This window comes from Staurois parvus, unplaced genomic scaffold (assembly GCF_062004578.1).
Source record: "Staurois parvus isolate SC_StPar_1 unplaced genomic scaffold, SC_StPar_1.0 ptg000234l, whole genome shotgun sequence".
Taxonomy (NCBI): domain Eukaryota; kingdom Metazoa; phylum Chordata; class Amphibia; order Anura; family Ranidae; genus Staurois; species Staurois parvus.
The window spans coordinates 5,259,295-5,401,231 of NW_028318030.1; the positions used below are offsets into that span (position 1 = coordinate 5,259,295).

The following is a 141,937-nucleotide window of genomic DNA, read 5'->3' on the forward strand; positions in this document are numbered from 1 at the left end:
ATATAAACTAGACATATTTATACAAAAATAGGGAAAGTTGAGTTCTCCATAACAGATGGGAACCTTCTTGTCCACAATTCCTTTTTCTATATTTTACCAGAGAATAAAAGATGAAACCGGATTGCTCATCACCGATGAGGTTCCTACTTTTTAGAAATACGTTTTCACAATCTATACCAGTCTCCTAAGATCTGTTTTGTTGCCACTGTTATTATTGAATGCCGATCATTTGCAGAGAGGCCGTGGGCCCGTCTGTCCACATGTGCACTCAGAAAGATTGAGAGCAATTTAACATAAACCGGCATTTGTTGTCAGATTTCAGCACAAGTCCTGCAGAGCTTGAATACGAGCCAGACCTGATCTTTGAATGATCGTAAGTCAGGATGGAAACACAGAAGCCGATGCTGGCCCTTGCCAAGACATCTTTGTGACAGCAGTATTCAGCTGCTATGAAGCACATACCCCAATTAGCTAAAACCCTCTGTTAGCTCCCTGCCCATGATGACTGAGTCACATTGTATCGCTCCTGTTATTGAATGTCTGTTTTCACTCTTGTGCTTTTCCACTTTTCATCGGTATTAATTACTGGGCTCTGGTTACTCTGTCTGAAAGTATTTAACATGAAGACACATTGTAACTGGTGAATGCCTCTCATATTCTACATTCCCCCTCTGGCTTGGTGCTCATATCAAATTGGTGCTTAATTTGAATGCTGTAATTGGTCAGAGGTGTTCATTTCTCACAAAAGAGTATATTTCCTTTCGGTGCATGTGGTTAGATGATAGGAGATCCATTGTATGGTGATGGGGATTGGAGTCAATGGCATAATGTGCCTGTGGCGCCAGGACAGGGTTATCCCCGTTTGCTCTGAATATTAGACCCCACCCCATATTAATTACATCTTAATTGTAGTTGTGAGTTATTCTATATTCTGATGCCTGAATTTATTTATTCAATTTTTAAAGTGTACCTCATACATCTTATGGACCATATTTTTTTTATCTCAGCTATGGCCTTTTGATTCTTTAATTATTTTGTCATCCCTTAAAGTGTTACTAAACCCACAACTCTAAAATCAGTCTGTATATGCAGTAAAGCATGCTTGTTATACTCATTGTGGAACCTAAGGGGTTAATCCTCTGCATTGTGTAAAAAAACTCTGTTTTGATCCTGACTTCTCTGATCCTCCCCTTCTTCCAGTGCTCCCCTCTTTTCTCCGGATAAGACCTCGTGTGGAGACACTCTGCACATGCTTAGTTTAGTGTGTATTGCTAGAGAGGTTTGCAAAACAAAGTTTACATTCTAACTCAAAAAGAAATTCTTAAAGTGTTACTAAACCCACAACAGTAAAATCGGTCTGTATATGCAGTAAAGCATGCTTGCTATACTTGCTGTGGAACCTAAGGGGTTAATCCTCTACATTGTGTAAAAATAATATTTGATCCTTTCTTCCCCGATCCTCCCCTTCTACTGTCACCAATATATCTCTTGCTAGAACAGAGGCTTAGAGTCACTCTGCACATGCTCAGTTTGGTATGTATTGCTAGAGATTTTTTTTTTCCTTGGGAGAGTGCATGTGATCAGCACAGGACCAATCGGCACTGTCCAGAAAGAGGGTCAGGGGCCTCATAGGGGAGAATGAAAACTCCTACCAGATTAACCAGTGCTCAGCCAGACACTGATAGAAGTCACAAGACTGCTATATATTGCTGATGAGAAAAGGTATATATTTACTAAAATAATTGCATTTTCATGTTCTGTGTACTGTGAGGGACCGGATATAGTGAATGCAGGATCCTGGGTTTAGTAAAAGATAAGAGAAAAAATGTTTTTATTTTGTAAAACAAGGCTTTCTTTCGGTAATGTCTTGCAGACAAATTTTATTTTTATGCACTATAGTTAGAATACTTTTTCTTTCTAGTTTGATGAGTATAAAAACTAGTGTTTAATTTAGATAAAAATTATACATGTAATTATGCAGAATGACACTAACACCCCGGTCACATCGGGTGTGACTTGGCATGCGATTTGCATGCTGTGCAACTTGCAAATCGCATGCCAAGTCTCACCCAACTGTCCGTAATTACAGCTGTCATATCGGTGTGGTTCCGACTTGGTCGGAATCACACCGATTTCTAAAGTAATACATGCACTACTTTTGTTTCCATTTGCATAGACATCTGTGTCTGATGTCTTGCCAATCGCAACTGAAATCAGCATGTCTCCCCACTTTGAAATTGTGCGATGTCACTGTAAATTGCACAATTTAAAGTCGGGCTTGATGTGACCGCGGTTTAAAGTTTCTGGTACAACGCATTGTGGTTTACAGATTACATAAATGCTCTTTCTTATCAATATTGTGCTGATACTAAAAAAACGAATGAAAAAAATTGCTAAAACTAAAAGGTAAAGCTCCATTTCAAAGTGAATGGACTGCCAACGAACCCCAACCTACTTCAAATTGCACATCACTTTTCTTTTATAATGCAGTGCGTGGCAACACACTACAACGCAGTGCATTGGTGTGCCATTAAAAATGAATGACATCACAATGCATGTTGTGTGCTAATGTGCTGTGGAAGGGTTGAAGGTTAAAAAAAAAAAAACATTCAAAAATCATTAACATAATAGCTAAGGGAAAAAAAAGAGTTATCTACCACGGAATAAGTTTAATGGTTAATGAGGCGCTAAATGTGAAAAAATTTTATCTAAAAAAAAAAAAAAAAATTATAATTTCATATAAATATTTAATTTTCTTCAACATGTATAGTTGGTTTAACTGACTTTGTATGCAGATCAGAGTTTTGTTTTTTTTTTGTTTAATTGATAAATTCTGGTTCATCGTTACATAGCACAATTATCAGTGTCACCTAAAAGAGAATATACAGACATGTGTAAGACGTGTAACAGCAACATATAAAGACCAGGTTCACTTATTTTAAATGAGAAGAAAAGCTTTTCCAATCGAAAACCAAGAACAGTACGCTGTTTACAGAAATCATTTGCTGACAGATCAGGGGTTTAAAGCGAAACTAGAAGACTGTTTTAGAAAGCACTGGAATATGTCTGTAGGGTTCGTTCACACTGGAAATTTGCATTCCACGTGCGTTTCCTGCATCAAGTCCAAAATTCCGCTGAGTGAGCGATCTGTTGCGGGAGTCAATATATATGGACACCCCAAATGCAGATCACAAATGCAGTACCATGCAATCCAGTGCAGTGCTTTTTTGAAAAGCAGTGCATTCACTACTTTTGGTGTGATCCAGTGCGATTTCAGCCCATTCAACTGAATTGGCATCACACGGAGCGGCATAGGTGTACTTGCAATTCTCTTCAAGAATTTTTATTACTGTGTAAGATTTGAGTATTATATGAAACTTCTCTGTAACCTTGTTCAAGTCCATAAATAAGATTTGAAGAAAAAAAAAAAGTGATCTGTGAGTAAATCTTTGCATTTTGTCAGTAAAAGAAGTTGTGGAAGGTTGGTAGCCCTGACCGTAAAATAAATATTTGAATGAGAGGTCTTCAAACTATTTTTGATCCTTGGCTATTTTACAGAAAACGGAACACTTTGAAAAGACGTATACTTCAATGGATTTATCCTCTTCTGTTCATGTTAACAATGTTGTATGGTAGTAACCCCCATAACATAGCAATCCAGGGGTCTCCAAACTACGGCCCTCCAGGTGTTGAGGAACTGCAAGTCCCATGAGGTCTTGCAAGACTGACAGCCACAGGCAAGACTCCCAGAGGCATGATAAAACTTGTAGTATTTAAACAGCTGGAGGGCCATAGTTTGGAGACCCCGATCTAGGGCATTTAACCACTTCAATATCAGGCACTTCCACCCTCTTCCTGTTCAGGCCAATTTTCAGCTCTCAGCGCTGTTACACTTTGAATGACAATTGCACGGTCATGCAACACTACCCATATGAAGTTTTTTTTATAATTTTCTTTTAGACAGATAGAGCTTTTTGGTGATATTTAATCACCACTGGGGTTTTTTATTTTTTTTTAAACAAATGAAAAAAATACTAAAAATTTAAAATATATATTTTTTTAGTTTCTGTTATAAAATTTAGCAAATAAGTGATTTAACTTCTTCACTGATGTGCACTGATGAGGCTGCACTGATAATCACGGCATTGATGATCAGTGTAAAACATGTACTGACATGATTGGCTTTCCTTTCCTCGCACAGCAGAAAAGCGGCATCACTGTGAAAGCTTTCCAGAGGACTCACGCAACTTCAAGACTTCACTTTATATATATATATATATATATATATATATATATATATATATATATATATACACACACATCTCACAGCCTAGTTAACCGATTTTAACCCCTTGCCCCCCTGAGGATTTACCCCCCCTTCCTGTCAAGGCCATTTTTTGCGATACGGCGCTGCGTTACTTTAATTTACAAATTTACGGTCATGCAACGCTGCACTCAAATTCAATTTACGTCCTTTTTTCCCACAAATAGAGCTTTCTTTCAGTGGTATTTGATCGCCTGTACATTTTTTATTTTTTGCGCTATGAAAAAAAAGACCGACAATTTGGAGAGAAAAAACAATATTTTTGATTTTTTACTATTAAACATGTCCAGTAAAAAAATGTAATCAAATTTCATCATAAATTTAAGCCAAAATGTATTCTGCTACATGTCTTTGCTAAAAAAAAAAAAAAAAAATCCTAATACGTGTATATTAATATGTTTACATTCTGACACTGGGGGGAACTGACTTGGTGTCACTGACATTGCCAGTGACACCAGTACAGTGATCAGTTCTAATAAAAAGCACTGACACTGTACTAATGGCACTGGGCAGGAAGGGGTTAGCATCTGTGGCGATCAAAGGGTTAATTTTGTGCTGTGTGTGTTTTACTAGGTGTGTATGTGCTTCACTGTGAGCACACTACTCTGAATGGCTGGGCTACATGTACAGCCATGCAAAGCAGTGTGCACGAGCTGACAGGGAGGAGAACTGTTTTGTTTACTAACAGTTCTCAGCCCCGTCGGAGATGCTCGGCAATCACTGGGCGCCGGCGAGTAATCACCGGCTGGGACCCAGTGAGTGAAAGCTGTGGCCGCGAATGGCCAAAAAAATGCCAGAAAATGCTAAAACCCAAAAAATGCTAAATCACATAAATATACGTGATTTTGTGCACCCATGCTGCCCTGTAGCAGTATATCTGTTATAGGGCAGATGGTAAGTGGCTAATAAACATGGGAGGTACCTAAGAGGGTTCTCTTCAAACCATTGTAAAGAAAATCAGATAACTTCATTGCTAGGGTCATATTTGACAGATGTGTTGACGAAGAAAAGGCCATGGGACATGCACAATATATTTTGCCAAAAATGATTGGCATATGCCCCTATAGCAACTGCTTAACATACTAACTGGTATATGCAAACAGTCTAAAATATGAGCTGGAACATTTACACTCGCTGGCCACTTTATTAAGTACACCTGTTCAATTGCGTGGTAACACAAATTGCTAATCAGCCTATCACATAGCAGCAACTCAATGCATTTAAGCATCTAGATGTAGTGAAGATGACTTGCTGAAGTTCAAACTGAGCATCAGAATGGAGAAGAAAGGGGATTCAAGTGACTTTGAACATGGCATGGTTGTAGGTGCCAGACAGGCTGGTCTGAGTATTTCACAAACTGCTGATCTACTGGGATTTCCACACAACCATCTCTAGGGTTTACAGAGAATGGTCCGAAAAAGAGAAAATATCCAGTGAGCGGTAGCTGTGTGGACCAAAATGCCTTGTTGATGTCAGAGGAGAATGGTCAGACTGGTTGGAGATGATAGAAAGGCAGCAGTAACTCATGTCAATATGGACCAAAATCTGAGGAATGTTTCCAACACCTTGTTGAATCTATGCCATGAAGAATGAAGGCAGTTCTGAAGGCAAAAGAGGGTCCAACCCGGTACTAGCAAGGTGTACCTAATAAAGTATCCGGTGAGTGTAGTATTAAATTAGAACAATAAAGAAATTAAGAAGTTTGACTTACCTCCTGATGTATGAATGACCATGGATAATGTATACCAAACCATAGGGCGATGATGTATGAATGACCATGGATAATGTATACCAAACCATAGGGCGATGATGTATGAATGACCGTGGATTATGTATACCAAACCATAGGGCGATGATGTATGAATGACCGTGGATAATGTATACCAAACCATAGGGCGATGATGTATGAATGACCGTGGATAATGTATACCAAACCATAGGGCGATGATGTATGAATGACCATGGATTATGTATACCAAACCATAGGGCGATGATGTATGAATGACCATGGATTATGTATACCAAACCATAGGGCGATGATGTCTGAATGACCGTGGATTATGTATACCAAACCATAGGGCGATGATGTATGAATGACCATGGATTATGTATACCAAACCATAGGGCGATGATGTCTGAATGACCGTGGATTATGTATACCAAACCATAGGGCGATGATGTATGAATGACCATGGATTATGTATACCAAACCATAGGGCGATGATGTCTGAATGACCATGGATTATGTATACCAAACCATAGGGCGATGATGTATGAATGACCATGGATTATGTATACCAAGCCATAGGGCGATGATGTATGAATGACCATGGATTATGTATACCAAACCACAGGACAATAATGTATAAATGACCATGGATTATGTATACCAAACCACAGGGCAATGATGTAGACAATACAGAAACATATTTCTAGTTATACTCTAGTTGTATTATAGAGACCATTATCTCAGTTTCCTCTAAATTTTGACTCACTGGTCCTGCCATGGCCAGGGAGTGGTGGTTTTGATATACCTCTAGGGGAAACAGCAGACCCTCAAAAACAATTTATTTTGCAGAAAAAAAAGGGGACCAAAATGACAATTTCACTTTAATTTTTTTCTGGGTTAAAAATGTAAAATGAGGATTTCTCTTTCATTTTATTTCTGGGTTAAAAAGGACAAATTTATTTTGCATCCTTTTTAGTTTAGGTTGGACAGTTTGACTTTCCTCTAACTGCAGCCTATAGAAATTAATTCCTAGGAGAACTTTTCTTTACAGTCCACAAACTCAGAGAAAAAATACCAGCTTAACCTGAAGTGAATATTCCCTTGAAAGATCTGCCACAGATGACAACTACTGCATTGGAGAAACCCTACCAAGTTAAAGCAATGCCTTCGTGTGTATGGTACCTCTCCATTAACCCCTTTGAACCAACTCCTATTTAAAGTGGTTGTAAACCTCAGACATGAAATATGAACATAGCATATCCCTCTATAGTGTGTACTTGTCTTAATTAAGAGTAGTAAGTGTCATTTCTCTCTGTTGCTTCATTCCTCTGCTATCAGCATGGATAATTTTTGACAAGTTTTCCTGACACAAAGAGAAAAATGGTGACGGGAGGGACCTGCAGTCTCAGCTCTGAAGATGTGTCTCTTCCCTCCAATCAGCTCTCAGAGCTCTTCACACTGGTGTAGCTTCATCTCTCCACCCCCTGCTTTTCAGAGACCCTGTGTAAATTCTGCACAATGAATGAATGTAAAGCTGATATTGAGCCAGGTTTTTCCGACGTGTACAGTCATGACCTGTATCTGCCTCATTTTTCGATACCATGCTAATAATCAAACATGGGCCTGTTCGGTTGCAAATAGAAATTCCAATTTTGTTTGGAATTATGCTCAATTATGTTTCCCGTTTCCCAGTTGGATGGTCCCACACCTTATTCATTATCACTGTCTTGTTTTATAATCTGCAATTTATTGTCTAACTGTATTCATTTTCATATCGTTCTTTGTCATTTGCTTTATGTTACTTTTGAGGATTAGCGGAATCTGTTGTTCAAAATATTATTTGACACAGAGTCCATATCGCACCATGATGTCGTCACATTGTACTAACTCTAAAGATATAGGGGTATATTTATGAAGCAGTGACTGTGACATTCACCAAATATTGACTGCAGGTGAATGCATTTTAAATTACAGGGAACCAGTTACCCCCTGTGAATGTATGGTGCATGTCATGTTTGATGCTTCATAAAGTATATACCAAACAAATCCCCAAAAATTCGGGAGATATTATGAAATTTGGTTTGGACAATATATGCACATTTTTATTTTTACAGGTATTTTTATGGTACCACGTTGCATCACAGTAATTAGATGTTTGATTTCAAATGTTTTGATTTCTTGACAGAAGTAACGCTCAGATTTTTAACAATTCTTTTCTAAAAGGCCCCAGCAGAGGGAGGTATTGCCTAGAAAGTGACTTGTTTCAAAGGAGCACCAAAAAAAAGTTATTTTATTGTCAATCTAATAAAAAGTACCTTTGGAATACATTAGGAAATATACCGCTACAGTGTAGCTCTGGATTTATTTATTTCAGGTACTTATATCGTGCCATCAATTTACGCAGCGCTTTACATATATATTGTACATTCACATCAGTCCCTAACCCTCAAGGGGTGTACAGTCTAAGGTCCCTAACTCACATTCATACATACACATACTAGGGCCAATTTAGACAGGATCCAATTCACCTACCAGCATGTCATTGGAGTGTGGGAGGAAACCGGAGTACCCGGAGGAAACCCACGCAGGCACAGGGAGAACATGCAAACTCCAGGCAGGAGGTGCCATGGTTGGGATTTGAACCAACAACCCTAGTACTGCCAGGTGGAAGTGCTAACCATTTAGCCACTGTGCTGCCCACATTTTGGATTTTAGTTATTTCAATAATTACCAAGTAATATGTTTTTTGCTAAAAGAAAAAACAAACTAAAAAAGAAACCTTGAAACAAGTATATTATTTGCAATTTGAATCTTAGTTAAGGTTTGTAATGGTATTCCTCCTATGCATGCTAATTAACAAGTCTTGGGATTAAAACAATCTAATTTAAAAAAAAGCCTAGTCTTTGCGTAGTTTATAATTTTTTCTGATAATGAATACAACTCCAAAGAGCAGTATATTAACCAGGTACTCCAGCAAGATTTCAGAATGCAGTACAGCAAACAGACAGCAGGTGGCATTCTTTTGGGCATGCAAAGCAAATGACTTCTATTATGCGGGTATGGCAGTATGTTAGATTTTGTATCTCTTGCTTCACATTAGTCTATATATCTGTCAGTGTCTGTGATCATAAAGTAAGCATGTCACAGATCTGCGCAATTCAAACTCACCATATGTCAAAAATTAATCATTTTCAATTAAATTTATGTCAAAAAAATAAGTAGATTCAGAAATATAGGAAGCTGAATGAGTAACTTAACTTTTATAAATTGAGCTTAACCCAGCTGAACCCCTTGCTTTGTTAGTTCCTGCTACTCCACCCTGTTTACACCAGGATAGTTCTTTAATGATAAGGGGCAAAAAGAATTGTGCCCTTTTCTCCTAATGAAATCAGCGGGGTGGTGCACCCGGCATGTGTTTTCCTCCAGAATCAAGATGGAAGAGCGAATTTCAGGAGCACAGGCGTTTATCTGCAAAATAGAAATCAGTGAACACTAATAAGATGTACGCTCTTTTATACCGTCACAAATGGGTCCAAAGCTTCTGTTCTCAATGAATATGAAAATGGTGTCAAAAAGTAACAAATACTTAAACTAAAATAAGATAAAATAAATAATTAAGCTACTACAACAAAGTGTGGCAAAATAAAAGACAACTTCATCTTACTGAAAAAAAAATATAAAAAAGAAATGTAAAAAAGTAACAATAAAAAATGTAATAGAGCATGGTTCCCCCATACACACATACACCTTTACATAGATGCACACTCTCCCCATTGTTAAAGTGTTACTAAACCCACAACAGTAAAATAAGTCTGTTTATGCAGTGAAGCATGCATGGTCTACTCACTGTGGAACTTTAGGCGTTAATCATCTGCGTTGTGTAAAAAGAATGTTTGATCCTGACTTATCTGATCCTCCCCTTCTTCCACAGTCCCCAATCCATGTGCTGATAAAACAGTCTTGGGGGCAAGCTGCACATGCTCAGTTTGGTGTGTATTGCTAGAGGTTTTTTTTTTCTTGGGAGAGTGCATGTGATCAGCACAGGGCCAATCAGCACTGTCCAGGCAGAGGGTCAAGGGTCCTTCAGCCTCATAGGACAGTCAGAGCAGAATGAAATGACTGGTATGGTTCCGATAGATTGACTTGAAACTAAAAGAGCCTTCAAAGTCCTCATTACTATATATCTAAACATTTCAAAGGTTTAGTTGGTTATAAAGGGACCAAATCCGAGAATATATGATAGAAAATAACATCGTAACTGATAACATGCTTACATTTAGGAAAGCCGTCCATTAAACATACACCATAGAAATGTGGATTTGGGATACTTGGACTCTGTAAAATAATATGAGCTGGATCTTCACAAATGTGTAAATGAAGGTCTTCTTGTGCACAAACGCGCAACCCTTTCCATCCAGCATTACTGTCTTTATTGTGTTACATACATCTGCAAACAACGTGAAGATGCATTTGTGGTCAAGTCACGTCTGGGTTACCTGACCCTTCTCTAATCTGTGGGACTATTACCACAGAAACATATGTTGCAGTCAATACATTGACAGCAGGTTTATCTGGGTCCCTTACCTATTCATACTGCTTTACAATAACTGCCGGTAGTATTGGAGAACCTGGGATCACCAGCCAGCCATGCTAGTAAAAGCAAAGCAGGCTTTTATTTAAAAAATGAAAACAAAACAGCTTGCTTGCAGCATAAAATAAACAAAATGGTCTGCGCTCCATGTACAAATCAAACTTTTGTCCCACCACCCCAAAAATGTGTCCTTTACCAGGGTTACATCCCCACCTGCCTCATTGGTCTCAAAGACAAGGTCACCAAGCTCCTTCCAGAGTGTTCGTTCCAAGCAGTCCACCATTCTTTCTCCTAAGTGTGTGTCTTTCCTCATACTCCAACTCACAGACACTTGCTGGCTGCTTCCTGGTCCCTTTTCAGGCCTCTCCTGCAGGTGGGTTAACCTTTTCAGAACAAACGTCCCTGTATTGATGTTTGGAGGCTGTTTGCCACTCAAAGTCTCTGAGCCTCCGGATTCCAAATCCCATAAAGGGACATAACAGTTTTGGAAAACTAAGTCATTCTTTCTGGAACCCCTCACCCTGCATGACTGAAAACCCCTGAGTACTCCAAAAATAGCCCCCTTTAAAGGGACTACAACACAAATGATAGGGAAACATACCTGCCTTCCAGGACCCATCCCTGACAATACTGGACACTGCCTTACAACACATGAAGCTCTCAGATATTGTTTTCTACCCATAAGAAGGAATTCTGATTAGTTTGAAGCTTTCACATATGCAAACAGGGCTGCTGTTAGAAACCACGGGGCCCCATACAGCCCACTTGACAGAGGCCCCCTCCAAAAAAAAAGCCAGTTTATGATGCTTCCGTTATGAATGAACACAGTGGGTGATCAGTACTGATCACTCATTGTGTTCGTTCAGGAAATAAAGGGGTTGGTAAATGTAACATATTTACCAGACCCTTCCCCCACTCTCCATCCTGAAGGATCCTATTGTGTGCTTGTAGCTGCCAGTGGAAAGCAGAGGAGGGAATCCGGCAGCACTGTGGGGGTGCAGGCACGCGGGGGGGCCTGGGCAGCAGAGGGAAATGTATGGTGCACAGGGAGGGTGATAGGTGCAGTGGAGGGGGGGGGTATTATTACCGATTCCCTGTATTGCTATCTTTGCAGCAGCTGGGGGGGAGGGGGGTGGAGAGGAGAAGAATCTAGCTTTCAGCTGCTGCAGGAAGAGCCATACAGGGGATCATTTCCTCCCCCACATTCCATACTGATCACCCTCCCTGCCCACATTCAATTCACCCAGCTGCCTGGTTCCCCTACAGGAGGACTGCTGGTACCCCTTATCCACAGCCCTGTTTGCAAATGTAAGAAAATAAAAGCTTTGTTACAAGTAAAAAATAAAACTGAGATTAAAAAATCCAAAAATCCAATAGGGTTGATTTATTAAAATTAAAGAGTGCAAAATCTGGTGCAGCTCTGCATAGAAACCAATCAGCTTCCACGTTTTTTTTTAGTGCTAACTGAAGTTAGAAACTGATTGGCTACTATACAGAGCTGCACCAGATTTTGCACTCTCCAGTTTTAGTAAATCAACCCTAATGGGTCCCTTTTGTGAGCTAGCAGAGCAGAGTCCTATGGAAATGTGTATTTACTAAATTAACTAGCCCATTGTGTAATTCCCTAGCGAGATCTAAATTGACCCATTCTTCTTTCAAGAAAGACGTGCATAGAACATCTTTGGTTCCACTCTTGTCAAAATACTTAGAAATAAATTGGTTAATGTGCAAATATACAGTATCTAGTAATGAACCAACTCATTGATATAAAGTATGCTTAGGATAAGCTACTTTCTTTCAGTGTAGTAGATTTTTATTTATTTATTTATTGAGATTCTGTGGATCAAATGAGTACTGGCTTTCATTCACCCTCACAGCGTACCTCCTATCCTTCACAAACAGCCTTGAAAAGTTCTTATTCTCTTCTCTGGGTGTTCAGGCCTGGTCTTTTAACAGCTCTTTTAAAAGCTTCAAGAGACAAATGGGTCCATGCGGTGCCCATTATAACCACTTATAAGGCTGTTTTATTTGCATTTGTCACCTCTTTCTGTGAAGACTAATAAGCGATTAGTGTGAGGAAAACAGAAAACTCTTGATTGCTGTGAAAGTTGGAACAAGAGCTGAGAACCGCTAAAGCTGCCAATCAACCCATTTCCATCCTGAAGGCTTAGCTCCCCACTAACAGTTTAATTGCATAGAATATTTACTCCGATAATTCGATACTTAACCAAGGAAAACTATTTTGCTTATTGAAACAAACAAGATTATTATGCGTATAATGGGTGACTTCATTGTATAACTATTCATACTATACACAAAACAAGCATTCAAATTCAGGTCACTGAATGTGACCTTACACTGGAATAACAAGAAGATATTCTACACTATATTGCCAAAAGTATTTGGACCCTCCTCCAAATCATTGGATTCAAGTGTTGCAATCACCTGCATGGCCACAGGTGTAAAAAACCAAACACCTAGGCATGCAGACTGCTTCTACAAACATTTGTGAAAGAATGGAGCTCAGTGAATTCAAGCGTGGTACCCTGATAGGTTGGCACCTGTGCAATAAGTCCATCCGTGAAATTTCCTTGCTACTAAATATTCAATTGTTAGTGGTATTATAATAAAGTGGAAGAAACTTGGAACAACAGCAACTCAGCCATGAAGTGGTAGGCCACGTAAAATGACAGAGTACGGTCAGCACATGCTAAAGTGCACAGTGCGCAGAAGTCGCCAACTGTAGAGTCAATAGCTAAAGAACTCCAAACTTCGTGTGGTCTTCAGTTTAACACAACAAAAGTGCGTAGAGAGCTTCATGGAATGGGTTTCCATGGCCGAGCAGCTGCATCCAAGCCTTACATCACCAAGTGCAATGCAAAGCGTCGGATGCAGTGGTGTAAAGCATGCCGCCACTGGCTGTCAGTCTGGCAATCAGATGGACATGTCTGGGTTTGGCAGTTGCCAGTAGAACGGTACTTGCCTAACTGCATTGTGGGTTGTTTTGCAGGGGTTGGGCTTGGCCCCTTAGTTCCAGTGAAGGGAACTCTTAAGGCATCAGCATACCAAGGCATTTTGGGCAATTTCATGCTCTCAACTTTGTGGGAATAGTTTGGGGATGGCCCCTTCCTGTTCCAACATGACTGCGCACCAGTGCACAAAGCAAAATGACAGAGTAGGGTCAGCACATGCTGAAGCGCACAGTGCACAGAAGTCGCCAGAGTCAATAGCTAAAGACCTCCAAACTTTGTGTGGCCTTCAGATTAGCCCAACAACAGTGCATAGAGAGCTTCATGGAATGGGTGTCCATGGCCGAGCAGCTGCATCCAAGCCTTATATCACCAAGTGCAATGCAAAGTGTTGGATGCAGTAGTGTAAAGCATGCCGCTACTGGACTCTAGAGCAGCGGTCCCAACATTTGACTGACAGCACTATGCAGACTGGCTCCCACTGCTTCCCCACCATCTTTACTAGCAGTTTATATGAAGACACTATTAGCTAGAAGTTTAGTTTTTCTAAGAGATCTTGCCCCTTACCCACAACAAAAAAGTATGGATGTCAAAGCAAAGTAAAAAAAAAAAGGAAATAAAAGTTAAAAAAAACAAAACATTGCAGTGAATATAGAAGCACACATTATAGGCTCAAGCCTGTGCTTTTCAACTTAAATTGTAACATTGTACCAATAGACAGGGGAGTTTCAATACATCTCAGCAGTGGAGTTTTAGAAGAACAGCTTAGAACAGGGGTGTCCAACATTTTGACTTTCCTGATCCTCATTGGAAGAAGAGGATTTGACTTGTGCCACACATAAAATACACTAACAATAAGGATAGCTGAATACTACAACTTCATTTTTTAAAAAATTTTTTATTGTAAAAGAGGGCAACATAAATCTAGTGTGATATTTGACACTGTATTTGATAAAATTATACATCAAGATCTGGTTTGATGTATGTAGTAGCAATTCTCAATAAATTCTCAAGGTGCTCATCAGATATTTTGGTTCTAATTTTGCCCGTCGCGTGTTTCATCCTTTCATCAAAATAGGTGCTGCCAAAAACTGATGCCATGAATAAGGTATGATGATGTGAGGAGTTGGATATTTTTCTTTGGAAGATAAACCTTATACAAGTCCAGTAAAGAGACGCTGTTAAATTTTTCTTCAGCTGCATGTGTTTGCTAAGTGTAAACGCATACCTACAAAAAAATTCCCCAAAAAATCTTTTTCAAATAATCATCAACAATTTTAAGTAAGTTTACAATTTTGTGTTGAGCCGCATTCATAGCCATCTTGGGCCACAGGTTGGACATCCCTGCTTTAGAATGTTTTGTTGGGTTTTTTTAAAGAGGAAAAAGGCCATTTCTCTTAAACTCATAAAGACAAGGAACTCACCAAAGGACTTTTTGGCAAACAGGTCTGTCTTTTGGACTGTGAAAACACATAACTTAGATCCTCTTGAGCTATAGGAAACCAAGATCCTTTTATTTTAAAACATCATTTGGTTTATGGAATAAATGTAACTACCCAAGGCCTGGTTCACACTGTCATGCAACTGCAACCACCCGCACCTGTTCCTGCACCTGCAACCACCCGCAGCTGCATTGCGTTTCTCTTGCGAAAATGAATAGCACCTCCATGCATGTCATCCCACAGTGTGATCGCGGGTGCAGGAACTGCACGGAAACTGCATGGGTCAAAATGTTTTGGAAAAGGTGCATGCATGTGAAACACGAGCACAGCAAGAAATGAATGGGCTGGTGTGCCCGTGCAAATGCGGGTTGAATGGCCCGCACTAGTGTGGACCGAGCCTGAACCATGGTCAAATTAAAAAAGGCACACAATCTGCATAGTTATACTTTTGAATGAATATCAGTTTCCATATGTTATGAGTACTAACTGAGCTGTGCTATTTCTTGTAAAAAGAGCTGGAACTCAAAATGTAAAGATAAAACGGTTAAAGCTGGTTACATGTAAGGGGGATGGGAAGACTACATTAATTACCTTACCACTACTCATGTTGTCTCCAGCGCTGACCTTTTCTTCCTCCAGTGCTTGGGGCTGTAGGCAATCTTTCAGGGCTATTAATTGTACATGGAGGAGACATGAGTGCAACAGTGGCTGGGAGGGCCTTAGGGGGGAAGATTCGCAGGACCGGTTACACGGCTAAAGGGACTCTTCTACAGTAGAGTGAGACATAAGGGAAGTATGACACCTTCTTCTTGTACTCCCAGGCAAAAATGAGCAATTAACCCTTGTAGTGTAGGGGACCCAATGCAACGCTACTTTGTGTGTTCGATTTTCACATTATTTGATGTGCCACGCATAGGACAGCCCATCTACTTTACCCAAAAGAAGCTCATGCACCTTTCTGGGGCATAAGCCTTGCACAGTTAAATGACCGTTTTGCTGGCACGCAAATGCGCAACACCACAGTAGACCCAAAAAAGTGTGAATACAGCCTAAGGCTTGTCATACGTGTCTAGATTCCTCACTTGTGGCTGGCTGAATACCGGAAGTGGATGCAATTTTTCAATCAAAGTTTGCTTTGCTGGTGGTGCTGACAGGGCCTCCCACAGCTTGAACTTTGGCTGATTCAGTAGGAATTGGCCAAAATTTGAGCCGTATATGGCCAGCTTAAGCCACTGCTTCTATGAGGCTGACAACGCTGCTGCTAATTGAGTGGCCCAGTGTTGTCAGCCTGCAGCAAAAAGTGGCAGATCTCAAATAAAGTGCAATAGATTGACAGAAAACTGTATACAGTGAGGCATGAAGCCAAATATATTGGAAAGTGGGTGTAGGATTTACATACACGTTGAGCTTACAGTATAAATGACTTTGCTAAACAGAATTTCTATAAAACCTTTAAACTTTTCATGAGCAGGTTTATTTAAAGTGTTTGTAAAGGCTGAAAGCTTTTTACCTTCATGTATTGTATGCACGAAGGTAAAAAACATTCAGTGTGCAGCGGCCCCCCACCTGAGTCCGATCTCTGTTCAGCGATGTGCACAGGAATTCCTGCTCTCCCAAGTCTCTCCCTCCTCATTGGCTGAGACACAGCATCAGGAGCCATTGGCTTAATCACAACCTGTGAAGAGGGAATCGGGGAGGAACCAGAAGTGCCCGCGAGGGACCCGAGAAGAGGATCGGAGCTGCTTTGTGCAAAACTACTACACAGAACAGGTAAGTGTAGACATGTTTGTTTTTTTAAAAAAAAAAATAAAAACCCCTGTATTATCACTTTAATGTAGTATTTATCAGATACATCTTTTATTATGTGATTTAGCAGTAGGAGGTGATCAGTCCGAATAAATATTTAAAGTTCTTTAGATAGTTTTTTGACTCCAATCTAGGCTCTTCTTTCACTCTTTGCTTGGCATGTACAAAATGAGCAGCCTGTAGATGCCACAATACCTGCACTGGCTGCACAAAGACGTGGCCTTTTTCAGAAGTGTACCATGCACGATTTGATTACAGAGAAACTTTTCTCTATTTTCTAAAGACCATTTCTGCATAATCCCGGCCCTTCCTTCACGCTGCTCCTCATACCCAGAGACTAATTGATTTTTATTTTCATTGAATATAGATCTGGAGGTGTTTCCCCCCTCAACTTCTGAGACTAAACGTTTTTCTTTTATTTAACCAAGTATAGAAAAACCCCTCATTGAAATGTCTGCACAAAGCTTCTCTCTTGCAGGGAAAGGAACTGTTCTTTGAAGTCTGTCCCCCTGCCAGCCAAAGGTCAAAATAATAAATGTATACCCAAATTGAAGCCTTCATGGGGGACAATGGTTGCAAAACGTTACATTCTGGCAAACGGTGATTAACTCATTTGAAAAAGCTGAAGCAAAGACAGATCAGCATGGGTCCTGCTGGGAGAAAAGCGTATTCAGAAGAGCAGACATAGCTGGCTTCTCTTAACCATTTCACCCCTTACCCACCCCCTCTTCCTTTCTTTTCTCCACTTCATATCTGCCCTCCCACCCCACCCCACCCCAAGTTTTACAGCTGCACTGACTCTACACTTACATTTGCAGAATAAGAGAAGATTCCATCAAATTACATCCTTATCAATATGATGGGTTGGTAGTGAAGGAAGGGGATGGTGAGGAAGAAAAGGGGGACTCAGAGGTACTCTTTGGATTTGCAGCTGCTGCACGTCCTGGTTTTTTCCACTCTAACGTTGGTGTCATTAGTTATATGCTGTCCTCTAAGGTTTTGTTATTTCCCAGTCTCAGACCAGAGCTGCATTTAAATGCTTCTACATGAAGATTTTTTGTTCCCCGAAGGCTTGCGTATGGTTGGATGCACTAAGAACAACCATGTGCAAGCAGATGTAGCAATTCTGCTGCAACAACCTGGATCTTGGATGATGCAAAGAAATGTTTTTCATAGATATATAGTAAATGCAAATGTGTGTGTGTGTGTATATACTGTAGATACACTCACTGGCTACTTTATGATGTCCACTTTGCTAGTGCCAAGAAAATATCCCCCACACCATTACACCACCACCAGCCTGAACCATTGAAACAAGGCAGGATGGATCCATGCTTTCATGTTGTTTATGCCAAGTTCTGACACTACCATCTGAATGTCGCAGCAACCAGTCTGCCAATTCTCCTCTGACATCAGCACGGCATTTTTGTACATACAACTGCTGCTCACTGGATTTTTCTCTTTTTTGGACCATTCTCTGTAAACCATAGAGATGGTTGTGAGTGAAAATCTCAGCAGATCAGCAGTTTTTGAAATACTCAGACCATCCCGTCTGGCATCAACAACCATGCCACGTTCAAAGCCACTTAAATCCCCTTTCTTCCCCATTCTAATGCTTGGTTTGAACATCAGCAAGTCGTCTTCACTACATCTACATTCCTAAATGCATTGAGTTGCTGCCTTGTTTTGCTAATTAGCAATTTGTGTTACCAAATAATTGAACGGGTGTACCTAATAAAGTGGCCGATGTGAAAGGGTCTGGAGAAGCCATGGAGAATGTTATGCTGCCTATAACATTGTTCAGCATGACCTTTTTGGTAGTGGGTCAGTGATGGTCTGGGGACGTATATCCATGGAGGGATGTAAAGACTTCTACAGGCTAGACAATAGCACCCTGACTGCCATTAGGTATGAAATCCTTGGACCCTTTATCAGATTCTACACTGGTGCAGTGGGTCCTGGGTTCCTCCTGGTGCACGACAATGCCTGGCCTTATGTGGCAAGAGTATGCAGGCAGTTCCTGGAGGATGAAGGAACTGATACCATTGAATGGCCCACATGCTCGTCTGACCAAAATCCAATAGAACACCTCTGGGATATCATGTTTCGGTCCATCCAATGCCACCAGGTTGCACCTCAGACCAGGGGCGGACTGACCATTTGGAAACTCGGGTACTGCCCGAGGGACCGTGGTCAGTAGGGGGCCCCATGAGATGCCCCTGGTACCTTTTTCATAGGCTTGTTTGATTTTGGGCAAGGACACAGGGGCCCCATGATTCCCTATTGCCCGGGGGCCCCATGTGTTGTCAGTCCGCCCCTGCCTCAGACTGTCCAGGAGCAAGTGTTCCTTTCATTTTTTTGAGCAGTGTATATGCACTATATTGCCAAACGTATTGGGCCAGCCCTCCAAATTACTGGATTCAGGTGTTCCCATCACCTCCATGGCCACAGGTGTATACAATCTAGCACCTAGGCATGCAGACTGCTTCTACAAACATTTGTGAAAGAATGGGTCGCTCTCAGGAGCTCAGTGAATTCAAGTGTGGTGCTGTGATAGGTTGCAACCTGTGCAATGAAAGTCCATGCGTGAAATTCCCTTGCTGCTAAATATTCCACAGCAGGGGCGGACTGACCATTTGGAAACTCGGGTACTGTCCGAGGGCTCGGGGTCAGTAGGGGGCCCCATGAGATACCCCTGGTACCTTTTTCATAGGCTTTTTTGAGTTTGAGCAAGGACACAGGAGCTCCATGATCCCCTATTGCCCGGGGGTCCCATGAGCTGTCAGTCCGCCCCTGTTCCACAGTCAGCTATTAGTGGTATTATAACAAAGTGGAAGAAACTGGGAACAACAGCAACTCAGCCACAAAGGGTTAGGCCACATAAAATGAAAGAGCAGGGTCACCGCATGCTAAAGTGCGCAGTGCACAGAAGTTGCCAACTATCTGCAGAGTCAATAGCTAGAGACCTCCAAACTTTGTGTGGCCTTCAGATTAGCAAAACGACAGTGTGTAAAGAGCTTCATTGAATGGGTTTCCATGGCCAAGCAGCTGCATCCAAGTCCTACATCACCAAGTGCAATGCAAAGCGTTGGATGCAGTTGTGTAAAGCACGCCGCCACTGGACTCTAGAGCAGTGGAGATGTGTTCTCTGGAGTGACGAATCATGTTTCTCTCTCTGGAAATCCAATGGATGGATGGATCTGGGATTGGTGGTTGCCAGGAGAACGGTACTTGCCTGACTGCATTGTGCCAAGTGTAAAGTTTGGTAGAGGGGGATTATGGTGTGGGGTTGTTTTTCAGGGGTTGGGCTTGGCCCCTTAGTTCCAGTGAAGGGAACTCTTAAGGAGTCAGCATAGCAAGACATTTTGGATAATTTCATGCTCCCAAATTTGTGGGAACAGTTTGGGGATGGTCCCTTCCTGTTCCAACATGACTGCACACCAGTGCACAAAGCAAGGTCCATAAATACATGGATGAGCGAGCCTGGGATGGAGGAACTTGACTGGCCTGCACAGAGTCCAACCCGATAGAACACCTTTGGGATGAATTAGAGTGGAGACTGTGAGCCAGGCCTTCTCGTCCAACATCAGTGCCTGACCTCACAAATGCGCTTCTGGAAGAATGGTCAAACCATAGACACTCCTAAACCTTGTGGACAGCCTTCCCAGAAGAGCTGAAGCTGTTATAGCTGCAAAGGGTGGGCCAACTCAATATTGAACCCTACGGACTAAGACTGAAATGCCTTTAAAGTTCATGTGCGTGTAAAGGCAGGCATCCCAATACTTTTGGCAATATAATATATATATAGTCTTATGCATGATTTTCTATTCCTCTCCCGGGCTTCTGGAGGTCCTTGCTTCAGATTCATCTGGTTCATGGCATAACAAAATAATAAAGACGTTTTAGGTCTAACTCTAGCAAAAACCTTTTTTTGGTTTGTAAAGAGTGAGGAAGGATTAGATTTTTTTTTTACCAGGCTTTCACTAAACAGGAAGTGAAGAAAAACCTGCATATGGGACAGTAATAAAAAAAATGGACTTGGGCTCTATACTTCCCCTACTCTACTAAATCAATTGAGTACTGTCCATGATACTTTTTTATTTGCAATAACATCCACATTTTCAGGACAAGCTTTCAGAGTGTACCCCCCTTCTTCAAGGTCTAAGCAGTACTAAATGCTACTTGGACTTTGAAGAAGGAGGTACACCCCAAAAACTTGTCCTGAAAATGTAGATGTTACTGAAAATTATTTTTGGATGCTAGTCCAACCCACCAAGGGAAATGGCATGAGCTGATTGGACAGTATTGTCTGGTGTCATGTGCATCCAAATTAACAAATGGATTGAAATTCAGATCCATTCATTATACAAATTATCAAACAAATGAAAATTGAATTAATTTCACCATGGGTCTGAAGTACTTTCGCATCATGTGATGTTATCTGAATGAAACAAATGCATTCGTTAGGATTTTTTTTTAGGATTCGTTGACATTCGTTACTATGTCAGATGTATACGAATCTCCAAAAATTAAATTTTTGTTTCAAAAACGAATCGTAGAGAAACTAAATGCACATGTTTTTGTTTGCAAGTGCACTATGACAGTTACAGTCACCTCAAGCCTACTCTACTAAAAAAATTAAACTATGGGCAGAACAGAAAAATGACATACTGCACATGACATAGTCTGAAATTGTATTAACTACTTGTAGATCAATTTTTTTTACTTCTTTTAACAGACCAAGTTGTCAAACAACATTTTCAGTTAAGTATACCAGTGTTGCTGTAACTGCTTAAAAACTGCTTAAAAATTGAAGTCTCCTACTTAAAATACATACGAGGTGTAATCAAAAAGTTTCCAGACTAGTTTTGTAACATGCCAACAGATGGCAGCACAAGGCTGCATGCATAGTCACAGGGAGCACCAACCTTCATAAGTCAGTGTGCCAAAAGACATCATCCTGGGCCCATTGGGAACTGTGACACTGGTGCTATTGTAAATCCAACATAACAAACACTTTACTCCTGCGCTAGGAAAGGACTCAGTAGACCCAATAGGAATGTTCTGGAATTTTCTGGAGTATGCACTGCTTGCTGCCCTCAACAGACTGGGGTGGTCCAAATACACTGGATACAAATGGAGAAACAGAAAAAGGGCGCACCGACCTAGTGCATTATTGTTTAAAATAATTTATTGAAGAAACAAAATAGATATCATACTCACAATGGACATAATAACACAGGCATGTCAAACTGAACAAGATGTATGATCCAAACAACATCTGAGTCCATACAATGGAACCCTGGATGACCAACTGGCTAACACGTTTCTAGGACACAACCTCTTCCTCAGAGCCAACCAAGGTTGTGTCCTTGAAACGTGTTAGCCAGTTGATCATCCAGGGTTCCATCGTATGGACTCAGATGTTGTTTGGATTTCCTGGCCATTGCAGCAGAGAACACAGGCATGAATGGGGTCTGTGGACCAATATGACTGCAATTCAATCTTTTTTGTAAAGCCCATGTTAAGGGTTAGGCCCAAAAAAAGTTTTACATTCAAAAACCATAATAGGTTTTCACTTGAATGGATTGACAAGGTATGAATTTGGGTTGGCGGAAATGTACTGTTGGGCATAAACATTACTTTGGTCCACAATGAAATTATAGAGGTCTCCAGTGAAAAACAGCTAAAATAAGTCAAGGGACATTGTTAAGTTTTACTGCTTCCACCTGAACCCCGGTCTGGGCTGTGAATAGGGGAATAATAGGTGCTGCTGATTCTGGGGGCAGCCATTTAGGGTTTGCAAGCACCTCTGGAAGGCTACTATGGGCTCTACAGGCTTGTGTTCAAATTCTTGGTGGCTGAGGTTGCATTACACTATGAGTGTAGACCCCTATTAAGTGGGTGGGGCGAAACATGTCAGGGGGCATGGCCTGAGAAGTGGCAATGACTGAGGCTTTCATATTTACACATCCATATCAGTATCGACTAAGACAAGCAATGGTTTCAAGCTAAAAAATTCATTGCTCATTGGATGAGTTTTTCTTATGCTGGCATTCCTACTATTCTGAGTACCATTGGGGCTTTATGCCTCAGCCTGAAGTGGCATCACCAAGTACTTATGGCCTCTGTTTCATTCATCTTCAGATCAAGGGGATTAGCTTCTTCAAGCTGCAGGTGATGTCAGTTAAAGCAACCTAACAAGTAAATTTAAAAAACAAAAATACTTTTTTTTATATATAAAATTTGCTTATGCTTACCCCCCTAATTAACTCGTTTCAACTATAATTTTTTGGCACATATTTTTTTGTTGTTCATTGCTATTTTATCAACCTATCAATATATTTAAACATTTTATTATTTGTTTTGCTCATTAATTGTTTTGTGTGTCATATTTTAAAAAATGCAAAAATTGAAAGGAAAACATTTATTTAATTTAGAAGTAACTGTGCAACACTTTGTACCAGAATCATAATTTTAGTGTCTTTTTTTTTTAGTTTTGGTACAATTGACTAGGGATTGCTTACAAAAATTATTATTGCAAGACAATATCACAAAAAAAAAACTTTTGATTGTTCCGCTTTCAAACAGTATGTCCTGTGGATGGGGAGGGGGGGGGGGGCAGGGCTGGTGGATGTTGGGTGGTAGAGGCTGGCAGATTTTGGGTTGCTTCTGATGTGACCGCTGTGATTGGCTGTCACAGTGGTCACATGATTAGAAGCTGATTGCAAGTATGCATTAGGAGCTTGACTATTTAGCGCTGCACTTTATGATATACACTGTACTTTTGGATTTCATTTGGTTACCTTGATGTACCAGCTGCCATATTAGGAAGCGCTCACTTTCTTTTTACTATTTTATATTCATTAGGAGCTGCTTGTGACATCTTATTTACTGATCTGATAGTGCTCAGTGAGCTCGCTCATAGCACAGAAAAGCCATTCTTCATGGATACTTATATGTGGGCTCTCGGTGTTAAAGCATATGGCTGGCAAGAACAAGTTTAGTAATGACAAAGCTATTGCTGAATAAAAATATGCATAACAGAGATGTAAAATAATTGTTCTGGTCCATAGGGGGTGAACAGTTGCGAGAGGGGAAATGGTTAAAAAAAAGCTATGTGTCCAGTTTCTCTTCCAACTACTATGCATTGGCAGCCCATTTTAACCACTTCACCTCTCATGACTATTCACCCCCTGTGGACAAGAGCAATTTTTACATTTCTGCTATGGACCTGTTTATTCAGCAATACCTGTCATTACTAAAGATAACATGGAAACACATATATTGTTTTTCTAAAGAACATTTTCTTTTCATGATATTGTCTTGCAACAATGATTTTTTCTCAATTCTTAGCAAAAAAATTCAACAAAACTAAACAAAACATCCTTTTTTTTTCTTTTTTTTTTTAGTTTAAAAATAAATAGTGTAACTACATATAAGATGTGCACATTGTATTCTGTAATCTGTCCTGGTTAACATGACACTAAAATTATAACTCTAATACAAAGCATTGCAAACATATTTACAAAATAAATAAAGTGGGTTTTTTTCAATTGTGTGCTTTTTTAAAATTGGAAATGTGGATATGTATGTGAATTGTGTAAACATATTAACAAACAAAATAAAAAAAAGTTGAAATATTAATAGAAACAATAAAAAAAAGCAGGACAATAATAGTTGAAGAGAGGATACTAAGGAGTTAATTAGGGCTGTTCAGAGTAAACTAAGGGTTAATAAGGGGTTAAACAGAGGAACATTTAATTAAAAATAGAAAACTTTTTTCTTTTAATTTGTCGTTTGTATTAACTGACATCATCTTCGGATGTAAGTTCATCTCTTCATTCTTCAGATGGATGAACATAAAGATACAAATGTAACAATAGGTTACATTGTATCTCTGCATAACCTCTTTGCAATGTTGTTTATAAACACTGATTCAGACTGCTTTTTTGACAGCTAGAGCCCAACTTCTCTAAGTATACCATAATGCCTGCTTTCATTAATCACAGCTGACAATTACAGTATACTGGAAAAGGGGGGGGGGGGGGATTCCAGAAGCAGGGAAAAGAGACTGGACGTGCTACACATGCCCTGTGTACAAATATGAAGTTTTTTTTGGGTGTAGCATGCCCAAAGTCTGCAACTAGTTAAATGATAGAGCTGCCTTAAAGGACAATTTCACACAAATTGCTCTTCACTGCCGCAGTCTGGCTTTATATTGACCTTGAGCAGCGATTTTATCTCCAACAAGGACCCAGCTCCCCTTTGTTGTGCACGTGTGCACCACTGTCCCATTCATTCCTATTAGTAGCTGTACTCCTGAGAGCCTCCAGAAGTGACTTGTCCCCCCCTCGTGATGTCATCATGCAATGTGATTGGCCAAGGCATTGCACCTGTGGTTAGGTGCATTGCTTTGGCCAATCACAATGCACTGTCAGGGTGTAGTGCATTGTGGGGTGCGGCGGGCAAAAATTCAATGAACATTTTTATTTTTTGCATTGCTTTTTTTTTCTACAAAGGCAGAAATAAGCCCTTATGCGTCAACATATTTAATTTTTAATGTTTTTCAAAAAACAGCATTCATTAACCACTTCAATACCAGGCACTTCCACCCCCTTGCTGCCCAGGCCAATTTCCAGCTTTCACCGCTGTTGCACTTTAAATGACAATTGCGTGGTCATGCAACACTGTACCCATATGAAATGTGTATAATTTTTTTGAGACAGAACTCTCTTTTGGTTGTATTTATTCACTACTGAGGATTTTATTTTTTTGCTAAGCAAACAAAATCAGACAGAAAATGTTGTTCTTACTTTGTTATAAAATTTTGCAAAGTTTTCTTCTTCACTGATGTGTGCTGATGAGGCTGCACTGATGGCCACTGATAGGCTACACTGATGGGCTGCACTGATAAGCTACACTGATGAGCACTGATCGGCTAAACTGATGGGCACTGATAGGTTGTACTGATAGGCTACAGTGATGGGCACTGATAGGTTGTACTGATAGGCTACACCAGCGGTTCTCAACCTGGGGGTCGCGACCCCTTTGGGGGTCGAACGACGCTTCCACAGGGGTCGCCTAAGACCATCGGAAAACACATATTTCCGATGGTCTTAGGAACCGAGACACCGCTCCTCGCCGCCGCCACCGCCGTCTCCAGGTGTGGGCGGGATGACATGCCGCCCCTGTCATCTGGACACACCTCGAGATCAATCCTCGCCTGTGATTGGCCGCCGGCACTGTAGCTCAGGAGAGGCACACAGGCGGCCAATCACCGGCAAAGAGGTGGAGCTTGGAGAGGAGGAGCCGAGCGGCACCGTGAAGATCGAGCGAGTGAAGAGGAGGAGAGCGGCCGGAGAAGGAAGACATCTGACAGGTAAGTGTTGGTACCATGGGAGAGGGAGGGAGCGAGCGAGCCCAGGCTGGAGCAGGGGTCAGCAAGGTAAGTATCATTGGTGTCAGTGGGAATAGTGCCCCATCATTGGTGTCACTAATACCAATGATGGGGCACTATTCCTCCCACTGACACCAATGATGGGGCACTATTCCTCCCACTGACACCAATGATGGGGCACTATTCCTCCCACTGACACCAATGATGGGGCACTATTCCTCCCACTGACACCAACGATGGGGCACTATTCCTCCCACTGACACCAACGATGGGACACTATTCCCCCCACTGACACCAACGATGAGGCACGATTCCTCCCCCCACTGACACCAACGATGGGGCACAATTCCTCCCCCCACTGACACCAAGGATGGGGCACAATTCCTCCCCCCACTGACACCAAGGATGGGGCAGTATTCCTCCCCCCACTGACACCAAGGATGGGGCACTATTCCTCCTCCCACTTATACCAATGATGGGGCACTATTCCTCCCACTGATACCAATGATGGGGCACTATTCCTCCCACTGACACCAATGATGGGGCACTATTCCTCCCACTGATACCAATGATGGGACACTATTCCCCCCCACTGATACCAATGATGGGGCACTATTCCTCCCACTGACACCAATGATGGGGCACTATTCCTCCCACTGACACCAATGATGGGGCACTATTCCTCCCACTGACACCAATGATGGGGCACTATTCCTCCCACTGATACCAATGATGGGACACTATTCCCCCCCCACTGATACCAATGATGGGGCACTATTCCTTTCACTGACACCAATGATGGGGCACTATTCCTCCCACTGACACCAATGATGGGGCACTATTCCTCACACTGATACCAATGATGGGACACTATTCCTCCCACTGATACCAATGATGGGACACTATTCCTCCCACTGACACCAATGATGGGACACTATTCCTCCCACTGATACCAATGATGGGACACTATTCCTCCCACTGACACCAATGATGGGACACTATTCCTCACACTGACACCAATGATGGGGCACTATTCCTCCCACTGATACCAATGATGGGACACTATTCCTCCCACTGATACCAATGATGGGACACTATTCCTCACACTGACACCAATGATGGGGCACTATTCCTCCCACTGATACCAATGATGGGGCACTATTCCTCCCACTGACACCAATGACGAGGCACTATTCCTCCCACTGACACCAATGACGGGGCACTATTCCTCCCACTGACACCAATGACGGGACACTATTCCCCCCCACTGATACCAATGACGGGGCACTATTCCTCCCACTGACACCAATGATGGGGCACTATTCTTCCCACTGACACCAATGATGGGGCACTATTCCTCCCACTGATACCAATGATGGGACACTATTCCTCCCACTGATACCAATGATGGGACACTATTCCTCCCACTGACACCAATGATGGGACACTATTCCTCACACTGACACCAATGATGGGGCACTATTCCTCCCACTGATACCAATGATGGGGCACTATTCCTCCCACTGACACCAATGACGAGGCACTATTCCTCCCACTGACACCAATGACGGGGCACTATTCCTCCCACTGACACCAATGACGGGGCACTATTCCTCCCACTGATACCAATGACGGGGCACTATTCCTCCCACTGACACCAATGACGGGGCACTATTCCTCCCACTGACACCAATGACGGGGCACTATTCCTCCCACTGACACCAATGATGGGACACTATTCCTCCCACTGACACCAATGACGGGGCACTATTCCTCCCACTGACACCAATGACGGGGCACTATTCCTCCCACTGACACCAATGAAGGGGGCACTATTCCTCCCACTGACACCAATGACGGGGCACTATTCCTCCCACTGACACCAATGACGTGGCACTATTCCTCCTACTGCAAAATTACAGTTATGAAGTAGCAACGAAAATAATTTTATGGTTGGGGGTCACCACAACATGAGGAACTGTATTAAGGGGTCGCGGCGTTAGAAAGGTTGAGAACCACTGGGCTACACTGATGGGCACTGATAAGGCTGCACTGATAGGCTACACTGATAATCAGGGCACTGATGATCGCTGTAATCCATGTACTGACAGTCTTGCCAGTAATGGGCTCTCATTTCCTCACACAGACACATCATTGGAGAAAAGGACCGCTGATAACCGGCATGTCTGTTTATGTGTGATCAGCTATGATTGGACACAGCTGATCACATGGTAAAGGCCTGCAGCGATTGGCCTTTTACCCCTATCTGTGATCAGTTGGGTCCACCCTGGGGGCGGGGTTGTGGGAGGAGCTCTATAGACACCCCCCCAGGACTAGCCATCTTTCAGAGGTCACAAAGCCCCTGTTAGCACAGAGGGATGTACATGCGGCTTGGGGTTGCCGCCTTCCCCTCTACACCAGCACACATACTAATTCCACAGGCCCGGAGGCTGAATAATTGCAGATAAGGCACTCAGTGAATTTAATGACCACCTTAATCAGCCACAGAGCCTGTGTCATTAATATGTGTGCGGGTGTAAAGGGGTGAGGTGCTACTCTAATGTGGCTGCATGCTGCAGAGGAAAATACTTGGTGATCCTGCCACCAGGGTACTGGGACATGAACTTCCTGTTATCTCTTTGTCCCCTATGACCCTCCCCATAGAGATGAGACATGGTGGTGTCACAGGCATGCTCCACTGCAAGCATGCGCATTTGTTGCACTGAACATGGGAAGTGGCTGAAAAGAGGCTGCAGAAGATGAGCAGAGCGGAGACCCACATAGCCCAGAAAAGAGGGGGAGGGGTGCTTTATCCACCCACATAATGATACATGTTCAGGAGCCAGGCTACGACGTCATTCAGCCGGGTTTTTCAAACCGATATCCAGCTATCCTGCGGTGTCAGCAGAGCACTGCAAAGCATGCTGGGAGTGGGCCTCGTCTTCCGGGTTCTTGCAGACTGTGGCCGGACAGTGAGCGCTCAGACATGGTGGTTCTGAAGGGTATACCGTCCGTGCTGTCCCCGGAGCTTCTGTACACACTGGCCCGCATGGGGCACGGGGATGAGATCGGTGAGACGTCATTGGCGGAGGGGGGAGGTTCGCGGTGTATGGGCTGAATATGACAACACGAAGCTGCGGAGCCGGCTATGCCCAGCAGGGGGCGCTCTAGGCTCAGAGACTGCATTGAGTCCAGCAGAGTCCAGACAGAGCAGGAGAGATCTCTGAGCTCAGTGTACACCATTGTACGTACACGTCACCTGTACGCCATTGTACATATTTGTCACGTCACCTGTCCGCCATTGCACGTACACTTCACCTGTCCACCATTGCACGTACACGTCACCTGTACGCCATTGTACCTACATGTCACGTCACCTGTACGCCACTGTTCATGTCACGTCACCTGTGCGCCAGTGTACATATTTGTCACGTCACCTGTCCGCCATTGCACATACACTTCACCTGTCCGCCATTGCACGTACACTTCACCTGTCCGCCATTGCCCGTACACTTCACCTGTCCGCCATTGCACGTACACTTCACCTGTCCGCCATTGCACGTACACTTCACCTGTCCGCCATTGCACGTACACTTCACCTGTCCACCATTGCACGTACATGTCACCTGTACACCATTGTACATACATGTCACGTCCCCTGTACACCATTGTACATACATGTCACGTCACCTGTACACCAATGCATGTACATGTCACCTGTACACCATTGTATATACATGTCACGTCACCTGTACACCAATGCACGTACACGTCACCTGTACAGTTGTGTTCAAAATAATGGCAGACATCACTAACCTGATCAATCACTGTTTTTGGTAGAAATTATATTTCTACATGGCAAATTATTTACTAGCAGGTGTAGTAGAGTAATAGAAATCCAACAGTCATGACATGCATGCTGCTGATTCTGTGTAATTGAATCACTAATTGGAAGGGGCATGTTCAAAATAATAGCAGTGTGGAGTTCTATTAGTGAGGTCATTCATTCTTTGAAAAACAGGTGGCAATTATTGCCCTTATTTAAGGAAGGAAGGCAGCAAATGTTGTACATGCTGGTTACAATGCATTTCTCTCTGAAATTCTGAGGAAAATGGGTCGTTCCAGACATTGTTCAGAAGAACAGCGTACCTTGATTAAAAAGTTGATTGGAGAGGGGAAAACATATAAAGAAGTGCAGAAAATGATAGGCTGCTCAGCTAAAATGATCGCAAATGCTTTAAAATGGCAACCAAAACCTGAAAGACGTGGAAGAAAGCAAAAAACTACCATTCGAATGGATAGAAGAATAGCCAAAATGGCAAGGACTCAGCCAACAATCAGCTCCAGGAAGATCAAAGAAGGTCTAAAGTTACCTGTGAGTACTGTTACAATTAGAAGACGCCTATGTGAAGCCAAGCTATCTGCAAGAAGCCCCTGCAAAGTCCCACTGTTGAAAAAAAGACGTGCTGAAGAGGTTACAATTAGCCAAAGAGCACATTGACTGCCCTAAAGAGAAATAGCGCAACATTTTGTGGACTGATGAAAGTAAGATTGTTCTTTTTGGGTCTAGTGGCCGGAGACAGTTTGTCAGACGACCCCCAAACACTGAATTCAAGCCACAGTACACTGTGAAGACAGTGAAGCATGGTTGTGCAAGCATCATGATATGGGGATGTTTCTCATACTACGGTGTTGGGCCTATTTATCGCATACCAGGGATCATGGATCAGTTTGAATACATCAGAATATTTGAAGAGGTCATGCTGCCTTATGCTTAAGAGGAAATGCCCTTGAAATGGGTGTTCCAACAAGACAACGACCCCAAACACACCAGTAAACGTGCAACATCTTGGTTCCAGACCAACAAGATTGACGTTATGGAGTGGCCAGCCCAATCCCTGGATCTTAATCCAATAGAAAACTTGTGGGGTGACATCAAAAATGCAGTTTCTGAGGCAAAACCAAGAAATAGAGAAGAACTGTGGAATGTAGTCCAATCATCCTGGGCTGGAATACCTGTTCACAGGTGCCAGAAGTTGGTTGACTCCATGCAACACAGATGTACAGCAGTTCTCAGGAACAGTGCTTATACAACTAAATATTAAGTGATTCAAAGGAAAGCAAAATCTTCAAACATTTTTCAGTTTATATAGTGAATGTTTGAGTTTGTAAAGAATACAAACACTGCTATTTTTTGAACAGTCTAATATTCAGTTTTCTTCAGCTTTTTTAGAGGAACAACACAAATTTGATATATTTTTCTTCATGTTTTGATTTGGAATAGAATGTGTAGTGTTCCCAATGCATTTGTGTGTATGGAAATAAAAGCTATTAGAAGGATTTTGAGCTTTATTCTCTTTTTTTCAACACACTGCTATTATTTTGAACACAACTGTACGTACACATCACCTGTACACCATTGTATGTACATGTAACCTGTACACCGATGTACACCCACGTCACCTGTACACCGATGTACACACATTTCAAATTTGGCAAATTTAATTTTCACTTTTCAGGACTGACTGCATATAATGCATAAAGGAAATCCTTCCTTCTGTATGGGGAATATAATACACTTCCTGTCCTCGGCTGACAACGCTCACTGTGCTGTGTCTATGGAGGAGCAGCGTTGTCACCCTGGAGGCCATGTCACACTAACAAGTAAGCACCTCTTTCTGTGCATTTGGCTGGATGAGCAGGACACCATGTAGGGGAGTATTCAACCCACTCTGTCTACCCAGCTGTACTAATCCAGAGTCTGGCAAGTTCTTCCTAGCAACAGAATTGATAGGGTAACCTATGTGTAGGGCAAGACTACAGAACACCTCCCACTCTACTCTGCTTCATTGTGTAGAGGGAGCCATTTCAAGGTTTGTTCACACTTGCAGTGCTGTCTGAGGAGCGATCCACGTTCACCTCCGGCTTTAAGGTGAAGCCTGGTTCACACCTATGTGTGTTGTGATTCGTGTTTTTTCTGGAGCATTTTGTGTTTTCAAAAATGCGTTTTTTTTTTTTGTTTTTTTTTATGCATTTTGATTTTTTTTTTCCAATAAAGTATTGAGTGTGACTTTGATGTGACTTTCCACTCTTTGGTACTCAATGTCACATCAAAGTAGTGCGGGAACCTTTTTATAGTCATTGTGACTTTGAAGATGTTCTTGCACTACTTGGCCACATGTATTGCACATGGTTGCAGGACACTTGTAGAACTTCCCCATTCCCTTGAATGGGTCACGATCGCCAGGCACTACCCCTGCTGAAGGCAACAGGGGGTGTAATTCCTGCTGCACCCCTGTAGCACTACATCATATCTGCAGTAAGTGTGCATCCCCAGCTGCTGCCTCTACAGCATAAGGGGTTAGCAGTTGGGGAAGGTAACAGCACTGCTGAACCAGAGTTTTACTTCCCAGCCAACCTCTATTGTGAATGAGCCCTAAAAGCTCACACAGAGAGCGGAGGACAATGATAAGAATGCAGCAGAGGAAAGTTTTCAGGCTGGATCAGCAGCTAGTTTTGCAGTTATTGAATAGATACCAATTGCCCTCCACCCTATAGTAGAAGTACTGCTACAGGGCAGCAGGGCTGTACAAAATCACTTGTATTTCTGGGTAGGGGGCACGCTCGCTTTACCCATGCCATTATTGGCTGCTGGGGATGTCAATCACAGGGTCCTGGCTGGCACTCTGTGATCATTAGCAGAGCTGAGAGGGGAGAGACCTGTGTAAACAACACAGATCTCTCTCCTGTCAGCATGTACATGCTGCTTTGTATCTCTCTGCACAGCATGTCTCCCTAGTAAAGCACACACAGCATACAATGTAAAACCGAACACAGTTAACCTTTTGCTCGCTGCAGATGTTAACCCCTTCCTGCTCAGTGTCAGTACAGTGTCAGTGCTTTTTATTAGCACTGATCCCTGTATTAGTGTCACTGGGGATGTCAGTGGCCATTAGTCAGTTCCCACCCAGTGTCAGAATGCCCGCCGTAGTCCTACTATAAGTCACTGATTGCCACCATTACTAGAAAAAAAAATTCCAGTATATATACCGCCATGTGTAGACGCTAGAACTGTCACATAAACCAATTATATTAATACACGTATTGGGATTTTTTTCTTAGCAAAGACATCTAGCAGAATACATTTTGGCCCAAATGTATGAAGAAATTCAATCTTTTTAATTTTTATATTGGATATGTTTTAAAGTAAAAAAATAATCTCTCTATCTATATAATTTTTTTTTTTTTCAAAATTGTTTGTTTTTTTGTTTTATAGCACAAAAAAAAAAAAATGCAGTGTTCAAATACCACCGAAAGAAATCTCTCTTTGTGGGGAAAAAATGACATGCATTTCATAAGTACAGCATTGCATGACCGCGCAATTGTCAGTTAAAGTAATGCAGCACCATATCACAAAAAATGGCCTGGTCAGAAAGGGGGGTAAATTGTCTGAATGGCAAGTGGCTAAAAGAAATTTCAGTGGTATATTTAAAATGTAATTAACGCTATTTGGCCTCCCAGGAACATGTGTACATATGCACTGCTTATTTGCAGCTTGTGGTGCGTCCAACCTTTTGTCCACCTCCAACACTGCTCACAGTTGGTGGCTAGGCATGAGCTTGGGCATGTTCAGACATGAGTCTGAACCCATATTAGCTATACTGCCAAGATGCTGTCAAAGAGGTCAGCCAATCATAGGTGGCAGAGGCTGTCTCCACCCTCACAGCCACACATATACACACCACTTGTATACTTGTGGCTGCAGGGCATGCTTCCAACATCTGATTGGCTGTTCACTTTGCCAGCATCCTGGCAGGATAGCTTGGGCAGGTTCAGACTCATGTCCAAACATGCCTAAGCTCATCCCTATGCGTCCATCTTCTCCCTGGCTTCTTGCAGGTTAATCCTTCTTGATTAGATGGGCACTGTCTATATACACTATATTAAGAATAAAAGTGAAGAAAAATATGCTGCACTACATCAAACAAAAAACAATGCCTGTGAATCAAAAAATGTGAAAAATAAGAGATTAAATACAAAAAAATTACCCAAAACAAAGAATAACATTGAATCAACCCCAAAAAGTCATTATAAACTCAAGTCCAATCAAAATAGTGGTCTTCTTTAACCTGTTGCCTACCAGCCGCAGTGTATATACTGTGGCAGGGCGGCACCGCTGTGCTAAACCACGTTTTGAAACGTCGTTTAGCAAAACAGGTAGGAGGCACGCACCCGCCCTACCTGCACCGCTGATCGCGGGTGTCAATCACCGGGTTCCGGCCGGTCACTACCCGCCTGCTCCTGGCGATTATCGGCAATCACTGACAGAGAGCACGGCTGCAGTGTTTACACTGCACCTCTGCTCCCTGTCAGCTCCTAACACACTCTCATGGAGAGCAGAGATTAGCTTTCCGGGACAGCTTGTTCTTGTGAAGTACACACCCCGCCCACTAGTAAAACACTCCCCTAAAACAGTTAACCCTTTCATTGAATAAAAAAGTTAACCCCTTCCTCCCCAGTGCCATTAGTACAGTGTCAGTTTTTTTTTTCTTTTTTTCACTGATCACTGTATTGGTGTCAGTGACCCCAAGTCAGTTCCCCCCCCCCCCAGTGTCAAAATGTCCGCTGCAGTCCCGCCATAAGTCGCTAATCACTGTCATAAATTGGTGATCACCGCCATAAGTCGCTGATTGCCGCAATTATTATTATAAAAGAAAAAAATCCCAGTATCTTTCCCACCATTTGTAAACGCTATAACTTTCACGTAAACCAATTAATTTACACGTATTGGGATTTTTTCTAGCAAAGACATGTCGCACAATACATTTTGGCTGAAATTTATGACAAAATTAAATTTTTTAAATTTTTTTACTGGACATGTTTTATAGCAAAAAGTCCAAAATATTGTTTTTTTTCTCAAAATTGTCAGCCTTTTTTATAGCTCAAAAAATAAAAAATGCACATGCGATCAAATACCACCAAAAGAAAGCTCAATTTGTGGGAAAAAAAAGACGTAAATTTAATTTGGGTGCAGTGTTGCATGACCGCGCAAATGTCAGTTAAAGTAACGCAGCAACGTAACACAAACCACTTCTGTAACCGCTTCCTGACCACCCTAAAGCAGAAATGCTACTACAGGGTGGCATGGTGCGCAAAATCACAATATATTTAGGCGCACCCTGAAAACCCACCTCTTCAGGGAAGCCTACCCCACCCCCTGCTAATTCCCGACCTCCTCCACTCTTCCACTCCATCCCCCACAGCTATTTCCTCCTGTACCACTATCCCCTCCCTCCTAGATTGTAAGCTCCAAGGAGCAGGGCCCTCGAACCCTTCGTGTATTGCATTGTATTGTTATTGTACTGTCGCATGTTCTGTCCCCCTTTGTAATGTACAGCGCTGAGCGAACTGTTGGTGCTTTATAAATACTGTATAATAATAATAATAATATATATATACGTGATTCACGCTCCCGTGGTTTTCACTCCCCTCCCAGATGGCGTCAGATTGCCCCTCAGTACACCAGTCATCACATTTAACCCCTTGATTGCCAGCAACATGATTATACACAATAAATGTCCATTGCTAGTATAGTGTCTGAACGGATCAATATCTTTGATCAGATCAGCACTATACCAGCGTTCACATTAGCATAGCGTCCCCAAAAATGCAGCGTTAGCAGGATCAGCCCCAGCACCTGCGTTTAGCCCTTAAGCTTACCCCCCCCCCTTTTTCCCCAGCAAGTGCAGTGTCAGTAGGTTACTGTCACTTGATATATTACACACAAAACCGCAGTGTTCGCAGAATCAGGCCTGATCTCTGTTAGCACTTGCCGGTAAATTTTGATGACTCTCATATGCTGCCTCTTAGATTGTAAGCTCCCAGGATCAGGCCCTCCTAACCCTCTTGTATTGAACTGTATTGTTGCTGTATTGTCTCCCGTTATATTGTAGCGTTGAGCAAACTGTTGGCGCCATATAAATCCTGTATAATAATAATACCAGCACTGCAGTCTGACTTGGTGGCGAGTCCTATAAGTGCAGTACAAGCTGGTGCGGTGGCGAGCACAAGTATTGTCCCGCAGCCACTAAATTCGCACACAGGCCCGTAGAGCCGCTAATATCCTTCCGGATGTGCTTGCAAATCCCGATTGGCAGTCCACAAATTTTGCAGCACTTGTTCTTCCCCCGTTCACTGCCCAACCCGGAATTCAGGTGGAAATAGAAATTTAACTACTCCCCTTGATTTTTGGAGCTGTTTTTCACAGAATATCTGTATGCATTGATTGTGGATCAAAGCAATTTATATGCACAACAATTTATCACCGCCAACCAAAATTCAAACCTTGCCAGACCATTCGCATGGAAACCCATTACGGTTTCTGAATTTACTTTTTTTGGGGGCCTAACCCTCAACATGGGCATTACTAAAAGAAATGAATTCCAGTTGTATTGGTCCACAGACCCGATTCATCATATGCCCGTGTTGTCTGCTGCCATGGCCAGGCATAGATATTATTATTATACAGTATTTATATAGCGCCAACATTTCGCTCAGCGCTGTACATTACAATGGGAGACAATACATGAGACAGTACAATAACAATACAATCTAGGAGGGAGGGGATAGTGGACCGGGAGGAATAGCTGTGGGGGATGGAGTGATAGGAAGAGTGGAGGAGAGGATATGCGAGTATAATGTGTTTTATGCATTTCAACTACAACACACTCTGTCATCCTTTGGGGTGACCCTGAATTTGACCGGCTACACAAAATTCAGCCCCCCGCAAATCACCTTAATCAAAAATTTGCATGTGTCTATACTCCCCAGCAAAACATCTGCGTTGATGAGTCCCTAATTATAATTTTTCTGGCCGCCTTGCATTCAAACAATTTCTCCCCAGCAAGCGTGCCAGTAATGGGGTCAAGATGTAGAAGACCTGTGAGAGGGCAACAGGCTATACTTATACGTTTCGGTTTTACGAGGGAATAGATAGTCACGTGGAGCCCCCCGGATGCCCAGACTACATGGGGAGCAGTGGCAAGATAGTTTGGGACTTGGTGTCATCCTTTTTCCATATGGGGTACCACTTATACGTGGACAATTTTTGTTCAAGCGTACCACTATTTAGACATTTGTACAATCTTGGAACTGGCGCTTGTGGCAAAGTGTGACCTAATGTGTGCCCACCATTAGAGGTGGGTGGATGCAGGGTGGTATATTTAATGGTGGGCATACCACACACTTTTTTTTTGGCAGAGATTTCTTCTCTTTTTTCATACAGTCCACAGGCTGCATAAAAAAAACCAAAAGAACATAGCATATATACCCAACAAGGACCAGCGACGTACTGGTACATCACTGGACTTTGAGTGGTTATACCAGGATGATGCCTACAGCTGCAGGCATCATCCTGGTATCATTTTTTCAGCTGGCGATCAGCTTTCATGTAAAAGCAATCCTAGTGGCTAATTAACTGCAGGATTGCTTTTACAAGCAGTGGGAGACAATAACCCCTGCTGCCTTTCACGGCCTTCTCGGGCAGTCCCGAGCCATAGGAAGAACCTGAGAATGCAGCCGGTGTTTCTGCCAGCTGACCACGGAGCTGATTGGAGATCAGAAGCTACGAGCATTTCATCGCTTCCGTTTCGCAGGATATAAACAGTTAAAAAGCATCTGATCACACCGATTTTTGGTTTGATTAGATAAAGCAAGGGCAGAAGAGATATCCAGAGTCTGATAGACCCCAGATTTCTCAAAAAAGAATATATGACAATGCCCATTGAAGTTATAGGGGATAGTTGCATTCCCTATGACAGCATTAAAAGTGATTAAAAAAAAAAAAAATTAAAAGGACAGTGTAAAAATAATTAAAAAAATCAAAATAACTTAAAAAAAAAGTACCCTCACCCCCCGCGCATGCGCACACCTGCGTTCATGAGCGTTAACCCTGTGCCAGTATGGAAACAGCAGTTGCTCCATGCATGTGAGGTATTGCCATGAATGTCAGATCAAGGGCAGTAATTCTAACACTAGACCTCCTCTGTAAATCTAAAATGGTAGCTTGTAAAGGCTTTTAAACATTGCCTATGGATATTAAAAACGTATACAGTTTGTCGCCATTGCACGGGGCATGCACAGTTTTAAAGCATGTCATGTTTGGTATCTATTTACTCGGCATAGCATCATCTTTTATATTTTACCAAATAATTGGCCAATATATTGTGTTTTTATGCATTAAAAGTAAAAAAAAGTGTATTTTTTAAAAACAATTGCGTTTGAAAAAAAGGCTGTGCGAGTACTATGTGCCATAAAAAATTGTAGTACCCACCATTTTATTCACTATGGTGTTTGCGTTAAAAAATATATAATGTTTGGGGTTTAAATTAATTTCCTAGCAAAAAAGACTGATTTTTTTTCGTGAGAACAAAAAGTGTCAGAAAACGCTTGGTCTTCGGGTGGTTAGAAGAGTGAATGATGTGTTGCATAAACTTCTAATGCTGGGCATAAAACACCCCCACCCCCCAAAACGACCCCTTTTTGGAAAGTAGACACCCCAAACTATTTGCTGAGAGGCATGTTCAATCAATAAAAGAATTTATTTTTTTACCACAAGTTTTTGGAAAATGACAAACAAAAAATTTTTTTTTTTTTTTACACAAAATTGTCACTTAAAGGATTCATTGCTCACACATGCCATGGGTATATGTGGAATTACTCCCCAAAATACATTCTTCTACTTCTCCCAAGTATGGGGCTACCACATGTGAGAGACGTTTTGGCAGTCTAGCCAGGTACAGGACCCCAAAATCCAATAAGCATCTTCAGGCTTTTAAAGGGCTTTATTTCCTCATCCCACTTCCAGACTACCTATCACAGTTTCGGAGGCCCTGAAATGCCGGGATAGCACCTAACCCCCCCAAATGACCCCTTTTTGGAAAGTAGACACCCCAAGGAATTTGATAAGAAGCATGTTAAGTATTTTGCAGATTTCATTTGTTGCCATAAGGTTTTGTAAAATGAAGAAAAAAAAGCAAAAACCTTTTTCAGGCTTTCAAAGTAATCATTGCATTTCAGGCTCCTGTATGTGGCTAGGCTTCCAAAAAGTCTCACACATGTGGTATCCTCATACTCAGTAGAAGTAGCAGAATGTATTTTGGGGTGTAATTCCACATATACCCATGGCTTGTGCAAGAAGTAAATCATTTAAATGAAAAATTTGTGTTAAAAAAAAAAAAAATGTTTGTCATTTTCCAGAAACTTGTGGGAAAAAAATAAATCTTCCATGGACACAATATGCCTTTCAGCAGATAGCTTAGCCTTAGGGTGTCTACTTTACGAAAAGGGGTCATTTGAGGGTGTTTGTACTATCCTGGCATTTTAGCACCTCATGAAATGTGATGGGCAGTCAGAAAGTAAATGCTGTGTAAATTCCATTAGCTATATCATAGTTTGTAGACGCTATAATTTTCACACAAAGCAATAAATATACACTTACTGGGATTTTTTTAACCAAAAACATGTAGCAGAATACATTTTGGCATAAATTTTTTGACAAAATTTGTTTTTTTTGGATATTTTTTATGACAGAAATGAGAAAATATTGGTTTTTTTTAAAAAAAGTTTTTTCTTCAAAAATGTTTTTGTTTATAGCGCCAAAAATAAAAAAAGTGTACAGGTGATCAAATACCACCAAAAGAAAGCTCTATTTGTGTGAAATAAAAAGGACATAAATTTCATTTATGTACCATATTGCATGACCGCGCAATTGTCCATTAAACTAGCGCAGCGCTGTATGGCCAAAAAATAGGCGTAAATTGCAGTATCTATACCATAGTTTGTAGACGCTATAACTTTCACACAAAGCAATCAATATACACTTATTGGGATTTTTTTTAACAAAAACATGTAGCAGAATACATTTTAGCCTAAATTTATAACCAACTTCGAGTTTACTATATATTTTTTTATAGCTGAAAGTAAAAAATATTGTTTTTCTTCAAAATTGTTGGTCTTTTTTTGTTTATAGCGTGAAAAATAAAAAGCGCACAGGTGATCAAATACCACTGAAAGAAAGCTCTATTTGTGTGAAAAAAAGGACGTAAATTGCGTTTGGGTGCAGCATTGCATGACCGCGCAATTATCAGTTGAATTAGTGCAGCTCCGAGTAGCAAAAAGAGGCCTGGTAAGGAAGGGGGGTAAATCCTATGGATGGCAAGTGGTTAAACCCTCCTGTGGATAACACAAATGTGTGCAGCTGTCACAAATTCGAGTGAGAAAACATCCTCCACCATATATCTGCTCACCTCACATTATACAATGTTACGGTCTAACTGCACTTTTGGTCCCACTTGGACTCAGATCAGCTTGTTAAATGGGGTCTCCAAAGTATGCTTCCTCCTTATAGACGTCTTGGTGTTATCCGTATTCCTCATTAAAAAGAACTCAGCATAGTGCTTTATCCTTTTATTACGCAATAAAACATAGGAAATGGACTCACATTCTGGAGGTGCATATCTGCACCACTTATGATGAACATCTGGCAATATATCAATTAAGCACAAGATGGCAGTATCATCTGAACAGCAGAGTCCTGTATGATCTCTGAATATCGTCACCATAGGGAATGAAATACAAGGCAAAGCACAGGCCCTTCTTTGTAAATGCAATTGCCTGCTAAAATTCTGTTCCTGGAGCGGTTTCACAAATACTACAACCACTGTCCCGAGGAATGGAAATGTTGTGACGTCATTAGTACACTCCTCCCAGGTGCGTACGGATGACGTCACAATGTTTTTTTTTTTTGTTTTTGTTTTTTTTTATGTAGCACAGCATATTTTTCTTCACTTTTATTCTTATTATTTGCCCCACTGAGACATGGGTTGTGTGCACTAGCAACTACAGTGTATATATATATAAATATATATTTATATGTGTATGTGTGTGTATTTTTTGCTTTTTATGCACCATAGTAAACGCTTATGTTATTTAATTTATATTGGTATATACACTATATTGCCAACGTATTGGGACAGCCCTCTAAATCATTGGATTCAATCACCTCCATGGCCACAGGTGTATAAATCAAGCACCTAGGCATGGAGATTGTTTCTACAAACATTTGTGAAAGAATAGGTCACGCTCAGGAGCTCAGTGAATCCTAGCGTGGTACTGTGCTAGTTTGCCACCTGTGCAATAATTCCATCAGAGAAATGTCCTTGCTACTAAATATTCCATGGTCAACTGTTAGTGGTATTATAACAAAGTGGAAGCAACCTAAAACAGCAACTCTGCCACCAAGTGGTAGAAAATGACAGAGCGGGGTCAGTGTATGCTGAAGCGCAGAAGTGGCCAACTATCTGCACAGTCAATAGCTAAAGACCTCCAAACTTCATGTGGCCTTCAGCCTTATCACATCAGTGTGTAGAGAGCTTCAAGGAATGGGTTTCCATGGCCGAGCAGCTGCATCCAAGCCTTACATCACCAAGTGCAATGCAAAGCGTTGAATGCAGTGGTGTAAAGCACGCCACCACTGGACTCTAGAGCAGTGGAGACGTGTTCTCTGGAGTGATGAATCGCACTTCTCTGGCAATCCGATGGACTTGTATGGGACTGCATTTGGCAGTTGCCAGGAGAACGGTACATGCCTGACTGCATTGTGCCAAGTGTAAAGTTTGGTGGAGGGGGGATTATGGTGTGGGGTTGGTGTTCAGGGATTGGGCTTGGCCCCTTAGTTCCAGTGAAGGGAACTCTTAAGATGTCAGCATACCAGGACAATTTCATGCTCCCAACTTTGTGGGAACAGACACAAAGGAACATGAATTCATCTCAGGAGGTGGTTGGCACTGAGACTCCACATTACTCAGTTCCATACTTGGCTAGTGTGCCTGTCACATAGGTGGATGCATTGGCTGAGGACCTTTGTTGTGGGTGGGCAAAGCCTGATGGGGAACTTTGAGAACCTAGTTCCCCAGCCTCTCTTGTGATTGACAGCAGACAGCCCAACAGTAGATATGGAATCCACCCAATGTCAATCACAAAGCAGGTGGACCTGATGGAGAACTAGTCTCCCCAGTAGCCCACTGTCCAAGTTCAACCTCATGTCATTGGTTGATAGGGCGCTGGTAGTCTACTTCTTAACAACTAATGAAGCAAATACAAGGGGCAGGGATTCTTTTTGAATTTGTCACAGCTATAGCGACACAATGTGAAATGGCACAGGTGCGAACTACCTGAATCTGTCATATGTATCAAAACTGTCAATGATCCTGTCTCAAGGCTTTCCTGAATTAGGTGCAGGACTATCTAATGGGCCAATACCATCAAAAAAGTATCACAAATGCTTCAATAAATTTCCCCATTGAGCAAGGCATATCATAAAGGGTGTCTATGACACTCATTAGAATTCTAACATGGTTCTGCTCACTGTATGTAGAGGCGCAATGAGGCCGGAGTTTCAATATGGACAGCCCTTCCTGAGCTCCCACCTGTCAGGGCAGTTGTCACACACAAAATGCATCAGCCAATGAGGTTTGAAGCTGAGTGGGTGGAGACTGCCTGAGAATTGAAAGGGACAAGTGCCTCATCAGGTTTGCTCCATTTGTAATTTGCAGTAGGCAGATTTATAGCCAATAGCCTGTACACTGCCTACTGTCAATCACAAGGAGAGCATGTATGTGCATGGTCCTTAAAAAAATGGCCTGTACTTGATGAGAAGAATCTTAGCTGCCAGTTCAGTAACTTCCTTGAATGTTTGGCAGATGGTCTCCTTTTGTTATGAAATATCTATATGTATGTTTGTATGTATATACACTGCCTGATTTTATAAAACTGGAGAAAGAAGTTGAGGCAGGATCTCTTAATATGTGGATATATCCCTAAGTGTGGACAGATCTACTCATTAACCACTTTAGTACCGCGCTATAGTTTGAAAGACGACAGGGCGTCCATGGATGTTCTCCCAGAACCCAGCTCCCTGTATGCTCCCTGAGGTGCACATTGAGCACGCTCTGTGTCCACTGTGTCTTTTGGACACAGCTGATCACAGATCACAGTAAAGGGCCAATCCCAGTGGCCCTTTACCATGTGATCAGATGTGTCTAGTCACTTTGTAAACAGACTTGATGGTTATTGGCAATCCAGCAAGGCTGTTAGTACTTTGTTTACACTGATTAGTGCAGCCCCATCAGTGCCGCCTCATTAGTGCCCATCAGTGCAGTCTATCACTGTCCATGAGTGCAGCCTGATTAGCGCACATCAGTGAAGAAGAAAAATTACTTATATGCAAAATTTTTAAAAAAAAAAAATGTTTTGGTCTTATTTTGCTTTGCAAAAAAATAAAAAGAAAGCTCTGTTTGTTTAAAAAAAAAAAAAAAAAAAGACAAAAATCCCATATGGGTACAGTGTTGCATGACTGCTCAATTTCCATTCAAAGTGCCACAGCGCTGGAAGCTGAAAATTGGCCTGGGCAGGAATGGGGTGAAAGTGCCCAGTATTGAAGTGGTTAATTTAACCCTTTTCATTGCCAGGTCTGTAAGTAGTACAGAAATTACGGCGAGGGAATTTATACACAATCCGGTAGCTGTAGCCCCCGGGATTGTTTATAATACTGACAAGTAGACTCCTGCCAATCAGGTGCAAGCAGTCGCGTTGCTGCGCTGCTACCCGATTGCTTCCACGGCTCCCCTGTTCGCCCCCCCCCCGCATGCACTCCCACCATGTATCTGGTCTTTGGGGAGCGCCATGGCAGGTGGAGGGGAATGTTCACTCTCCTTCCCTTCTTTCTGTAGCTAGGGAGAGATGTATTGCAATGCCATCTGCATTGCAATACATCCAGTGGAGCCCAGAGGAGACATGCAGGGTCTTAATAGTTACACCCAAGCACATACCATTCCCCCCCCCCCCCCCCAAAGAAAGAAAATAATTTTGAGGCCCCCCACATATGCGCACATACAAATGTAAACGCACACGTTGGGCACGTGAAAACTTTGATTGCGATACACATGTTACGTGTCACTGTGCACACTGGAGTGAGAGCAATAATGCTAGCACAAGAACGTAATGCTAAACTATTGACCTATAAGGGCTTTTGAACCATTGTCTATAGAAAATATAGAGTACTGAATTTGTTGCCATTTCATAGGAGCACACAAATTTAAGGTTTGGCATGTTGGGTATCTATATACTCGGTGCAACCTCATCACATTTTATATTTTACCAACAACTTGTGTAATATATTGTGCTTGTTTGCTGTAAAATTCACTTTAGTGGTTTTTTTAAACTGAAATTTTGCATTTTCTGGACCTTTACGATAACATGGTGTGACATAAAAAAATTGGAACTACCGCTATGTTATTCTCTAGGGTGTCTGCTTTCAGAAAATATATAATTTGGGGGGGGGGGGGGGGTTTGTGTAATCTTTAGGCTTAAAATAATTTTTTTAAACGTTTGTAAAAAAAATGGCTCCGGCAGAGAAAGGATTAAGAGGCCAAAATAATTTGCTGAGTCAATAACCAAAAGGGTATGAGCGAAGGTGTCACAGTATGGATCTCCAAGGATGTGGAAAGGATTGAGGGTTTATCTGTTACAGGTTGTATGGTGCCTTTATGGAGGATAGATCACCTTACACCTTGCACAAACAGATATAGCATGGAGGATCACACATGTACTTTATAACCCACAATCTTTCAGATATACAGTGGGAAAAATAATTATTTGATCCCCCTGCAGATTTTGTAAGTTTGCCCACTTTCAAAGAAATTAAGGGTGTATAATTTATTTTATTTTAGGTTTATTTTAGTGAATAGAGACAGAATATCAACCAAAAATCCAGAAGTGCATTTGTGAGGTCAGGAACTGATGTCGGACGAGAAGGGCTGGCTTGCAGTCTCTGCTCTAATTCATCCCAAAGGTGTTCTATCGGGTTGAGGTCAGGACTCTGTGCAGGCCGGTCAAGTTCCTCCATCCCAAACTTGCTCATCCATGTCTTTATGGTTCTTGCTTTGTGCACTGATGCTCAGTCATGTTGGAACAGGAAGGGGCCATCCCCAAACTGTTCCCACAACGTTGGGAGCAGGAAATTGTCCAAAATGTCTTGGTATGCAGATGCTTTAAGAGTTCCCTTCACTGGAACTAAGGGGCCAAGCCCAACCCCTGAAAAACAACCCTACACCATAATACCCCCCCCACCAAACTTTACACTTGGCACAATGCAGTCAGGCAAGTACCGTTCTGGCAGCTGCCAAACCCAGACATGTCCATCAGATTGCCAGACAGAGAAGCATGATTCATCACTCCAGAACACGTCTCCCTTGCTCTAGAGTCCAGTGGCAGTGAGCTTTACACCACTATATCTGACACTTTGTATTGCACTTGGGGATGTAAGGCTTGGATGCAGCTGCTCGGTCCTGGAAACCCATTCCACAAAGCTCTCTACACACTCTTGTTGTGCTAATCTGAAGGCCGCATGAAGTTTGGAGGTCTTTAGCTATTGACTTGGCAGACAGTTGGCAACTTCTGTGCAACTTCTGTGCACTGTGGGCTTCAGCTTGTACTGACCCCTCTCTGTCATTTTACATGGCCTACACTTTGTTATAATACCACTAACAGTTCACCATGAAATATATAGTAGCAAGGAAATTTCATGGATGGACTTATTGCACAGGTGGCAACCTATCACAGTACCACGCTTGAATTCACTAAGCTGAAAGTGACCCATTCTTTCACAAATGTTTGGCCATGGAGGTGATTGGAACACCTGAATCCATTGATTTGGAGGGGTGTCCCAATACTTTTGTCAATATAGTGTGTGTTTGTGTAAGGTATTTTATTTATTAAGTTTTTAGTCAAGCAAAATACTAGATGTTAGGCACCAATAATTTTTTTGTGCTTTTATAATATTTGTTTTTTATCAGTTCTTGCAGATGCGAATTTCCCAGTGTCCTCAATAAGCCGCTCTGGACCAGAACTTATTCGAGCAGATGGTACATTTTAATTTTACCAGTTTTAGTGGGGTTTTTTTTTTTTTACTTATTATACACATCTGTTTGATGTTGAGCTTCACAATCCATAGGGCTCTTCTCTTGTGGTTTTATATAGAGGCAAATGCTAATTTTTTTAAAAAGTTTATCAGATTATTTAAAGAGTAAGGGATTTTTTTTTTTTATCTAAGCTTCAGCTTCTTTATCCTCTCCTCCTCCTTTTAAACTTTTCCAACATACTTAAAGCAGAGTTCCACAATTTTTTTCATGATCCTTGCCACACAATGCCCACCCGCAGAACAGTCTGTTATGGGATATTTTTTTTAATTTATTGATTTCTTTTGCTGTCAGTATCCTGCAGTTCCGCTTTGGCCGCCTAGGCGATTTCCTCATTAGGCGATTCCCTAGGACTCTTTGAGAAAACCAATGGCGTTTTCCAGAGTCTTTGGGAAGCCTAATGGTGAAGTCTTGCAGTATTTCTTCACCAGAAGTGACGTTATCAGGAGGAATGATTGCCAGGTTGCCATAACAACTGGGCGGGATCTTCCGTCCCTGCCTCCATTGTTATGGCAACCTACAAAAAAACAATGTGCCATCCTGTGTCCTTGCAACGCAAGCGCGTGTTCAGGAGGTGCATGCTGGGTAGCCAGCTGCACCGAATCCAGAAGAAAGTAGGAGCTGGCTTCAGGTGCCCACACTAGTAATGGCCGCTGCCTGCCAAGATCCTGCTGAGGAATGTCACATTTACAAGTAAGCAAACAACATACACTTAAAACACTGTCCTAATTATATACTGCAACTGAAGAGAATCACGGAGGTGCTTTTTGTAGAAAAGTGCCGAGGAGACTGGAACTCTACTTTAAGGTGATTGTAGCCATATTAATTCACTTGAAACAACATAGATGTGTACTGTCCATGTTACTTTTTTTAGGACAAGAATTTAGAGTGTATCCTGTCTGTATATCTGCCAAAGCAGTTCTGTTTTATGCAGATCTTTAGAACAATGTTAACAAAAACAATTTCTGGAAAATAGCATACCAGGGAGTTCAAAAAATAGATTCACACTCTGTAGAACTCTCTTGTGCTTCCACACGAGAAACTTTGGTGCTTCCCCAATATTCATGTACCTGTTGGAAACAGGTACATAAATTTGGGGCAAGCAAAAGGTATTTGTCATGCAGAGGTGCAGAGAGGCTGGAGTGTCCATATGGACACTGAGAAGTCCGATCAGAATGAGTCACCTACTGAAATCCCATCCATTGCTACCCATTTTGATGCTGTATGCTCTTGTTTAGTGTTAAAGCAGCCTTAATCTGCTCACCCCAGGGTCTTCTGCATAGGGTCCATGCAATTACACAAACCTGCTAATGCCTTCCAAGTCCACTTGCTTTTATAGCCCGAACTTTATGGTGACTAGCCTCATTCTGTAAAGCTGTTTGCTACTCCAAAACATTTTGCTCAGAAATATCCTACTGAGGAGAGCTTCTTGCAAAAATGGACATTCCCTGTCATGGAGCCTGCCATCTCTTGCATTAACCAGATGCAAACTGTTCCTGTAGAGGATAATCCTGAGTTCAAGGACCCAGTATAAAAAAGGATAGAGGCCCTCTTTAACTCCTCTTTAAGGTTCTTTTTCCTTAGAAGTCTCAGACATGCAACCTGAGGTTGTTTCCACAGCAGCCTGCCAGACCCTTTCAGTCTGGACTAAGCACATGACCTGGGACATTAGCTCAGTTTTAACTGGTCACTTTGTTCACCACCAACTTTTACCTGTGGCGATATGCTACTGTGTGCGTGGTTTGGCAGATACGATTTGCCATATCTCCAAAATTAGCCTCTTCTATATCCAAAAGCAGAGGTTTTTTGGCCCATCTTTCCAACAACATTCTGTAACTCAATGCAATTCAGTTGCCATTTTAGTGCTGGACTCTCAATTGTGAGCTCACCCGGCAAGCATCCTGTCTGATAATGCCAAGGCTGCTCAAATGAAAGTGGACTTGATCCTGTCTTGTGCAGAACCACATGTCTGCCTTTCCCATCACAGGTGTGGAAAATCGTCAGGAGGCCTTTCTCAGTGTGGACCCAGAGGAATACGTTTTCTATCTGGAAATCTTCCAAGCCCTTTGTGCATTTGGGGGACACCAGATATGGATCCTCTGGAGTACAGATTAAACAGCAAACTGGAAAGTAATATAATATAATAGAGAAAATGCTACTAAACAGTTGAAAACTCCTCAATAACACACTACAAGTGAAGTCCAATCCCTAATAAGTCCACAAAATATAAACCATAGCCTTCCTGTGTAATCATGGTGAAAAATTGTGTCCAAAGGAAATCTAAATCCTTCCAACGATTTCCACGATAAATGTCCCCTCAAAAAAAGAAAAACATCACATAGTGCATTATCTTTTATAATCTACATATAAACATGTGACATCACTCAAGTGAGTATCCCATCAAAACTTTGCAGTGAAAAATAGTGAAAAAGAACTGTGAATCAAACGGTGAAACAACACTGTGTGTGTGAATCACTCTTCAGTGCCCAAACACAAGCGAACACAGTGTACACTTCTGATTATAGTAAGGAGTGGGTACCCTTACCATAAATCCCAAATAATCATGCCTATAATATAATCCAATAACTGGTGAGAAATGGCCCTCCTGTAGATCTCCGCAAGGCATATACAGTCTCCACGGCACTAACTGGATTCATCAGCCATAGTACTCCATGTGGCCCCATACACCTTGCTCCATTCAGATGTACGTATATGAGGGACAATAGTAGTGTAATACCACCAAGATAAATGCAATAATAAACTTTAATCAAACTCCTCACATTATTCCAGCCTTTAAAACCGCTTTCTATACAATAAAAGTAACCTTTCTGCCATCCAGGAAACATCCAGGCTCTCACAGGTGATCCTTTCCCTTTTCCAAAATGGCCGCCGGTCTACTTCCGGTTCCCGTGTGCGTCTTGACGTCACTTCCCTTGACGCGTTTTGTCATCAACTTAATCATAAGGGATACAATCGTCAGACAAGGAAGTTCTATTTATACCCCTCCTCTGTATGGCGCCGATACACGTGCCGCCATATTTGAGAGGGGAACGTTGCCCTTACTATCCGGTATATGCTTAAAGGAATACCGCAGCAGAGAACCCTTGTATAAATATAGCATATTATCCTACAATACCCCTAATAACATATAAAATATCCTATATATATATATTGCACATTATCCTACAATACCACATCAGTGCTATCAAAGGACAAATCTCGGCCTCAGCCATTCTGTTTCAGAGACTGTTTGCTTCTCATTGCACACATCTCTCTCCCTTTATGCTCTCCTGCATCGTTTTAGAAGATTAAAGCAGAACTTGACCTATAACAACTTGATAAAAATAATACATTTTAGGGAGGAACATACATTCCAGATTAATAATTATTGTACAAAAATTAGTGTGTTCTGTAAATTGCTTCCAGCGTTGTCCCTGTTTCTTCTTGCTGGAGGCTGCCATTTTGCTGAAGCCCAGAGCCTTTGAGCAGCAGTAAATCTTTAGGCTCTCAGCAGATTGGCCTCTACATGTTCGGCACAGTGCCCAAAAAAAAAGATCAAATGGGCATGTGCAGAGCAGGGTGAGGCAGTGTATTACTGTATTTTAAACAGTATAGGCACTTATTTTTTATATTTTACATAGCTGTACCTGCACAACAGGACAGCCTAAAGTGATCTAGCAGGACTTAATTTTCTGACTAAAGTTCCTCTTTAACCTGCTTCTTTGGGATCTCTTCCAACCTGTTAGGGATATTTTATTTAACTCACTTGCAGAGTGGCCTTTCTCATTGCTGTCATTTCTGTGCCAGGGGCATAGATAAGGGGGGGAGGGTCAAGGGCATCCAAACCCCTTACCCCCAGGCAGTCCAGATGTGACAGTGACTCGGTCTGGATCTGGACTGCAGTCCACCATTTAGTAATGCCTGCTGTAAAGGGTTGGATTTTTCTCTTCCCTCTTAGGGCTCCCTCCACCTGATGTGTTAGTGCTTCATGGGCTTTTCCGCATCAGGAATTTGTTTCTAGGATTTTCAAGGCTGCCACCTGGTTTTCTGTTTCCATGTTTGTGATGCTTTACCAGGTGGATGTGCAAGTCTCCTCTAATTCCAGTTTTTGGTGACAGGTTTAACTTACCACTAAAATATGTTTCTAGAATACAGTACAGGGCACAGGTCCCTCTCCCTTTTTTTTTTTTTTCTCTTTTTAATCTCCTTTTTGCTTCCTACAAAACTGAGGCTAGCTGGGAGTGGGAGAGGGTTTTTTGTTTTTACCAGTGTCCAGTTACCTGAAAGTTGCTGCAGTCAACCCATGGTCAAAGACTAAAGTCCTGTACTGTACACCCAGAAATAGGTTTTACTGGTGAGCCAAAAATCTTATTTTTCTATATGTATTATGCTGTTTACACACGTAGAGCTACACCGTAATGAGGGTTTTTTTTTTTTTAATCCGAGTGAAAATTAGGCAAATTATCTGAAGTGTGTTGCAGTAAAATATACTTAGAACACTGCCATTAAAATATTGCTCATTAAAATATTTATAGTTGTGTACCCAAGCAGTGGTTGATCATTAAAGAACTAAAGTATAACAAACCTCCTGATCTCTGTATACTGTTTTTTCCAGGCTTAGGAATTCCTAGACTTTTGGAGGCCATTTTGCAACTTTTCCCTATGGATACCTATGTCCCTGAACCTGTAAGTGCTAATCTCTCTGCAATCTTTCAACTATATATTGGTAAAATCTTTCTATTGAAGTTTTGCAGATGTATACAAAAATAGAAAAACATCCAAAAGTACAAAACATAAATACAAAAAAAGAAATAAGCAAAATTACAAAATAAAATGAAGCTGGGTCTCAAAGACCCAACTGCCAAAAAATACCATAAAAAGTAAAACTTTTCATGGCCGTTGTCCCCCCTTTCCCCTTTTTGTGGCACTTTGAAACAAGTGGGAACCCAAAACCCTGTGTGGAACCAAGAGTCTGATAGTGAGCCTGTTGTATGATTTTCTTATACCTGGACTGTTTGCCTCTTTTTTAGGAGATCAATAAATAGTCTTTCACTTTTACAAGCAGCTTGCTGGTGATCTCAGGCCCTTCCATATAACAGTGCATACACTATTTTGCCAAAAGTATTCAGACGCCTGCCTTTACACACACATGAACTTTAATGGCATCCCAGTCTTGGTCAGTAGGTTTCAATATTGAGTTGGCCCACCCTTTGCAGCTATAACAGCTTCAACTCTTCTGGGAAGGCTGTCCACAAGGTTTAGGAGTGTGTCTATGGGAAGGTTTGACCATTCTTCCAGAAGCACATTTTGTGAGGTCAGACACTGATGTCAAACGAGAAGGTCTGGCTCGTAGTCTCTAATTCATCCCAAAGGTGTTCTATTGGGTTGAGGTCAGGACTCTGTGCAGGCCAGTCAAGTTCCTCTACCCCAAACTTGCTTACCCATGTCTTTATGGACCTTGCTTTGTTCACTGGTGCGCATTCATGTTGGAACAGGTAGGGGCCATCCCCAAACTGTTCCCACATAGTTGGGAGCATAAAATTGTCCAAAAATGTCTTGGTATGCTGATGCCTTAAGAGTTCCCTTCACTGGAACTAAGGGGCCAAGCCCATCCCCTGAAAAACAACCCCACACCATAATCCCCCCTCGACCAAACTTTACACTTTGCACAATGCAGTCAGGCAAGTACCATTCTCCTGGCAACCGCCAAACCCAGAAACATCATCGGATTGCCAGACAAAGAAGCGTGATTGACCACTCAAGAGAACACGTCTCCACTGCTCTAGAGTCCAGTGGTGGCGTGCTTTACACCACTGCATCCAACACTTTGCATTGCACTTGGTGATGTAAGGCTTGAATGCAGCTGTTCAGCCATGGAAACCCATTCAATGAAGCTCTCAATGCACTGTTGTGCCAATCTGAAGGCCGCATGAAGTTTGGAGGTCTTTAGCTATTGACTCTGCAGATGGTTGGCGACTTCTGCGCACTGGAGGGGTGTCCCAATATTTTTGGCAATATAGTGTAGTTGTTTCAGTGGTATTTTACCAATTGACTCCTTTTTTGGCTTCATGTACACTGGCGGCTCCTAAACTTGAGTTTAGGAGCCTTTGGTGTGTTTTTTTTTTTTTTTGCCAAGGCACCTGAACTCAACTCCTTAAAAGCCTATGTGTTCAGAGCTGTTGCATTTAGGTGAAGTTAAACCTTCCTTTCCTGAACGTGGAAGAATCAAGTTCAGGAACGTTTTGACCATCAGCCACGAGAAAATGCCAAACACAGCAAAATGAGTGTAAATGCAGTACCACGTTTACATAAGTTTTTTTTCCTCGGTCAGGGTAAGCTACTATACATGTAGCCTTAATCACATAAATTCAGGGATTGTAGAACTATATAGATTATTAGGACTTGAGCACATTTTTTGAGAACTGTACATTTCCCTGTTCTGAAAAAAATAGGATCTGTCTTCAATATCACTACTTGTTCAGTTATGGAAATTTTAAGAAAGTATATCAGCAAAAATTAAATTCCAGTTGTCGGGGCTACCTCTAATGCCCACCTGTGTGCACATTTCTGGGAAAAGCCAATCACAGAAGCAGGAGAGATTTCCGTAGACAGATGGTATACAGAATGATTTCAGAAGAACTTGTTTAATTTCTTTGGCAGGTTTAGAAAAAGCAAAGTAACTGCCCAATAAAATGTAAAGGTAATTTCAATAGCCTAAAATTACAAAAATATTTTTGATAACATTTAGCAGACCTCCTAAGTCTAAAAGTTAAAAAAGAAGTTTAGGGGAGTTTTTGTTTTCCCCCAAATCATACTTACCTGGGTGGAGGCAGCATCGGTCTGATGCTGCATCTCTTCCCTTGCTGGCACCAAGTATGAGAACTCAGCAATCACATGATTGCTGAGTTCTCGCCGCCGCTGTGAGCAGAGAGCAGTGACTGTCAGTCTACTCTTCCCCCTCCCCCCCACTCATTGGAGTGCTGGGCTGTGGAGGGGGAGGGAGCTGCTGGCTCAGGCTCTCAGCAACTCGCTAAGAGGTTGAGCCAAGTGCCGCTTCCAGACTCTGGGGTGGATCCCAACTTTACGGTCGGGATTTTTCCCTAGCCTGGACCGGTTGAGTGGCATCAGCTGACAGCGGGCTTCAGTCCACTGTCATCTGAAAACGGATCACAGAAGTTTAGAACAAACTGCACTCTTGTGATCCACAGAAGTACAGCCAAAAGAGCTTTGACTGTATTTCTCCATTTACCTCTTAAATGTACACTGCAGACGGGATTAAAAATGCATCCTTGAGATGCATATGTGGAGTTCTGCCTTCTATTCAGGAATCATGTTTATCACTGGTGCACCAGTGAACCTCACTCCCCCTAATCAGGCAGTGTTAACTGTTCCCAATGTTCATGTCAGGCGCTTTGCTGAATCTTTCATGCAGAAAATCTGATATAAAAATGTAAGCATTAAGAAGTTTCTCACAATCAGAGTTTAGATTCAAACCAAGTTTAAAGCGTGACTTTACTCATAACATGTTAAAAAATAATGTTCTTTATCAAAGAACATACATTTCACATTAATAATTATGCTACCAAAATTAGTGTATGCTGTAAATTGCCTACAGAATTGTTCTTGGTTTTTATTGTTGGAGGCTACCATTTTGTTGAAGCCCAGAGCCCTGAGCAGCAGTTAAAGCAGAACATAAACCCTCCTATCATTTTCAGCCAAGGAAGCTGCCATCTGCTTGATCTTCAATTGCCATAGTGATCAAGATATAATCAGTTATGACACCAGTCATTTGATGGCTTTATAGTTTGGTTGAGAACCAAGCAAATGTGACAGTTTGCAGTCCTGTCACACTTATTAGATTGTCAGCAGATCGGCCTCTAAAAAATTACGCACAGTGCCAAGAAATGCCTAAAAGTGGAGAGCAACTGAGCTTGTGCAGAGCAGGGTGAGACCGTGTATTATTGGATTTTAAACAGTATAGGCACTTATTTTTAATGTTTTACATAGCTATACCTGCAAATTGGACCAGCCTAAAGTGTTCAAGCAAGACTTAATTTTCTGGCTAAAGTTCCACTTTAACCATTTGCCCTCCTGAGGATTTACCCCCCTTAATGACCAGGCCTCTTTTTGCTACTCGGCGCTGCACTAATTCAACTGGTAATTGCACGGTTATGCAATGTTGCATCCAAATGAAATTTACGTCCTTTTTTTCACACAAATAGAGCTTTTTTCCGGTGGTATTTGATCACCTGTAATCAGAAATCCTCCTGCGCTATGAAAATGGAAGTAATAAACCTATTCTACAGCTGCCAACACTCAAAACTGATACCAAAACAGTGTCAAGAAATCATAAAAAAACAGTGTAGCGCTTTAAAGACTGTGTCTAATACTCAATAATAATAAATCAATAAAAATATTATAAATAGACAATAGTGACAAAGAAAAATTAGTGCCAAACTCAAATATCAAATAGAAATCTATCACCCATTACAAAATACGTGTACTAACATTGAACAATAGAACTACTAATAAGCCCAACCATAAGAATAGTGTACACATAACTACTACAATTTCAAAAACTCCAAATTTCGTCCAATAAAGGGACTCTTAGCAGTGCTCACATAGTGCCAAAAAGAGTAAACATTTATAAATGTGTATAAAACAATGTCCTTTTGTGAAAATGAATCAAAACCATGCAGAATGCAGCAGTGATAATTATATAAATCCGTGACTGTGCCAAACTCTTCTCCCATTAACGGCTAGATTGCCTCCTCACCTCCTCCTAGTGACCCCAAAGGGGCCAACAGGCTTGCAGGATCACCCTGGATCCTTGATTTACAATGGCCAGCAGCTTCCTTCCTTCCCTGGATCTCCTTTGTGGGGCTCCTAATGCCCCTGATCAGTCAGGATGGTTCTGAAGAATAATAGCTCACCAATCCAGTGAGCCAAGAAAACCTCTAAGTGCAGTATTTTAGTCAACTTAGTTTATTCAAGAGTAATGTGAGTGACACTCTTTTTACTCTTGAATAAACTAAGTTGACTAAAATACTGCACTTAGAGGTTTTCTTGGCTCACTGGATTGGTGAGCTATTATTCTTCAGAACCATCCTGACTGATCAGGGGCATTAGGAGCCCCACAAAGGAGATCCAGGGAAGGAAGGAAGCTGCTGGCCATTGTAAATCAAGGATCCAGGGTGATCCTGCAAGCCTGTTGGCCCCTTTGGGGTCACTAGGAGGAGGTGAGGAGGCAATCTAGCCGTTAATGGGAGAAGAGTTTGGCACAGTCACGGATTAATATAATTATCACTGCTGCACTCTGCATGGTTTTGATTCATTTTCACAAAAGGACATTGTTTTATACACATTTATAAATGTTTACTCTTTTTGGCACTATGTGAGCACTGCTAAGAGTCCCTTTATTGGACGAAATTTGTAGTTTTTGAAATTGTAGTAGTTATGTGTACACTATTCTTATGGTTGGGCTTATTAGTAGTTCTATTGTTCAATGTTAGTACACGTATTTTGTAATGGGTGATAGATTTCTATTTGATATTGGATTTGATCACCTGTGTGCTATTTTTTTTTTTCTTTCACGCTATAAACAAAAAAAGACCAAAAATCTTGAAGAAAAACGATATTTTTTACTTTCAGCTATAAAAAATATATAAAAAAAAAAAATAGTAATTTTGCACTAGTAAGTAAATTAATACCCAAACAACAAATGTGGCTATGAACACAAATAAATATAAACAAAAATACATATAAATAAATACATACCGTATATACTCGAGTATAAGCCGAGTTTTTCAGCACATTTTTTGTGCTGAAAAACGGCCCCCTCGGCTTATACTCGAGTCAACGTCTGCAGGGGGCTGCTGTCTCTTACCTGGCTCCGGTCCCACGACGATCCGGTCCAGGAAGCGCGGCTGCTCCTTCATTCGGTTCGTCCACTGGATGTTCGCGCGGCTGCTCGGCTCCGCCTTCTCACCGGTGATTGGCCGCCAGAACTGTAGCTCAGGAAAGGCACACAGGCGGCCAATCACCGGCGAGGAGGCGGAGCTGAGCATCCCCGCGAAAATCGAGTGAAGGAGATGCAGGTAAGTGTGCCGTGCTTAGGTGCTGCTGCAACCACATATGCTGGCTGCAGCAGCACCATACTGGAACAGGGGTCAGCAAGTGTCAGTGGGAGGAATAGTGCCCGATCATTGGTGTCAATGATACCAATGATGGGGCATTATTCCTCCCACTGACACCAATGATGGGGCACTTTTCCTCCCCCCCACTGACACCAATGATTGGGCACTATTCCCCCCCCCCCCCCACTGAGACCAATGATGGGGCACTATTCCACCCCCACTGACACCAATCATGGAGCACTATTCCACCCCCCACTGACACCAATCATGGGATACTATTCCTCCCCCCCACTGACACCAACGATGGGGCACTATTCCTCCCACTGACACCAATGTTGGGACACTATTCCTCCCACTGACACCAATGATGGGACACTATTCCTCCCACTGATACCAAAGATGGGGCACTATTCCACTGACACCAATAATGGGGTGCTATTCCCCCCACTGATACTAATGATGGGGCACTATGCCTGCCACTGATACCAATGATGGGGCACTATTCCTCCCACTGACACCAATGTTGGGGCACTATTTTTCCCACTATTACCAATGATGGGGCACTATTCCTCCCACTGACACCAATGATGGGGCACTATTCCTCCCACTGATACCAATGATGGGGCACTATTCCTCCCACTGATACCAATGATGGGGCACTATTCCTCCCACTGATACCAATGATGGGGCACTATTCTTCCCACTGACACCAATGATGGGGCACTATTCCTCCCACTGACACCAATGATGGGGCACTATTCCTCCCACTGACACCAATGATGGGGCACTATTCCTCCCACTGACACCAATGATGAGGCACGATTCTTCCCACTGGTGTTCCCACCCTCGGCTTATACTCGAGTCAATAGTTTTTCCCAGTTTTTTGTGGTAAAATTAGGTACCTCGGCTTATATTCGGGTTGGCTTATACTCGAGTATATACGGTAAGTGTCCATAAAAAGTCCAAGTGGGATGTGTAAAAATCAAGTCCAAAAAATGAAAAAATGTGACAATCCATCACCATATATACTAAATAAACTCACCAGAGCTAAAATAATCTGGGGGCGATGGTCAGCAGGCTGATGAGCCACTAGTAGCTTAATCTTCAGGAAATTATATTCTGCAGAAGCCAGCTCCAAATAAACCAATGTGAAGGAAGCAATGATCTGTGATCAAATATACCAGTAAGGAAATCCACTTCTCCCAGACTCCACCTTATTCATATCCAAAGGGTGTAATGCCAGACACTCGGAAAAAACAACAACAACTTCATAGTGCAGTACCTTTAAAACAACTTCATTTATTATGCAATCACCACACTTAAATCAAAAGGTGTCCCAGCCAACACCAGCGTTAACAGCATGTAAAAAACACAATGGACGAACTCAGCCACTCGGCACATGCGCAGTAGATCGCTGGGAAATGTAATGACGTCCCATCAATCAAAACTCCGCCCTACGTGTTTCGTCATCGACGTCCATTTTTTGGACTTGATTTTTACACATCCCACTTGGACTTTTTATGGACACTTATGTATTTATTTATATGTATTTTTGTTTATATTTATTTGTGTTCATAGTCACATATTTGTTGTTTGGGTATTAATTTAGGGTGGATTTTGCAACTGGTAGATGAGATAGTGATCCATCAATACCCTTCTTATAGGCGCCATTATATTCATCTATCATAAAAAATATATAGTAAACTCAAAGTTGGTTATAAATTTAGGCCAAAATGTATTCTGCTACATGTTTTTGGTAAAAAAAAAATCCCAATAAATGTATATTGATTGCTTTGTGTGAAAGTTATAGCGTCTACAAACTATGGTATAGATACTGCAATTTACTCCATTTTTTTGCTATGCTGCGCTAGTTTAACGGACAATTGTGCGGTCATGCAATACGGTACATAAATTAAATTTACATCCTTTTTTCCCACAAATTGAGCTTTCTTTCAGTGGTATTTGATTGCCTATGCGGTTTTTTATTTTTTTGCGCTATAAAAAAAAAGGCTGACCGTTTTGAGGAAAAAAAACAATATTTTGGATTTTTTGCTATAAAACATGTCCAGTAAAAAAAAATGTAAAAATCTAATTTAGTCGTAAATTTCTGCCCAAATGTATTCTGCGACATGTCTTTGCTAGAAAAAAAAAACCCCAATACGTGTAAATTAATTGGTTTACGTGAAAGTTATAGTGTTTACAAATGGCGGGAAAGATACTGGGATTTTAAAATTTTTTTTATACGAATAAGGGCGGTGATCAGTGACTTATGGCAGGACTGCGGACATTCTGACATTGGGGGGGGGGGGAACTGACTTGGGGTCACTGACATCCCCAGTGACACCAATACAGTGATCAGTGCAAAAAAAAAAAACACTGACACTGTACTAATGGCACTGGGGAGGAAGGGGTTAACTTTTTTATTTACTGAAAGGGTTAACTGTGTGAGGGGAGTGTTTTTACTAGGGGGCGGGGGTGTGTACTGCACGGGAACACACTGATCTGGAGAGAGAAACTCTTCTCTCCGGATCAGCTTCTCAGGAGCTGACAGAAAGCACAGCTGCAGTGTAAACACTGCAGCCGTCTTCTCTGTCAGTGATTACTGCTAATCGCCGTGACACGGTAGGTAATGACCGGCCGTGATCCGGCAACTGACACCCGCGGCCCCGATCGGTGGGATGGGTAGGGCGGGCACGCGCCTCGTGCGCGCCCCCTACCTGTTTTGCAAACGCACGGTTTCAAACGTGGTTTTGTCCAGCTCTGCCGACCTGCCACCGTATTTCTACAGTGGCTGGTCGGCAAGAAGTTAAAGGATAAGCTTCGCCCCCTCGGCCACATCACTCATTTACAGGGTTTTGTGAATGAGAACACTACAGGTTCTGACAGCCTTTGCGGCTGTCAGCTTGTACTTGTCAATGAACTAACACGGTGCTGTGATGCGTCGTGGTATTCATTGAGTCTTCCTTTCAGTAAGTATCTGCTTGCCTGTACAGGATGTACGAGCAAGCAGATACAGTGACAGGTCAGAGGGAGACCTGCATGGCACCAGTGATCTACTGATCACTGTTGCAATGCTTTAGAGGCTCCAGAAACAAAAAATAATAAATGCACGTTTTAAATGTCATTGCCGATGCAAATATCAGAGAAAGAGGAGGTTACACAGTATGAGCTTGAGTTAACGCACTTCTAGTAACCATGTGAGATGCTCTCTGGATTCTAGTTGCAGTGAATTACAAAAAAAAATAGGGTAAACAAAACATTCTAATATTAGCACAACTACAGTGCTTTCTGGACAGCATTATCAGTACAGTGATATATGTTTTTGTTTTTTTGTGTGCTGTATACGATCTGTGCTTATTAGATGTTAGCATAAAGATAAACAATGGATTCACTTTTTTTTATTTTTTATTTAATTATTCTTGACTTTTGGTTAACAAGTTAGACCAAATACTTCTTTCAGCAGATCCTGATATAACACAGAATAACCTACGGTGTGGCTAATGGGGGACCTACACTGGTAGATCTGTGATAGAGAAGTGTGTGTATAAGAGATTAGCTTCTCTACCAGTTTCCCTATGTCACATGCTGCAAGTACCAACCACAATATTCTTAACCACATTCTTCTTAACAAAGAATATAACAGAATATGCAAATGAGGAATCAAGGCTGCAAAAATTGAAAACGAACAACAGATTGCAAAAGATAGCAGGACCAACCCCCAAAAATTTTTCAAATTTATTATTAGTAAAAAGGTCCTGTCCGAGCATGTAGGCCTACGGATGGCATACACCCACGGGTCCTTAAAGAATTGAGCTCTGTCATTTCAAAGCCATTGTTTCTAATTTTTAGAGACTCTTTAATAACTGGCATAGTACCACGGGATTGGCATAAGGCCAATGTGGTGCCAATATTTAAAAAGGGGTCAAAATCTTTACCAAGTAATTATAGAGCTATTAGTTTGACTTCTATAGTTGGGACAATACTGGAGCGTTTAATAAAAGACCACATAGATGAGTTCTTGCTTGAAAAAAGTATTTTAAGCAACAGACAGCATGGATTCATGAAAAACAGAAGTTAAACAAATCTGATTTCTTTTTATGAGGAAGTGAGCAAAACCTTGGACAGAGGGGTGGCGGTGGACATGGTATACTTGGATTTTTACAAAAGCATTTGACACAGTTCCCCACACACTGCTAATGCGCAAGGTAAAGTCTACAGGCTTGGAAAATCTGTATGTAAATGGATAGAAAACTGGTTAAAAGATCATATTCAGAGAGTAGTAGTTAATGATTCATACTCTGAATGGTCTGGGGTCATCAGTGGTTTACCCCAGGGTTCAGTGTTGGGACCCTTACTTTTTAATATATTTATAAACGATATAGGGTCTGGGATTAAAAATACCATTTCAATCTTTGCAGATGACACCAAGCTGTGCAGTGGAAGAACGTCCTTACAGGTTGTCTCCAATTTACAAGCTGACCTCCATGCACTGTTTAATTGGGCAGCTATGTAGCAAATGAGGTTTAATGTTGATAAATGTAAGGTTATGCACTTGGGGGTTAAGAATATGTATGCATCATACATACTAGGGGAAGTACAACTGGGGGAATCAATGGTGGAGAAGGATCTGGGAGTTCTGGTAGATCACAAGCTTAATAATGGCATGCAATGCCAAGCTGCGGTTTCTAAAGCAAGCAAAATCCTCTCTTGTATTAAGAGATATAGACTCCAGAGAGAGCGATATCATATTACCCCTGTACAAATAATTAGTAAGACCTCATCTGGAATATGCAGTTTAATTTTGGGCACCAATTCACAAAAAAAACATTGGGGAACTCAGAGATTCTGCTCTCTCCTGGCTCTCATCCTACCTGTCACAACGCTCCTTCAGCATTACCTATAATGCTACCACCTCCCCCTCACTCCCCCTCTCTGTTGGGGTCCCTCAAGGCTCTGTCCTTGGGCCCCTTCTCTTCTCCATCTATACCTCCTCCCTTGGCCAACTCATACACTCTCACGGCTTCAACTACCACCTCTATGACGACGACACACAAATCTATCTCTCAACCCCCCACCTCACCCCCTTGGTCTCAGCCCGAATCACACACCTACTGAGTGACATATCAGACTGGATGTCGCTCCACTTCCTTAAATTGAACCTCTCGAAAACCGAGTTTCTTGTCTTCCCCCCAGCCCGGACACCACCCCCCATTGATTTCTCCGTCACATCCAACAACGCTACCATCAAACCCGCCCTGCAGGCCAGAGTACTGGGTGTCATTCTGGACTCCAACCTATCCTTCCAGCCCCAAGTCCAATCTTTAACAAACTCGTGCAGACTCCACCTCCGCAACATCGCCAAAATCCGCACGTTCCTAACCCCAGAAACCACTAAACAGCTCATCCACTCCCTCATCATATCACGACTCGACTACTGCAACTCCCTCCTCACTGGCCTGCCTCGCTGCTGGCTATCCCCGCTTCAGTCGATCCTGAATACGGCTGCCAGACTAATTCACCTTTCCAACCGCTCTGTCTCCGCCACCCCCCTCTGCCAATCCCTCCACTGGCTTCCGATTGCGCAACGGATCAAATTCAAAATCCTAATGCTGATGTACAAAGCTGTCCACCATACTGCCCCGAACTACATCACTGACCTAATATCCAAGTACCGCCCAGCACGCACACTCCGCTCCTCACAAGACCTCCTTCTCTCTAGTTCCCTGGTCTCCTCCTCCCATGCCCGCCTCCAGGACTTCTCCAGGGTGTCACCCATCCTCTGGAACTCCCTGCCCCAACCCATCAGATTATCCTCTACTTTCCTCTCCTTTAGGCACACCCTGAAAACCCATCTCTTCAGGGAAGCCTACCCCACCCCCTGCTAACTTGCCGACCTCCTCCACTCTTCCTACCACTCCATCCCCCACAGCTATCTCCTCCTGTGCCACCACCCCCTCCCTCCTAGATTGTAAGCTCGAAAGAGCAGGGCCCTCTATCCCCTCATGTTTTGCATTGTATTGGTATTGTTCTGTCACATGTTCTGTCCCCCTTTGTAATGTACAGCGCTGAGCGAACTATTGGCGCTTTATAAATACTGTGAAATAATAATAATAATAATAACTAGAGGGTACATAGAAGGGCAACCAAACTGATAAGAGGCATGGAGGAGCTCGGCGATGAGGAACTGAATGTATTCTCTCTTGAGAAGAGGAGATTAAGGGGGGATATGATCAACATGTGTAAATACATCAGTGGTTCATATAGTGAACTCGGTGTAGAGTTATTCACCCTGACGTCATCACAGAGGACAAGGGGGCACTCTTTACGTCTGGAGGAAAAGAACTTTGAATTCCAAACATGGAAAGGTTTCTTAACAATAAGAGATGTAAAAAATGTGGAATAGACTCCCTGAAGAGTTGGTATTGGCCAGCTCAGTGGATTACTTTAAAAAAGGCCTGGATTCTTTCCTAGCTATACATAATATAACTAGATACTAACATTTATAGGTAAAGTTGATCCAGGGAATATCTGATTGCCTAAAGATGCAGTGCATGCAAGATCACAATGTGAGCCCAGATATTTTCTAATATGATGGCTATTATAAGTTCAGTTTATTTTTAAATGTAAAACTAAAATTAAAGCAACAAGCCATGAACAACACAATAGCCTTTTATTTTTGTCAGTTTTGAGACTTGAGCCCTTTGTCGCTTTTGTTGTTTTTAGTCATATGGTAGGCATTAGGGGAACTTAATAGTCTTTTATGGAAGTTGTTTATTCTGTAAGATCTAAGAAAAGAAACAAAGCAATAAAACAGTAGTAAAAGCTAAAAAGATAAAAAAAAAAATTAAAGGTAAATTAATTTTTTACTTTGTTTGAAATAAACCAGAAAAAAGGAACTGAATGAAAGTGATAAAAAATTAAAGTAAACATGTAATGGTTTTAATCAGTTGTATTTATTTTACACATGGCTGTGTATGTTAATGTATGCACTCAGGCAGCAATTTATTAGGAACCCCATACTAACACTGGGTAGGGTCTCCTTTTGCTCTCAGAGCAGCGTTAATTCTCCATGACATGGATTTCACATTCCTTTTAAGGTTTTGTTCAATCCCAACATGATTGCATCAAATAATTTCTGCAGATTTTCAGCTGCACAATCATGCTGCGACTCTCCCGTTCTGTTATTATGGCCTCTAGCTCACCATCTCTGTGCCTTAGCAGAAATCAAGAATTAACCATCCAGGCTACATTTTTCTGGTGCCCACTGTAGCTTCAGCTTTCTGTTTCTGGCTGACAGAAAAGGAACCCGACATGGTCTGCTGTTGTAGTCCATCCATCTTAATATTCAAAGTATTACCTAACTAGTGAGCTTTTCAAATCACTTTAGCACTGTGTGAAAAAGTGGAATTAAACCCTTCTATCCTTTACGGCCAAGGAAGTTGCCATCTTAACCTCTGTTTGATCAATAATTGTAATGGTACTGTACATGTGATCGGTTATGACACCAGCCATTTGAAAGTTGACAGTTTGTTTGAGAGCATAAATAACTGTGACAGTTCTCATTCACATGCTTTGAATTTTACTGTTTTGGTAAACAAATCATTGGGTTTAATTCTGCTGCCCCAGCATCTTCTGTATCCTCTGGATACTGGATGTATTTCTTTGAACCATAGCTTTCTATCAACTCTAACCAGTCTGGCCACTCTCCTCTCTGTCCTTCCTCATTAACAAGATCTTTCAGTTTTCAGAACTGAAGTGAATGTCTTTTGTGTTTTGAACCATTCTGAGTAAACTTTTCTACATCAACAGTTGGGTCACAGTCAAAATTACTGACATCACATTTGTTTTCCCCCATTCTGGTGTTTGAATGTAAAAAATTGATGGAAGTTCACTTACCTACATCTGCAGAATTGTATGCATTGCTGTGCTGCACCTAAGAAATCACAATCCCAACAACAAAGTCCATTTCTGCATGCTTGGTTGTTGACTGAATCTGCAGATATTCTTGTCTCTGCTAGGTGAGGGGGAGAAGGTGTGGGTTTCTCCTCTGGCTCACTCAATTGTTTGACCAAGTTTAAAATAGATTTTTTTCCAGCAAATCAGTCCACGTTTTATTTGCTATCAGACTGGGAGCAGAATTGGGCTTTTAACCAATTGCTCTCCTGAGGATTTACCCTCCCTTCCTGACCAGGCCATTTTTGCGTTACTTTAACAATTGCGCAATCATTCAACGCCGCACCCAAATGAAATTTATGTCCTTTTTTTTTTTTTCCCCACGAGTTGCGCTTTCCTTTGGTGGTATTTAAAAAGTTTTTTTTTTGGGGGGGTTTGCGCTATAAAAAAAGAGACCAACAATTTTGAGATGAAAAAAACAATATTTTTGACTTTTTGCTATTAAACATGTCCAGTAAAAAAATTTTAAAAATCAAATTTTGTCATAAATTTACACCAAGATGCACCCTGTAGCAGTATTTCTGTTATAGGGCGAACGGGAAGAGGTTAATGGTCATCCTGAGTTGTTTCTTCACTCAGACTCTGTTATAAAAATAAGTGTAATTTTAGTCAGAAAATGAAGTCCTGCTAGATCACTTGAGTCTGGCCCCTTTTGCAGGTATAGCTATGTAAAACATTAAAATTAAGTGCCTATACTGTTTAAAATCCAATAATACACTGCCTCACCCTACATTGCACATGCTGTGCTGCTGTCTGGTTTTTACTCACTGTCCCGAATATCTAGAGGCCGATCTGCTGACAGCCTAAAGATTTACTGCTGCTTAGGGGCTCTGGGCTTCAGCAAACTGGCAGCCTCCAGCGAGAAGAAACATGAACATTGCTGGAGGCAATTTACAGCACACAGTAATTTTGGTAGCTTAATTATTATTATAGAAGGTATGTTGCTTGTTAAAGAATGTTATTTTTTATTAAGTAATTATGGGTAAGGTTCCACTTTAATTTTGTTTTATATTTTGTGCCTTTTTGAGATATTTGTTAATTTTTCTTGGCAGGCAGCTGTAATGGCCCTTGTGGACAGTGATAAAGAGAGAGGCCTGAAAGTACCAGTGTGGGATGAGTACAAGAGACTACTGTGCAAAGCTGGATGTGAGGTGAGGTATCCACTGTCAATGAAGATTTTGTCACCCTTAAGATGACAAGTAGAGATAACTGTATTGGTACATGCTTCTTGACATTGGAGCTGCCTTGATCTTTTATCATCCTAATTTTTCAGTATATAAATTTCCCTGTTACCAAAGCAAAGTACCATTCGTTGACTTTTGCATTCCTTACAAAAATAATTTTCCAATTCAGCTGGTTACCTGAAATGCATCTATAAGGACCTGGTCATTTGCCTTGTACATCTACTGTACCTGATATGACTGCACATTCTTAGCATCTCTAGGCCTGATCTCTGAGAGTTTGTGCACTACACCCTTCTAGAAGATTGGGTATCCAGCTTTGTTGTAATTTGCCACCACTGTAGCAAAACCATTGTCATAAGGATATCTCAACCACCTTTGAGTGACCTTAGACAAAGACTGGGAAATGTTTTGACTCGGCACCTAGGGGAGCCCATGTTGGTGACAGCAGAGATGGAACAGAAACCTGTTATCACATAGCACACTTACACTGGACATTCTTGGTCTGCAACGTTCTAGCTTTGAGGGGATTTAATATATTTAGTATCGGCACCAATGAGCTTGCGCTAAGGAGACTACAGGGGAATTTCCAGGCATATGGCATGTGTCACCTTTTGCTTTCTAGCCTCCACTAAAGTTGGAAGATCAGGAACCTCCTGCCCTTAAAGGTAATACATGGAGAGAAAGTCTTGAAGTTTACACCAGTGCTTGGAATAGCCGCAAATTCAGAATAGCTATTGGAGGTTTTCACAACTCTGAGCAGAGTAAGTAGGATGTGTGCAATAGATCATTGGGAAAGGATTGTGCTATAGTTAGTCTTCTATGCCGAGCTGCAATAATTTCTCTCTGCCCTCCTGAGCCTGATAAAGATATACAAGGTCCCCCTCTTCTCTGAGTCAGGTGTCTAGCTGGATAGTAGCAGAGTACCTTAGAGGGCAGTTGGCAGAGCAGACATGCATGCACTGTCCACCTACTCTCAGGAAACAAATTCCGAAGCTTCAGACCGCTTCAAATATTGTCTATTCTGTTTCGAAGCGTTGGCAAGTTGCTCTGGAAGGAGAGACGAGGATGGGGGAGCATAAGAGGATGGGGGAGCACAAGAAGGAATTGGACTTTCATGACAGACTTCCATGTTGGCTGGCTTTTGAGAGGGAGAATAGAATTTTCTATCTGCTCCACATGCTCATTGCTCCCACCTGGTGTAGATGGTTTCCAGAACCATTTATCGGTAGGAGATCATATCCACATCATGTGAAAGTCGTCTAACTTTTGAGTAAGTTCTTTTTGCAGTATTGCACACAATGACTTGGTTTCTAACACCTCTAAAAATACCTTATGTAAGTGGAAGGAGATTTTACCACCTACATATGCTGTACATTAAAGTTCAGTTGGATAAAACCGTATTTGGTAAGTATAGAATGTAGACACTTATCATTTATCAGAAATACACAGAAGTCTTAGCAGTTCAAGTTACTGGTGTGCTATTCAGTAATGGTAGTTCTTTAGGTAGCATTTAGCAGGCTGATGAGCAGAAAGGAGGAATTAAGCATAGTGCTGTACTAATAAAATACATAATAAATAAAACACCAGATGATTAAACCCTCATAAATAAACCAATGATTGTTTGTAATCAAATCACCCAAAATGCATTTAAAAAAAAAATACAAATCAATGTCTTTAGTGGTTAAAAATTACAAATTTTGCTTGTGTATTTCAAACTTTGGAAGAAGTGAGCAAAGTAGATGATAAAAAAAACTCTTCAAAGTGTTTAAAAAACACAAAAATATGTGCTCTTCCACCTGGTGCCACACACAGAGACTTACCATAAGAGTATGACCCTCCAATATGGAGTCACAATAAGTCACATAATGCTTGAGAATATCAGAAACACTCTGGCAGTAAGTCAGGGGTATCGCCACTTCCATTCATAATGTATGTCACTTCATGTTTAAAGAAGCATATATGGGAAGACAAAAAGAGCCAGACTCTCATAAAGGGTATTGAAAACAGTATAGCTACTCACAAATAAAATGGGCAAACAGCACAGCTCTGACCTACACATTTTGTTTCAACTGATGGCATTCTCCTATGTTTCTATCATCTGTTTTAAACAAGTTGTTCATACGTCTGATAAAATTATGATAAAATTATGTCTTACAGGCTCCCCTAGAAAAAGTGGAAAGATTTTCTTTTTATGGAAGAGCAAAAAATGCTTTTGCTATTGTGGCCACAGGGTAAGTATTCACGGACATCTCCAGGAAGCAGTTTTTCTTTCTAAACTACCCCTTAAAAAAAAAACAAAAAACTCACAACAGGTTTTCAGAAATGGCTGTCATGTCTGTGTGTCTGAGATGCAGAAAAATTTCAATCATGTTGGATTGTTGTGTGAATCCCCTTCTTCTGCATGATTACTGTACAGACAGCTTTTGGGTCATACATAGGTGGATGAAACCTGACATCTCTTACGGTTGTGACTCTCTTCTTGGTCATTACATATATGTATAGTAAGTATGTGATCTGCAGCACATCATAGGGATGTTTGGAAGCTGGAATTTACATAAGTCCCTTATTTCATCTTCCCAGTTACAAGCCATGACTCGTATACTGACTAAGTATTATTCATGTTTTTGAGTTTGCTAGGAAGCTAATTTACATATTGAGGACTTAAAATGTAACTAAATGCAAAACCATTTTTAATTTTTTTTAGTTTTGAATAGAGTGGAGAAGGATTAGAACACCTGTCAGTTTTTATTGCTGTCTTTGCCACCATTAGGGAGATTGACGCTATCTGTTTGTCCCATTTGCCATTATCATTGAAAATGAAAGCAAAAGAATATTCCAAATTTTGGGTTGTCCCCAGAAAAGTAATAGAGGGGAAATCTTTCAATGGAGACCCTAGTTCTGGGGACCTGGATGCCCTAAAGGTTTCCCTTAATTTTGCAGGGATTTTCTTCCATTTTCTGTTTTGGCTATGGGACAGAAAGTAAAGGTAAATCTCCCCAAAAGAACACAGATGGCAAAAAAGGGTGTTATAACCCTCCTTTACTCCATCCAAAATGGAAAAAAAAAGTTTTGCCTATAGTTCTACTATAAGCTGGCCATACTCTAGTAGATTTCATATAAAAATTCTCATTGGTACATTTGATGACTTGACAAATTTCATTTGAAAGTACTTCAAAAACGTTTTTTTTTTAACATTCAATGTTGGCGTAAATGGACTTTGTAAACAAAAGCCACATTCACTGTTAAAAATGTGTTAATTCCAGGAGAATTTCCTTTCAGCTTTTTCCTTGTCACTGTGGTCGAAAACAAATGCTTAGAAAATCTAATGAATGCTCCTAAAATGAAAAATTTCTAACAAAATTCTACTAGTATATGGCCAGCTTTAGCCAGATTTCAGCAGCTTTTAACATTTCTTTTTACTAAAATATGTCTGTTCAGCATGTTGTTTCTTTGTCTGGATCTGGTTTTTCTCTTTTATATACATATAGCCTCTTATCTTAATTCGGCACAGTTTCAGTAATAAATTTATTCTATTTTATTCTATTTGAATAATGCGGCAAAAAAGTACAAAACTAAAAAAATGATATTGGCTGTCATCTGAGTAGTTCTTGGTGCAGGGGCTTTCTCTTTTTAAAATTCTTTTGTTTCTACTGTAATGTTTAATGGTTTAGAATTTATGAAAGGTTTAATCACATTTGGTTTCCATATAATCTTTTCTTGCTCCCTCTTGCTGGCCTTTTAAGCAGGTGTGAACACTGGGAGGTGGGACAGACTTCACAATTCTGTGATCACTGTAATTGGCTGAGGAAAAAGTATCATCGCTCATGGAATGCTTTACTGCAGCCTTACTATATATGAAACTGATTTTTCTTTTCACTTCTAAAAAAGACTGAACTTAGAAAAAGGAAAAAAAACCCAAAAAAATAAACGGAATGGTTATATATATTACTGTTGTCCTTGAATAATCATTCTTAGTGTGTATAATAGCCACACAATATAAGTCATGTTGTTATTCTCATAGTCAGAGTAGCTACAACTGTCCTTTCTAGGTAACAGCTAGTGCTAGTTAGTTATATAGAAAGCAGGACTCTCTGGGCCCATTTACTTTTTTGAGCTCTGTAGTGCACTTTCATTAACGTGTATTGCATTGGGGGGGCCAATTAATTTAAATGGGCAGCCTAATGCACCAAAAAAGTTGCATGTAGTATTTCTGGCAGCACTTTGCAGCACACATTATTGTGTTGCCTTGTGCTGTGCTGCAACCCACATCCATCGACAGGGTGTTCTAGGGTGCCATTCAGAATAAATTTCACTGCATTATGTTAATTCATGTAATGTGCATTGCTGAACGCCTTACCACAGTAGTGTGAATAAGTCCTTAGCCGTTGAGAAACACAATGTAATCGTGTGAAGCTCCTTTCATTTTCCTTCCGATTTTTTGTGTATCCAGCTAAGAGCTGCAAAACCAGGGCTTTTTTTCAGCAGGAACGTGGGGGAACACAGGGCACCTCCAGCACTGAATGTATGTAATTGCAAGGGGTGTACTGGAGGGTATATTGATGCTTGCTGCTGGGGCATCTATTGTCACTGGAGGGGATCTATTTTTGAGCGGGGTCTATTGTTGCTGGGGTGGTTATGTTGCTGGAAGGGATCTACTGTTGAAGGACAGGTATATTGATGATGGTTCCTAGGAGATCTGTTGTTGCTACTGTGGGTCTACTGTTGCTGGGGTGGTATTTTTGCAAGGGGATCTATTGTTGCTGGAGGGGTCTATTGTCCTTGACAAATTCCATACAAATTACTTTGCACCACAAAATGATACTTTGTTCTGTATTCTCTAAAAAGAGTGGTACTGGAAGGTGGATACAGGATGCAACCAAGGAATGGTACTCAGAGGTGGGTAAAGGAGTGGAGACAAGGGGTGATTCTCTGAGGGGAAAAAAAAGCCCTGTGCAAAACTATATTCATCCTGTATTAATACTCAGTCAATATTCAGCACAGTGACAGATCACTTCATGATTATGTTACAATACCATTACTAGCATGATAATTTGTGTTTTGTTATGTCAAAGAAAACAAAATTGGTTCTGAATGCAGAATATTCAGCCAACAATGGACCTATGGTTACTTTTACTTGTAGCTCAAGAAGAGAGCTTTTTTTTTTTAATATGCCAGGAGACAATGACTGTGTTCATGGTGTAGAGGCGCACATGACAAACCATTAACCCTTTCGCTGCCAGATCCATTTTTGCCTCTTTTTTTTTTACGCACATGTTTAAAAAATCATTTTAGGCCTGAAGATTACACAAAACCCTCAAACATTATATATTTTCTGAAAGCAGATGCCCTGCCTAGAGAATAAAATAATGGTAGTTCCAATTTTTCATGTCATACAATATTGCTGCAAAGGTCTAGGAAATGCAAAATTTCAGTAAAAAATACACTAAAGTGAATTTTACGGAAAAAAAACGGAAACAAATTACCCAAATTTTGGTAAAATATAAAAGTCGAGGTTGCGCTGAGTAATTAGATACCCAACATGTCAAACCTTTAAATTTGCGTGCACCTGTGAAATGGTGACAAATATCAACACACAAAGTCCCCTGTGTGATGATTTTTAGGTGACGTTTTCTCTTTTAGACATGCAGGGTCTAAAAGACCCTGCATGTTTTCTCTGGGCTCCACTGGATGTATTACAATGCAGATTGCATTACAATACATCTCTCCTTGGCTAGAATAACTGGGGAAAGTGACAGCGGTGACCCAGAAGTGATGTCTTACATGTTGCCTTCCAGGCCACAGTAAGAAGGAGAGCAGAGTGAACGTGTCTGCGCTCCTTTCTCCTCTCCACCTGCCGGCACCCGCCATGTTGGTCCCGAGCCCGCAGATGGTCAAGGGGAGCCTGGATCACAGCCACTGGATTGTGTATAAAACCCCCACTGACAGACCTGGTTGCGAAAGGCTTAAAGTTTCTGAAGAACAGTGAACTGGCCTTAGTTTAAAATGTTTGAGAACCTGTCCCAGTCTATCTTTTAAAACTTGGGTTCATCTGAACACCTTTATTTAATACAGGTACCTGTATAGCGCCGTCAATTTACACAACACTTTACATATTACATTGACTCCTAAAATAACTCCTTAACTCCCCTTTATTTGACCCTCAACATACTGGCTAATGGATTAACACCTCAAAACTATATCCTTACCATATGGGCACAGAAAGTATTAGGCTTCACTCGCATGGGCTTATAGTTACAGTGCGAATGGCAGTGACAAGAATCTACTGCTTGCTGCAGCTGGGATTGACAGTCATGTCTGGGTAGCTGTGGCTGTCAAGCCCGTAAACCGCAGTGAGAATCTGTCAGTGGCAACAGCTATTCATGACTGTTTGCACAGCCAGTGATTACCTGCGGTGATTGCGGTCAGAGACAACTGTCAAATCCAGGCGCGGAAATTGGTAGATTTTTGCCACTGTCATTTGCACTATGGCAAAACGTCTGTGCAAATACAGCCTAAGTATGGAACAAAAATCATCTTGATCTTAGTACTGATACTAATTTCCTTACATTTTTCTAGAAAGTAGTGACCCACAAAGTTTTGTTCCATTTGATAAGCATCACTCTTTGTTTTCTAATTTATGTGCTCAGTGGGGGGTCATTTGCTGAAATTTTTGCACATGGGATCTGGTGCATCTGTGTTAAGTAAACCAATCAGATTCTAACGTCAATTCAACTTTGACAATAAAACCTAAAATTGTTTTACTAAGCACAGCTGCACCAGATTCTATGTGCTCCAATTTTAGTGAATCCCCCCCTATTATGCCCTCAGATGATCCTTCGCCATCTTTATCTGTTGGTACTGATCGTTGTCAGATCCAGAGACTGTAAACTTGTCTATGGGCACCTAATCGTGCCAAATGTCACTGAACTGAATACAAATTGTGTGCACTGCTTCTGTTTGTATTTATTTATAGTCTTTTCTAGACTCTGTTTTTATCTTACATTCCAATTCTTTTGTCTGTTGCAGAGAAACTGCTCTGTATGGAAACCTGATCTTAAAGAAAGGTGTTCTAAGCCCCAGTGATCTGGTTTGATGATCCTCACAGATAACCTTGTTTGTTTGTTTGAAACATCTGTATTTGGAACCTTGTTTAAATATATTTCTATAAATATGAAGCTATGTTTTTTTGTGTTTTTATTTGCTGTTGTTTATGTCTTGTAGATCAATACATGGGCTCTTTCAATATCACTATTAAGCGCTTGACGACTGCCCCAAAGCAGATGTACTGCTATAGGGCAGCCGTGCAAAATCATGTATATTTACGTGATTTTGCATTTCCGGGTAGGGGCGTGCACGCCTGAGGATGCCAATCCCCGGGTCCCGGCCAGCGATTCCCAGCCAGGACTCAGTGATTGTTGGGAAAGCTGAGAGGGGAGAGATCTGTGTGTAAACAACACAGATCTCTCTCCTGTCAGTATGGACGTGCTGCTTTCTATCTCTCTGCACAGTAGAGAGATAGAAAGCAGTAGGTCTGCTTAGTAAAACTACACACAGTACACGATAAAATCACTCCCTAACACACAGCCCTTTGATTGCCCCAGATCGCCCCAGGTTAACCCCTTACTGCTCAGTGTCAATACAGTGTCAGTGCTTTTTATTAGAGCTGATCACTGTATGAGATGCATTGGAGATGTCAGTGGCAGTTAGTTCCCACCCAAAAAAAAGACCCTAAAAATTCCACTATATTTACCACCATTTGTAGACGCTATAACTTTCACGTAAACCAATTAATATACATGTATTGGGATTTTTTTTAGCAAACACATATAGCAGAATACATTGGCCTAAATTTATGAAGAAATTATTTTTTTATTGATAAAATGTATATGGTAAAATATTGTTTGGGTTTTTTTTTTTTTTTTTTTCAAAATTGTCAGTCCTTCTTTTGTTTATAGCGCAAAAAATAAAAAGCGCAGAGGTGATCAAATACCACCAAAAGAAAACTTTGTGGGAAAAAAATTACATGAATTTTATTTATGTACTGCATTGCATGACCGCGCAAATGTCAGTTAAAGTAACACAGCGCTGTATTGCAAAAAATGGGTCAGGAAGGGGAGTAAATCTTCTGGAGGGCAAGTGTTTAAAATGGTTGTAAACCCTTACATATACCCAGTGATGTGATTAGCCTCAGGTAATACACAAAGATGAAACCAATCCTTCTACATAAGTTGTACCTGTTTGTCTATAGACTTCTCTACATCATTTCAAAGTGCTGAATTTTAATGCTTGTCTGAGAGGCCAGTAAAATGGGGGTGGTGAGCTGAAGTTACTCTGCAGAGCTCATTGGGAGCTGATTGGAGGGAAGAGACCCCCCCCCCCCCATTTCCTCCACACGGCTCACAGGAATAGAGCTGAGGCTGTAAATCTGTTGGAGGTCCCTCCCCTGTCATCATTTTTCTCTTGGTGTCAGGAAAACTTGTCAGAAGTGATTTTGATTTATTCTGATAGTAGTGGAATGAAGCAGCAGACAGAAATTACACTTAAGGGGTTATTTACTCAAGGTGCATGGTACAAAATCTGGTGCAGTTCTGCATAGAAACCGATCAACTTCCAAGTTTTATTGTCAAAGCTTAATTGAACAAGCTGAAATTAGAAGCCGATTGCCTGCCATGCACACCTGCACCAGATTTTGCCCAATCCAACTTTAGTAAATCTACCTATTAGTGCTCTTGACTGAGACAAGCTCACGCTATAGAGGGATATGCTTTGTTCATATTTCATGTCTGAAGTTTGCAACCGCTTTAACCAATCAGAATCAATCTTGGACTGGTTTTGCTTTTGTAAAGTGAAGTTACATAGTTGCATAGTTAGTCTGGCTGAAAAAAGACAAAAGTCCATCCAGTTCAACCATTAAAAAAAGGAAACAGTTATAATCCTATACCCACAGTTGTTGCTAGTTTGTTGCTATGGGTTACTGCACTTTGCTGAGTGCACTATTATTTGATTTGGGTAGTAGTAATGACATCATTATTTTTAGTCTCTTCTGAGTAGTTTGAGTGAATTTAGGATTAAACACAACATATTGCCAAAAGTATTGGGCCAGCCCTCCAAATCATTGGATTCAGGTGTTCCAATCACCTCCATGGCCACAGGTGTATAAAATCTAGCACCTAGGAATGCAGACTGCTTCTACAAACATGAGTGAAAGAATGGGTCACTCTGAGGCGCTCAGTGAATTAAAGTGTGGTACTGTGATAGGTTGCCACCTGTGCAATAAGTCCATCAGTGACATTTCCTTTCTACTAAATATTCCACAGTCAGCTGTTAGTGGTATTATAACAAAGTGCTGAAGCGCACAGTGCGCAGAAGTCACCAACTGTGTGCAGAGCTAAAGACCTCCGAACTTCATGTGGCTTTCAAATTAGCACCACAACCGTGCATAGAGGGCTTCATGGAATGGGTTTCCATGGCCAAGCAGCTGTATCCAAGCCTTACATCACCAAGTGCAATGCAAAGCGTCGGATGCAGTGGTGTAAAGAACGCTGCCACTGGACTCTAGAGCAGTGGAGACGTGTTCTCTGGAGTGATGAATGCCGCTTCTTTGTCTGGCAATCAGATGGATGTGTCTGGGTTTGGCGGTTGTCAGGAGAACGGTACTTACCTGACTGCATTGTGTAAAGTTTTGTAGAGGAGGGGATTATGGTGTGGGGTTGTTTTTCAGGGGTTGAGCTTGGTCCCTTAGTTCCAGTGAACGGAACTCTTAATGCGCCAGCATACCAAGACATTTTGGACATTTTCATGCTCCCAACTTTGTAGGAACAGTTTGGGGATGGCCCCTTCCTGTTCCAACACGACTGCGCACCAGTGCACAAAGCAAGGCCCATAAAGACATGGATTAGTGAGTTTGGGGTGAAGGAACGTGACTGGCCTGCACAGAGTCCTGACCTCAACCCATTAGAACACCTTTGGGATAAATTAGAGCGGAGACTGTGAGCCAGGCCTTTTTGTCTGACATCAGTGTCTGACTTCACAAATGTACTTCTGGAAGAATGGTCAAACATTCCCATAGACACACTCCTAAACCTTATGAACAGCCTTCCCAGAAGAGTTGAAGCTGTTATATCTGCAAAGGGTGGGCCAACTCAATATTGACCCTATGGACTAAGACTGGGATACCATTAAAGTTCATGTGTGTGTAAAGGTTGGTGTCCCAATACTTTTGACAATATAGTGTATATCCTCATCTGTAGGCATAATCACAACATTTTAGTATATTCTATATATTGGCTATACATTTTTGCTGCAGTGTTTATCATGTTGTATGTCATACATATACATTCATGGTATATTTTTATATATACTTCAAATGTATTGTTTAAATCAGTGCAGCCTGTGTTGCTGTATGTGGGTTAACATCCTGCTAGCTATTATGTAAGATGAAAACATGTGGGTATGCATCCAGACACTAGACATTAGGCCAGCCAATGACAAGCGTTCCTTCCCAGTGAGCCGGTGTGTTCAGGTCAGTATTGGCTGGATACGCTGTCACTCAGAAGAAATCTGTTGCCATAGCAACCCTTTTCACCTTACTTCAAAGGTATCAGACTAGAAGCACCATGGGATGGGATGCAGATTATCCCAATGGGAGCAGTAACTACTTTATTGCGGCACTTGCCTGCAGTGCATGAAAAATACCGAAAGCTCAGAACAAAATTGTATGAAGTAGATGCAGTGTTCGAATGCTTAAAGCATGTGGAAATAAATATGGTGTATTTTATGTAGACATTGAAGAAAATATACATTTAGCAGAAGGTGCTTGCTTTATTCTGCTGTTGGCTAAATCACTAAAGCAGGTTTTTTAGAGAAATATAATGTGTCCCAGAAAACAGATTAACCAGCTAATAGTTTTATTTCATTATGAATATCTCATTCTGATATTTTGTGCAGATTAACATATGCAAAACATATGGATAATTATATCTCGGTGTAATATTGAGACATTTTGCAGGTAAAGCACATGTCTGTTCATGGCTTTCTCCTGCCGTGGTGCAGATGATCACGATCTTCTTCAGGACCATCAAGGATTTTACGAGCATTCATTCTCAAGGGTTCTCTTTGAAAGTTTTGCTGGAACCTCCGATGGGAATGATGCAGGTGATCTCTGTCCTCTTCAGCTGTAAGAATTGATACACAGTAATATCATTTATTGTTGTATTGTTTTTCAAAATAAAACCGCATGAAACTAAAGATTTTTACATCTTACTGCCAATGAAGGGTTTTTATACTGGCCTTACACAACTATTTGCAGGCAATTGCAACAACACTCAACCAATTCTGAATAGCAAAAATAATCAAATGGGTCAAGACACCCTAAAAAAACAGAAACCAGCCATCTGAGGTAGGTTGTCTTTGTGCAATTTATTCTTTTTTATGGTTAAAGATTGGTTGTAAATGCTTGCAGTGTTTATGGCCAGCAGAAATCCCCAGTACAAAAAGTTAAAGTTGTATTAAACCCAAAAGCAAACATTTTATTATATTGCAGCTTACCAATTCTTAGATGTGATGGCTGCAATAGTTTCCTTTTTTAAGCTTTCTTCTATTTTCATCTGGTGATTCAGTCAGCAATTCTGTTGTTTATTTAAGAAGCTGAAGCTCTCCAGCAGAATGCATCAGTTTACATGAATTAAACCATCCATTTACCACTGGCAGGGGTGATTAAAATGGTCAGCTTTTATTTAAAACCTTTATCCCAAAAGTGAAAAAAACGTTTGCTTTAACTGATTATAAAGTGTGAGCAAATTGGATTCTATTTGTAGGCAAATCTACTACTACATTTAAAATTCCCTTCCCCAGACTGAAATTACTGCTGTGTGCTGTACTCATTCCTCTAGAGTTCTCTAATAATACAGGAGGTGTGTTACGGGCCAGATCACCAAGTGAAAACAGAGGGGAAAAGGCCAAAGAAAGCTAATGCAGCCACCACATCTAATGATTGGTTAGCAGCAAAATAATACAGTTTTGGTTTTGATTTTAATCTCAATACTGCACTATAGCCGAAAGACAACCACAGATACCCTTCCAGAAAGCGCCTCATGCATGCCCCTGGGGTGTGCATTGGGCATGCTCTGTGTCCTTTGGAGACAGCAGATCATTGTAAAGGACCAATCACAGTGGCCCTTTACCATATGCTCAGCTGTGTCCAATCATAGCTGATCACATGTAAACATATTGCTGAGCAGTGTAAACAGAGTGCCAATCAGTGTCCATCAGTGAAGCCTAATCTGTACCCATCAGTGCAGCTTTATCAGCGCACATTTAGTGAAGAAGAAAAATTACTTATTTGCAAAATGTTTATAACCGATAATAAGAAAAAGGTTTTTCAAAATTTTCTGAATTTTTTCATTTGTTTAGCAAAAATAAAAAACCCAGTGGTAAATACTACCAAAAGAAAGCTCTGTCAAAAAAAAAAGTCATATGGGTACAGTGTTGCATGACAGCGCAATTGTCATTCAAAGTGTGACAGCCTGAAAGCTGAAAATTGGCCTGGGCAGGAAGGGGGTGAACGTGCCAATTATTGAAGTGGTTAATACTGCTTTTAAGGTCCAACTCCAGATGTGGTTTTTGTTTTGTTTTAAGCTTTGGACAGAGCATTAAAGGTATAGACTCTGTGAGCAGATTTTATTATATTTATTTCTGTCTGTGTCCTCCTGCCCCAATAACAGTGCCACACCTCATTTCTTGTCCTGTTGTCCGGGGGACAGGAAGTGAGGTGAAGTCTCCCCAGTTAAATCAAGGACAGCTAATAAAAATTTGACATTTATTTTTTCAAAGTTTATCCAAAAACATGAAAAAAAAATTGCTGCAGTTAACACACACACAAACACACTACACACATATACACATTACACACATATATTATTAGTGAGGGAAAGACCAATTGTAGAACATGTAATTGGCACCATAACCTTTGGATATATTGATTACATTATTGCACAGCATTATAGCTATGTAAAATGTAAGCAATCCAACATTTAAAAAGGAAGATGTTTTGCCACCAGCTACTCCGTGAAATTATATAGCTGTCCATTTCTCTGGAGCAGCAGTTTTTTGCTTCCCGAAATGAATAGTAGAGTCTGCTGACATCCCGTCTGAGCAGTTCGCTGAGCATTTTCCAAAGATGCAGTGTTGGCAATGTGTTTGGGCAAGCTCTTGGGAATCAAGGCTGCAGCATTGTTTTGCTGGGTAAGAAATGAATGTGGTATGGGACAGAGATGAATGGGAGAATTCTGTAGTCTAGATGTGTACTTGACATGTGCCAAATAAACAATATAGTGTGAGGTAAAGAGAATTTGCAACATGTTTTTCAGGCAGTGGAAAATTTTATTTTTTTAATTATTTTTTATTACAGGTATTTATATAGCGCTGTCAATTTACACAGTGCTTTACATATATATTGTACATTCACATCGGTCCGTAACCCTCAAGGGGTGTACAATCTAAGGTCCCTAACGTACATTCATACATACACATACTAGGGTCAATTTAGACAGGATCCAATTAACCTACCAGTATGTCTTTGAAGTGTAGGAGGAAACCGGAGTACCCAGAGGAAACCCATGCAGGCACAGGGAGAGCATGGAAACTCCAGGCAGGTGGTGGCGTGCTTGGGATTTGAACCAACAACCCTAGTGCTGCCAGGTGGAAGTGCTAACCATTTAACCACTGTGCTGCCCCACAGCATATTGTGATATGTTGCAGGAATGTCACAGCTCAAGCACCCGGAAAAATTAACATCCATGCTACAATGTATTGCAGATTCTCACAGCAGATCTCCACCAGGTCTGATCTGCACATTGGGCGAACTCGCTCTGATGAGCTTTTGTACAGACACTTACTAGAGGGTGACTGAGCCGGGGAATGCTGTTTGCAAAGTTATGTAACTCGTAACAACCAAGTGGAATTATAATTTTAACTGATATGATCATGGAGAGCTGAAACCCGATTTCATACAAATTGCTGCACAGTACATAATTGCACATCCACTGCCATATTAAAGATAAAAATAAATAAGACTTCTCTTTTGTCTTGCACTTGTAAGCACATCTAGAGCATCCTTTTTTTTTTTTTTTTTTTTTTTTTTTTTTTTTTACACAATGATTACAGAAAAGCCAGCTGAAAAAGTTAAGAAGCTGTTTTAAAACAACTCCCACCCCCTTCCCCTACACAGCAATGGTTGGTAGCTCATGTTGTCTTGGAGCAACGAATAAGGTAAAATACCATATTTCTCCACCCTCAACACACAGGGTGGGCATAGTTGCGCTGTCTTAAGCCTAGCCTTAAGCCTAAGCACCTTAAGCCTAGTACACATAATCAGGAAAAAAAAAATACTACTTTCAAAGCAATTGTATGATAATCTGATCAGTAGTAGAGTTTTGGTTTGAAATTATTCGAAGGGACAAGCACAAAAAATGTTCTCATATGATACCAGATTGTCCGATTTTTGTTTAATTAGTACAGTTTTTGTCTGAAAATACAATACAATACAGTGCAAGAATATTCATAATTTAAGTAACCTCTTCACTTTCAATATGAGGCTAGTATGCAAAAAAAAAAAACCCCAGCCGATCATTCGTCCGATATTCTCATCATCTGTACGGGGCTTTAGTTCTGTTAACCAAACAAGAGGTAATGATGCTCCTACCCCAAAATCTCACATAGATAGGATGAGATCCAGACACCTGTGCCCAGACTCACGTGGTACTTCCCATCCGTTAATCCAGTGAAGGAGTAAGAGTCCCACAGCAATGCATCAAGACATAAAAAGGAATCAATTCCTTGTAAAAGATTAGTTCTATTAACCCCTGCAGCACCGGAATACTATGGTGACAGTGGGGGTGGTTGTAGATGGAGGAGGATTTCTACTAATTGAAGAGGAATCGGCACAAGGGACATATCCTAGTGATTGTAAGTAATGTCCCTTGTGCTGATTTTTCTGTTTTTTTATTTTATTTTAGATACACTTAAGCCTGCCATAGACTGTTAGAATCTTGGCTGGTTCAGCAGGGATCGGCTGAGATTCGAACCATGTATGGGCAGGCTGATTGTACCCAAGTTAAACAACTTGAGTAGAACCAGTCTGTCAAATTTTTCATGTGATTATTGCCAGCAGCTATAGCCCCTAGCAATAATCACTGTGTGTTCTCCCAGCCAAGATGGTTCCCCTGCCCCCCACCAACCAGGAGAACATAGTAGCTCCCCCGGAGGTATTCCACAATCAACACTGACTGTGTTGATGGGGGAATCCAGCTATTTTCTTTCCTGCAACCCATGGTTGCAGGAAAGAAAATCACACCATCTATGGCTGTTTTTAGGCTTTATACCAAGACAATTTATCTGTTTTATCTAATCAGCATTTGTCTAACTTTATAAGCAAGGGCGAAGATATGGGGCATATAAAGAATGTTGTATTTGTCAACAAAGCTATATAATTTAATCCATGCAACACAGTGGTGGGCCAAAGACTAATTATCTAATCCTTTCAATATATGTTTTTAGCCGTAAAATACGATTCCTCATTTGTAATCTGTTTACAGGATTTTTACCTTGGTGTATTATGGATGATTCCATGGCCACAGCAAAATCATCTTTTACTGGAGGTTCAATGGCCAACAAGCCCAGCTCACTGCAAATAGAGAAGATTCTTCAAGACCAGGTGTATTCATAGATGAAAATACAATGCTTGAAAGCAAATTACTTTTTCAAATGTTAAGCTCTTTTTTTTAGCCCCAAACCTCCATATTCCCAATGTAGAGCAACAAAGCCAAAATAAGTTTAAAATGCTTATCTCCTGTGGCAAATTCATTTAGGCTTTACATTTTTATGAAATGACCACATTCCTCTGATTTTGCAGTGATCTCCAACAGCAAGAAGCAGGGTTTTACTCCTGGAAACGATGACATAAGAATGCCACAGCTGCCTTGTAAGAACAACAAGCGGGTGCTACCAATGACTGGTCTTCATTTTCAGAAACATTATTTGGGGCAGCCTTTAGGCTGTGTTTTGCACAACACAACAAGCTATGCAAATAATCAATAAGGTAGTTTGTTTAAATGACACCATTCATTTTACATATTTTAGGTGACTTACTATCCAGAAAACCTTGCCTAAAGGGCTTCATATTTACAATCATACCTTACATTGGTCAAAACAACATATATTTCTATAATTTCTAATGATGGAAAATAGTTTCTGAAATTGGGAAGCCTGCTGATGAGCATTAGCTAATCTTCCGTCTAGGAACCTAAATTATTTTGTTTGTCCCTGCTCTACTTGAAGGTAAATGGAGGTCAGTAAGAACCATGTTGTATGTGTGAGCCTGCCCTAAATATTGCATACTGACACTAAGAATAGGAATTAAAGCAATGTTATAAGATTGTGTGAAAGGGTTTGTGGTGCCGCTCCAAGCTAGAGAACAAGAGGAGATCATCCCACTGGTATAGGAAGAGGGAGCAGCATCTGTGAATGATTCCAGTGACCTCTATATAGTGGAGAAATGGATCCAAACTCAAACCAGTCCAGGGAGATCAGTGTGTAGGATGGCCCCAGCCACCCACCGCTGGCCAGGGTGAGATGTGTCAGAGTCATGGCCGGAGCGGCGGTTGAGGCCATTCTACACACCTGACTCCCTGGGCTGGTTTGTACAGCATCCATTTCTCCTTTACATAAATGTTATAAGATCACTTTAGATTTTAACATTGTGGACATAGGAAAGTTAACAAAGCGATAGTCTTACAAGTTCTTATTTTTGGAATACCCTGTTGGTGGGATGTCTGCCCTTGAGTTCTTGGGTTTATATACCATTTGTGGCCATCATGATGGGTTTCCCTCTTACTGTTGTATTCTTAGTTTTTTGTAGATTGTAATAGCAAATGTTGAAACATGCAAGGGTGGGTGGTAACACTCAAGTGTGGAGCTAGGGCAGGAAGATCTTACTTTTTGATAATTGAGAACATAGAATAAACAATATTATCATGATGTCACCTGTAATTCAAGTACACTTTAGTGCCGGTTCACACTGATGTGGTGCGGGATTCACAGCAATTCCTGTGCATTTCCCGCACTGCATCACAATCAATTCTGTTAATGCGAACCTCTATGGGTGTTGATGTTAAGTTATTGACACCCCAAAAATTGTTCGCAATTGGCTGATTCCAGTGTGAAAAAAAAATGGGTCCTTCACCCTTCCTGTGGGTGTGTTGTGCAATTTCAAGCATACTAAATGAGGGCCGTTTCAAACTGATGCGGTGTGGGAAACCCCATGCAATTTGGACAAGAATTGCACCGCATTCCTGTTCAAATTATATGCAATTCCTTTGCAGCATGATTTGAGCCTTTCATTTTGTATGGCTCAAATCACGTACTGCACCCGCAGGAAAGGCACAGGACCCTTTTTTTTTCCTGCACTGGAATCGGATCAGATTCAGTTCAGCCAATTGTACTGCATTTGTGAATCATTTTTGGGTTGTCATTAACTTTTTATTTTTTTTATTCCTTTGTTCATTCAGTTCTGTTCCAAACTCCTTTTCCCATTTTTCCAAGAACCCTGGAGGATCCGCTCCCTCCATATCTATCAGGATCTTATATATCCTGGAGGTGAACCTCCTCATTAGATGTTTTACAGGTCTATTCCCCTACTGATATCTTTCTTTTGATACCCTTTTAAATATCTTCCTCAACTCCTGTTCTGTAAGATCTTTTAGTTATTCTCTTTTATGGATTATCTTCTGATATATATCCATGTCTCCCTTATTTTTTTTATGTAACTGTTCTAACTTATATAGCTCCTCCATCACCCTCTTTATTTTTTCCCCCCATTCTTTTTTTTTTTTGGCTCTTATTGCTATCAATATACCCGATATATGCCTTATGAGCCTCCTGCACTGTGGCTGTGGAGACCTCCTTGGTCTCATTAAACTAAAAAAATAGCTCGATTTCCTGTCTAATCTTTTTCTCTATTTCAGGATCTTGTATAAGCATCTCATTTACTCTCCAAGTAGTTGTTTTGTCCTGCTCCACTTCAACCCAAAGTCTCATTGTGACAGGAGCGTGATCAAAGATAGACATGACCTCTATATTGGTGCTAACCAGCAACTCCAGTTGTCTATGCTTGATTAATATATAATCCAGTCTTGAGTACGTTCCGTGTACTGGACAGAAGAAGGTATAGTCTCTTTCTCTTGGATCTTTTACTCTCCAAGAGTCGGTCAGTTGACCTGATGTAATAATTTCTTCAATTATTTAAATTTCCTACCAGGGGCGGACTGACAACTCATAGGGCCCCCGGGCAATAGGAGATCATGGGGCCCCTGTGTCCTTGCCCAAACTCAAAAAAGCCTATGAAAAAGGTACCAAGTGCATCTCATGGGGCCCCCTACTGACCCCGGGCCCTCTGGAAGTGCCCGAGTTTCCAAATGGTCAGTCCGCCCGTGTTTCCTACCACCCTCTCTCGATGTACCAGATGACGCATCCAAATTCGGATCCAGACACATTAAAATCTCCTGCCACAACCAGATTATATTCAGAGATTTTTCTTAACACACTCTCCGAGAATGTTACTGGATTTTTATTCAGACAGTAGATGTTAACTAATGTATATTCAGTTCCCTGTAGTCTTCCCTTAAAGAATAAAAGCCGACCCTCTGTGTCCTCCAGTCTCCCCTCCTGGGTGAAGCGAACATTTTTTGCTACCCCTTTAGCCCTTTTGACTGGGGAATTAGCATAATACCATGTTGGATAGTAATTTGAATATAACTTCACAATTGCATCATAAGTTACATGTTTCTCTTGTAGAAACACTACATCTATGGAATGTTGGTATATTTTTCTGAGTATCTTATGTCTTTTTATCGGGGAGTTTAATCCTTTTACGTTTATAAGTCATGAACTTAATCGAGCCCATTTCTGATGTTGTTTTTCTATCTTGTCCACTTGCCCGACACAGGGACACAGATATAAACAACTTAAGACATAGACCCCCCCTCCCCCTACAACCTCCCCCCCGCCTCTTTGTCTCTCTCCCCCCCAACAACCCCACTAACCCCCCCCCATCATCACACCTAGGCCCAAGTTCCCCCCACTCTCCGATTTGTAACACCCACAGCAGTTTTCAGTACAGGAAAAAAAAGCCGGTAATCACATTTAAAAAGCAGCACTGACATATAGGCAGCCAGTCTCTGTATACACTGCTCCTCTCCTGCCTTTCTCCACTGCCCCCCTCACATCTGCAGTACACACAGTCCCCCATATCAGCACCTGTAGCGGCTAAATTTTTCCTATCAGCATAATGCCAATAGGGCTATTTTTGGCTGATGTTTCGGCGGCTGAAATTTCTGTGCATCCCTAATGATGATACTTCTTGAGGGTTGTATGGAATGGTACATTGTTCTGTAAAATGTTTTGGGACTATAGAAGGTGCCAAGGATACATCATGGAGGGCTGTTATTTTCATTCCTTTTGAGAGGTTCTCAGCCCTAGCTGAGAGATTTCAGGGAAATAACAACAAGAGGGGAAATTGGTTAGCAGTTTCCCCTGTGTTTCTGTAGTTTGTTATGGGTTCCTGGAGTCTGGAGACTTTAAGAGTTAATGGGTGGGATGCGTCTTCAACTTCCCACCCTCAGGAGCCGAAGGGTAATGGCCTCATCTGGGAGGAGAGGTCTGTTAAGGGTGTAGCCCTCACCTAGGAGAGAGGCTGTGTGGGAAGACACATGGCTGAAAAATAGATCTTCTCCTAAACTGCTGAGCCATTTTGCTGGAGTTGCTATGCACTGTGAGAAAGGCGAGGACACAGCCCTGGAGTGACAGTTCCATGGAATGACATATTGGCGGTAAGCCCTGAAGATTATTTTGGGTTCAGGACTGCTCCAGACTTGTGTTTGAGCCCCTGTAGAGGCTGAAGGACTATTACCCCTTTGTTGGGCAGTTTTATTTCCTTTTGCTGCAAGAAAGCTGTTTTAGTTATCATTATATGGAAAAATAAAGACGGACTTTGATTTTACATGGCACCAGTGTGAGCGTAATCCCCCAGAATATCACATGACATATAAAATGTTTGGTTCCTAAGTTAGGACCTGGCTTTTATCAATTTGATCAATATAGTAACTCAAGCAATTGTAGACCCTTATTTAGTAAGGTAGCCAGTGGCCAACAATCAGCAATTTTCTTTTGCATTGCTTTAATTAATAAGATCTACATATATGTATACAGTGTATAATGATATTTGCAATAATGACCCAGCCTTCAATATTCCCGGGTTCATTGTACTGTTGCTGAAGTGACTTTTGGATTGTTAGGCCACACAGCATATTTTTATCTAACAAAACTTTCTTAAAAAATCAATATGTTATAGGGTATATAATATGCAGGGACTTTCTCAGGTGTTATTCAGGGTTAATATGTCACTTACATATCGCGCTTCATTGCTCTTTGCCTCTCTTCCTCTTCTGTCAGAGCCTAGAATGGAAGAACGTTACTTTTACGGTTGATTTGCTGCTAATTAACTAAATTTTGTCCAGTGTGCTGTTAAGATTTTGCATTATATTTTTCCACTAGGTTACCAAGGATTAATTTGTTTTGATGCCTTTGTGGTGATGGACTAGCCTGAGCTGAGCTTATTAAGAGTTTAAAATTAACAATGAACAATTAAACATATAGTAAGGATTTGATTTTAATTAAAAAAATTATTAATTAAGAAGATGAGCTCTTTATGTTTGGATAAAAAGCAAAGTCTTACCTTAGTCTTTCCTGGTGTTATTGCCATAATAATTAGAACACCAACACAGCAAATCAATGGAATCCTAAAACAGAGGTAACAAAAGTTATAACACTCATCTACATAAATTAGGGCTTTCATGTACAGTGGGTATAGAAAAGAATCACCCCCCTTAAAATAATCACATTTTGGTGCTTTTCAGCCTGAGATGAAGACAGACACAGTTTTTTGTTTTTATCCAGCTGTATTTACTCAGCGCAACTTATGACACTCAAGTGAAAGATATAATACCAATATGTAACAAAAAAAAGGAAAATTCAAAAACAGAATCATTGAGTTGGGAAAAGGAATTACCCCCTCCTAAATGACTTGTACATTCAATCAGGTGTAGCTAATCACCTTCTCAATGGCACACAAAGCCAGACTTTCAGTTGTGGTCATTTTGATTAGCTGAAAAGAGCTTTCCTGAAGCATTTCAATCCCTGGTAGTGCAAATGAAGCAAACAGTCTACTATGGGTGGCAAGGCACTGTCAAAGATTTCTGGGATAAAATTGTGGAGAGGATACAAAAACATTTCAAAGGTTTTATCAATGCCTAGAAGCACAGCAAAGTCTATTATTAAGAAGTGGGAGGTATTTGGTACAACACAGACCCTCCCTGGATCAGGACATCGTTCTAAACTGAATAAAAGAGCCAGGAGGAACTGGTTAGAGAGGCTACAAAGATGCCTACAGCAACTCTGAAGCAGTAGCAGGAATTTATGAAAAGAGTGGCCATTGTGTGCATGTGACAACAATATCACAAATTCTCCACATACGTGGCTTGTATGGGAGGGTTGCACGAAAAAAGTTGCTCCTCAATAAAGGCCACATGCAGTCATGACTTAGCTTTGCCAAAACGCATCTTGAGGATACTGAGGCCACATGGAAAAGGGTGTTATGGTCAAATGAGACTAAAATTTAATTATGTGGCCTCAACATCAAACAATATATCTGATGGAAATCCAATACAGATCACCATACAAATAACACCATTCCTACAGTAAAGCATGGGGGTGGTAATATCATGTTATGGGGGGTTGCTCTGCAGCAGGGACTGGAGCACTTGTCAGGATAGAAGGAAAAATGGATGGGCAAAATACCATCAAATTCTTGCAGAAAATCTGCTGCCCTCTGCCAGAAAGTTGTCAATGAGAAGAAGGTTTACCTTCCAACATGACAATGACCCAAAGCACACAGCAAAAATGACCACACAATGGTTGGAGGAGACAGGGAATGTCCTTGCATGGCCTAGTCAGAGTCCAGACTTAAACCCCATTGAAAATCTGTGGAATGACTTCAGTCCACCAATGGTCACCATCAAATGTAACTGAACTTGAGCTGTTCTACAAAAGAGTGGGCAAATATTGCAAAGTCTAGATGTGCAAAGGGACATATCCCAACAGACTAAAGGAATTAAAGCAAAAGGTGGTTCAACAAAATACTGACACAAGGGGGGTAATCCTTTTTCCAACTCAACATGTTGGTGTTATATCTTTCACTTGGAAGTTATAAGTTGCACTGGGTAAATACAGCTGGATGAAACAACTGTGTCTGTCTTCATTTCAGGCTGCAAAGCAACAAAATGTGATTATTTTAAAAAGGAGGGGGGGGGGGGATTCCTTTCTATACCCATTATATTTGTGGTATACCATGCCACCTACTGCTTGCAATCAACTTGTTGCCACACTAGTTCCTGAAGCTGTGAATTTCCAGGCCAGGCATTCTCATTATTTAAGGCTGCTTACTGTCTTCAAGAGAGAGCCAGAGGTTGCACAATGCAGTTACAGTGGATCTAAAAAGTCTATACACCCCTGTTAAAATGTCACGTTTCTGCAAGGTAAAAAAGTGAGACAAAGATAAATCATTTCAGAACTTTTTCCACCTTCAATGTAACCTATAAACTGTACAACTCAGTTGAAAAACAAACTTTTTTTGGAGGGGGGAGTAAACATAAAAAACTAAAATAATGTGGTTGCATAAGTGTGCACACCCTCTTATAACTGAGGATATAGCTGTGTTCAGAATTAAGCAATCACATTTAAAATCATGTTAAATCAGTGCACACCTACCATCATTTAATGTGCTTCTGATTAACCCCAAATAAAGTTCAGCTGTTCTAGTAGGTCTTTCCCTACATTTTCTTAGTCTCATCCTACAGAAAAAGCCATAGTCCACAGAGATCTCCAAAGTATCAGAGGGATCTCACTGTTAAAAGGTATCAGTCAGGAGAAGGATACAAAAGAATTTCCAAGGTATTAGATATACCATGGAACACAGTGAAGACAGTCATCATCAAGTGGAGAAAAAAATATGGTGCAACAGTGACATTACCAAGAACTGGATGTTCCTCCAAAATTGATGAAAAGACGAGAAGAAAACAGGTCTGAGAGGCTGCCAAGAGACCTACAGAACTATTAAAGGAGCTGCAAGAATATCTGGCAAGTAATGGCTGTGTGGTACATGTGATAACAATCTCCCATATACTTCATATGTCTGGGCTATGGTGTAGAGTGGCAAGACGGAAGCCTTTTCTTACGAAGAAAAACATTCAACCCTGGCTAAATTTAGCAAAAACACATCTGAAGTCTCCCAAAAGCATGTGGGAAAATGTGTTCTGGTCTGATGAAACCAAGGTTGAACTTTTTGGCCATAATTCCAAAAGATATGTTCAGCACAAAAACAACACTGCGCATCACCAAAAGAACACCACACCCACAGTGAAGCATGGTGGTGGCAGCATCATGCTTTGGGGCTGTTTTTCTTCAGCTGGAACTGGGGCCTTAGTCAAGGTAGAGGGAATTATGAACGGTTCCAAATACCAGTCAATATTGGTACAAAACCTTCAGGCTTCTGGTAGAAATCTGAACATGAAGAAGAACTTTATCTTTCAGCATGACAACGACCCAAAGCATACATCCAAATCAATAAAGGAATGGCTTCACCAGAAGATGATTAAAGTTTTGGAATGGCCCAGTCGGAGCCCAGACCTGAATCTGATCGAAATTCTATGGGGTGATCTGTAGAGGGCTGTGCACAGGAGATGCCCTTGCAATCTGACAGATTTGGAGTGTTTTTGCAAGGAAGAGTCAAGATGTGCCATGCTGATAGACTCATACCCAAAAAGACTAAGTGTTGTAATAGAAACAAAAGGTGCTTCAACAAAGTATTAGTTTAAGGGTGTGCACACTTATGCAACCATATTATTTTAGTTTTTTATTTTTACTTTAACCTAAAAGATTTCAGTCTGTTGTTCAACTGAGTTGTACAGTTTATAGGTAAGGTAAAAAGTTCTGAAATGATTTATCTTTGTCTAATTTTTTTACATCACAGAAACCTGACATTTTAACAGGGCGTGTAGACTTTTTATATCCACTGTAGAAGCTGCATTACCATACAGAAACCAGTTGGTTAAATCTGATTTCAGCAAGGGGATTACATTAAACAAGGCAAACTAAATAGACTTTCTAACATTGAAACATTGTTATTTTTAAATATAATTAGCAGCAAGCTGGTTATTTATTATTTTTTTTGCTAAAGCTGGCTCTTTGTTTTCTCTTACCCCATTACTGTTACTGATGGTGACTAAAGTCCAGTACAGACTGGGAGTTTTTTTCATTCACTGTTGGGTTGAATGAAAAAAAAAATCTGACAGATTGCCACACAAGTGATGTTGGTGTGGCAATCTCCCCTGCTGTGCTATTGTATGCTAAGAGGGGGACTCCACCCCTCACCCCCCCCCTCCAGAATGCACAGTGCCAATGGCTGGAGGCTCTGATCGGAGGATGGTTTTCTAGCATGTCCCTTCAACAAAATCCAGTCATTAGACCGGCTCCTATTGGACAGACAGCTGTACATACTGACCAAGAGAGATTTTCAGCCAGTGTGTACCCAGCTTAAACCCTTGACGCTGACTGCACGCAAATTAGCACAGAACTGGGCTTTTTTCCGTGGGGCCGCTATTTTTTCCACATGGTGCACTCCCAGCACAATGACCAGGGTGTCACTGAGAGCCCCGGGTCCTGTTCTAATGATCAGGACCCAGAACTCCTGATTCCGGGTTGCCGGATCACTGTCAGGGGCGGACTGACAACAATAGGGGATCATGGGGCCCCTGTGTCCTTGCCCAAACTTAAAAAAGCCTATGAAAAATAGGGGATCATGGGGCCCCTTATTGACCCCGGGCCCTCGGGCAGTGCCTGAGTTTCCAAATGGTCAGTCCGCCCCTCATCACTGTGATAGCCTCTGATTTGGCTATCACCGTGATCAGTCACTGTGAAGCCCGCCCCCCCTTGTTTTCTCTCTCTGAATGGAGGAGAGAGATACATTGTATCTGTGTCTGTCCTTTCAGAGAGGAAAAAAAAAAGTGTGTGTAAAAAAAATAAATAAATTAATAAAAATAATAATAAAAAAATAAACAAAAATACCTAGATCAAGGTTTGGTCTAGGTCCGTGCCAGGGTTAGTGTCTTGGTCAGGGTCAAAATCAGGGTTAAGGGTCAAGGTCAGTTTTATTTTTTTTTTGAGAGGGGAGGGGGGGGTCAGGTTTTTTTTTTAATTTGTAAATTAGTATCAGTGTCAGTGGCAGAATAAACAAAAAGAAAATGGTTTCTGGGCTGTACTAACATACACATGATATCGTGACACGTGATATCGTTGCCATCATCAGGAGAAGGAGAAATTATTTTGGGTTGTTCTTTGGTAGGTTGTGGTAGTAGCAAGAAATATACAGCTAAATTTTAAAAAAGGGTTTTTTTTTATTTACTATTTTGGGCCAGTTTCCCTTTGGTAATGAAAAAAAAAAATCAGGAGATATCCATTACCATTTACCACCAAATGAAAGCCCAATTTGTCCTGAAAAAAAACAAGGTATAATTCACCTGGATGCACAAAGTAGTTGTGATGATATATACGATTTTGCGAACGTGTCAAAGTTGCAAAATTGTGCTTAGGCGTTAAGATTTGTTTTAGGCATGAAGGGGTTAAGAGGATGAAAACAAAGCCCATGGCTGGAACAGCAGCCATACACTTGTTCTAAAGTCCAGCAGATAGCTTTCCACTTTGTAGGAGAAAATTTGAATTGTTTATAGGAGTTCACACTAGTGCCCTCCCTCCCTGCTGATTCACCAGTCATTGTGACAAAAGAACCCAGAGGTGTAATGCTCTGAGCACTTTGGTTCACAGGCTTAGCATGCCAACAGTGTCTACAGTCACTGTATATAAGGGGGGATTATAACTGACTGAATAATAACCTATTAGTTTGCTAGTGATAGCAATATAATTAGGTTTTAAAAATGAATGAAAATGAAAAATATATATAATGCAACATAGAAAAGTTTTTGACAAACCTCAAACTCGCATACACTCATACACGCAGTAGAGAATATATTGTCTGTGCACTGAAATGGTAGGTTTTTATATTCCACTGCAAATTACATTTTCAGAAGAAATTGTGAAAATATTGTCTCCCATAAAGCTTTTTGTAATTTTTTTAAGTCAGTAATGTGCATTTTATCATGTGTCAGGAATGAAAAAATTTATCTGACTGCAAAATTGTTAAAACTGATCTCCTGGTATGAAGCAAATATAGTTACAACCCACCTTCCCTACCTCCCTGCAGGAGGAGCCCTAGTAGGAATTTTTACTTTACAATAGGTGTGCAGCAAGATACCGGGTTTCCTTCTGCCATGTTACATTTTCACAGCTCCATAAAGTCTTGCAGCAGTGGTGGTTTAGAGATGAGGTCTGCAGGATACCCTATGCTATTTGCTTATGAAGTAGCATGCCTTGCAGTAATACATATTCTAAGAATACCCTGTCTAGCAAAGAACTCCTCTGTCATTGCTGGGAAACTCACTGGCAGTATCCAAGCTGCTGCACCTCTCTTCCTTCCCTCTACAGAGCAATGTCCTGCACTCATAACATTCATTGTAACATATTTGCCTGCTTCTAGTTTGCCCCTGCTGTCATTGAGTGTAAAGTGTGAAAGCAATTAAGTGAAAAAAGGAATCTGTATATGGAGTTTTTTTTCTTGGGAGAGGGCATGTGATCAGCACAGGGCCAATCAGCACTGTGCAGACAGAGGGTCAGGGGTCCTGCAGCCTCATATGGGAGAATGAAAACTCCTCCTACAAGCTTTAACCAGTGCTTGGCCAGACACTGATATAAGGCACAAGACTGCTATATACTGCTGATGAGAAAAGGTATTTAACAGTTTATATTTGTTAAAATAATTGCATTTCCATGTTGTGTGTACTGTGGGAGACCAGATATAGTGAGTGTAGTAACATTTTAATAAAGGGTTACTGTTGTCTGCTTATAATGTCATGTTGCTGGGTTCTCATGATTTTTTTTTTATCATTATTTAAACTCTGAGAACATTTAAGCAGGACCTTTTCAACCATGCCCAGCAGATGTCCTAAGGGATATTAAAAGTTAGTCACAAAAGATGAAGCCACTCCTAACACCTCTGCAAACCTCAAGTGCAGCTTACAGGTGCTCACTCCCTTGGGGTCTGATCTTTCTACACACAGTTCAGCAAAGTTCTGGAGCTTCACACCACTTCCAAAGAGTAATGTCAACTTTATTGTTCCACACAAGTACTGTACACACACTCCACCCAGGATCCTCCCTCTAACAAGTTTTCCCCTACTTTTTTGCTTGAGGTGATTGTAGCCCTATTAGTGCACTTGCGACAGAAACAATTGAGTACTGATGTGATACTTTTTTTATTTGCACTAACATACAATTTTGAGGACAAGCTTTCGGGGTATGTCCCCTTCTTCAAGGTCCAAGCAGTACTATTACAAAGTTTTAGCAGAATGTTAGAGGAGATGTGGGGGATGAGGAAAAAAAAAAAGCAGAAAGAAACAAGCCTAGGGTTAGCCTAGAGATAAGACAAAGCAAAGCAAAAGCAAACACTGGGGGGGAGAACAACACTCACAGAGGTTTTTAAGTTTTTCCTACTGAGGCTTAATCATAAAGACAGTCCTTATCAGTCCACAGATCCACATGATGAACACTTGAGCAATTAATGGTAATATTTAACATTGGTTTCAGCATTGCTACAATCCAGTAGAGAGCAGTTGTGGGTATTTGTGTCAAATCAGCGCAATGTACAATTTATTATTAAACCTTGCCATGCACAGGGAGACAAATTGTCTGACCATTCTTTAAATGATCATGAAAGCCACAAGCTCTAATCCCAACAGGAACCGTTGTTCTTATTGGGGTTTTTATTCTGAAACTGTTACTAATGATATGTAACTTGTGTCGCATAACATGCTGATATTGACTGTGTATAAAAATGCTGTGTCCTATGATGAACTTTCCACATCTGGCCTATAAAAGCTGAAAAGCATGAGGCATCTGCAACTCAGTTTGGCAGGGATGTCACTAAGAAGTCCCTTATGTTCTAATATTTCATAAAGATTAACCTTACAGAATCCATATACTGTATTTTATAACACTAAGCTAATAATAGATATACCATATTCATCTGATGCCAGCTATCAAAGTAGTCTAAATATGAATATATTTTATATCTGATTGTTTTTAAAGCTAAAAATATGGACACAGAAATGTTACACACTGTTGAAGTTTGATGTGTAAAGCTGACACCCCTTTCAAGCTTGACTGCAAATGGGGAATGTTGTTATCTTACCCCACTATGGAGCATTAAAAGTCTAAAGACTCTAGATAATTGGGTAGTGGGACTCCCAAATTGGACCTGCTGAATAGATGATGATGGCTTAAGTTCTCCCCTATTTGTACAGAGGCTGCCAGAACACAAGACCACAGTCCAAAGCACACCAACACAAGAAAATAGTTTTTTATGATTTATTGCTATAACATGAACAATGGGAGAGGGTGCAAAGTTTGGGATACTCCTCCATACTGTAAAGTTCAATAAGAGGACACTCTCTTCTGTACTACACTACTCCTTATTATACAGGATTTATGTAGATCCAACAGTTTGTGCAGCGCTTTACAAAATGAAGGCAGACATTACAGTTACAATACAATTTGGTACAAGAGGAATCAGAGGGCCCTGCTCGTTAGAGCTTACAGCCTCCTTCTAGATAGATCTTCTGCTACATAGATGATGTAGCAGAATACAGTTCCTCTTGGGAGTCTAAGGGAAGGCCAGAGGTAGGGACCCCATAAAAGAACTACTTGGCTCAGATATCCCAAAAGTACACACCTGTCGGGTGAAGTCTCAGGGTGTTGAAGATAACTTTAGGTGCAGCTCCCCTCTGCCACAGCTGGGACCTCAAAGAACAGCAACTTGATTCAGTAGAACCTATTATCAGTCTCTCCACCCACCTCTTAGGGCACTCGAATATTAAGCTAGCCATTCGACTGTCCCCTTCCTATGTTCCAGAAGCCTCTAGAAAATGTGGGTATGGAGAGGGATAGTTAAGCATACAATCCTGTGAATGGGGCTGATAGAGATTATATGCAGGAGACCCAGTTGGTGTTCTTGATGATTAGCTGTCAGCGTTCATTGCCCATTGAAAGCAATGAACACTGACAGCTCCTGCGGCTAATTGTGGCCACTACCATGTAATTGTTCATGCCCTGATCTGTATCCAGGGCCGATCATTTGCAGGTAATCACTACATGAGCAATTACATGTGAACAGCCACTATTAGCTGCGAGAGCTGTCAGCCTCCCATTACTCTCAATGGGGCTGCCTCTCACCGGGAACCTCTGCTGAGTCTCCATGTAATCGCTAATGTCTCCAATCACAGGTGTGAACTGGACCTAACCCTTTGTTGCTAAATGAAATATCATGTGTACAAATTGTATGTGACAAACAAGTGCAGGATACACTAGGTTTCCCATATAAAGTGCAAGTTATTTTAATGCAATGGAGATGCTGTAAGTGTAGTAATCATAGATAGTGACAAATTGTGATCTTGAAATACAATACAATGCAATGCTTCTGCCATAGAAACAGGGTTTGTTTCTTAATACAATTAGCAGCATATTATGCTAACCTGCACAATGTTTGTCAGTCATTTAGTATATTATAAAAAGTATTTTCTGCAACAGGGGCTTTGGCTTTTATGGATATATTTACAGATAGGAACCACTTAAATCCTATAGACTGAAAAGGTTGAAATATAGACAAAAATAATAGCTACCCCTTCATGGTTGCTCCTTTATGGGATGGTATTTCTTCTTGGCTGAAGTGAAGATATATAGCTTGTCTGAGCCAAAGTTCAAAGCCCTACCCATTAGGAGAACTTTGGTCTCATCTGATGAGATTAGTGTACATTTTTTCTTGCACTGTTTTTGTTTGGATTTTCATAATGGAAAGTAATACCACATGCATCACCTCATTACACAAAATAATAACTTTTGCTGATATTACATGTTTTATGGGATGGAAGAAGGTTTTTCATGAGTAATCGGTAATGTAGCAATACAGTCAGGAGCGGACTGACCATTTGGAAACTCGGACACTGCCCAAGGGCCCGGGGTCAGTAGGGGGCCCCATGAGATGCCCCTGGTACCTTTTTCATTCGCTTTTTTGAGTTTGGGCAAGGACACAGGGGTCCCATGATCCCCTATTGCCCGGGGGCCCGATGATTTGTCAGTCCGCCCCTGAATACAGTGTATCAGGCCAGCACATGCTATGTTAGGCTGGCATGATTAATTGGAAGTGTGTGTTTTAACCTCTACTTTACAAACAGACACAGCACTCAAAACAGTGTTTTCTTATTTGCAGAGCAGTGTTTCTCAACCTTTTTTTCACTTAAGGCATGCTTTTAAATTCTACACAATCTTGAGGCAGACTATTCTAAAATGTGAAAAAACTAAACTACTGTAATAGTTTACACAAGGCAGCACACACATAGGACACCCAACATTGGAGGTAATTTATTCTTCCAACGCTAACATACCTTTGCACACTGGTACTGGCTAGTATTCCAGTGTTTCTCTTCTCCCTCAGGTTCTCTCTTTCACTCCGCTAATGTGACCCCAGTGCTGATGGAGAGGGGCAGGGGAAGGGCAAGCAAGGATGTTGTGCAGGCACCCAATGTTCTCCTTGATGATGTCATTGGTTGTTAGGACACCAGTGGCTGAAAGATTGTAATGATTCACACTGAAAACCTGTGGCTTTGTGGAACTAAAAGGCAGGCTAGATCTACTGCATGGCTTGTATACAATTTTTTAGCACTTTTTAGGCATTTTGCCAAGGCACCCCTAAAAACACAAGAAAAAGCACCTTGGTTGAAAAAAGCTGTCATAAAGAATCCAGTAGAGCTATTTATCCACAGTAGTCTGTGTCTTCACCCCACCCCTATTCCCTGGTTTGGTGAATCCATCTGGCACTTGTAACACTGATTTTTTTTTTTTTTTTTGCTTTGTAATGGCAGTTGGGTAGATCTGAAGATTTTTCCCATAAAATACCGTATTTTTCGCTCAATTAGCCTCACTTTTTTCCACCAAAAAAATGGGGGAAAATGTCTGTGCGGTTTATGGAGTGGTAGGCCTGGTATTCCCCCCATCGCCACCACCGTGTTAGAATACCGGGCCAGCCACTCAGCTCTACTGTGCAGAAGAACCCGCTCCTTTGTCCTACCTGTTCCTTGGTCCAGCTGTGTCCTGCTTCCATTGGCCATCTTCTCTCACTGGCATCTTCAGTGTGTGCACCGGGTTGTGACAGCTTGCGGCTTCACAGCTGGGTGCCCACTGCGCATGCGCGAGAAGTGCTGCGCTTTGTGAATGGCCCCGTAGTCTTGTGGGACCTATCACGTGTCCCACAAGACTACGGGGAGGGAGGGGGGGAGGACAACTCCACGGAAGTGGGAGCGGGTACCTGTCAAATTTGGGTACCCCCAAAGGTCTGCACTCTCTGGTCATCTCCTGTACTATGCCGGCAGTCTCTGGCCATCTCCTGTACTGTGTCTGCAGTCTCTGGTCATTTCCTGTACTATGTCTGCAGTCTCTGGTCATCTCCTGTACGATGTCTGCAGTCTCTGGTCATCTCCTTTACTATGTCTGCAGTCTCTGGTCATCTCCTTTTCTATGTCTGCAGTCTCTGGTCATCTCCTGTACTATGTCTGCAGTCTCTGGTCATCTCCTGTACTATGTCTGCAGTCTCTGGTCATCTCCTGTAGTATGTCCGCAGTCTCTGGTCATCTCCTGTACTATGTCTGCAGTCTTTGTTCATCTCCTGTACTATGTCCGCAGTCCCTGGTCATCTCCTCTACTATGTCTGCAGTCTCTGGTCATTTCCTGTACTATGTCTGCAGTCTCTGGCCATCTCCTGTACTACAGTTGTGGCCAAAATTATTCAACCCCCACTGAAATTGAGTGTTTTGGCCAGTTTGACATTGCTTTTGATCATTCAGTCATCTTGCTTACATTTACATTAAAGAGGCACTTGTAGGTCAGACAAATATAACATAACAGTTATAATGAAATAACCACAAATGTCTTTTCTGTGCTCACAGCATTATCAGTTTTATTCAACCCCCAAGTGACATTCAATCTTAGTACTTAGTACAGCATCCTTTTACAGTTATAACAGCTTTTAAACGTGAAGCATAGCTTGACACAAGTGTCTTGCAGCGATCTACGGGTATCTTCGCCCATTCTTCATGGGCAAAGGCCTCCAGTTCAGTCACATTCTTAGGCTTGCGCACTGCAACTGCTTTCTTTAAGTCCCACCAGAGGTTCTCAATCGGATTTAAGTCTGGTGACTGCGATGGCCACTCCAAAATGTTCCAGCCTTTCCTCTGCAACCATGCTCTAGTGGACTTGGAGGTATGCTTGGGATCATTGTCCTGTTGAAAGGTCCAACGTCTCCCAAGCCTCAGGTGTGTGACGGACTGCATCACGTTTCCATCCAATATCTCCTGGTACTGAAGAGAATTCATGGTACCTTGCACACGCTGAAGCTTCCCTGTACCTGCAGAAGCAAAACAGCCCCAAAGCATGATTGACCCTCCACCATGCTTCACAGTAGGCAAGGTGTTCTTTTCATCATAGGCCTTGTTCTTCCTCCTCCAAACATAGCGTTGATCCATGGGCCCAAACAGTTCTAATTTTGTTTCATCAGTCCACAGAACACTATCCCACAACTTTTGTGGTTTGTCCACATGGCTTTTGGCATACTGCAGTCGACTCTTCTTATTCTTTGGAGACAGCAAGGGGGTACGCCTGGGAGTTCTGGCACGGAGGCCTTCATTACGCAGTGTGCGTCTTATTGTCTGGGCTGAAACTTCTGTACCCACATCTGACAAATCTTTTCTCAGTTCCTCAGCAGTCACACGGGGACTTCTCTCCACTCTACGCTTCAGGTAGCGCACAGCAGTCGAAGTCAGCATCTTCTTTCTGCCACGACCAGGTAGCGTTTCAACAGTGCCCTTTGCCTTGAATTTGCGAATGATGCTTCCTAAGGTGTCTCTTGGTATGTTTAACATCTTTGCAATCTTCTTATAGCCATTGCCCTTCCTGTGAAGAGAAATCACCTCTTCTCTTGTCTTCCTGGACCATTCTCTTGCCTTCACCATGTTTGTAACCACACCAGTAAATGTCTAGAAGGAGCTGAGTATCACAGTCATTTTAAAGCTGCCTAATTGGTGCTTATTATGCTTGATTGCTGCTCGGTGACATCCACAGGTGTTTTCAATACCTGATGGAAAGCACCTGTATGAACCTCTGTTCTTCAGAGTGGTAGTCTTTAAGGGGTTGAATAATTGTGGCAATGAAGAAACCACATAAGAACCATTTACTACTGTATTACATAAACAATTGATGTCATTTTAGTTGCATTTGGGTAGTTACAACGTCCTTGTAGGATTTGATTCTGAATACAATTCCAAATGTACACTATAGTCCCTAAACCCCTTTACAGCATTGGGGGTTGAATAATTTTGGCCACAACTGTATGTCTGCAGTTTCTGATCATCTCCTGTACTATCTCCGCAGTCTCTGGTCATCTCCTGTACTATCTCCTGTACTGTGTCCCCAGTCTCTGGTCATCTCCTGTACTGTGTCCGCAGTCTCTGGTCATCTCCTGTTGTATGTCCGCAGTCTCTGGTCTTCTCCTGTACTATGTCTGCAGTCTCTGGTCTTCTCCTGTACTATGTCTGCAGTCCATTGGTTCAGAATTTTTTTTTCTTGTTTTCCTCCTCTAAAATCTAGGTGCGTCTTATGGTCAGGTGTGTCTTATGGAGCGGAAAATACAGTAAATTTCACTGGTAACATGCCTCTGCATTGATATCCAACATGATTTATAAATATTACACTTGGGCATTAGTAGTGTTTAAGTGTATGGAAAGCATGGAAAAGAGGGATAAACCCTACTAAACCCTGACCCCTCTTTTTTAACATAAACAATGGTGGTGTCCAAATGGAAAATTTTTATATAAATGTTTATAACAGAAAAATGTGTTTGCTAAACAAGTAGTTGAAATGCATATACAGTATGTTAAAGTGTTACTAAACCCAGAACCCTGCATTCACTATATCTGGTTTCCCACAGTACACAGAACATGAAAGTGCAATTATTTTAGTAAATATAAACTGCTAAATACCTTTTTATCATCAGCAGTTAGCACAGTCTTGTGATTTCTGTCAGTGTCCAGCAGAGCACTGGTTGAAAGCTTGTAGGAGGAGTTTTCATTCTGATCTGACTGTCCTATGAGGCTGCATGAACCCTGACCCTCTGGACGGTGCTGATTGGCCCTGTGCTGAACACATGCACTCTCCCAAAGATAAAAACAAACTCTAGCCATACACACTAAACATGTGCAGAGTGACTCCTAGAGCTCTGTACTATCAGCAAATGGATTGGGGATTGTAGAATAAGGGGAGAATATGAGAAGTCAGGATCAAACATCTTTTTGCACAATGTGGAGGAATAACCCCTTAGGTTCCACAGTGACTATAACAAGCATGCTCTACTGCATATACAGATTGATTTTACTGTTGTGGGTTTAGTAACACTTTATAACCTTACAAATGAATTTTATTCTGTTCAGCCACACTTGTGGTTCACACATCTCTGCCGCACTGCTCTAGACCTATCAAGTGGAACAGGGGTCTGTAAATGTTTGAAACAAAGGGCCAGTTTACTTCCCTTCAAACTTTGGGACTGTGGCTAGTGGGAGTAGAAAATGCCCTGGCATCAGTAGAAGTAAGCAATGCCATAGGCTTGGTGGTCAGTGAGAGTAAAAATATTATGTCAGTGGGAGGAATAGTGCCCAATCATTGGTGTCAGTGGTAGGAATAGTACCCCATCATAACGTCAGTGGGAGTTATAGTGCCCAATAATGGGTGTCAGTGGGAGAATTAGTTTTCCATCTCTGGTGTCAGTGGGGCATATAATCCCAATTTTTGGTGTCAGAGGAAGGAATAGTATCCCAAGGTCCAGATAAAGACAAGCACAGGACCACATCCAGTCACATCCTGTGGGTCACAGTTTGGAGAATCCTGGAATAGAGGATGGTTAACATCCAAGTAAATGAACCTCCAACAACTTGCAGATAGGATGTTTGGTCCTAAAGACTGTATGCTTGCCTGTGTTCACTGGGTATGGTTTTGCACTGCAATGTTCAGGCCACACCAGAGTACATTGCTTATCCTGGCAGGACCTGCATTTAATATGTAAAGGAATACCGGTTGTGGTAGTATGAACGATGGATTTTGTTCCGCATATTTTGCCTATTCTTACATTTTTTTATACTATGTCTTAGTGAAGAGATATTTGAGCTGATTTACTAAACATTCAAATGCCGGTGCACAGTACCCCCTAATTTAGAAACCTGGTTTGGAATTGCACTAGAGATGTACAGCCGTGATAGATATACTGTGGCGCAGGACTTAAAAATGAGTTAGCAAGCGGATATACACTATATAGCCAAAAGTATTGGGTCACCCCTCCAAATCATTGGATTCAGGTGTTCCAATCACCTCCATGGTCAAAGGTGTATAAAATCAAGCACCTAGGCATGCAGACTGCTTCTACAAACATTTGTGAAAGAATGGGTCGCTCTCAGGAGCTCAGTGAATCCAAGCGTGGTACCGTGATGGGTTGCCAGCTATGCAATAAGTCCATTCGTGAAATTTTCTTGCTACTAAATATTCCACGGTCAACTGTTAGTGGTATTCTAACAAAGTGGAAGCAACTGGGAACAACAACTCAATATTGAACCCTACGGACTAAGACTGGGATGCCATTAAAATTCATGTGCGTGTAAAGGCAGGCATCCCAATATTTTTGCCAAAATAGTGTATGACTTTTTAACCACATTATTCATATTGCAATCAATGAAATCATGGGAAATGTACCTGGTTTCAAACACAATGTTACCAGAAAAGAAGTCTGTTGGATATGTACACACAGGTGCAGATTATGACTTGGTATTACAGCCAATTTAGTTTTTTTTTTGAGCAAGGGCTCGTTTACATGTGCTGTGCCATCTGGAGAGATCCACATTTGGATCACTGTTCAGAGAACATTTGACAGGCAGTGAGAAGGCAATATGTCATGTTCTCGCCGCCTGATGTAACCTGTTGAACAACGCACTGCCACAATCGTATGCGTTGCACGTTGTTGCATTGCGGCCCCATAGATTTACATTGGTTGCGTTTGGCTGTGGTAACGCCCACTAAATGCAACATGCTGTTTACTTTTTGCTTGGCTGGATGTCAATGTTTAGGTAGGTGACCAGGGGATGCCTAAACTGTGGCTCAGCTGCCTGGTTTTATTGCTGCCTGTAGCTGCTTGTGTGAATGAGGCCAAAATGCTCCATTCATATAGAGATGTCTACGTTCAATATCCAGGCGCAGAATTTTCCTTTTAATAAATGCTCCATGTATACCTTAGTTTGATATTCAGGCACACTGATAACACGCTCTATTCTAATCACATTGATGTGGTCTTTTTGTGCAGCATTGCTCTAAGATTTCCTAGTTCGTTTATATGCTTTACTTCTTCCATGATGTCCTTAATTTTTTAGCCTGTGCTATGCAATCTAAGTGTGTGTCACATTTGTGTGTGAAATGTTTTCATTTATATATCTCATAATTTATGCTTTATTATCGCTAAAATCGGGACATACAGACAGAGCTTTTTTTCAGCAGAATTATGGGGCAACGCAGTTCTGGCACCTCCAGCACTGAATGTATGCAATGGCAAGGGGTGCTGGGGTCTATCGTAGTTGTCTGCTGAGAGATCTGGTGTCACTGTGGGGATCTATTGTTGCTGGTGGGGACTTTTGTTGCTGGGAGGGATCTACTGTTGAAGGAAGTCTATTGTTGCTGGCTGCTGCAAGATCTTTTGTCTATTGTTGCTCGGGGGATCTATTGTTGAGGGGATTCAAATTACAATTAATACAAATTACTTAGCACCCCAAAATGAATGGTTCTGTATTCTCTAAAAACGGCAGTACTGAGAGGTGGGTAGAGGGTGGAACTAAAGGATGATGCTCAGAGGTGGGTAGAGGATGGAGACAAAGGGTGACTCAAAGGGGGGGGGGGGTACCTGCACATATTCCCTGAGGGAAAAAAAATTCTGCATACAGGTACATTGAACTTTCACTCATACACATCTATATGGCAGCTCCCCCCTCAATAAATAATAAAAAAATTATACATAATCTCCATTATGTGGCTAGAAATGACAATCTCAAACTTACATACAGTATGTTGAACATTTCTCATAAAAAAATTGTTTCAAAAAGTGTTTTACTCAGAAACAAAAAAATCTATTGAACTAATTTTCCAAATTACACTAATTTTGAGGGTGGAGGGCACACACGTTATATAAAGATCGCCACTAGTTTTCTTTTCTTTTGGCAGCACTATGCCAGTTTTTTTTTCTCTCACTGATCTATAGACGTGGTTATTTCACAATATTCCGGTAATTGTTTCAGGACTGCTCAAAACTACTTCTTTATGTCATCTATTGATTGGATCTCCAGATTATTTGAATCCTTGTGCAATTTTGGATACAAATAGGTCTTCCATGTACTGTATAATCCATTGAAACTCCTTACAGCTGAATCCATTCTTTCTTTCTTTGGGGGGTGGGGGGTAGGGTGTTGTTTCTTTTTTGACACTTACAATTTTTCCCTTCATGATTTTAATGTATTTATACACCTATAATCTTTATTTAGGAAGGATGCGGCCAATGCCTAGAGGCCTAGAGATGTAATTTTTCTTCTTCTTAATAATAAAAAAAAACATGTACTTTCAACTATACTGGGCTATGCAGGAGCTCTTTTTTTCTTGTGTGTAAAAACACAAGCAGGCCCTGTGCAGCTGGGCTTCTTCGATTAGATTTCATGACATCCTGGGGCTCTCTAACTTTTACCCAGCACTTCACTGATGATAACTGACACATTCCTACAGAAATCCAAGCACATAAGGCATCCTAAGAAATGAAATGTCATGAAGCATTTTTCTGCTGTTAAATATCAATAGGATTAATATTCTTATCGGGTTAAATGGAGGTTAACTTGAATCCAGATATGCCAAAAAGAATTGCTAATCAATTGCAAGGCCAGTCATTTGATCCTCAATTCATATGAGGACTTTAAACCAATGCCAGAACCTGTTTCGCTCAACCAATGACAGGATGTTTGGAACATTTAATGACAAAATAATATTGATTTGATCTTGAAAGAAAATTACAATGAAGCTTTCTTAAATTGTTTACAAAAGATAGAAAAAAATTAATTAATTCAAAGAAATGGAAACTTTACATTAAAGACTCTACATGGAAAATACGGTATTAATGTAATGTACCCAATAAAAACCTAAAGCCAACAAACCATGGACATGAGGTTTACATTACAATTTGTCTCTTAAAAACTATCTTCTTTCAGCTGTCAGTTTGTAAAACATTTTGGTGCCACACACATACATGTACAGCAGTAATGTTCATCTTCATCTAGCGGCCAACATGCACATTACTTAGTTCAATGTTATCCTACTAGAGCACTCGCATGAGAAACCACCAGAAACCTGCAAGGAGGCCCCAAGGTTTTGACTGTCTAGGGGCCTCCACAGAGTTTAATCTGTCACTGCTACAGATGGTCAGGGCTTCATGAGCCAGTCATAGATTGGATTCATCTCTCACAAAACTGCTTGAAATCACTGCTATAAGGCTGCTTTCACACTGATCCACCGCAAAAACACAGCAAAAATGCACAGGCGTTTTTACTGCGCTTTCTGAGCATTTTTAAAGGACACATAACTTGACTGCACCAAAAATGCTTCTCAGATGTGCTTTTCAGGCGTTTTTGTGGTGCTTTTTCAAGTGTTTTTCAAGCGTTTTCCATTGATTTCAATGGGAAGAGGCATTTTTGGGTCTTTTTTTAACTCCCCAAATATGCCCCAAAGATGCTGCAAGAAGGAGTTTTTATACACCTCAATGCCTCACTGTGAAAACATACATAGATATAGATTCACATATATAGGGAAGCGTTTTCCTTGAGCTTTACAGGCACTTTTGTTAAAGCAAAAACTCCTCAGTGTTAGGCTACGTTCACACTAGCGTTGTGTGCAGGCGGCAGAAAGGCATTTGGGAAGCGTTTTTACCGCTTCCCAAATGCCTCAGACAATTCTGCACATTGCAGCACATGGTGCTGTTCTAACGGGAGCGTTAGCTTCGCGGCGCGGCAAAACGGACACCTCTGGTCGAGTCAGGAGGCGTTGAAGCCTCCTATTCTAGTCTATGGTGCCACGCTTGCGGTGCGGTTACGGGGCGTTTTCGGAGTGGTAACACCATTCAAACTTCATTATAGGCATTTTAGTGCCTTTTTTTAATGCTCGGCAAATGCCTAGCAACCACCGCTGAACTGCACATGCAGCGTTTGCGGAGCGTTTGCCAAGCGTTAAAAAACGCTCCGCAAACGCCGGACCAATGCTTGCCAAACTCTATAGGGGCGTTTGGCAAGAGTTGGTAAAACAGTCAAGTGTGAACGAGCCCTTCAAGTAGCCTAAGGCTACATTCACTATTCACACAGGCAATTATGTGAGCAACTAAATGTGGCCGTTGAGCCCTGTACACTTCATTGACAAGTCGCGGGCGGCCACAAATATTGTCAACAAGTTTGGAAGTTTTGATGGCCAGGCCTTTTTTTTTTTTTGCAATACGGCGCTGCGTTACTTAACTGACACTTGCGCAGTCATGCAGATTAAATAATGTAATTTTTTTCCCACAAATAGAGCTTTCTTTTGGTGGTATTTGATCACCTCTGCGGTGTTTACATTTTGCATTATAAAAGAGACCGACAATTTTGAAAAAAAACCCCAATATTCTTTATTTTTTACTATAAAACATATCTAATAAAAAAAATTTAAAATTTCTTCATAAACTTAGGTCAAAATGTATTCTGCTACATATTTTTGGTAAAAAATCCCAATGAACGTATATTTATTAGTTTGCGCAAAAGTTATAGCATCTACAAACTGTGGGACATATACTGGAATTTAATTTTTTTTTTAATACTAGTAATGGCAGCAATCAGCGACTTATGGCGGGATATTGTGATGGACATTTTTACACTGACTGACACTTTGTGGGAACCAGTGACACTAATACAGCGATCAGTGCTACAAATATACACTGTTCACTGCACTAATGACACTGGTTGGGAAGGGGTTAACATCTAGGGTGATCAAAGGGATAAGTGTGTTCCTAGCTATGTGCTTGGTGTACACTAGGTGGTACTAGTACAAGGGGAAGTGATGGATCATGTTCCCATCTCTGTTCTGAAACACAATCGATCACTCCCCCTGTCAGAACAGAGATATTTACATAGGCAGAGCTCTGTTGTTCCTCCCTGCCTGATGATCTGCGGTTGCCGGGGAACATCCGTTCACCAGGACTTGCAAACCGGCTTCTGCTGTGACAGTTCACAGCAGAAGCAATCTGCTGGTGGTCCGCACTCGCCCCTGTGAGAAAGAAGTGCAAAAGACCAGCGTTCTGGTACTTGTTACAAATATTATCACCACTTGTAACATCTTGAAATAGACATTTAACATGTAGCATTTCTTACTCAATTTGCAGAAGTTCCATGTAGCACATGAAGTTGTTACAGCACAAAAGAACCATAAATTCTCTGGCCTAGCCACCTGAAAACGATGCAGCTGTGGAGCTCCATACTACACTTTTTATCACTACATCAAACAATCCTTGAGTAGTTATATGCTATTTTATTCCACTGAAATAGTGTAAATTGTTTCTCCATATTTTATAAGCTGTGGCAAATGAATAATTTCTAAAGGACGCCTGTAAACTGATCAAAGCCTACATCACTATACCTACTGAATATTCATGATGCTTCAGTACTTGGTCTGATAGAAAATGTGTGAAGATGTCTGCATGATAACTTCACATCCTCCTCCTGTTGATATCACTGTTTAATTAGAACTTCTAAACATTAACCCCCACTTGTGATAAGCTTATACCTACTTCTATGGAGATGTAGTAAAGAAATTATGGCCTTCTGTTACCATTTAATGTGCCAGCTAGTCTCCAGTACTCCATGTACAAAGCTGTGAATTGCAGGTATTTTTATATCTGTCCTCATTGTGTTTGAAGGGAGAAGGATTATTTCTGCTAAAGTAAATCTGTCATATGAAAAGCTGTTGCTCTGTGTCAAAGAGATGCAGGAACAGCACAGAATTTGCTTTACTTTTTAAACTCGCTCGCTGTTGTTAAGTCACCAAAAATCAGCAGTTTTGGCACCTTCTATTTTAATCTGACACTAGCAGAAACGTGTTTAGTGTGGAGAGTTCTGCTCCTAGAGAGATATATATTAAAAATGTTTTCTAGAGATGTGCACGACGGAAAAATTTGTTTTGGTTCAATTTTCATTCGTCTTGTTAATCAATTTATTTCATCATAATCATTGTTAGAATTTATTCATTTTCAGAACATTTCGTTATGTCCTAACAGTATGTATTTGTTTTTCCGAATCTATCTAGGTCTGTTATTCTTTTGTTATTTCGGAAGATTGGCTATATTCAATTTAACTAAAATTATTATTATGTATTCATTTGTTATGTTATTAAGTTGAATTAATTTCTCCATTACCATAATAATAGTTTGCAGCACTTAAAAATATATATAGATAAAAATATTAATGAAAATAAACCACAACACCCGTGATAATTAAGTGAATCAAAAGGAGTGAACCGTCCAAATATTATCACAACAATTCAAGGACAATCTTCTGCTCTGTGATTTATCTTCATATGTTGGCATTAGTGATGTTTTACCCCAACCTTAGTTTAAATGCGCCCTTACCAGATCCAATTGCTGTTTAAATAAATAGAACAGCAAATGTGCTTTTGTAGACAATGAAGCTGTTCTCCAAGAAAAAATACTCCAGGTGAACTAATAGCTCTTCACTCTCTTTGCCCATGGAAATCACAGAAGAACATCGACAATAGCAAAAGTCTTATAATGTAGTAGTTTATTTTAAAATTCACAACCACAAAACATAATGGACATGTGTATAAATATCCAGTACAAAAAATTTCACTTACATGTTCAGCCGCCCTTAGTTTGGCTAATTTTTTTATGTCCACATGGGAATTAGATGCCATTTATACCAACATGCATGAAAATCTACTCTTGTATAAGAGATATATAGATGATATTTTAATTTTATGGAGAGGTGATGAAATATGTCTAAAGGAATATATGTTCTATCTGAATGATAATAATCATAATATAGACCTTATGTTATGATCCGCCAGGTGGTGCCTCAGGCTGCCAACTGACAGACCTACTCAGAGCGTGGGGTCTAAGCCCGGGCTGTGCTTTCACCAGAGCCCCTGATGGTGGGGATGGACTTGAAACAGTCCCGGGCCAGGTCACGACCTCCGAGCAGGCCCGCCAGTGGCTGAGGAGACCCTTGGGGACAGGTACCGGGAGAGCCAGATATGAAGAGGATGGCGGCCCCAGCAGGGTAGTAACGGATTGTGGGCCCGTGGGGGTAAGCGGGGTACAGAATCGGTAGGCGAGAGTAGTCGGGTCACACGCAGGGTCAGCAGGGAAGTCAATCCGTAGAATGGTCAGGGCAATCCGGGTCAAACGCAGGAGCAGGCAGAATAGTCAGGACAATCCGGGTCAAAACGCAGGAGCAGGCAGAGTAGTCAGGACAATCCGGGTCAAACGCAGGAGCAGGCAGAATAGTCAGGGTCAAACAGGGTCACAGGATAGGTGCAGGAACTCAGGATCACAGAAGACCTTGCGGCAATCTGTGACAGTGCAGGGCATCTTTAAATAGTGCGCCCTGCACTGTCATTGGCCGGCTAGGACGCGCCCCGGCTGTCATTGGACGCCTGAGGCGCGCCCGCGGCTCCTACTGCGCATGCGCGGCGTCCTGTCATCTGCGGCTCGCCGGGACCTAGTGCCCGTGTCCCGGCGCGAGCCGCCGCCGCCACCGCGCATGCGCGAGGGACGGAGCCGCGATCGCGGACCCTGGAGCCGTGGTCCCTGACATTGCCCCCCCCCAATGGGCACCCTCCGGGAGCCCCACTGATCTCTCCACCGCGGGTGAGCACGAAAAAACTCCCGGATGAGCCTGGGTGCGTGGACGTTCTGGGCGGTTTCCCATGAGTTCTCCTCAGGGCCATACCCCTTCCATTTTATCAGGAACTGTGTCTGGCCCCCCCTCCTTCGGCAACTGAGGATAGTCTCCACTTCAAATTCCTCCTGGTCACCTATAGTGACTGCCTCGGGAGGTCTGGATTCACGGTCCGGGAAGGGATCTGGTCTGGAAGGTTTCAGGAGAGATACATGGAAGACAGGATGTATTTTGAAGGTCTGCGGAAGCTCGAGCTCGTAGGCCACCTCGTTAACCACTCGTTTTACCGGAAAGGGGCCGATGAACTTGGGTCCCAGCTTCCTTGAAGGACATAGCATCTTCAAGTTGGTCGTTGCCAGCCAAACCTGATCCCCTGGTTGAAGCAGTAATTCTCCTCTTCTCTTTCTGTCGAATGCCCTCTTACTGTCCTCTTGGGCTTTAGCGATGGCTTCCTGAATTGTCTTGTTATTGACAGAAAAGAAGTTCAAGATGTCTTGAGAAGCTGGTACCGGATTCTCAGGCATCAGATCAGGGAGGAATGTGGGATGATACCCATAATTGGAAAAGAACGGGGATTGACCCGTGGCTGAGTGACTCGAGTTGTTGTACGCGAATTCCGCGGAAGGCAGCAACGACAGCCAGTCGTCCTGAAGGTAGGATGTGTAGCACCGTAAGTACTGTTCCAGCGTCTGGTTTGTCCTTTCAGTTTGGCCGTTGGTCTGTGGGTGGTAGGCGGATGAAAGCGACAGCTTGATTCCCAGCGATTTACACAAGGCGTTCCAGAATCTGGAGGTGAATTGAACCCCCCGATCTGATACTATATCTTCGGGAACACCATGAAGCCTAACCACTTCCTTGATGAAGATCCGTGCCGTTTCCGGTGCTGATGGGGTCTTCTCCAGGGGCACGAAATGTGCCATCTTTGAGAAGCGGTCAACGATCACCATTATTGCAGTGTAGCCCTGGGATGGTGGAAGTTCGACCACGAAATCCATGGCTATCATTTGCCAAGCCCGCTTGGGTATGGGTAAAGGACGTAACAATCCCCATGCCCTGCTCCTGGAGGGTTTGTTCCTTTGACAGGTGGAACACGTTCGGACGTACTGCTCACAGTCCTTGATCATGTCTGGCCACCAGAACGAGCGCCGTAGCAGATCCAGCGTCTTCGTTACCCCGAAGTGGCCCGCCATAGGATGGTCGTGGCAGTGCCCTAGAACCAGGGTTCGCACTTCTTCTGGGACCATGATCCGGTCTTCCTTCCAAATTAGCCCACCGTGGCTCTGGAGGGGTGATTCTGACGGAACTGGTAGTCCTACAGAAGCATCAAGAAGTCGAGAGCGAAGTTCCGTTTGTAGAGCGAGGAAACTCCCAGAAGGTAAGATGGTGTCGGGTGGCACAGCGTCGTCGGGGTCCTCAAACATGCGGGACAGAGCGTCTGGCTTAGTGTTCTTAGTACCGGGTCGGTACGTTATATGGAATGAGAATCGAGAGAAGAAAAGCGCCCATCTCGCTTGGCGAGGTCTCAGTCGTTTTGCCGTTCTCAAATATTCGAGGTTTTTGTGATCTGTGAATATTAGGATGGGGTGTGTGGCTCCTTCCAGTAAATACCTCCATTCTTCTAGAGCAGTTTTAATGGCCAGGAGCTCCCGATCTCCAATGTCGTAGTTGCGTTCCGCTGGAGTCAACTTCCTGGAGAAGAACGCCACAGGGTGCAGAAGTTCCTTGGTACCATTCCTTTGGGACAAAACCGCCCCTACAGCATTTTCGGAGGCGTCCACTTCCAACACATATGGGAGAGAAGCATCTGGATGGCAGAGAATGGGAGCAGAGGTGAACAATTCTTTGAGCTTTTCGAAGGCTGCCTGCGCTTCGGGAGTCCACTTAAAGCGGACCCCTTGTTTCGTCAGTTGCGTGATCGGGGAGACCAGACCGGAGAAGTTCCTAATAAACTTCCTGTAAAAATTGGAAAAACCGATGAAACGCTGTACCCCCTTTTTGTCGGCGGGTATTGGCCAATCTAAGATCGCCGTGACTTTCTGGGGATCCATCGCGACCCCCGCGGAAGAGAGAACCAGTCCCAAGAATGTGGTTTCGTGCTGTTCGAAACAGCATTTCTCTGCCTTTGCGTATAGCCCGTGTTGACGCAACCGTTCTAATACCCGTATCACATGACCCCGATGAACCTCCAGTGAAGGGGAAAAAATTAAGATGTCATCCAAATAAACCACCACAAAAATGTCAAGAAGGTCACGAAAAACATCATTGATAAAGTGCTGAAAGGTCGCCGGTGCATTACAGAGCCCGAACGGCATCACCAAGTACTCGTAGTGACCGAATCTCGTACGGAACGCCGTCTTCCACTCATCCCCCTCCCTGATACGGACAAGGTTATAGGCCCCCCGCAGGTCTAACTTAGTGAATATCGTTGCCGATCTCAATCTCTGGAGGAGCTCGGGGACTAGGGGTAAAGGATAACGATTCTTTACCGTTATTTTGTTCAGGTCACGGTAGTCTATGCAGGGCCGTAATGACTTGTCCTTCTTCTCTACGAAGAATAACCCGGCCCCGGCTGGGGATGTGGATGGACGAATAAATCCCTTCCGAAGGTTCTCATCAATGTATTCCCTCAGTACTCCCGATTCTGCTTCGGACAAGGGAAAGATACGGCCGAAAGAGATTTCAGATCCGGGTAGGAGGTCTATGGGGCAGTCGTAGGAACGGTGCGGAGGGAGAACGTCAGCTCCTCGCTTACTAAAGACGTCTAAGAAGTCATGGTAGGCCGGGGGAATAACCTGGGAAAGATCGGTGTCACCATCCAAGCACAGGAGGAACCGGGGGACTACGGATCCTGTGACGTGGCAGTGACTTAAACAGTAGGGTGAGCAAAATTGAACTGTTCCCTTTTCCCAGTCAATCTGGGGGTTATGGGCCCTCAGCCAAGGGAGGCCCAGAATGACTGGAAAAAGGGGGGATGCGATGGCATCCAAACGGAGGAACTCCTGGTGATGGTCTGCCATCGTGGTGAGAATGGGTGGTGTCTCCTGGTCCACCACCCCTGATTTTATACGAGACCCATCTGCCAAGAAGATATTGAACCCCCTTTCTTTGGTCTGGAGAGGGATTTTTTGCCGGAGGGCAAAAGTCAGATCGATGAAGCAACTACAGGCTCCTGAGTCAACGATTGCGGTCACCGACAATGTTCCTCCGGGGAGCTGTAAAGACACAGGAATGGCCAGGTAACTCGACAGATCATCCCTTCCTGCGGGTAGAGAAAAAGAAACGGGCGTGGACTTACTCATTTTAGCAGGACAGGAGCGCACCTGATGACCAGCTTCCCCGCAGTACAGACATAGGTTCTGTGATAGCCTCCTTTGACGTTCCTCGACCGATAAGTGAGAACGGGCCAATCCCAGCTGCATGGGTTCCGGGTTGTCCCCTGCTTCCGTGCTTCGCGGATGGTTCCCTGGGGTTGGAGCTGTATCCCTGGAAGGAATCCATGCCACCCTTTGACCCTGACCGCTCCTTTCCAGCCGACGTTCCCTTAGTCTACGGTCGATTTGAATGGCCAACTCAATCAGTTTTTCCAGGGAGTCAGGTAGGCCTACTCGCGCTAGTTCGTCCTTGAGAGGCTCAGACAGCCCGATGCGGAACTGGTGGCATAAGGCCGCATCGTTCCATCTGGTGTCGCCCATGCAGCGCCTAAAATCGGACGCGTATTCTTCGGCTGTCCGGCGGCCCTGCCGCAGGGAGTATAGAGTCGCTTCAGCGGAAGCAGCTCGCTGAGGGTCGTCATACAAGACGGCCATGGCCCGAAAGAATTCGGTCACGGATTCAAGATGGGGGTCGTGCTTCTCCATCAGACGGTGAGCCCAATCCTGGGGCTCATCCTGAAGGAGGGAGACTATAAACCCCACCTTGACGGTCTCAGTGGTGAACGTGCGGGGTTGTAAGTCAAAGTATAGGGTGCAGGCGTTCCGGAAGGCCCGGAAGCGGCTCCGATCACCACGGAACCGTTCCGGCAGAGGAACGCGGGGTTCAGGAGCTGGGGATGTGGCAACCGCTCCGGATACCGGGTTAGCGGGAGGTCCTGCAGGTGGAGGACTCTGAGCAGGGGGAGTCAGGGGGGCTATTGACTCCATGCGGTCCTCCAGTCGGGCGCAGCGACTGTGGAAGTTCTGAAAAGCCTGGGTCAAGGTGGCCAGGTGCTGACAAATATCCTCTAGGGACGCCGGTCCACTTCCTGGCTCTGTCATGGCCGCAAGGTACTGTTATGATCCGCCAGGTGGTGCCTCAGGCTGCCAACTGACAGACCTACTCAGAGCGTGGGGTCTAAGCCCGGGCTGTGCTTTCACCAGAGCCCCTGATGGTGGGGATGGACTTGAAACAGTCCCGGGCCAGGTCACGACCTCCGAGCAGGCCCGCCAGTGGCTGAGGAGACCCTTGGGGACAGGTACCGGGAGAGCCAGATATGAAGAGGATGGCGGCCCCAGCAGGGTAGTAACGGATTGTGGGCCCGTGGGGGTAAGCGGGGTACAGAATCGGTAGGCGAGAGTAGTCGGGTCACACGCAGGGTCAGCAGGGAAGTCAATCCGTAGAATGGTCAGGGCAATCCGGGTCAAACGCAGGAGCAGGCAGAATAGTCAGGACAATCCGGGTCAAAACGCAGGAGCAGGCAGAGTAGTCAGGACAATCCGGGTCAAACGCAGGAGCAGGCAGAATAGTCAGGGTCAAACAGGGTCACAGGATAGGTGCAGGAACTCAGGATCACAGAAGACCTTGCGGCAATCTGTGACAGTGCAGGGCATCTTTAAATAGTGTGCCCTGCACTGTCATTGGCCGGCTAGGACGCGCCCCCGGCTGTCATTGGACGCCTGAGGCGCGCCCGCGGCTCCTACTGCGCATGCGCGGCGTCCTGTCATCTGCGGCTCGCCGGGACCTAGTGCCCGTGTCCCGGCGCGAGCCGCCGCCACCGCGCATGCGCGAGGGACGGAGCCGCGATCGCGGACCCTGGAGCCGTGGTCCCTGACACCTTACATATACTTATAGTAAATCAGAAGAGCCCAGTAAGTTTGAAAAGCTCCATAAGACCACTCCGCTTAACTCAAGCTGGAAAGGAAAGGGATACCCAGAGCCCCACTCCCCCGCTTTATAGACTTCTGTATTAAAGGGGCACTGAAGCAAGAAATGTTCCATAGTCTCCTCAACCCCACCACACTATACTCTTGGACAACTATGGTTCTCCGCAGAGCAATGCTTCAGGTTGCAATTCACATAGTCTGCTACAGAACGAGAGCCAGGTCATATCCTGAAACTTTAAAGGAATTCTCTAAAGATTAATCAAACGCAGACCCTCCCGCATAACCGGGCCTGGGCAATCCTTCAAGGCTAGTGGCTTGCTAAAGGTGGATTCAACAACCCTCCCTTCCAGGGCCTTCCTAGGAAGAGTGTTACATTCCTCTGCCATTACTCACCACTGCCGAAGCATTTTCAGGCACGGAACAACATGAGCCAGGAGCTTACCATGCAGAAAAGGCCTAAACCAGGACTGAAAAATACCAAACCACCCAGCCAGTTCCTCTGTCAGCATGTTACGGAAATTCTACCAAAATGTCTGCATTGGTGTAGCACCCTCTTAGGCAGGCTACTAGGTAAATTTAGTGTTTAGCTTGTTCCGTAGTTAGAGAAGCTGGAGTTGATTACTATTTTCACCTGTCCCTGTTGAGAAACTGCCAGAGTTTAGGGAGTTAAATGCAAATATCTCACCTGAATATTTGCTACTCTCTGGCCAATCCCTGGGGAGGTGTGCTCAGTAGGTCGTCAGAAGGGGGGTAAATAGTCTGGAATCTGTTCATACTTGTGCTTTCCCTGGAGGAAAAGGAACTGTGTGGTCCTTCCCCTTGAGGAAGGGGCACCATTTACTTCAGGGGGCTGCTAAGCCCTGAAGCTTTTCTGACTGGCTGCTGGACTACTCCCTTCCCCTGGATCGAGCCCAAGGACTTGCTTCTACCGGGATTCATGATTAGAGCCAAATCTTCTGAGCTACAGTTTATGGTCTTCAGCTGTGGATATTACAAACTTCTCCAGTATGCCTAGTGTGCTATCCATCTTTGTCAAGGTCCTACCTTTTCCCTGAAGTTTTGTTACTCCATGTGCTGGCATCCATCTTGGATTCTGCTGTGCATGGTGGGAATCATTTATGCCTTCAGGTCTCTGAGGTCCATCCCTCAGAGGGGTGTGGCTGATGACATATAAGCCTGTGGCCCGCACATGCTCTTTGCACTTGTGTCTTGTGTCTTGGTCTTCCTACAGCTCTGTGTATACGCTCGTGACTCTTCTGGTATTCTGACTCGGCTTGTGATTAAGACCATTCTCTGTGTTTTCCTTCGATCTGACCTTCCGTTGCTGAACCCGGCCCGTGACCTGTGATTCTCTGTCTACTGTTCTGTACCGTTTTGTCCCGTTGTTGTCGACCCAGCTTTCCTGACTACGCTATTGTCATTCTCACCAGCTACACGCCATTGGCGGCGGCCATTACCGCAGCCGGGGTGTCTCGGGGGCCGCGACCTGGTACCTGGCTGCGTCAAGTCCATCCCCACCATCAGGGCCCTGGTGAAGGGCAGCCTGGGACTTAGACTCCGCGCCCTGAGGGACTTCGGTCTGTTGGTGGTGGTTGTCGTCAGCCAGTGCGTTACCCTGCCACTAGGCCTACCTCTCCGTTCCACAGCCCTGCCCTGACATTACACAAGTGCCATGAATCCTGACGGTGCAGGTACGCCTTCGCTTCCAATGTTGGTCGCCAGATTGGATCAACAGGATCTCCTCTTGGATCAGTTTGCTCAGGCGTTGCAAACCCTGCTTGCAAGCACCGCGCACCTTACTCCTGGTGTTATTAGGCCGGTTGTCACTCCGGTGGTCGCTCCCGCTGCTGTACCGCTGCTGCAGCACCCGCGGCGCCCAGAGGTATGACTGGTTCAGCCCCTCTTCCACAGCGCTTTGGGGGTGAGCCGAGTCAGTGTCGTGGGTTCCTCAACCAGGTGGGGATTTACTTTGAATTAATACCCCACGCTTTTCCGACTGAGAGGTCAAAGGTGGGTTTCCTAATATCGCTACTCTCAGACAAGGCCTTGGCCTGGGCGAATCCCTTATGGGAGAGGAATGACCCAGTGATTCACGCGTTTTCCGGTTTTGTCGATGCCTTCCGTAGGGTATTCGACGTACCGGCTCGCTCCGCCTCGGCTGCCAAGCTGCTCATGTCTATGCATCAGGGTTCACGGACCGTTGCCGAGTACGCCATAGAGTTTCGTACCCTGGCAGCAGAGGTGGGTTGGAACAATGAGGCTCTGGTGGCTGCGTTTTCTCAGGGTCTTTCTGATGCATTGAAGGATGAGATCGCAGCCAAGGAATTGCCTGTGGAGCTGGAGGCACTAATTTCCTTCCTGATCCTGATTGATACCAGGCTCAGGGAGAGGCCTTCACTCAAGGAACGCCTGCGGAGGCCTTCCAATCGACTGGCACCTGCGTTTTCTGTCCCACCCGTTCCTCCCTCTCCTCCCACGCCTCCTGGGGATAGATTGTCTGATGGTGAGCCCATGCAGCTGGGGTTTGCTCGCCTTTCTGAGGGAGAGCGGGCCGCTCGGCGTCGGGAGGGGCGCTGCCTGTACTGTGGCCTTGGTGGGCACTTTCGGCAGTCCTGTCCGGTCCGTCCGGGAAACGCTCGCACCTGAGATCCTGTCGGGGACAGATCTTGGGTGGAGTCTCCTCGTCCCCGGCGTTCCGCAGAGATAAGCCGCTGATCACCGTTGTCCTCTCTTGGGCGGAGGGCTCGGTGGCGGCCCAGGCGTTGGTCGATTCTGGGGCCGGCGGGTTGTTTATGGACAGCTCGTTTGCTGCCCAGCACTCCATTCCCCTGCAGGCTCGAGTTACCCCATTGGTTCTCCAGGCGATAGATGGCAGGCCCCTGCAACCACCGCAGGTTACCCACGAGACTATGCCAGTTGAAGTAGCTATTGGGGCTGTTCACAGGGAGTTGGCCTGTTTCCAGGTGATTTCTTCCCCTCACTATTCGGTGGTTTTGGGGTATCCCTGGCTCCAGATGCACAATCCAACCTTCAATTGGCAAACAGCCGAGATTCTCTCGTGGTCTCCACAGTGTGGGGCCGGGTGCATCCGTGGGCCGGTTAAGGTGTTGTGTGCCTCCTCGGACTCTGCGTTGCCCACCGACTATGGGGAGTACCAGGACGTGTTTGATAAGGTACGCGCTGGTGCCTTACCTGCTCATCGTCCTTACGACTGCGCCATATCCTTGCAACCCGGTGCCACTCCTCCGCGTGGCAGGGTGTATCCTCTCTCGGTTGCGGAGAATAAGGCCATGGAGGAGTACGTTGCGGATGCGCTTTCCCGGGGGCACATTCGTAAGTCTACTTCCCCAGCAGGAGCGGGCTTTTTCTTTGTTAAGAAGAAGGGTGGTGAATTGAGGCCTTGCATCGATTATAGGGGTCTTAATCGAATCACCACTAAGAATGCCTACCCAATTCCCTTGATTACTGAGTTGTTCGACCGCCTTAAGGGGGCAACAGTCTTTACCAAACTTGACCTTAGGGCGGCGTACAACCTCGTACGGATCAAACAGAGGGATGAGTGGAAGACCGCATTTAACACCAGAACCGGTCACTACGAATACCTGGTGATGCCCTTCGGGTTGTGTAACGCACCCGCAGTTTTTCAGGAATTCATAAATGATGTCCTGCGTGACTTGTTGCAGCAGTGCGTTGTGGTTTACCTGGATGACATCCTGGTTTACTCTGCCTCCATGGAGTCCCATATCCAGGATGTCAAGCAGGTGCTGCAACGATTACGTGAGAACGAACTTTTTTGTAAACTTGAGAAGTGCGAATTCCATCGATCCCAAGTTGCCTTTTTAGGCTACATCATTTCTGCGGAGGGATTCTCCATGGACCCTCAGAAGGTTTCGGCGGTTCTGCAGTGGCCTCGTCCCAATGGTCTTCGGCCCATTCAGCGCTTTTTGGGTTTTGCCAACTACTATCGGAAGTTCATCAGGAACTTCTCCACACTGGCAAAGCCTCTCTCAGACCTAACCAAAAAGGGCAGTAATCCTCACGAGTGGCCATCCGAGGCCATCGTAGCTTTCGAGGCTCTGAAATCCGCCTTCGCTTCGGCTCCGATACTGTCTCATCCCAATCCTGGAGTGCCCTTCGTCCTTGAGGTTGATGCATCCGAGACGGGAGTAGGCGCTCTCCTGTCTCAACGTCGGTCGCCCGATGGACCCCTACTTACCTGTGGGTTCTACTCCAGGAAGCTTTCCTCTGCAGAGTGCAACTACCAGATTGGAGATAGGGAGTTGTTGGCAATCATTCTGGCTCTCAAGGAATGGAGGCACCTGCTCGAGGGCTCCGCGGTTCCAGTCCTCATTCTTACCGATCATAAGAACCTGACTTATCTTTCGGAGGCCAAAAGATTGACACCCCGTCAGGCCAGATGGGCCTTGTTCTTGTCGTGGTTCAACTATGTAGTCTCCTATTTGCCGGGTTCCAAGAATGTCAGGGCTGATGCATTATCGCGGCAATACTCTGAGTTGTCCAGGGAGGACTCTGAGCCAACCTCGGTCATACCTCCGGATCAGATCCTGGCTGCCATTCGCACCAGTCTGACTTCTCCCCATGGGGAGCAGATTTTGGCGGCTCAAACTGACGCTCCTCCCGAGAGACCGGAGGGTAGATGTTTTGTACCCGAGGGGTTGCGCACCCGTCTGCTGCGTACCTACCATAACTCCAAAACTGCCGGGCATCCGGGGAGGAACCAGTTGTCTTGGGTCGTCTCTCGGTTGTTCTGGTGGCCAACTCTCCGTGCCGACATCGCCTCTTATGTAGCAGCATGTTCGATCTGTGCCCAGAATAAATCTCCACGGCATCTTCCAATGGGTCTTCTGCAACCCATTCCCAATGGGGAGCGTCCTTGGTCACACCTAGGCATGGACTTTATTGTAGACCTCCCTGTGTCTCGGGGTCATACGGTCATCCTCATGGTCGTCGATCGTTTTTCCAAAATGTGCCATTGTATTCCACTCAGGAAATTACCAACAGCGCAAGAACTGGCCACGGTCTTTTCCAGGGAGATTCTTCACCTGCATGGGTTGCCCAAGGTGATTGTCTCGGACCGCGGGAGTCAGTTCGTGTCCAGATTCTGGCGCGCCTTCTGCTCCCAGTTGGGTATTAGTCTCTCCTTTTCTTCAGCCTACCACCCGCAGTCCAATGGGGTTCCAATCATGCCTTAGAACAATTCCTTCGGTGTTATATCTCGGACCATCAGGACGATTGGTCCGATCTCCTGCCTTGGGCAGAGTTTGCCAGGAACTCGGCAGTCAACTCCTCCTCCGGGATGTCTCCCTTCATGGCCAACTATGGGTACCAACCCGCGGTATTACCTGAGAGGTTCTCACCACAGGACATTCCGGCTGTGGAGAACCATCTTGCTGCCCTGCGTTCTTCATGGGGGCAGATCCAGAGGGCTTTGAGGGACTCGGCTCAGCGTCAGAAGTTCCAGGCTGATCGCAGACGGTTGCCCGCTCCTTCATACCAGGTCGGCGATCGGGTGTGGTTGTCTACTCGTAACCTCAATCTTCGGGTACCCACACCCAAACTAGCTCCCCGTTTTGTCGGTCCTTTTCGCATTCTCCGCAAGGTGAATCCGGTGGCCTATGCCCTTGCCCTTCCACCTGGGATGCGGATCTCCAATATCTTTCATGTATCACTGTTGAATGAAACCTCTGATCTGCAATCGCTTCACTACCTCTCTGCCTCGGCCCCGTCCCATTCGGGTTGACGGTCATGAGGAGTATGAGGTGAGCCGGATCCTGGACTCTCGATTGGTGCGCGGAGGGTTACAGTTCCTGGTTCATTGGTGCGGCTATGGTCCCGAGGAGCGTTCCTGGGTTCCCTCCGCGGATGTCCATGCTCCTGCCCTCCTCCGCGCATTTCATACCCACTTTCCTCAGAAACCTTTTGTTGAGCCGCGGAGGGGGAGGGGCCCTTGAGGAGGAGGTACTGTCAAGGTCCTACCTTTTCCCTGAAGTTTTGTTACTCCATGTGCTGGCGTCCATCTTGGATTCTGCTGTGCATGGTGGGAATCCTTTTATGCCTTCAGATCTCTGAGGTCCATCCCCCAGAGGGGTGTGGCTGATGACATATAAGCCTGTGGCGCGCACATGCTCTTTGCACTTGTGTCTTGTGTCTTGGTCTTCCTACAGCTCTGTGTATACGCTCGTGACTCTTCTGATATTCTGACTCGGCTTATGATTAAGACCATTCTCTGTGTTTTCCTTCGATCTGACCTTCCGTTGCTGAACCCGGCCCGTGACCTGTGATTCTCTGTCTACTGTTCTGTACCGTTTTGTCCCGTTGTTGTCGACCCAGCTTTCCTGACTACGCTATTGTCATTCTCACCAGCTACACGCCATTGGCGGCGGCCATTACCGCAGCCGGGGTGTCTCGGGGGCCGCGACCTGGTACCTGGCTGTGTCAAGTCCATCCCCACCATCAGGGGCCCTGGTGAAGGGCAGCCTGGGACTTAGACTCCGCACCCTGAGGGACTTCGGTCTGTTGGTGGTGGTTGTCGTCAGCCAGTGCGTTACCCTGCCACTAGGCCTACCTGTCCGTTCCACAGCCCTGCCCTGACAATCTTGTGGTCTTCAGCTGTGGGAAACGTAGACTGTTCCTGTCTTCTTACATGTCCTGTACATGCTGTAATATTCTCCTGGTCTACAGCTGGGAGTGAAACAATGGAGTTGATTTAATAAAACTGGATAGTGCAAAATCTGGAGCAGCTCTGCATAGAAACCAATCAGCTTCCAGTTTCTGTGAAATATTAATTGAACAAACTGAAGTAATGCTGGCCATACACTAATTGAAAATCAAATAGTTTGTTTTCGAATAACGAACATTCGATCAAGAGAGCAAATGATATTTCCATCTTGGAATGACCGAATTTCAAACGATAAAGTGTTCAATAGACGTAAATGAATAATTTTTTCATTCATTTTGTCACATATGCGCCGATTTTTAAAGGGCGAGAGACACATTAACCTTTACATTTTATTGTCCAACTTTTTCCATCTATTTTCTTTGCTCCAAAAAGTCAAAAACAATTTTTATTTGTGCCCATTAACTTTGTATGAAAAATGAATGCACTGTCCAAATAATTGATTTTCAGATTTTTTTTTTGTCAAGTGTGTGGCCACCACTTGAAGCTTATTGGCTTGCCATGCCCAGCTGCACCCGATTTTTCACTCTCCAGTTTTAGTAAATGAACCCCAATGAGATCTAGAGGAGCTAGTTGCAACACTAGGCAGAACCGTCAGCCTTGAAAGGGGTCTTCTGCTCTCTGAGCAGGTAGCTAATGAGATTGATGTGGAGGGGCTAGTCAGGATTATCAGGTAGGAAGATGGGTTACTGTAGCGAGTGGGAGTGTAGGGGCTCACAGAAAAGGAAGGTCAGCCCTGGGTTTGTGCACCCAAACAGATTTGCCAAGTTGGGAGAAGATATGGGGTAGCAGCCCTGGATGTTACTGCTATCCCTAACAGCTGGGAGAGCAGACCATCTGGGAGGGGTGGTGAGGGTAGTGCAGGAAGGCCTAGACAGTTGGTGGTAATAGGGGATTCTATAATCAGAAGGACTGAATAATTTGTCGCCAGGATCGCCTAAATCAAATTTTTTGCTGTCTCCCTGGTACCAGGGTTCGGTATGTGGTGGGCCGGGTTGATAAATTGCTAGGAAGAGCTTTGCATGACAAAGCTTTCTTGGTCCATGTTGGAACCAATGACAGAATACATGGAAATTCACCTTAAGAATGCTCCTTAAGAATCAATTTAAAGAACTATTCTGCAAATTGAGGGAAGGACCTCCAAGGTGATATTGTCTGAAATATTACCTGTGCCATGCGCAACTCAGTAAAGACAGGGGGATATTAGAGAACTCAATGCATGGCTAAAGACCTGGTGTAAGAGGGAAGGATTTTGGTTTCTAGAGCACTGGGCTGACTTTTCATTGGGGTGAAACCTATATGCTAGAGATGGTTGGCACCTAAATGGAAGGGGTCTGCTGTGCTAGGGAAGAGGTTTATGGGACAGCTGGAGGAGTGTTTAAACTAGGATCGAGGGGGAAGGGAGAATTGGATTATAACGGGGTAGACAGATCAGACAGGGGTCAGTACTTATTGGTGGGTGAAATGGGGAAATATGGGGGGTGGGCTATAGCAGGTGATAAGAAGCTACCCATGTTACAAACAACCATTGTAATTGGTACCATTTGTACGAAAATAAAAAATATGCAAAATACGTGTGCACAAGGTGTCAAAGACTTTACTTTGTTCACCAATGCCAGAATTCTGCCAAGCAAAATAGGTGAGTTAAAAGCTTTGGTGCATGATTTAATTGGTACTGCTGAATCTTGGCTTCATTCTTTACATGACTGGCCCATTAATATTCCTGGCTATGTTCTCTGTCGGAGAGACAGTAAAAGGTGGTGGTGTCTGTCTCTGTGAGAAGTGATCTCAGAGCGAGTGTGAAAGTAAACCTAGTTGATAGAAAGTGTGATGAGGTTGAAGCATTATGGGTGGAACTGCACATGGGGGTTCAAACTACAAAATTAATCATTGGTGTTTGTTATAGGCCACCCAGTGTTAATGAGGCGACTCCTTGCACAGACTGAAAGGGCTGTAAGGGCTGGGACAGTGATAATAATAGGAGAGTTTAACAACCTCAAAATTGACTGGTGTAACAGCACTGCAGAAACCATTAAAGGGCAAAAATGTATAAACCTACTACAGGACAATTTTATGGTACAGTTCATAGAGGCCCCAACTAAGAATGATACTCTGCTGGATCTGGTAATCTCAAACCATGCAGAGTTTATTACTAATGTCCACATAAAAGAACATCTGGGTAGCAGTGACCATAACATGATTTAATTTATTGTTAGCTGTAAACAGCAAGCACATATAGGAAAAATAAAAACACTCAACTTTAAGAGAGCTAATTTTCCATGGCTGAGAGTTGCTCTCCAAGACTTAGAATGGGAGGGAATATTGGCATCACAACACAGAAATGGGAGTTCTTCAAAAAGACTGTATGTGAACGCACTGCAAAATATATTCCCATGGGCAACAAGTTTAAAAGGCTAAAAATCAAACCTATGTGGCTTACGGCAAAAATTTTTTAAAAAGCTGTAAATAATAAGAAAAGAGCTTTTATTAAGTATAAAAATGAAGGAACGCTATTATTGTTTAAACATTACAAAGAATATAACAGAATATGTAAAAAGGAAATCAATGCCGCAAAAAATGAAAACGAATGACAGCTTGCAAAAGATAACAGGACAAACCCTCCAAAAATTCTTCAAATATATTAAATACCTTCTTCAGCTCTGTGTATGCAAAGGAGCATGGGGGAGCTCTTGTCCATAATGGGCATAGTATTGACACAGCTACAGATGATCCATATTGGCTCAGAACTGATATTATCTAGAAATATTTTGACAAAATAAAGGTGAATAAAGCACCAGGACCAGATGGCATACACCCACGGGTCCTTAAAGAATTGAGCTCTGTCATTTCAAAGCCATTGTTTCTAATTTTTAGGAATTCTTTAATGACTGGCATAGTACCACTGGATTGGCGTAAGGCCAATGTGGTGCCAATATTTAAAAAGGGGTCAAAATCTTTGCCAAGTAATTATAGACCTGTTATTTTAACTTCTATAGTTGGGAAGATACTGGAGAGTTTAATAAAAAACCACATAGATGATATCTTGCTGGAAATAAATATTTTAAGCAACAGACAGCATGGATTCATGAAAGACAGAAGCTGTCATACAAATTTGATTTCTTTTTATGAGAAGGTGAGCAAAACCTTAGACAGAGGGGTGGTGGTGGACGTGGTATACTTGGTGTGGCGGAACTGTTCCGCCTGGGATTCCTCGTGTGGAGCGATGTATCTCAGACAATGGTCCCCTTTTCCAACAAGTCTTCCAGCGCTCTGCCAAGGCGTGTATTGGAGCTCAAAGACAATCCTTCTCCAATATCCCAAATCATGAGTCAGAACTTCCTGGCAGTAATCCCTGCCCCCTTCACCCACACCCCCACCAGACAGTCTGGCACCTGGTTTTCCCTACCCACAACAAAACTCAAAAGCACAATACAACAGCACAGTATAAAATCTAGAGACGTGAAAGACTACAAATTCACATTACCCTAAACAAACAGTGTAGAATGCCTGTCTACATAACAGCTGCTAAACATATACAGCTTTAAAAAGGGGAGACCAGGAAGACCACTTAACAAGGGGATAAAACCAGAACAGAAAGGGCAAAATGTTATCACAATAGGGACGGTTCGTCACACTTGGATTTTACAAAAACATTTAACACAGTTCCCCACACACGCCTAATGTGTAAGGTTAAGTCTACAGGCTTGGAAAAATCTGTATGTAAATGGTTAGAAAACTGGCTAATCGTATTCAGAGAGTAGTTGTTAATGATTCATACTCTGAATGGTCTAGGGTTGTTAGTGGTGTACCCCAGGGTTCAGTGTTGAGACCCTTACTTTTTAATATATTTGTAAACAATATAGGGTCTGGGATTAAAAATACCATTTCAATCTTTGCAGATGACACCAAGCTGTGCAGTGGAATAACGTCCTTACAGGATGTCTTCAACTTACAAGCCGACCTCCATGCACTGTTTAATTGGGCAACTATGTGGCAAATGCGGTTTAATGTTGATAAATGTAAGGTTATGCACTTGGGGGCTAAGAATATGCATGCATCATACATACTAGGGGGAGTACAACTGGGGGAATCAATGGTGGAGAAGGATCTGGGAGTTCTGATAGATCACAAGCTGAATAATGGCATGCAATGCCAAGCTGCAGTTTCTAAAGCGAGTAAAATCTTCTCTTCTATTAAAAGAGGTATGAGAGAGAGAGAGAGAGAGAGAGAGAGAGAGAGAGAGAGATCATATTACCCCTGTACAAATTATCAGTAAGACCTCATCTGGAATATGCAGTTCAGTTTTGGGCACCAATTCTCAAAAAGAACATTGGGGAACTGGAGAAAGTACACAGAAGTGCAACCAAACTGATAAGAGGCATGGAGGAGATCAGCTATGAGGAAAGATTAGAGGAACTGAATTTATTCTCTCTTGAGAAGAGGAGATTAAGAGGGGTTATGATTTACATGTATAAATACATCAGTGGTTCATATAGTGAACTCAGTGTAGCGTTAATAACCCTGAGGTCATTACAGAGGACAAGGGGACACTCTCTACGTCTGGAGGAAAAGCAATTTAATCTCCAAATACGGAAAGGTTTCTTCACAGTAAGAGCTGTGAGAATGTGGAATACATTCCCTCAAGAGTTGGTTCTGGCCAGCTCAGTAGATTGCTTTAAAAAAGGCCTGGATTCTTTCCTAGATACACAGAATATAACTGGATACTAACATTTATAGGTAAAGTTGATCCAGGGAATAGAGAATTGGAAGGATTTTTTTCCCCTGCAGGAGCAAATTGAATCATGCTTTGCTGGGGGGGGGGGGGGGGGGGGGTTGCCTTCCTCTGCATAAACTGTAGGTATAGGATTATAACTTTTTATTTTGTTATGGTTGAACTAGATGGACTTTTGTCTTTTTTCAGCCAGACTAACTATGTAATAAACAAGCAAAAATTCCCAGCTCACTCACCACCTGGCCTGCAACGAAACAGCTCACATTAAAAACAAGGGGTGTAGTCTCACACATTTCCAAATATATATGTAAGCTGCAGTGGTTACGTCAAAGCACCGCAGTGTACTGCAGTCCTAATAATTTGGACCGTCTCCCAAATTAGAGCATATACAGTGTAGCAGTGGATAGATTAAGGGCAGGTGTGCCTGGAGGGAGCTTACCCTTTTGCCTCAAAGAGCACTTGGAAGGGCAATGCATGAAAAAAACAAACGAAAATTCCCAGCTCACTTACCAGCCAGCCTGCAACAAAGACTAATTATAGGTTGGGGTGGTTGTAATTTGTTAGTATAGTTAGTGAATTGGTGCTGGGACACACTGGATACCTTCAGCTGTCATCGTGCTCTTGTTGGGTTTCCTGTGCATCCTGAACCTTTAAGGAGGGATGGGCTGGAGAGGCACACCTGCCCTTAACCTATCCACTGCTATATGTGTCCCAATTTGGAAGACTCTCAAAATTATAAAGTTAGGACTGCAGTACACTGGGATGCCTTGATGTGGCAACTGCAGTTTACATATATTTACAAATATGTGCCACTAAACCCCTTATTTTTAATGTGAACAGTTAGACAGGGTCAATTCAGTTTTGTTTCTGACTGGTAAGTAAGCTGGAACTTTTTGTTTGTTTTTGACGTGTGTTGCCCTTCCATGAACTCCTTGCTGCAAAGGCCATTTCTAAGTTGGGGTAGTTGCCACTTGTTTGTATAGTAGGCCATTTTGTCACGTACCTGATTGGAGACTAAAATGACGAGGTCGGCCTCACTTGTGTCACTAGCCCTGACGCCACTGGAAGTGGAACAGAGGGTGTCTAGGGACCAGGGGGACAAGAGCGCTAGCAGATGTTGTTTGCAGCTCTTGCAGTTGGAGACTTTGGAAGACTGATGAACCTCTGATTCAGGCACAGTAGTAATATGCAGAGCTGGTATGGTGGGTCGCCAAGTGTACACCAGAGCAAGACAGGAAGCAGGGATGGGAGACAGCAGCGGTGTCAAAGGAATAGCCAGGGTCATCAGCGGGTGGACAGTGAGGTATCAAATCATAAGCAAGCCAAAGTCAGGAGCAGAGCTGAAGTCAGGAACCAGTATTAAGCAGGAGAGTAATCAGTGTCAGGTCAGGAACAAGCCAGGTCAGCAACAAGGAAATCACACACAGGAACGAGCAGGAAACAGCTGAAGACCAGTCAGCACTCAGCACAGGCAGAGGCACCTTTTAAATAGTCCATCTGGCACCAATCTTTGCTGTGTATGTGCACGTGTATGTGTGTGATCGTGCATTTCTGTGCACATGCACACGTCTATTTGCCAGCCGTCTCATGGGAATTCCCTTACACATTTACTGTAAGTATCTCAAGCCTGACTGGAAAACTCCTAGGACATTGTTAAGGATGATGTTAAGAGACTCCTAGTTGTTATTATTCAGCATCAAAGAAGCAAGCTTTTTCATTCATTCCAACCCCCTCAAACGCACATGCATTGGCTCTGAGCTCAGCGTTTGATAGCTCGGTCCTTTGATGGTGAAAGTTACATAGTTAGTCTGACTGAAAAAAGACATCCAGTTCAACCATTAAAAAAAAAAGGTTATAATGCTACGTACACCCACAGCTGATCCGGAGGAAGTCAAAAAACCCATCAAAGCATGATCCAATTTGCTCCTGCAGGGGAAAAAATTCCTTTCTGATGCCCCGAGAGGCAATCTGATATTACCTGGATCAACGTTACCTATAAATGTTAGATTCCAGGTATATTGTGTGTATCTAGGAAAGAATTCCAAGCCTTTTTTTAAAGCAATCCACTGAGCTGGCCAGAACCAACTCTTGAGGGAGTCTATTCCACATTTTTACAGCTCTTACTGTGAAGAAACCTTTCCGTGTTTGGAAAGTGAATAGTGAACAGCTAGGCATCTCTTAGCAACATCCTTACCACCATCCTAGGAGTTTTCAGGTTATGCTTCATGAGGTAGGTAAATGACCTACACCTATAGCAAAGGCATTATTCAACTTTGAAAGAAGAAAGTGAGCGCTATATATCAAAGCAGCTGGGACACCAAAAAGGCACCAATACAACCTCTCCAAAACTAAAATGAAAATAAAGGTGCAGCACTTGTAAAATCAACAATATATATCATACGGTAAATAAGCATATAGATTAGTTAGTGGTGCACAATCAAAAGTCCACGTAATGGTCAAGATATGAAATATGGTGTTGAGGATTTCTTCTTAACCACTTCTGGTGATAAATGAATAAATTGCGCACTCACCAGATGCACAAAGTAATTGCGCATTTGAGAAAACAATATCTCACAGGGTCAGCTGGAGTGCCTTGAAGAGGGCTTCTCCCATCTGATATGGATTCCTCCCTGAGTACCTCCTGGATGATAGCAGCTTCCCTCTCCTCTGCACAGAACTCTGCGGATGGTTAAACTCATAAAGAGTCCAAAAAAGGAGGAGGCTACATAGCGTGATACTGCTTCAAAAAATTTTTTTCCAGTCAAGGTATATAGTAGGTAACAGAAAAAAACACACTGACCATATGTAGGCAAGATGGCTGCCGGATAACAGTTAGTTTTATCTGATAAAACTTATAGATAACAGTTAGTTTTATCTGTTACCTTGCTACTAGCAAACTCGATTTTATTTGACCGACATACTTATTTATTGTCATCCTTCTACATCTTACCACACACATAACATTACTGATTTTACATCAATTTCATATTGGTTTTATGTTATTCTATTCTATATAATAATTTTAGTATTTTTATAAAAATACTTTGGAGTTAATTGATTAAATATGACCTTGATCTTTTACTACACATATATTGAATTTAGATTAATTTTATATCGGGTTTTGAGCTATTTTACTCTATATGATTCCGATATTTTTAGTATTTCGGTGGAAATACTCATACCAATTTTATTTATTATGTTTTATATCGATTTGATCTATTCTATTCTATATGACCTTGACTGATTTTTTTTATAGCGTGTTATTATTGCTTTTATACATGTTATATGATTTTAGAGAAGTTTATATATATTTACATTGGATGTTCACTGACCATGTTTTATTTAGACATTTTATAATGATAATTTATCACGATTTTAAGTGATGAATTAGTTTTATTATCAAATGTACAATGATCAGTTCAGCTAACCATTTTATGTTCTTTCACAAACATCTATATACATTGGGTTTATATGCCATACTAACTGCTCGTGACAACAGAGCAATTTACAGAGATTGATTTCTTATACACCTTGGATACATAGTTATTTGATAACCAGTAGAATTTTGCTTAAATAACATCAGGTGACTACTGCAAATGACTTTGGAAAGTAGCTCTTACATTCCCTCCCTAAAATAGTGATCATTGTCCTTTGTTTCTAAAACTCACCAGAGCAATGGCGCGCATCGTCTTGTATGACGTTTCAGCAATCCACAACAAAATGGCGCCTAGATACTGCACATGCACACTGACAATGCGCATATGCGGACGCACATGTTTCGTGCATGCGCATAGTCGCCGGGAAAATGGTGGGCGCGATCATCCACGCGCCATTTTTCACTATTTAAAGCACAAGTACAGACGTCAGGCGTTGATAGCATACCCCATATGAGTATGTGCGTAGCACGAAACACGTCAGGGAGGAGCTAGAACGCTGTGACGTCACGCTGCTGAGACCCTGTGGTGGTCCGGCAGCCATCATGCCTACATATGGTCAGTGTGTTTTTTTTTCTGTTACCTACTATATACCTTGACTGGAAAATAAAATTTTGAAGCAGTATCACGCTATGTGGCCTCCTCCTTTTTTGGACTCTTTGAGTTCTGCAGAGTTCTGTGCAGAGGAGAGGGAAGCTGCTATCATCCAGGAGGTACCCAGGGAGGAATCCATATCAGATGGGAGAAGCCCTCTTCAAGGCGCTCCAGCTGACCCAGTGAAATATTGTTTTCTCAAATGCACAATTACTTTGTGCGTCTGGTGAGTGCGTAATTTATTCATTTATCACCAGAAGTGGTTGGGAAGAAATCCTCAACACCATATTTCCTATCTTGACCATCACATGGACTTTTGATTGTGCACCACATACTAATTTATATGCTTATTTACCATATGATATACATTGTTGATTTTACAAGTGCTGCACGTTTATTTTCATTATTCAACTTTGGCCAAGGATGCAGTTTGTTTTTATCTACAGATGCCTCTTATCTGTACTTGGTAAAGCTGAACTAACCAATGGTGGCATCTGTAGGCGCTTGCATATCAGCTGCCTTTTCTTTAGTGGCTCAAGATGCCATGCAATTGTTGACCTGATACCCAGTAATTTTACAGTTTACAGTTCAGTTGTGTCACAATAGTGATGCTTAGCAGTGGAGTCAGGCTCTCAACTAGGAATTCTTGCCATTAATTGCATATCAGTGAGCTTTGGCGTTCAAGGCCCCCGGGGCACTAAGTAAAAAAAGGGGAAATGCAGGTTTCTGGGGTACCTGCTATGAGCCACAATCTGAGTTTCAGGCTTTTATTTTACATACAAATAACAATGAAAACTCTGTGCCACAGGCAAAATCAAAAGAAACCAAAAATAAACACAGATGAGTGTGATTATGGCTGATGCAGTCTTCAAAATGTGTCTAACTTCCACATTCGTGAGCCCTATATATAGTATATAGACTGTGCTGCCAAAAACGTGAACCAAAATTACTCAACAATTTGCCACATATGAAAATGCAAAAAAATTGAAAAAAATTATATAAACGGACAACACAAGAAAATACAAATAATGTTCAATGTATCAGTAAGTCCCATTCAAATAATAGTTGCTTGAAAGCCAAAAGATAGGTGAACAGGTGCTGGTGCCATTAGTAACAGAAAAAACAGGTGACCACTTCCAGGTGCATCAGGTGACCCCACATGGATTTACGCTCACCACAATTGATGGACCTTCTATTACTAGACAGGTCTTACTGTGCTATTTTTGTTTGGACCCACTGTGTGTCTTGTCACCAACTTGACCATTCACATTTACCAGGAATGCGATTTCTTTCCGTGCAATACACCGCCACTCAAAAAACAGTACCAGGGAAAAGGTTATTTGTGCAAAACAGCCGACTTTATTAAATAATATAAATCTAACAATTACACCACACTCACATATATGTGTGCCTAGGGACTGGCACTGGGTACATACAGCGCTTGTTGTTAAGATGCCTGCCATCGCCCTGAAATCATCGCTTGTGCTCCAGGGATGGGATGTGATGTATCGGCTGGGGAACAATGCTTCAGCTAGTTTCTACTGTAATTGGACAACTTCAGGAAGCTTTTATTTTACATAATGGTCTTTATTATTAATACATTGTATTTAATAAATAAGGCTGAATATACTGTAACGCTGACTATAATGGAGTTTAGGAAACTATTAAGATTGAATATGGAGGATCAGCAACGTGATCATTGTTGCCAAAGAACTTTAGTGCAATTGAGGGTTGAGACACATTATTACGGGAAGGAGTGGGTCGCCAGATTAGGTCTGTGAAGAAACTGACTATTCTGGGAGCATCAATCCTTTGTGTCCCCAGGCAGCATTCATGGATTCCTCCAGTGTCCTGCACTGATATAGGGTTCAGTTGGTAGAACCACTGAGCTCTGCAGAAGACTCAGGAGATCACATTTTCAAAAGTGTCGATTTCAGAAGAAACTTCACCTGACTTCCTATTGATCGGAGCATTCTGAAGAGCAAGTGAAAGGAGTATTTACCTCCCTTTCTTTACAGATTAATTTGAGTTTAAAAATCACTGACAGAATCATTTTAACATGAGGTTATACTCAACTGAATTGAAGGATTTGGTTTATTTTAAAAAAAATTTAATTTGTAAAGGGTTATTATATGGGGTTGTCACATTTTTTTAGGTTTAGTAATACAAATATGCCCATCCAAGCCTGTGCTTTTACACTAAGAACTGCTATAATTAAATCTATCAAATAAAAATAAAAAATAATATAGCATATATACTGTAACTGTGACACAAGACATATTGTAATTTATTATTATTAAAAATTATCTTTCCTTTTCAAACTGCAGCACTGTGATTCTCTGTAAAATCTAATCTAATGGCAACCTGGAGATATTCTGTACACAGCTGGCGTATAGCACATTTCCAGAAATGAGCTGTGAGGGCGCTGGTGAGCCGTCTCGTAGTTCATTGATTCTTTCTGTCATTCAGTAACTGCTTGCCCATATGGGAGGTACAGGCAGACAGTGTACTGAGATTCTGCAGGATTCTGACATTGCACCTGCGATCTACTGATCGCAATACTTTACAGGCTGCGGAGTAAAAAAAATAATAAAAGCACATTTTTTACCTGCAAAAAGATGGGCATATAATACTTTTTTCTTTTTTATACAAAAGGTGTACTTAACCTTTTACTCCTCCCCAGAATGCCCCTCATGTGCACCCCACAGGCCACACTGCAGCGTGATCTGCCTCCCGTTATGTCTGGATAATAGATCAATGTGCCAGCCTGCTGCCGTACCATGTGATTGCTGTGACTAATCACAGCAGATCACATGACAATTGTATACAATGGATGGCATTCATTAATGTCATTCATTGTGTACTATCGTGTTGATCTCCGGGATTAGTCACAGCAATCACATGGTACAGGGCCAGGGCCAATCATAGCCCATCCATGCCATGTGATTAGCTGTGGCTAATCCCCAAATCCACAATCTCAGAAAATTAGAATATTACATGCAATCAATAAAACAATGATTGTACATAAAACAATATCGGACCTCTGAAAAGTATAAGCATGCATATGTACTCAGTACTTGGTTTGGGCCCCTTTTGCAGCAATTAATGAAGCACAGTTGGTACACTGTGCTTCATTAAGACCCTGGACTTAATGAAGCACAGTGGACCAACACCAGCAGATGACATGGCTCCCCAAATCAACACAGACTGTGGAAACTTCACACTGGACTTCAAGCATCTTGCAGTGTGTGCCTCTCCATTCTTCCTCCATACTCTGGGTCCTTGGTTTCCAAATGAGATGCAAAAGTTGCTCTCATCAGAAAAGAGGACTTTGGACCACTGAGCAACAGACCAGGTCTGTTTTTCTTTAGCCCAGGTAAGACACTTCTGACATTGTTTTTTGTTCAGGAGTGGCTTGACAAGAGGAATACGACATTTGAAGCCCATGTCCAGGATCCGTCTGTGTGTGGTGGCTCTTGATGCACTGACTCCAGCCTCAGTCTACTCTTGTGAAAGTCCCCAACACTTTTGAATGGCCTTTTCCTGACAATCCTGTCCAGGCTGCGGTAATTCCTGCTGCTTGTGCACCTTTTTCTTCCACACTTTTCCCTTCCACATAACTTTCTATTAATGTGCTTTGATACAGAACTTTGGGAACATCCAACTTCTTTTGCAATTACCTTTTGAGGCTTTCCCTCCTTATGGAGGGTGTCAATGATGGTTTTCTGCACAACTGTCAGGTCAGCAGTCTTTTCCATGATTGTGATTCCTACTGAACCAGACTGAGAGACCATTTAAAGACTCATGAACTCTTTGCATGTGTTATGGCTTAATTAGCTGATTAGAGTGGGACACTTTGAGCCTAGAATATTGCACCTTTTCACAATATTCGAATTTTCTGAGATTGTGATTTTGGGGTTTTCATGAGCTGTAAGCCATAATCATCACAATTATGACAAATCACGGCTTGAACTATCTTGCTTTGCATTTAATGAGTCTATCTCATATATTAGTTTCACCTTATAAGTTGCATTACTGAAATTAATGAACTTTTGCACGATATTCTAATTTTTCGAGTTTCACCTGTATGTACCATAGTTTGCGGACTCTAAACCTTCCTATAGACTAAATAGTAAACACTGCTTTGGGCTATTTTATCAAAGAAATGTATCGGAATACATGCTGGCCTAAATTTATGAAGAAATTATTTAGTTGTAATTTTTTATAACAGAAATGAAGAAAAAGGCATTTTTCCCCCCTAAATGTTTGGTCTTTTTTCCTTTATTTAGCAAGGGATAAAAATTCACTGGTGATTAAATACCACCAAATGAAAGCTCTATTTGTGTGAAAAAAATGATAAATTTCATATGGGTACAGTGTTGCATGACCGCGCACTTGTCACTGAAAGTGTGACAGCGCAGAAAACTGAAAATTGGCCTGGGCAGGAAGGGGGTGAAAGTGCCCGGTAATAATTAGTGTTAATAACATTCAAAGGAACAAAAAAATCCACAATGTCTATAATCCTGAAAAAAAAATAAAAGGTGTTATATTTCTGGCAAATAATATGTATCTGAGAGATTATATTAGTGCAGGGGGAGGGGAGCAATGTCACGCTCCATGTATATCACGGTAGACAGCGGCTTCCTCAGGATTTGGAGGCTGCCTCTCAGAACAGATTACTTTATGGGTCCTTTCACATGGAGCTGACCTGTCTGGTGGATCTGCTTGCCCAGCGTGGGATCTGTTCGCTGATCCCCGCTGAGCAAGTGGATGACAGCTCTGTGTGTGCTCCACTGCTGCAGAGCAGACACAGAGCTACTCGCTCTTCTCAATAAGCGGTCGGATGAAAATGGACTGCCTGTCTGTTTTCATCCGACCCGATCCGATGGATGAAAGGGGAATTGGATCCCCATCTGTCCCTTTTTGGCTGCTCGGATGTCGGTGGATGTAAACAGGCATGTCCGTTTACAACCGCCGCTCAATAGAGAAGAATGGAGGTTCCAATCAGGTCCGTCTGAAAAAGGAGCAGGTGGACCCCATCGGAACGTTCGTGTGAAAGAGTCACATCACTACCTGATTTTCTGACTACCGTAAAATAATAACATATTACATTTAATTGCGGTGTGGCTTTGTCCTTGTTTGGATTCTTTTGCTTTTAGTGTTCTGTTTCAGTGAAGTTTGGGATCCAGCAAGCACACTGAGTAGTGCATAATACATCACAATGTTTAAAATGCCCATAAAGTGAAACTTAACTCAAAACCAAAAATGTAATATTTTGCAGCTGACCAGTCCATAGATGTGGTGGCTGCAATAGCTTTCTTTTTTTAATTTTCCCATGTAAATAACACACTTCTTGTCTCATTGTGACTGCCGTCATTTCTCCACTGTAATTATGGAGTGAGATATGGTTGTCACACAGGCTGCACTTCAAACATTTCTACCTTTTGTTCATTTCCATTACATGGTGGAATAATGGAGCCAAGAAAGATAAAGATTTGTGTACTTCCTTTTCAGCTCACAAGACCTGACAAGCACACTGCTCTTCTGGCAAAATCAACAGGTATGTTCTGCTCTGAAAATGTTTTTAGTCCCAAAAATGAAAACTAATGCAGTCATCTCATCTAAGGACTGGTAAGCTGCAATATATCAAATTTTTATTTTTTAGGACATAACTATTATATTTGCACCTTCCCTTGTAAGCTTGTATATCATTTCAATTAACTATTTCAGTAAGCACTTTTGTATATATAGTTAGGTCCATATATATTTGGACACAGGCACAATGTTAGTTTTTTCAGGTATTTACCAAAAGGGACCAAAAGTAATTGGACAATTGAATCAAAAGTTGTTTTATGGCCAGGTGTGGGCTACTCTTTTGTTATTTCTTCATCAGTTAAGCAGGTAAAAGGTCTGGAGTTGATTCTAAGTGTGGTATTTGAATTCAGAATCTATTGCTGGGAACCTACATTATGCGTTCAAAGGAGCGGTCCATGCAAGTGAAACAGGCCATTGTAAGGCTTCAAAATTGAAACAAATCCATCAGAGAGATAGCAGCAATATTAGGAGTGGCCAAATCAGCAGTTTGGTACTTTCTGAGGAAAGAACGATGCACTGATGAGCTCAGCAACATAAAAAGGCATGGACGTCCATGGAAGAGAACAGTGATGGATGATCGCAGAATCCTCTCTATGGTAAAGAAAAACCCATTCACAACATGAAAATATAGCCGTGTATTGACAAATTCCTACAGCTGAAATAATACAGTTTATCTGTTTCTAAAGAACCATTTACTGGTAATATTTTTGGTTTATCTTTCTGTGTAGTTTGGACAAAGATATTGGGTATATTTATCAGTTTTCTCTACATGTGGCCAAGTCTAAAGGTTTCTATTCTGATATCTGTATATTGATTGTTTTAAGCTCTGCTATACTTAGTTGATCATTACAAACAATAGAATAGTACAACAGACTGTACAGTATATGCCATATTCACTAAATGTTATTATATTACACTAGACTGGTTAAAGTAAATTAAAACTCAAACACAAAACTGTAATATATTACAGCTTACTAGTCCTTGGAGAGATTTAATGGCTGCATCCGATTTCTTTGTCTGGCTATTTTCTCCTCTAATCCCCTTGGTGATCCTGCCAATAACACACTTCCTTCCCATTAATGACATTGGGGGTTATTTACCAAAACTGGAGAGTGCAAAATCTGGTGCAGCTCTGCACAGAAACCAATCAGCTTCCAGGTTTTATTGTCAAAGTTTAATTAAACAAGCTGAAGTTAGAAGCTGATTGGCTACCATGCACCACTGCACCAGTCTGAGTCTGAGTTTTAGTAAATACCCGCCCCTTTAATTGTATCCAGGGACAGGACAAGGGTTGGCTGCCCTGGGCACGGTGGTATCATGTGAGGTGGGGGATGGGGGCACTGCATGGAGAGTTGCTAACTACAAGCTGACAAGAGTAGTGATGACAGCTTCATTACTCCTGTCAGCTTAGTGCTGGAGGAGACACGCCAGATCTGGAGGGGAGGAGAGAGCCAGGAGGAGGGGCGGGTTGTGCTCTCTCACCCCTCCAGCTCATTCTGCTACCACTGCAGCTCTCTTGGATTGGGACTGAAGGGTCACCACTGTGCAGGGTTGTTTAATTTTACCCCCATCTCCTTCCAGCAAAGAACATGGGTAGGGGGCGGGTAAGCAAACACTGCACAGTTTTATCTCTAGGGCAGGGCCCAATCCCTGTGATCCTGTAACCCTCTATACCCCCCTTACAGTGCTTGAATTTTTTTTGGGGGGGGTGTTGCTGACACACAATGCTTATACATAGAGGGGGAGGGGCGCCGTTTGGCATCTTTGCCCTGGGCACTAGATGACCTTGTTCCGACACTGATTGTATCAGTGAAGGAGTAGTGTTACAACCCTAGGTGGCTCTCCTGATTTCCTCTTTTTAAACCCCTCCTCATCTCCTCATTTCTATACCATAGGGAAAGGTGTTTTGAAATTCACGAAAGATAACTTGAAATCTAATAACTGTTTGAGATGTTAGTTCAGTACACATGGATTTACAAGGACATAAGACTTTAAGCAGGATCAGCACAATTGTTTCTAGTTTTGCAAAAATGTACTTGGCCTGAGATAAAACTAATGCAGCCACCACATCTAAGGATTAGAAAGATGCAATATGTAACATTTTTGTTCTGGGGTTTAGATACACTTTAACAGTATTATACAGTGTCAGCAGACACAAAATGGAACTTTTCTGATTTTCCAAAAACAGAGATCATCAAATCCCATATTCTGCTCACTCCCAGGATATGACATGTGCCCCCCAATGAATTTCATGCTTTAAGGGTATGTAAACCCTAACAATTTGGACCATTAAATATACAACTGGGAGCATTTGTTTGATAAGTGCAAATAATACTGATTGATCTTGCCAGCTGAAACTTCCTATGCTGCATTCCTATTAGCTATATTATTCCAGATATCTCAGAAGACTTCAAAAGCCCACCCCCAGGGGCCGACTGACCATTTGGAGACTCGGGCACTGCCCGAGGGCCCGGGGTCAGTAGGGGGCCCCATGAGATGCCCCTGGTACCTTTTTTCATAGGCTTTTTTGAGTTTGGGCAAGGATACAGGGGCCCCATGATCCCCTATTGCCCGGGGGCCCCATGAGTTGTCAGTCCGCCCCTGCCCACCCCTCTATGTTATGGACAGCAAAGGGGGGGGGGGGGAAATCGAACATTGTCACACCGTAGGACTGGAAGTGTGTTCTTGGCAGGATCACCAGATGAAAATAACAAATGTTTGTAAAAAGAAAATTAAAACAACCATCACATCTAAGTGCTCCCTGGATCTTTAGATATCCTGATGATTTTGACTGAATGCACACGTAGCAAGTCATGGGTTTAGAAGGTATGAAGCTTCTGCCACTGGAATGGCTTACATGTGAACCTGGCAGTGCTGCAGTGCGCAATTGTTCAAGTGCCTGGTTTACTCCCATATTGCTGCACAGGGAAGATACAAAAAGCTGAGGCACTCAGGAAATATTCAAGAGACAAGTCAATCAATATTAAACGTCAGATAAGCTGAATAATTAATTATTAAACATAGCCAGTATAGTTAAGAGTTAATGACATATTTTTGTCAAGTAAAATCAATGGGAAAAAAGTGTAGAAAACTTGACAATGGGAGATTTCTTGTGCTAATTGTGGTACCTAACACTTCAATTTCAGGTGTTGGGACATAAGTGCTCTATGAGTTTGCTACTGCATATACTCAAGTGGAATCTAAGCCAATAACAGGGAGCATGTGAACCAAAATGCTAGTGCCAGAAGTGCCCTGCAGTGGTGTATCCAGTATATCTGTCACCTGGGGGGCGATAACTTTTTTTTTTGTTTTTGTTTTAACAGCCCTCCTTCAAAAGGAGCATGATTGAATAACATCGGAGTCTACTCGCCCAATACACTGTACATATATGCCACAGTACTTTTAACCACAAAATATGCTATAATGTCTGTGCCACAAGTAACACTAACAGGCACATACAAACCTCAGCAAACTCATTTAAAAAAAAAATAAACTCTTCCATTACATATACTTTTCTGCACACAGCCTACTTTAAAGAACGTTAGGAGTAATGTACTACAGTGGTCAGGAGTATGCCGAATATAGCCCATGTACAGAGTAGCCGGAAGTATCAAATGTTCACATCTGCACATTCCGAGAACACATGAAAAATGCGCAGGACCCCGCATTCAATACATCTGGTCTCCCACAGTACACACAACATGGAAATGCAATTATTTTAGTAAATATAACCTGCTAAATAAAAAAGGCTGCCATGGAGGTATTCTAAGAGTTCTTTCCTAGGGTGACAATGTTGCTCCTCAATAAATATAGCATGATGAGTTTGCATTGTTACTTTAGAATATAAAGTGTCTTCCTGACAGGGTCACCAGGTAAAAATATAGGAAAAAGGAAAAAATACCCAAACAAGAAAACAAATGAAACCATCACATGTAAGGACTGGTAAGCTGCAGTATACAATATATTATAACATTTTTTTTTTTTTTTGAGATACACTTCAACCAAAATCTGACAAAATTGCCAGCGCTGGGACCCAATCATGGAACAGGACTGAAATGCCCTCAGTATAGGCAAGTATACAGATTTTTCCTTTCACAGGGTAGACAGAATAGGCTTAGCATGGGGGTGTTAGTATATTTAAAGTGTTACTAAACCCACAACAGTAAAATCAGTCTGTATACAGTGAAGGAAATAAGTATTTGATCCCCTGCTTATTTTGAATGTTTGCCCACTTACAAAGAAATGATCAGTCTAAAAATCGAATGGTAGGTGTATTGTAACACTAATGCAGGCCATAGATGGGTCGAAAATCGGCCGATTTTTCAGCCGAAAATAAAATCGGCCAATTTTCGGATCGTTAGTGGGTTAATAGGTCAGCCGTTTTTCGGTATTTTGGCAGATTTTTTTTATCAGTAAAGTTTGAAAAAAATCGGCCGATTTTGCCGATAGGCACAATGATGGGCAAATCGGCCGATCTTTTTACCGATAAAAAATCTGCGCATGAGCAGTGACCTGCAAGAGGAAGAGAAAAAGAAGAAGAAGAGGAAGAAGAGGAAGAGGAAGAAGAAGAGGACGAAGAAGAGGAAGAGGAAGAAGAGGATGAAGAAGAGGAAGAGGAAAAAGAAGAAGGGGATGATGAAGAAGAAGAAGAGGAAGAAGAAGAAGAGGATGAAGAAGAGGAAGAATAAGAAGATGATGAAGAAGAAGAGGATGAAGAAGAGAAGAAGAAGAGGAAGAAGAGGATGAAGAAGAAGAGGATGAAGAAGAAGAGGATGATGAAGAAGAAGAAGATGATGAAGAAGAAGAGGATGAAGAAGAAGAAGAGGAAGAAGAAGAGGATGAAGAAGAGGAAGAATAAGAAGATGATGAAGAAGAAGAGGATGAAGAAGAGAAGAAGAAGAGGAAGAAGAGGATGAAGAAGAAGAGGATGAAGAAGAAGAGGATGAAGAAGAAGAGGATGATGAAGAAGAAGATGATGAAGAAGAAGAGGATGAAGAAGAAGAAGAGGAAGAGGAAGAATAAGAAGATGATGAAGAAGAAGATGAAGAAGAGAAGAAGAAGAGGAAGAAGAGGATGAAGAAGAAGAGGATGATGAAGAAGAAGAGGATGAAGAAGAAGAAGAGGTTGAAGAGGATGAAGAAGAAGAAGAAGAAGAAGATGAAGTAGAAGAAGAAGATGAAGTAGAAGTAGAAGAGGATGAAGAAGTAGAAGAGGATGAAGAAGTAGAAGATGATGAAGAAGTAGAAGATGATGAAGAAGAAGATGAAGAAGAGGATGAAGATGATGAAGAGGATGAAGAAGAAGAAGATGATGAAGAAGAAGAGGATAAAGAAGAAGATGATGATGATGAAGAAGAGGATGAAGATGATGAAGAAGAGGATGAAGATGATGATGAAGAGGATGAAGAAGAAGAAGAATAGGATGATGAAGAAGCAGAAGAAGAAGATGAAGAGGATGAAGAAGAAGAAGATGAAGAAGAGGAGGATGAAGAAGAAGAAGAAGAGGATGATGAAGAAGAAGAGGATGAAGAAGAAGAGGATGATGAAGAAGAAGAGGATGAAGATGATGAAGAAGAAGAGGATGAAGAAGAAGAAGAGGAAGAAGAAGAAGAGGATGAAGAAGAAAAAGAAGAAGAGGATGAAGAAGAGGAAGAAGAAGAAGAAGAAGATGAAGAGGAAGAAGAAGAAGAGGAAGAAGAAGAAGAGGAAGAAGAAGAAGATGAAGAGGATGAAGAAGAGGAAGAAGAAGAAGAGGATGAAGAAGAAGATGAAGAGGATGAAGAAGAGGATGAAGAAGAAGAGGAATTCCAGTCCGGCAAAAAGTGTCCCTGCAGAGAGCTCCACTATTTCTTTGACAGTTCTTTGACATTTATAGCGGCTGCAACAATGTTGTATCTGTTTGTTTCCGGACAAAAACATCTGTATCCGAAATGGATACAAATAGATACAATGTTGCAGCCGCTATAAATGTCAAAGAACTGTGAAAGAAATAGCGGAGCTCTCTACAGAGACACTTTTTGCAGGCTGTAGACGGGATGAAAATCGGCCGATTTTTTTTTTTTTTTTTTTTACTGTTCCTGGTAACGTCGGCCAATTGAACGACTGATTTTTCGTTTTTTTAAAGAAAAATCAGCCGGTTTTCTCCCCATCTATGGCCTGCATAAGAGACAAAATAGCAACAAAAAATTCAAAAGAAATGCATGTCTAACAAATTATGCACCGATTTGCATGTTCATGAGGGAAATAAGTACTTGATCCTCTATCATTCAGCAGGATTTCTGGCTACCAGGTGTCTTTCATGCAGGTAACAAGCTGAGATTAGAAGTAGATTCTTAAAGGGAGTGCTGCTAATCTCATTTTGTTACCTGTGTAAAAGTCACCTGTCCACAGGAGCAATCAAGCAATCAGATTCCAAACTTTTCACCATGGCAAACACCAAAGAACTGTCCAAGGATGTCAGGGACAAGATTGTAGACCTACACAAGGCTGGACTGGGCTACCAAACTATCACCAAGCATCTTGATAAGAAGATGACAACAGTTGGTGCAATCATTCACAAATAGAAGAAACACAAAACAACTGTCAGTCTCCCTAGGTCTGGTGCAAGATCTCACCTTGTGGAGTGTCAATGATCATGAGAACAGTGAGGAATCATTCCAGAACTACACATGAGGATATTGTCAATGATCTCCAGGCAGCTGGGACCACAGTCACCAAGAAAACAATTGGTAACACACTTCGCCGACAAGGATTGAAATCCTGCAGTGCCCGCAAGGTCCCTCTGCTGAAGAAAGCACATGTCCAGGCCCGTCTGAAGTTTGCCACTGAACATCTGAATGATGCAGAGGAGGGCTGGTTGAAA

At 42.3% G+C, this 141,937-nt stretch overlaps 2 protein-coding genes across 4 annotated transcripts; one reads left to right on the forward strand and one right to left on the reverse strand.

Annotated features, from left to right (window-relative positions):
- Nucleotides 1-29,174: 29,174 nt before the first annotated feature.
- On the forward strand, nt 29,175-72,745 carry FUOM (fucose mutarotase). Its single transcript, XM_089680029.1, has 6 exons — nt 29,175-29,332; nt 46,175-46,243; nt 50,913-50,983; nt 65,439-65,537; nt 67,728-67,801; nt 72,597-72,745. The coding sequence occupies exons 1-6, from the start codon at nt 29,248-29,250 to the stop codon at nt 72,661-72,663; spliced, it is 465 nt and encodes a 154-aa protein (XP_089536155.1). The 5' UTR covers nt 29,175-29,247; the 3' UTR covers nt 72,664-72,745.
- A 3,715-nt stretch (nt 72,746-76,460) lies between these two features.
- On the reverse strand, nt 76,461-95,610 carry LOC149460158 (uncharacterized). 3 transcript variants are annotated; one of them, XM_089680065.1, is made up of 5 exons: nt 95,525-95,610; nt 86,359-86,422; nt 86,032-86,078; nt 81,173-81,252; nt 76,461-76,744 (listed from the first exon to the last, which is right to left on the reverse strand). In XM_089680065.1, exons 1-5 carry the CDS (start codon nt 95,530-95,532, stop codon nt 76,596-76,598), a joined length of 348 nt encoding a protein of 115 aa, XP_089536191.1. In that variant the 5' UTR covers nt 95,533-95,610; the 3' UTR covers nt 76,461-76,595. The 3 variants fall into 3 exon arrangements, with proteins under 3 accessions (XP_089536191.1, XP_089536192.1, XP_089536193.1); XM_089680066.1 differs by lacking the exon at nt 95,525-95,610 and adding an exon at nt 94,579-94,659; XM_089680067.1 differs by lacking the exon at nt 95,525-95,610 and adding an exon at nt 88,041-88,134.
- Between the last annotated feature and the right edge of the window lie 46,327 nt (nt 95,611-141,937).

What these genes read in the sequence shown, in the direction of transcription:
- LOC149460158 (XM_089680065.1), bottom strand. An exon ending in TAACACCAGGAAAGACTAAG is followed by an intron (nt 86,079 to 86,358) that starts GTAAGACTTTGC and finishes CTTCCATTCTAG; the next exon opens with GCTCTGACAGAAGAGGAAGA. An exon ending in AGAGCAATGAAGCGCGATAT is followed by an intron (nt 81,253 to 86,031) that starts GTAAGTGACATA and finishes CTCTATTTGCAG; the next exon opens with TGAGCTGGGCTTGTTGGCCA.
- FUOM (XM_089680029.1), top strand. Translation starts at nt 29,248, where the DNA reads ATGGTGGTTCTGAAGGGTATACCGTCCGTGCTGTCCCCGGAGCTTCTG. An exon ending in AGAACTTATTCGAGCAGATG is followed by an intron (nt 46,244 to 50,912) that starts GTACATTTTAAT and finishes TGTTTTTTCCAG; the next exon opens with GCTTAGGAATTCCTAGACTT. An exon ending in TGTGCAAAGCTGGATGTGAG is followed by an intron (nt 65,538 to 67,727) that starts GTGAGGTATCCA and finishes TATGTCTTACAG; the next exon opens with GCTCCCCTAGAAAAAGTGGA.